This window comes from Equus caballus, chromosome 1 (genome assembly GCF_041296265.1).
Source record: "Equus caballus isolate H_3958 breed thoroughbred chromosome 1, TB-T2T, whole genome shotgun sequence".
Lineage (NCBI taxonomy): Eukaryota > Metazoa > Chordata > Mammalia > Perissodactyla > Equidae > Equus > Equus caballus.
Window position 1 is genome coordinate 132,401,348 of NC_091684.1, and position 123,224 is coordinate 132,524,571.

The 123,224-nt window shown below is 54.4% G+C and overlaps 2 protein-coding genes and 1 long non-coding RNA gene across 9 annotated transcripts; 2 read left to right on the plus strand and 1 right to left on the minus strand.

The window, feature by feature from the left end:
* Positions 1 to 551: 551 nt before the first annotated feature.
* CYP11A1 (cytochrome P450 family 11 subfamily A member 1) lies at positions 552 to 13,258 on the plus strand. 2 transcript variants are annotated; one of them, NM_001082521.1, is given in 9 exon segments: positions 717 to 985; positions 4,339 to 4,494; positions 6,143 to 6,342; positions 7,340 to 7,543; positions 8,303 to 8,460; positions 11,250 to 11,416; positions 11,704 to 11,782; positions 12,257 to 12,454; positions 12,914 to 13,045. In NM_001082521.1, coding segments are annotated over 9 exon segments (1,563 nt in total).
* A 1,543-nt stretch (positions 13,259 to 14,801) lies between these two features.
* On the minus strand, positions 14,802 to 120,519 carry CCDC33 (coiled-coil domain containing 33). 6 transcript variants are annotated; one of them, XM_070269052.1, is made up of 20 exons: positions 120,147 to 120,519; positions 118,958 to 119,293; positions 96,015 to 96,162; positions 83,661 to 83,794; positions 79,502 to 79,611; positions 77,758 to 77,874; positions 74,347 to 74,438; positions 73,010 to 73,130; positions 67,893 to 68,022; positions 67,117 to 67,250; positions 66,082 to 66,153; positions 53,001 to 53,195; positions 19,947 to 20,112; positions 19,587 to 19,675; positions 19,231 to 19,362; positions 19,047 to 19,137; positions 18,070 to 18,236; positions 16,919 to 17,005; positions 15,839 to 15,952; positions 14,802 to 15,008 (listed from the first exon to the last, which is right to left on the minus strand). In XM_070269052.1, the coding sequence occupies exons 1-20, from the start codon at positions 120,460 to 120,462 to the stop codon at positions 14,901 to 14,903; spliced, it is 2,859 nt and encodes a 952-aa protein (XP_070125153.1). In that variant the 5' UTR covers positions 120,463 to 120,519; the 3' UTR covers positions 14,802 to 14,900. The 6 variants fall into 6 exon arrangements, 4 of the variants coding, with proteins under 4 accessions (XP_070125153.1, XP_070125134.1, XP_070125150.1 ...); XM_070269033.1 differs by lacking the exons at positions 118,958 to 119,293; positions 120,147 to 120,519 and adding exons at positions 17,583 to 17,684; positions 101,640 to 102,068 and having other exon boundaries at positions 96,015 to 96,178; XR_011439444.1 differs by lacking the exons at positions 118,958 to 119,293; positions 120,147 to 120,519 and adding an exon at positions 101,714 to 102,082 and having other exon boundaries at positions 16,919 to 17,684; positions 96,015 to 96,178.
* LOC111775789 (uncharacterized) lies at positions 102,108 to 108,421 on the plus strand. Its single transcript, XR_011439445.1, has 5 exons — positions 102,108 to 102,337; positions 103,652 to 103,833; positions 103,966 to 104,102; positions 106,124 to 106,232; positions 106,485 to 108,421. It is a non-coding gene; the product is annotated as an uncharacterized lncRNA (long non-coding RNA).
* Positions 120,520 to 123,224: the final 2,705 nt, after the last annotated feature.

Below are 123,224 nucleotides of genomic sequence, written 5' to 3' on the forward strand. Positions count from 1 at the left end.
TAGATTGTAATTTGTCTTGTTTGTCCTTTTCTTAGTGCTCTACAGTGAGCAAATAAACTAAAACTGTAGTTTATTTTTTACAAATAGTAGTATCTTTAAAAATAATAATAGCCACCTGCCAATTGCAACATTTTCAGAAAATATAGGGTATTTTTTTTGCAAGCAGAAAAAGTAGAACTTTAAAAATCAGAAAACTATACAAAAACAGTTTATAATCGTATATGTATAAGATAAATAGCAGGGCTGCAACTAAGATGTATGCTGCCCCAAAGCGGCAATATGGCTCCGACCTCCTTCTGGGCCCCTCGTTACCTCCGACCCCAGGCTGGCCGCACATCCTCACACATGTCTGTAGCAGCTAGGTCCCACTGCAGGGGTCAACAGTTGGTCCCAGCAGAGGCGAAGGCGCAAACTTGCACCGTTTTTGTACCCTCTCAGGGGCCTGCTGGGGCTGGCACTCAGGACGGAGAGAGAGGGCTCTCCTGGGCTTTGGGGAATCTCTCTGGCTGCAGAAATTCCAGACTGAATCTTGGTTCCCCGTGTCTGGGAGGGGCTGTGGGTGGGCCGCAGCCAGCAGGAGGAGGAGGGAGGCTGATTGCTTTGTCAGCTTTCTGCTTAGCCTTGAGCGGGCGGTTATAAGCTGGGGCCGAGGGGCCCAGAGCCAGAGTCACCCTTGCTGCAGTGGGAACAGGGACAGTGGCAGTTGTGGGGACAGCATGCTGGTCAGGGGGCTTCCTCTGCGCTCAGTCTTGGTCAAAGGCTGCCAGCCCCTCCTGAGTGCTCCTCGGGAGGGCCCGGGGCACCCCAGGGTGCCCACTGGAGAGGGAGCCGGCATGTCCAGTCACAGCCCTCGCCCCTTCAAGGAGATCCCCTCCCCTGGTGACAATGGCTGGATAAACCTCTACCATTTCTGGAGGGAGAAGGGCCCAAAGAAATTACACTATCACCACTTCCAGAATTTCCAGAAGTATGGCCCCATTTACAGGTAAGCCTGGCAGAGGGTGGGGCTGGCAGGAGAGGGGGCAGGGGGTCTAGGCAGCCCTACAGCGTTCCCCTCCCCAAATGGCCTGCTCTCCCGTTCCAGGCCCTTGTTCACCATGATTTCATTTCTCCATGCCTGGGATGTGGCAGGAGGAGGGATAAGGCTTCCAGAATGGGGGTTCGGTTCAGTTCTTAGCGCTGAGCCCTCACCCCTCCCCAGGTCCTACACCCTTTGAAACTGTATAGGGGGGTGGTAGGAGAACAAGCCCTGTTAACTGCCTTCCTACGTCCATCATCCTCAGGACACCTCGGAAGGTAAGTTCATCAGCCCCATTGGTAGAGGAGCCTGAAGCTCAGAGGGGTTAGGATTCTTGCCCTGGTCCCCCACCTGGATCCCTGTCCTGCTGGGGTGCTGGCCTTCCCCCTCTGCCCTGCTTGTTCTGGTTTAGCAGGTTCTAAGGTGGGTGGGCTTCAAGCCACACCTGGGTTCTTTTCTGAGAGCACAGTTGAGGGGGATGGGAGATGGTGGAGGTAGTGACTGGGGGCAAGGAGTGGACACCAGGAGGGACAGTGCCTTTTACTTTAAGTGAAGGATCAGGAGGGGCAAAGGGCATCATTTGACATGTTGGCTGGCTTGACGGGTGGGATGGTGGTGGGAGGGCAGGCTTGTTTGTGTAGGGTCCAGCTGCTCACTCCTCGGAGTCACTCCCTCCCTCTCCCACAGCCCCTTTGAAGTCTAAAGTGCCTTTTTTACAGCTGGGTGGAGACAAGGAGAACCCCCAGGCTGAGTGCCAGGCTTGGGAGGTGGCTGCTCTGAGTCCCCTATCCTGTCCCAATCCTCCACCCCCTCCTGCCCACCACCTCCCTACACCCCCGTCTCTGTCTGTGTCTCTATCTCTGCTAGGCCTGTCAGTGCCTCTATCTCCAACCTCATTTCACAGAAAACTCTCTTTAAAAAAAAAAAAACAACTTTTTGTTTTTTTGAGGATTGGCTCTGAGCTAACATCTGTTGCCAATCTTCCTCTTTTTTTTTTTTTCTCCCCAAAGTCCAGTACATAGTTGAATGTCCTAGTTGCAGGTCATTCTAGTTCTTCTATGTGGGACACTGCCACAGTATGGCTTGATGAGCCGTGCATAGGTCTGCGCCGAGGATCTGAACCATGAATCCTGGGCCTCTGAAGCTGAGCACGTGAACTTAACCACTATGCCACAGGGCCAGCCCAGAAAGCTCTCTTTATTCCCTGCTTCCTCCCCTCCTCCTCCTTCCCTGCTTCCTGTCCCCCCAGTAGGAACTCCTTATTTTGTCAAGCCCCTTTCTGTTTTCTGAGACACTATTATCTGAGCCTTGAAGTTGATATTATCATCCCCACAGTACAGACAGGGAAACTGAGGCCCAGGAAGGAGAAGGGTCTTGCCAAGTTCACACAGCTCATCAGGGCAAAGTCAGGGTTGAAACCCCAAATGTCTGACTTCCAGTTGCTGTGTCACCATTATATTCTAACTTATAGCCTGGAAATGATAAACTTCTGATTAAAAGTGAGGAATTTAAAATATAACTTTCATGGGTTTTTTTAGTAATACAAAGGCTGTTCCTGTTCTTTATAGAACAATTTAGAAAATATAGACAAGCACAAATGAAAAATTGAAATCAGATGCAATCTCAATTTTGATAATATTTATGTGCTGTTAAGAATGCAAATAGAGGGGGGTGGCCCTGTGGCCAAGTGGTTAAGTTCGCGCGCTCCGCCTTTGGTGGCCCAGGGTTTCACTGGTTTGGATCCTGGGCGCGGACACGGCACTGCTCATCAGGCCACATTGAGGTGACATCCCACATGCCACAGCTAGGAGGACCCACAACTGAAAATATACAACTATGTACTGGGGGGACTGGGGGAGAAAAAGCAGGGGGGAAAAAGAAAAAGAAGGCAAATATGTTATATATGCTGTTAGGTGTTGTCCCACAACAATATATCAAGGACTTCGTTCCTCTTTTCTCTCTTTAATACAATTTAAAAAGGCAGGATAGTAGTCCATAGTACAGATAGCAATATTTTTTTAGCCAGGCCTTTAAAGTGGACATTTAGCTCACTCTGGGTCATTTTGCTATAGACACGATGCTGTGATACGCATCCTTATCCATCGGGCATCACTGTCTGATGTTGGATCATTGCCTTGGGCTAGATTCCCAGAAGGAAAATTGATAATAATAATAGCAGTTCAAGGACTTTGCTGGGCTGGGGTAAGGATATGGAGCTAGTGGTGTGAGGACACGTGGTGGCTGGAAAAACACTGAGAGGGTTTTCTGGGAGGTGGGGGACGGAGGCCCAGGAAACTCATGAGGGAAGGTAGACCCAGGCTTATGGGCCAGCAGTTAAAGCAAGATCTCTCCCCACCCCCAACCTCCCCTCCCCCCTCCTCCTCTTCCCCATTCCTCTCCTCCCCCTCCTCTTCTGAGAGGAAGGAATAAGGGGAGGAACGGAGGGAGGGAGGGAGGGAGAGAGAACTTAGCTTGTACCTGTATGTTATGATATTTTACCTCAAAGTGTGTCTTGGATTAACTTTCTTATGCAAAAGGCGATGCAAGGGAGCAGTGGAATTTTCTGTTGTTTCCTACTGGCTGTTGTTTACAGAGATGACCTGCAGAGGGTTTGTGAGGCAGATCTATCCTTAGGGTCTGTTTGACCATGGTTTTATTTTAACAGAGAAAATGTGCTTTGTCGGTGCCTGACCCTTGAGGGCCAGGGTGGCCACTCCCAGAATTTCAATCCTAGAGCCTAGAAGTGATTGACTGGCTTAGTGTATGGTCTGCCTAGCAATGTACATGGAGTCGCTCCAGTACAGGGCCGCTCCAGTGGTGATGTGAAGAGGCCATGTGTCTGAGCTCTGGGGTGGGCGAGAGCGCGGAGGGTGCTGAGGGTGTGGAAGTACAGGAAGAACGAGCATGGGACAGACGGAGGACCTGACGGTCCATGGAAGGCCCTGGTGGGGGTGGCCCTGGTTCTGGGGGGCGTGCTGTGGTAGGGCAGCAACCACTGTGATGATAAGAAGAGCATAAAGGTGTTAGTCATAGAATGCCTAACAGGAGTCCTGTCCATAGACTTCATATCATCTTATCCTTCAGCACTGTATTTATCTCCATTTTATAAAAGAGGAAACAGACTCAGTGGGGGTGACAGCTTTGCCTCGGGTCACACAGCAAGGAGGTTGTGGAGTGGGGATCCACTCCCAGCCCGTCTGCTCTGTGCTCTCGGCCATGAGGCGCTTACAGATGAGCTGAGCCCTGGGTCCTGACTGTCCAGGGTCTGCATGGCTCTCCTTGAGTCCTTACGTCATAGCCCCTCTCCTCTGCCCTTCCAGGGAGAAGCTTGGCAACGTGGAGTCAGTTTATATCGTGGACCCTGAAGATGTGGCTCTTCTCTTTAAGTTCGAGGGTCCCCATCCGGAACGATTTCTCATCCCACCCTGGACCGCCTATCACCAGTATTTTCAGAAACCTGTTGGGGTCCTGTTTAAGTGAGTCCTGGGCCATCTCCCAAGGGCTGGAGGGAGACAGTGGGCAGCTGTGGCAGGCAGAGGCTGGGGCTCTGGTCCCAGTGAGGGGCTGGGACCGTGCTTACCTTGCCCGTTCTAGCTGGGGCCTATGGGCAAACCCCCATCATCCTCCTGCCTCCGTAAAACAGATGACAGCAATGGTGAACTGCCCTGCCAACCTCAGGGAAATGGCCAGGCTGAAAACATTAGTGAGGAAGTAAAGACCCTGCAAAGTTCTCATTGACTGCTTCATCAACGGAGTCTGACCTAACTGGGGACCTGCCATGTGCCAGTCCTTGTGCTAGGCTGAGGGAGTACAGTGACAATTAGGCCAGGGCCCCTCACAGTGTAAAGAGGCAGTGAGAAACATGGACGAATCAGTGTATTTAAGTGTAATGGATACCGTTTTCTACCAAATTACTCATCAAAAATTTACAATGTGACACTATCAAGTGCTGGTGAGGATATGGAGCAACTAGAACTCTCGTAGATTGCTGGTGGGAGGGAAAACTGGTGCCACCACTTTGGAAGATGATTGAGTATCACCTCCTGCAGCTGAATATTCACACATATGACATAGCAGTTCTGCCCTCTGGGATAAACTCCCAAGACTATCCACTGCCCCAGGGGCCCTGTACTGGCATGTTTGCAGCAGAGCTTTTCACAATAGCAAAAACCAGGAAACCACCTAAATGCCCAACAGGAGCGCAAATGAGTGAGCGGTGGCACACACCAGTCAAAATGATCGGACTCAGTGACCCACAGCTCTACAGATGAGACTTAGAAATATAAAACTGAGTGGAAAAAGCAAATCATGACAACTTTTATAAGAAGTTGAAAACAAGTATATTTTCTAAAAGTATGTTTTAGAAATGTATGTAGATCAGATACAGCTATATACAAAAGTAAGCAAGGGGGTCAGGTTGGCAGTCCCCTCGCTGGGGAGGCAGGCTGTGGGGCGCGGAGCAGGTGGGCACAGCAAGCTCCTGTCAAGTTCCTAGTTTTCTCGTTGGGTGGTGAGTTTCTAACAACATTCTTATAAACAAACAAAGCCCCAAAACTACAAAGAGGGCTTTGCATGGATCTATTTTCAATAATGGGCCGCAAGCTGAGGTTTGTTGTTAACCCAATTCTGAGTACTTGAGCTCCCCCACCAAAGTGAGCAAAGTGCACAGGGGGAGAGACTGGTCAACTGTGTCTGTGCAGGGCTCAGAGAAGGTGACAGAGAGGGGCCTTGAATGGCAGGAGGAGAGCATCAGCCAGGAGGAAGGGGACAAGGTGGGGAAGGCATGTCTGCAGCCCAGGGAAAGACCAGAGGCTTGAATGTCACTTCAGACTCTGAGGATATGAGTTCTCGGCTCGCGGCAGCAGCACAGGGAGTGGAGGGAGGTGGGAGTTTCGAGGGGTTTTGCTCTCCTTCACCTTCTTTCTCCCTGTCTCCTCCCCCAGGCCAGGCAGAAGCTGGGAGGAGGTGAGAGGCAGAGGGTGTTGGGAGCAGGTGGGGGCAGGAGTGGACGTGGGTGCTAGACTCTGAGCTGCGGCTCTGCCTCCTGGGAGGGCCGAGGCAGCCCTGTGTTTGCCAGGCCTGGGGTTTGTGACCATGAGGGCCCGAGGGCCCATGTTTTCTCAGGAGCTCAGACGCCTGGAAGAAAGACCGGCTAGCTCTGAACCCGGAGGTGATGGCTCTAGAGTCCATAAAGAACTTCATTCCCCTGCTGGACCCGGTGTCGCAGGACTTCGTCAGCCTCCTGCACAGGCGCATGGAGCAGCAGGGCTCCGGAAAGTTCTCTGGTCCCATCATTGAAGACCTGTTTCGCTTCGCCTTCGAGTGTAAGGGGCTTGCACCTACCTGGCCAAGGTCCTAGGGGTGGGAGAACTCAGAGTCCCACAATGAGACCTAACATGGACCCTGAAGAACTATCAGGATTGGCTTGTGGCATGAGCTGCTGGAAACATTCTCCACCATCAGCTACCTGGGAGGAGCTGCACACTCTCATCTGGCATTCATGCTGTGGGGGCAAGGGTCTCCAAAATGTAGGTCCCCATTGTCACTAATCTCCAAAACCCAGAGCTTGGCTCAGCCCTTCATTCCACACATCTCCCTTTCCTGGGACATAGCCCTCTGAGGTCGGGGAGCGGAGGGGTAGATTGGGTGGTTAATTTGAATTGGGTATTTGAGGATGTCTGGAGTTATCCCGATGGGGTAAGGAGGTGGGGTGGTATAGCCGGAGGGGACAGCACATGCAAAGGCCCTGTGGCTTGATGGGGATCATGTGTTCAGTGCAGGAGATTTAGGATGCCCAGAGTTGTATGAAATCATCATTCAAATTTCTGACCCAGTATGTGGGAAAAACTTGGAGGTGTTGTGACTTTTTACGTCCAGCCACAGTGGGTCCAAGATGGTCATTTACTGGGGATTTAGTCTGCCAGTCTCCCATCTGACCTGTATCAGGAAGTATTTAGCCCGTTTGGTCAATGATAGATGAGAACTCTCTCTTCCCCTGAGGAAAGCCCAGAGGCTGCTTGGGATGCTGGTGGAAGGGGAGGCAGCCTGTGTCCTCTCCCAGCTCTGCTGGAGGCTATGCTTCCCACCCAAGGGATCCCTTTTCAGGGTCTTCCACATGCTCCTCTGCAGGACCTGAGTGGTTGCCAGAAGGGCAGTTCTCCTCAGCCCAGCAGTTTCAGCCCCTTGGGACTCAGGCCTCAGTTTCTTTACTGAAGAAATGAGGTTGGGCACAGATCCTACGGGTGTAGGGCGGGGCTGGGAGCTGTGGCTCTCAGAGGGCTGGGTTGGGAGGGGCTCCTCAGCCTCTGCCTCCCCATGCAGCCATCACCAACGTCATATTTGGGGAGCGCCTGGGGATGCTGGACGAGATAGTGGACCCTGAGGCCCAGCGCTTCATTGATGCCGTCTACAAGATGTTCCACACCAGCGTCCCCATGCTCAGCCTCCCCCCAGACCTGTTCCGTCTGTTCAGGACCAAGACCTGGAGGGACCATGTGGCCGCATGGGACACAGTTTTTAGTAAAGGTGAGGGCTGTACCCTGGGCAGCCAAGTCTGGGGGCCAGGAGAGCACTGTGTACCTCAGAGGGTGGAACACCAGCCCTGCGGGGGGCTGAGGGTAGAGAGAGAGAGACAGCTGGAAGCCCCAGGCCTCAGCCTGCCTCTTTGTCCCAAGTTATGTCAGTGAGCACTGACTTGCCATGTAGGAAACGCAGCCCCTGGTGGGAAGGGATGGGTGTGAGGAAGGCCCTGGAACCCCTGGAAATGGTGGGCTGAAGGCCAGCTATTGGGAATGATTAGATTTTTCTGGAGAAAGAGGATCAAATTCCATCATATTCTTCCAAGGAGCCCCTGATCCCCAGAGGGTTAAGGACCAGTGTTTCAGACATGGCTGTGCCTGGTGACAGAGTAGGACTTTGGTGAGAGAGATTGGTAAGGCAGCGTGAGGAGGACTGATGGGAGTGTGGTGGCTATGTCAGACCTGGAGCCAAATCCAGACTCTGCCCCTGACACCCACATGACCTTGTGCAAGTCTCTACCCTCTCCGGGCTTCTGTCTCCTAAGCTGTAAGATCGGGAGGATATCACTTATCCCATACAGCTGTGGTCAAGAACTAAACGGAAGATAAGAAGCACTTAGCAGAGTATGTGCTCAGTAAAGTGGCAGCCTAGAAAGCCGAGGGGTCCTGAATCCCCACACCCTTGGTACAACCTCTCACCAAGGGTCACGCTCCTTCCCTCCCACCTGCAGAGCCCTCACTCTTTCCCCTTCCTCCTGCCCCACAGCTGAACAATACACCGAGAAATTCTACCAGGACCTGAAACAGAAAAGACACTTCGACAGTTATCCAGGCATCTTCTACCGCCTCCTAGCAAGCAACAAGCTGCCCTTTAAGGACATCCAGGCCAACGTTACCGAGATGCTGGCGGGGGGCGTGGACACGGTGAGGTGGCTGAGGGGGAAAGCCTGTCCCTACCTGTGCTCCTGTGCCCCTTCCGCACCAGCCTGCCTCGCTGTTCGAAAACCTGCCCATGTGGGGTAGAGCTCCCTCTCCTGCCTCCATTTCTTAGAAACTAATCTCCACGAAAGGTGAGGACAAGTCAGGTCACCCAGGGAGCATGCCTTGAGGCTGACCCGCCATTTTTGCTTTGCCTGTGAGAAAGGAGCGACTAGGTGCGGGTGGCGAGCCCAGGTTCTGCATGGGGTCTTTAAGGGGGATACCCTCCAGTCAGGGGTGGGGGACACAGCTCACTTGATTCAGGAAGGCGGGCAGGACCTCAGCAAAGCTGGGAGCCAGTGGAATTTGCCCTGGGCTCTGCCCTCCAGGGGCTTTCATTCTGTCTTCCATCCTCTGGCTCCAGACCTCAGCCCCCCACGGTGCCCCTGATGCCAGAAGCCATCTTCTGTGGTGTCTCCCTCATGCCCTTTCCACAGCCAGTGTGATACCTCAGAAGCTTCTCTTCCTGAACGTCAAAACGTCTCTGTCATGTGTACCATTCCTTTTTCCAATATCTTACACTTCCCCATGCTACTGTGATAGTGAGGGTTAGTTATTTAGTGTTTATTGATTATTAGTTATGAAGGCACTGAGACTATAAGGATGAGTACAACAGACCTCAATGCCCCAAATGGCTCAGACAGAAAGACTGTGTGACTTTGCTGGGGCTGCGTAATGAAGCACCATACACTGGGGGCCTTAAACAACAGAAATTTATTTTCTCACAGTTCTGGAGCTAGAAGTCCGAGATCAAAGTGTCAGTAAGGTTGGTTTCTTCTGAGGCCCCTCTCCTTGGCTCGTGGACTGCCGTCTTCTCCCTCTGTCTTCACATGGTCTTCCCTCTGTGTGTGTCTGTGTCCTAAGCTCCTCTTCAGATAAGGACACCAGCCCTGTGGGATTAGAGCCCACTCCTATGACCTCATTTTACCTTCATTACTTCTTTAAAGGCCCTCTCTCCAAACACAGTCACATTGTGAGTTACTAGGGGTTAGGACTTCAGAATATGAATTTAGGGGGTGGGGCACAATTCAGCCATGACCGGGGGGCAACATGTGCCAGACGACCACCATGCTGTGCTACAGGGCTGGACGACCGGGCACGGACCAGGCACTGACAGCGCTGAGAAGAGGGAAGGGACTAGCGTGCCCTTGCAGGGCACAGAGAGCACTCCACAGGGGAGCTGACATTCAGCTTGTGTCTTGAAGGCTGTTGCCAGGAGGAGACAGGAGAAGGAACATTTCAGGACTAGGGAGAAGCGTGTGGCAGCCCCCGGCTCAATACCTTTCTTTCCCAGGTGTCATATTTACATTGTGTGCTAATGGAGGAGCTCTGGTCCCTGTGACATGCTGCACATGGAGCCTGTGAGCAATTTTAAACATAGTTCATTGTCAGTTATGTAGAAGAGCTCTCCAAAAATGCTCACCTGTACCAAAGCAGCTATTATTATTAGGTAACATTTGTTAATAATGTACTATATGGCAGGCAAGGTCCTAAGTTTTTCACATGTGTTAACTCATTTAGTATTCACAAACAACACTATGAGGTATGTTACTATTACCCGCCTTTTTCAGATGAGGAAACTGGGGCACAGTGAGGTTAAGTAACTTGGTCAAGGTCACACAGCTAGTATCTTAGTGGACTATCTTATTAAACAATTATCTCCTGAACACCCACTCTGTCAGGCCTTGGAGGTAGTGAGACAAATACACATATTTGATCCCAGCCTTGCAGCAGGAGTAGTAGGCAGGGGAAGGGAACTCTAGGAAGAAGAGACAGCGTAAGCAGATTTCTGGGCTTCAGGAGCTGTGTGTAGCTCAGTGTAGCTAGAGCGTTAGGTGCATGTTGGAGAGAGGTGGTGGTGGGGCTGGGAGCAGGAGGCAAGTGTTGGGGGGTCTGTGGGTCAGGCCAGAGCCTCTGGACTTGACCTGGGGGCTCCGGTGAGCCAGGCAAGGATTTCAAGCTGGGAAGCGACTGGATGGCATTTTCTCGTGATTGCCTCTGCTGGGAGGAAGAAGGAGAGCATCCAAGCGTCTTGGACGCAAATGTGATCCTTGGTGAGATGTGTCAGCAACCTGTGTCCCAGCCCTCAAAGGGAGGGCTGCTCTAGATGGGGCCCCAACACTGAGGAATCGGGGACTGTGAAGCTCGATGGGGGTCACTCACACCTCTGTCCCGGGCTAAGGGTCACGCCCTCTGGCTGATACCAAGATTACCTGGTTAGTCTCAGTGTATGCCACATGCTAATTGCAACACTGATGGAAAACAGGTCTGGCTGTTCTGGCTTCAGTATCTTTGTGCCTCACCTTATGCTATGCTGCGATGGGCTCATGCTAAGGTTTAGGGAAGTTCTACGGGGGAGAGGGCTGGTTGTTCAAAAGGAATGGCAGACATTCAGGAACGCAAACGTTACGGAAGTACCATCTGGCCTCTAAAAGCCTCTGGAGTCCTTTGGAAGGCGGCTTTGGCTGTGTAGGTGACCCTCTACTGGCTGGGGAGATGGGTGGGCTCTGGTGACATGAGGGACAAGTGCTGCCCCAAAACTTCCTGGCTGGGCAGCAAGAAAGGCTTCTTGGACAGTCGCCTTTTGAATTGTGTTTTGTTTTCGTGGATGGTAGTCTCTGGCTACTGGGATGAGGGTGGGGAGAGGTTCTTGGAAATGAAAATTTAGCATGGGTCTAGGTACCCCAGGAGTGACAGGCCCTCCTGGTCTTCTGCACTCCCACACTGCCTGCCAGACGTCCATGACGCTGCAGTGGCACCTGTACGAGATAGCACGCAACCTAAGGGTACAGGAGATGCTGCGGGAGGAAGTCCTGGCTGCCCGGCGTCAGGCCCAGGGAGACACGAGCACGATGGTGCAGATGGTCCCACTGCTCAAAGCCAGCATCAAGGAGACCCTGAGGCAAGCCACTGCCCAGCCACGCCTGCCCCACCCCACCCCCAAGATCCCTGGGCAGGGCCAGGGTGGTGGCTGGGGACAGGGTTACAAGGGTGGGCTGATGGAGGAGACTGGTAGCAGGAAGTGAGAAGTCTGGAGGAGGCAGCTGGGAATAGGGGGGAGGAAATAGAAGGCAGGTTCTGCCTCCAGATTCCCGCAGGGCGTTGCGGCTGGGGCTGAGAGGCCATGCTGGGTGTGGGGGCCTTGTCTAGGCGTTAGGGCATCAGCTTCTGAATGCCTTCCTCTGGCAGACTCCACCCCATCGCCGTGACTTTGCAGAGATACCCCCAAAACGACTTGGTTATTCGAGATTACATGATTCCTGCCAAGGTGGGTACAGCAGGGGGGCCGCCGGCTGTCAGGCAGACAGAGGCGGCTGGGGGCAGACTGCAACTGCATGGAGTGGTGGCAGTGGGGTACCTTTCTGTCCTGCCTTTCTCCCTGGAGCTGACTGGTTGGGTCTTCGGCAGCAGCGGTCCAAGTGTGAATGAAGGACAGGGGTGGTGGGCACAGTAGGTGATGGTCTCTGGAATGTGGCTGGAGCCCAGTGAAAGGAGGGAGACCCCATGGGCTTCCTGGGTCTTTTGGGGCCCTCTGGGGCTGAGGAAAGAGCAGGAGAGTTCCTTGGGCCATCCCCGGCCTCAATCATGCCCAGTTGATGGGTGAGGCTCAGGAAGGGGTAGGCCACGGCCTGTGCTGGATAGCTAGGCAGCCAGGCTGGGGAGTGGGAGTGGGGAAGCTGGGTTATGCTCTGGGCTGTGAGGAGGTGAGGCCTACTCAGGCCTTTGCTTACCTTGTCCACAGACACTGGTGCAGGTGTCCATCTATACCATGGGCCAAGACCCCACCTTCTTCTCCAATCCGCGCCGTTTTGACCCGACCCGATGGCTGGATAAAAACAAGGACCTCACCCACTTCCGGAACCTGGGCTTTGGCTGGGGTGTGCGGCAGTGTTTGGGCCGGCGGATCGCCGAACTGGAGATGACCCTCTTCCTCATCCATGTGAGTCTAGCCTAGGGACATCTGGGCACCTGGGCTGGCCCTGGCCCTAATGAAGGCACCGACTCTCCTACGCCCATCTCTGTCCAGAGCCCAGGGAGGGCAGGCCTGGGGACATCTGTCTCCTGGTACTTGCCCTCCCCCTCCCCCACAATTCTCTGCTGCCTCCTCTTTGGGGCTAATCTGCTCACCACCCATTGGTGCCCCCAGCCGTCTGCTCCCCAACAGTGGTGATGGGATGGGGTGCGGCGGGATAAGTTTCTGTAGACACTAAAGTGAAAGCCTGAAGCAAGGGGGCCAAGCACTCAGGTATGTTTTCAGGCACCGTGCAGGCTACACAGGAGCTGGCGGGACCTCTGGGAGCTCCTCAGATCACAGGCCTGGCCTCCAGCTGAGGGAGCCTGGCCCAGGGGGCACAGACCCTCCCTGCCTCTCCCCTAAGCCCACCTCCCCCTTTCTCAGATTCTGGAGAACTTCAGAGTTGAAATCCAACATCTCAATGACGTGGACAGCACATTCGGCCTCATCCTGATACCTGAAAAGCCCATCTCCTTCACCTTCTGGCCCATCACCCGGGCCCCACCCCAGGCGTGATCAGAGAGGTGGTGTGGGAAGGCCCGGAGGGTGGGGCCTGTGGAGGTGTCCGTGACCTCAGTCCTCAGTCCCTCTTCCCTGCTCCTTTCTGACCCGCTCTGACGGGTGGAGTTGGCCCTCAGTGGTCAACTGCCCCACTCAGCTGAGGCGTTTCCCCCTTCCCCCTCTTTGCCCACCCCATGACGGCAATAAACAGCTGAACTTTGTGAAGCATCTTCATTTCCATCTGACCTCTATGGTCTCCACTGCCCCTGTGGAGATGCTCCCTGAGCCGCGTCAACAAGGGATCTGAGCATGCACAGGGGACCCGAGGCAGTCGTATTGAAGCCATTTCTGCTGGGACCCCCACCCCCGACAGCAGCTTCGGAGCCAGTAGCCTGGACCTCCCCGCTGCTGGGGCTGGGGGTGAGGCAGAGCAGGGGGGCCACTGCCACCGTGCAGCAGGCAGCAGGTGGAAGGACAGAGGACCTGGCGGGTTCTGCTGAGAGAACAGGGCGGCCTGCGAGGGGTGGGCCAGTCTTGGCTTTTGGGCAGGCCCACCTATCAGGGGTGAGGCTCATGCAGGGAGTTCCCTGTGGGGTCAGGAGGACTTCCTGCCAAGGTCCAGACAGAGTCTCGGGCACCGCCAGGGCGGGGGCCTGTGGGTGAGGGGCTGGTATGAGGTGGCTGACTCAGGGACGAGAGGCCAGCATGCTTCCTCCACCCTGCCGGACCCTTCTCTCTGGGATTCCCCAGTCCTCAGCTTCCTGCCCCAGGGGAGATACCCCCTTGTCCAGGCTCTGGGCAGGAGGCAGGGAGACTGCGGCAGAGTCTCTGGTGTGTTATTTGGCTACCTCACACCCATCCCAATTTAAGCCCCCTTAATCCCCTCTGAACCCCATAACTCCTGTCTCAATCAGGTGCCTGGTCCTTCCTGGTCCTCGGCTACCCAAGTCCACGTCCTGCAGGCAGACAGGGATCTAGGCCCACCCAGCCAGCTTGGCCTCTTCAACCAGGATCAGCAGGTTCTGAGTTCACTCTTGGAGCCTTTCTGCTTTTCCCTATCACACAATCCTCTTCCTTGTCATCTTTCTCTCTCCTTCCTGCTTCCCTTCTCTTCTTCAGGCCTGAGTCATCTTTGACTCAGAAATTTTAGAGCTGGAAAGGGCCTTACCATCAAAGAAGTCAAGCTCTGCATGGAACAGATGGGGAAACTGAAGCCCAGAGAAGTTATTTGAGTCACCCAAGGTCACACAGCATGCCTATAGCTAGAACCCAGGCAACCTGACTCTCAGTGGAGGGTCCTTCTCCTGGCCCCATCTGCTTTCCTGTCCCTGGCTACATTTGGACACAACACTGCCAGCTCAGCCTAGCCCTGGTTAACGGGGCACTTCACACTAATATGCAACTGATTGCCACAGGCAGGCTTCAAGTCTTCCCCTTCTCAAGAAACAGATAAACCAAATTTGAAAGAATGGATTTCAGATGTGATAGATTTGGGGGCAGGTGGAAAGCCTCTCAGGCTCCCACCAGAGTTGGCCTTGGGTGGTCTCATTTTTTCCAGAGATCCGGAAGGGGCTTGTCTCCCTGGCTTCTGCTTTGGGAGGCCTCTTCTCCCCTCCTTCCTGGGTCCACTATGGCCTTTGGCTCTCCAAAGATGATAGCTCCTCCAGGCAGGAGGCTATAGGGCTGCAGCAGAGGGCCCAGGCCTAGAGTAGGGTCTGGAAGGAGAAGCTGGGCCCCCCAGGCTGCCCTGCTCCAGGAAAGAGGCGAGTGCTCACTGACCTACAGCATTTAATAAAGTCATCTTAGAGGGTGGGGATGAGACTCCAACACACAGAGAGAGGCCTGTTGCAGTACTCAGGTCTGCTGGGACTCAGGTCTTCCGGGAGTTCGAGGGCGTGTTGAACTTGGTCTCTGAGCTGGGCATCAAGGGGTCCAGCTTTGAGGGTCGCCTGTTGTCCTTAGAGTGGGTCGAGGGGTTCTGTGGTGTCCAAAGCAAGGTGAGGTGAGTACGTCCCTGCCCCCAGGGGTGACCCATTGAAGTGCATCTTGCCTAGCAAGCCATGCCTCAGAGGATCCAAACCCCAGGGGGCAACTTCTCAAAGATTTCCAAACCCATTTAACCACAGCAGGTCATACCCAGCTTCTCTAAGAGTCCCCAGGGCTCAGCAGGTGAGTTTGCAAAGGCAGCCCTGTGTTCCCCGTCAGTCCCCCATCCTTCTCAGGCCTTTCCAGGAGCCTGGAGAGGAGCAGAGGACTGATGGCTCAAGAGCAATCAGGGTTTTTGTTTTGAGGGGCTGGGTGACCTGGGGCTGAGCTGAAGGGCAGTTGTGAACAGGCCTGTTTGTTTCTGGGAAGCTGGCAATGTTTCTCTCTGGCAACATGCTCCTATTCCCAGCAGGTCTGCAGCATCGCAGTTGCCCAAGAAGAGTGTGCTCAAGGGAGAATTTTAGGCACTGAGGAGTTGGGTGGGGGCCACAGCTACTCTGCCCATGAGCAAATCCAATCCTAAAGTACAACCAGTGCCAGAGTGTTCCAGAAATGCCCGTGTGGACAACCCTTCATCCCCAGCTTCTCCTCCTTGATTCTCAGGCCTACCCATGGGGAAGAGGTGATCTTGGCAGGGTTTTCTATTCTCCTTAGACAGGTGGGGAATTGAGGCAGGACAAAGGCTTCTGTTGGAAACAGAATGGAAGCTGAGCCCAGGACTCCTGACTTCCAGTAGAGGAGCTGGCCTCCCTGGACAGTTTTTCTCAAGGCCCTGGGACTTGGGGGTGGGGCGGCTGTCAGCCCTACAAAGGGATCACTTACGGGAAGGCCTGTGATGCTGGGGTTTGAGGGGTGTCCCAAGCCATACTCTTGCTCCTGCAGCCGTGTGGCCAAGTCCTGCTTCTCTCGTCCCCAGCGTCGAGCTGAGTCCTCTAACTGCAGACACAGGAAGGGACAGAGGAGGAATGGCAGGGCAGCAGGGCCCATCCCTGAAAGCCGGGATGACCAGAGCCTGAGCCTACTCTTGGGGCAGAAAGGAAAACCCTGGGCAATGTGGGCTTGCTGCCTCCCCAAGAGACCTGAGGGGTGGCAGGGGTGGGTGGCGAAGAGACAAGTGACAGTCTGATGAGGACACAGACGGACTTTCTCTGAGTTCCAACAACATACTGAGCCCCGACCCTGAGTCCACGCTGAACCCCGACCCTGCTCCCATACTGAGCCGTGACCCTGCTCACACACTGAGCCCCAACGCTGCTCACACACTGAGCCATGACCCTGCTCACACAGAGCCCTGAGCCTGCTCATACACTGAGCCCCGACCCTGCTCACACACTGAGCCCCAACCCTGCTCACACACTGAGCCCCAACCCTGCTCACACACTGAGCCATGACCCTGCTCACACAGAGCCCTGAGCCTGCTCATACACTGAGCCATGACCCTGCTCACACACTGAGCCCCGACGCTGCTCACACACTGAGCCCTGAGCCTGCTCACACAGAGCCCCGAGCCTGCTCATACACTGAGCCATGACCCTGCTCACACACTGAGCCCCGACGCTGCTCACACACTGAGCCCTGAGCCTGCTCACACAGTGAGCCATGACCCTGCCCACACACTGAGTCCCAATCCTGCTCACACACTGAGCCATGATTCTGCTCACACACAGAGCCCCGACCCTGCTCACACACTGAGCCCTGACCCTGCTCACACACTGAGCCCCGACCCTGCTCACACACAGAGCCTCAACCCTGCTCACACACTGAGTCTCGACCCTGCTCACACACTGAGCCCCGACCCTGCTCACACACTGAGCCTGACCCTGGCCACACTCTGAGCTCTGACCCTGGTCATGGGTTGCATGGTGAGCCTGTCCAGCCTGATTATTCCTTCATCTCACCTACCTGGCTCTCCAGGGACAGGATCCGGCTCTGAGCTCGTTCCAGCTTGGCCAGGAGGTTAAACTTGTCTGAAGTGCTTGCAAGGAGATCCTGTGGGCAGAGCAGAAACTCACACATGGGCCCAGCTGGGGGCTGCGGCTGTGTGAGCTCAGGAGGCCACGAGATGCTGAGCAGAAACCAACCCGGTCTGAGTTCCAGACTTAGCTCCTTGATACAGAGCTTCAGACCCAGGGCGGAACCCTCTTCCCGAAGGAGTTCACCCCTGGCACGGCGTGTGCTTTCTTCACAGCTGTCCTCCCCACAGATTTGGGGTATATGAAGTTTTTGCACATCAATTTTTAAATGTAAAATGTACTAGGGAACACTCATAAGTGCACAGAAAAGAATCTTGAACTGGGAGTCTTCTTGTAAAGTGAAGAATCTGTTTGTGAAGCAAGGGTCTCCCCATGCCCCACACTTTACCTGGATGTCCATGCATCAGGTGTGCTTTCAAACAGAACTCACCTCCTGGGAGTCCTGGGGTGAAGAGAAGAGCTCCTGAGGCCCTGCTCACCCCTCTTCTGTAATTCCATGTGTCCTGTCTTGGGGTTTGCATAAAGCAGGAACGCCTGTAGCAGCCTTGGAAGTGGAGTGGGGCCAGGGCATTTCTGGGGCCTGGGGCACCCACCTGCGCAGGCAGGGTCCCTGTGCACGTGGACTGGGCTGGACCATCTGTCTCCTGTAGCCTCTCTGCCAGGCCTCCTCCTGCTCCCAACTCCCTGGGGTCCACCTGGGATGGGGGAAAGGGGCTCTCCAAGGCTGTACCAATCCCAGGGGATGCTCCAGAAGGGAGTTCTGAGAGGCCCGTATGGACTCCAAGTGCAGGCCAGCCAGGTGGCAAAAAGGGCCAGGGTTCAAGGGTCAAAGGCCAGTTAAGGGCTTGCTTTCTCCCAGGATGCTAGATGAGGGTAAAGCTTTCAGACCCATGTGAGTGCCCCAGGAGAAAAGAGCAAGGCTGAGAGCTGGCACTCCAGGAGACTCGAGGCACACTGGAGACCCTGGGAAGCCTAACTCCTAGTCTTGGTCTTCAGCTCGGATTGTGCTGTGAGTGATTGCTGGGCCCCCGGTGGCCTGTGCACGCAGGCCCAAGCCAGGCCTGTGCTGGTGGCTCTTACCGGCAGAGCCTGCTGTTGCAGAATAATGGGGGCCGAGTGGTGGCGGCTCTTATCCAGCTCTGCCCGCAACCTTGAGTTTTCCGCCAGCAGCACTGAGTAAAGGTCAGCAGGTAGGTTCTCTCCCGTAGGACCAGGGGGAAGGCCAGAGGCTGAGAGCATGGGGAAGGCTGTGAACATGGCCACAGATGTTCCTGAGATGGGCTTTCCTGCCTCCATGTCCCTGGCCAGATCTGCCCCAGCATTTTGCTCCATTCTGCCCCTCCTCTGCTCCCAAGCCTTCAATGGTTGCCTACTGCCAGTGGGATCAGGTCCACACTCCTCAGGCAGTCATTCTAGGCTCTTTAGAGTCTGATCCCAGTGTTCTCCCTGACTACTCCCTCACCATTTGTCCCGGGTCTATTTCAGCTCTTCACTTCTCTATCTTTCCTTCCTTCTCTGCTCTTGGCACTGTCACTCCCTGGGCCTTTACCTTGCCTGTTTCCCCTCCCTAGATTGCCTTCTCATCTCTCATCTGGCTCCAGGATGATCTCACTGTTCCTGAAAGGTGAGCCCAGCTTTTGCTGTTTTCTAAAGGCCTTCAGAAACACCCGCCACCAACACCCCCGCAAAGTGAAGGCTGAGCACAGGGCTGGGCACATAGGGGCCCCTGGTGAGGCTGCACAGATGGGCTCAGGGAAATCCTCTGCTTGGGCTGGCCTGATAGGGTGAGACCTGGTTCTCTCCTGCTGATCAGAGCCACCTCTGATTGGTAGTTCTAGGTAGCTATGGTTAACATCAATGGAGCAAACAAATGATTGATTTAACCAAAGTATCAGGGACCTCTGGGAGCCCTCAGTGCCTGAATGAGGAGGGGAATAGCACCCCTCTGCCCCAATTTGAAGGTGCTCCTTAAACTGGGAGGCTCCAGGAAGGAAAGGCCTCTAGGGATGGGACAAAAGGCAGGGAGCAGACTCACCCATGCAGGGAAACTGACTCACCCACGTTGGGCTTTCCCTGCAGCCTGGTCTGCGGGGGCTGGTTCTTATCCCGCAGCTTGTCCTCCAGTACGTGCTCCATCTTCTCGATCACCTGGAGGGAGAGCACAGAGGTTAGGCTGGCCTGGGGGCTCTGCACTGTCCCACTTGTGGCTAGGTCCTGGTGGTCTGGCCCCTCTGCACCTACCTTTTCCTGGTGCCGCACGGTCTCCTCCAGCATCTTCATCTTCTGCAGCTTGTCCTGGTACCGCTTCAGCAGCACAGCCTGTGGTTGCTGAGCCTGGTACAGGAGGAGCAGCTCCTTCTCTCGATCATTCTTCTGATGGTGGGGGATGGAGGAGGCAGGGGGGAGGAAGGGGTGCCTGGGAGTTACCCTTGACCCAAAAGTCTACCCCAGGCCCCTCTGCTGACTCGTCCACTGAGCGGGCCTCCCATCCCTCTATGCCCCTCTCCCTTCTGCTCCCAGACACTTCTCCAGATGCTCCCACTCTATCTCCCTTCCTCTAGGCTCCCACACTCCCTGTCCCCCAAGCCCCAGCTCACTCGAATCAGCTCATTCTGCAAACGCTGCACCTTGTCCCTCAGTTTCGTCATGTCCAGCTCACTCAGCAGCAGTTTCTGCTTCATGAACACTGGTGGTGGTGGTGGGGAGCTGGCTCAAGGAGGAGCTTCTCCCAGCTCAAATCAGCACAGTTGGTGGGTGGGAGCAGGTGTCTCTCAGCCCTGAGCTTGAGACAGGACTGGATTCTCTGTTTCCCCTCCCGGAGAAGACCCAGCCAGCTCCCACCAGCCTGTTTCCAGTAGCATGCGCACCTGGGAAAGGCTCCCCACCACCCTGTCCTGCAATCCAGAGCCTGGGCTCAGGCGGGGCCCTGAAGCCCTTGGTGGCCTATACCCCCTCACCTAGGTTCTGGGCCTTGTCAGCATTGTCCTGCTCCTCTTCTACCTCCTCCTGGGTCAGGTGGCTCCTCAGCAAGCGGTTCTCTGCCTCCAGGGTGCTGACCTGTTTCCGTAGCGACAGGATGTCCTCTGCCATCTTCTGCATGGCCCGCCGGTAGTTGTTCATCTCCTGTGGACCCCAGAGCTCAGAGCTGAGCCCCCAGCCCCACTGGAGCCCCATCCCACACCTGTACTCACACTTGAAAGTCACTGGGTCACCCCCAAGGCCAACAAACAGAGTGGACCCCAAGCTGTGCCCCCAAGTCTTAGCAACTCCTTGGTGGTGGGGTGGGGGGAGGGTTATGACTTTGTGTTCACCCCTCCAGCCACATGAGAGCAGCTACAGCAATGTTTTCTCCAGGGGCCATGTCTCCTGCTCTGATGCCAACTAAGGGGGACCCAGGGCTCAGATACCAGGTGAGGACCCCACGAGTAATGGAGACTTGAAAGGATCAGGGCCAGCTTTCCAGGGCCAGGCTGGATCAGAGCCACTTCTCTGCCTCTCCCTTTTCCTTTTCTCCTTTTCTAATCCCTCTGCTTTCTCATGTCACTAAGAACCCAGGGAAGAACCTCCCATAAATCCCACTGAATGCCACTTGGGAGCTGACCCCAGGCACTAGCCCCCCGACCAGCCCAGGGGTCATGAAGGGACCCAAGATAGGCCTGGGGGACCCAGATAAGGACCCAGGGTCAGAGTCGGGGTCCAGCTACAAGACCTAGGGCGTGAGGTGGGAGCCAGACTCTGTCATGAGGTTAGAAGTAACAGTGATCCTAATATCTAGTATTCATCGAGCATTGTTCTAGGTCAGGCCTTCTTCTGAGGGCCTTCCTCATTTAAGCTTCAGAGCAAGCCTAGGAGGGGAGGTACTAACCTCATTCTATCAACACAGAAACCAAGGCCCAGAAAGGTGAATAATGTGCTCTGTCACAAAGCTGATGAGTGGCAGAGCCAGGACCTGAAACCCAGGCCTGCTGGCACTTGAATCTGTGTTCTTAAGCGCTGTGCAAACCTACCATGATGCTCCCACACGCACAAACTTCACAATATGTTGACAAGTGATAACGGCAGGTTACAAAAAAGAATTATCAGTGTGATCTCAATTTGGGAAAAAAAATTTCATGTCTGCCCATATGTATGCATAGGAGAGTTAATAGGCTATAGTTATATGCATTTGTTTTATAATCAGAAATTCCCTAATGTTATTTACCAAAAGTTTTGTAAAGGGAGTTTCTTAAATCTACACAGCACAAAATATAAAAGAGGGACCCAAAGTGTGCAGCTAGGAAGGTGCACAAGGGAGGAGGAGGTGGGAGCTAGGTTGTGGGGAGGAGTGGGAGGAGGGAAGTGAGGCCAGCAGGAGTTTGCTGAGCCCGGTGGCTTGTGGCCTTCCTATGGCTGTGGAGGCCTTGCACACAGGAGTGGGGGCTCATGGCCCCAGCTAGGCTCCCAAATCCTCAGGAAGTAGAGCTCTGCCCCCAGTTCCCACCTGGGTGCCAAGTTGACTGGAGATGTGGCCTGGCTCCCAGCCACCGCCTCCAACCTGCTGCATGGTGGGCCACTGACTTCTTGGGGATGGGTTCCCAGACAGCAGGGGCTCCTCAGACACCACTTGTCACCTGCCACTGTCTAGCCTTTTGGCTAGACTCCCTCTAACTGGTGCCAATGCTGGGTCCATCTCCCCAGCACCTGCCCCAGTAGAGGCCCAGGTCTTGGCTCCTCCAGATCTGCCCATCCGGTGTCCTCATGCAGCACTGATAACTAGGAGACTCAGCCTGGAGACTGCACACACATGGGCTTTGTGCTCAGGCTGCAGTCAGAAGCCCAATTTGGCCACTGACTTGTTGAGTGAGCTCAAACAGGCCCCTTCACCTTTCTGAGCCTCAGATTCCTCATCTAGGATAAGCCCGGGGTTGCTGTGAGGCTCAGAGTCTTGTGTGTGCAGGGGCTGGCTGAGGCAACTGCCCGGGGCAGGTATGACCTGGAGGCAGCAGCTTTCGTCCCATTCCGCTGAGGTCCTAGTGGCTGCTTTAGTCAACAGGTCACACCCCTTCCTCTTCCTCCTTGCTGTCCTCACCCTGGGCTCCCTGGCCCCCTCGTCTGCAGTGCTCTAAATCTTAAGATTTATGGCAGCCCCATGACTGACAGGGGTTTGTCAAGAGGAAGCACATGATATTTTAGACAAGCAAATTCATCCCTTCTTTCCTTCCCCAGCCTAGTTCAGGCTCTTATCTGTCTGCCCGGAACAATTACAGCATTATTGAAAGGAGTTTCTTTGCTTTAGGTTGATCTTTCAAAGGAACACACAATCAAGAAAACATCTTCAAGGATACTGACAGCAGCACAGTTTGTAGTCTTATACTAGGGCACGCTCAGTCTCTGGTCTACAGGTGGCACTCACAAAGAACGACCTAGATCAATTGTTCTGACACAGAGAGATGTTCACACTCTATTGTCAAATAGAAAAAGCACGTGGCAAGTTCATATCATCCCATCTATAACTGGTGTGTGTGTGTGCATGCGCACGTGTATGTGTGTGTGTGTGCATGCATAGGGGTATATAGTAACGGTGGCTGTTGTGGAGTTTGGGAAGGGAAAGGAACATGTTTCATCTCTAATTTTTGCATTTTTGTCTTTTTATTTTTAAACAAATCTTTATTTATTCTTTTTATTTTTTGAGAAAGATTATCCCTGAGCTAACATCTGCTGCCAATCTTCCTCTTTTTGCTGAGGAAGACTGGCGCTAAGCTAACATCCGTGCCCATCTTCCTCTACTTTATATGTGGGACGCCTCCACAGCATGGCTTGCCAAGCGGTGCCATGTCCGCACCCAGGATCCAAACCGGCTAACCCCAGGCTGCCCAAGTGGAACATGTGCACTTAACTGCTGTGCCACCGGGCTGGCCCATAATTTTTGCATTTTTAATAAGAATGTATCTATATATTAGTCATCTAATTAAAAATAATTTAAACATAAATACATTGAGGGCCATATCATGTTCATGGATTGAAAGATACAATATCTAACGAGTTAGTTGTTCTCTAAATTGATTTATAGATTCAAGGCACTCTCAATCAAAATCATGACACTTAGTGTGTATGTGTAAAAATAGACAAACTGATTCTATAATGTGTGAGGAATAAAAAGGGCAAGTATAGCCAAAATAATTTTGAAGAGAAACAGGTGGGATGACTTTCTCTATCAGCCATCAAGACTTCCGATAAAGCTACAGTAATTAAGACAGGGTGATATTGGTGCAAAGATTGATAAACAGATCAAAGAAACAGAACAGATAGCCCTGAAACACACCCACACACACACAGGCAATTTATGACAAAGACGGTTACAGGGCAGCAGGGAAAGGACTAACTTAATAAACGGTGCTGCATTGTTTTTATATCTATACAGAAAAAAGGGAAGGACTTCTACCAAATACCACAACTAAAAATAAATTCCAATGGATTGTAGATCTGAATGTAAAAGGTAAAACAATAAGGCTTCTAGAAGACAAGGATAAGAACATCTTTATGAACTTGCTGTTGGGAAAGGTTTTTAAAAACAGAACACAAAAAAGCACAAACCAGAATAGAAAGAATCGATAAATTGGGTACATTTAAATGAAGAACTTCTGTTCATGAAAAGACATCATTACGGGGCTGAATGGACAAAACGAGTAGGAGCAGATATTTGTAATACACACAACAGAGGTGGACTCATATGCAGATATAAAAACTCTGACAAATCAACAAGAAAAAGAGAGGCCACACAGGACATATGAACTGGGCACTTGACGAAATAAGTCAATAAGCATCTGAATTGATGTCCACTCTCACCAGTCATTTAAAACCACAATGAAATCGTGATACACCCATTAGAATGACTAAAACAGAAACAAAACCATCCTGACCATACCAAATGCTGGTGAGGGTGTGGGATAAGCAGCACACTTATTCACTGCCAGGGGCAAGGGAAGTGTCACCATCACTTTGCAGAACTGCTTGGATGCTGGATGCTATTAAAGTGGAATGTATACAGAGCCTATGACCTAGCAATTATACTCCTGAGTAGATATCCAACAAAAATGCATGTGTGAATGCACCAAGAAGCAGGTACAAGAACATTCTTAGCAGCATTATTTGCAATAATCCCCAACTGGAAATAACACAAATGCCCACTACAATAGAATGATGAGATCCACTCATACAATGGAATACCAGACAGCAGTAAAAAGGAATCAACAGCTACGTGAAACCACACGGAGGAATCACTCAAATAGTAAGCAAAAGAATCTGACACAAAATACCTGCTCTATGATGCAATATAGATTTGCTTCAAAAACAGGCAAACTTATGGGGCTGGCCCCGTGGCTGGGTGGTCGTTTGTGCGCTCTGCTGTGGCAGCCCAGGGTTTCGCCAGTTCAGATCCTGGGTGTGGACATGGCACCGCATGTCAGGCCATGCTGAGGCGGCGTCCCACATAGCACAACTAGAAGGACCCACAACTAAAATATACAACTACTTACTGGAGGGATTTGGGGAGAAAAAGCAATAAAAACAAAAAAGAAGACTGGCAACAGTTGTTAGCTCAGGTGCCAATCTTTAAAAAAAACCCAACAAAACAGGTAAAATTAAGCAATAGAGTCAGAAGTCAGAGTACAAGATCCATTTTGGAGGTGGGGGAGTGATGGGGAGACATGAGGGAGCTTCTGGGGTGCTGGAAATGCTGCACCTCTTGACCTGTGGACCTGTCAGGGTTACCCGTGTGTGTTCGCGTTGTGGTAGCTCATCGCAGTGAATACATTTATGTTTTGTGCGTTTGCCTGAATGGGTGCTGCACTTCACACAAACGAGTTTAAAACATTTAAAGAATTTTTAAAAACCCTGAAATCCTGGCTCAAGTTTGGTTAAGTGCATGAAGCCTCCACACTGCCATTCTTCTCTGGGGACCCTCCCAGCTCTCAGCAATAATAGGTTCTTTTTGGCCCTGAGTTTTGGATGCTCCCACTGCTCCCGGGCCTTCCTCACAGCCTCTTCCTTCTGGGAGCCTGCTCCAGCCCTGTCCTGGAGGGCTGTGTGGATTCTGCTCTGCCTCCCCAGCAGGGCCCTCTGAGAATGAGCAGGCACACACACTCATCCTTGTCAATGACCTTTGATGCCTCAGAATACCCTAAAAGACCCAAAGTGGTTCAGTGACGTGCCCAAGGTCACACACTGCCGCAAACATGGAGCTAGCATCCGAACACAGACTCTAAACCTGCGCTCTTTGTGCTCTAAACCTTTGTGCCTTAAAACCTGTGCTCTTTGCACTTACATGATTGAGGAAGGCTGGGGGCTTCAGCTAGAGGGAAGAAGAATGAGGTCCTGCCTTGCCTTTGAGCTAAACCTGTCTAAAGAAATTGAAGGGCACTGCTGGAGGAGGTGGCCAGCATAGGTAGCAATGTCCATCTGATGTCCCAAGGTGCCATTCTCCCTTCATCCCTGAGGCCAAGGCTGCCTTGAGGTGGCGGTAGAAGAAGGGGTTCCCCTGTCTGCTCCTCAGGGAGCCAGACATGCCCAGGTCTCCCTGTGTCAGGAGAGGTGGGTGTGTAGACTCGTCTCACTGTCCCCAGCTACACCTGGCCCAGTGCAGTGAGAAAGCATATTTGAAAGAGCAGGCCTGATTCCATTGCTGGCTCACCAGCTTCTCCTTCTTGCAGGGAAGAAGCCTGCTGGATGCTGGTGTCTGTGCGTGTGCAGGCAGAGGGTTGAGTGCTTCATGGCCATGGTCAGAGTGAGCACCTTGGACCAGCTTCCTCTAGGCTCGGCATCAACTCAGAGGCAAGGTCTGAAGCCTGCATTCAAGGCCTCTTGCAAGCCACCTCCTCACGCACGTGGACCCAGCCCTTCCCCTCCAGCTCACACTCCTACTCCCCTCTTCACACCTCCGCTCACGCCGAACTATCTGCAGATAATGCCCCCCACACTCCTACTACCTAAACTTTGTCCTTTTATAGTCCACTCAGCAATTTTTAATTGCATGAGTACTGACAATGCATGTGTGCATGAGTGTGCACGTGTGTACGCATGCATTGAGGGAGTCCCAGGGAAGGGGCTACGAGACCCTTGGCTTACCCCATGGGTCTGATTACCCCCTCTTCTCATTCAGGGGTTCATCCTTTCTAAGATCCCATTGTTCTTCATCTCAGCAGTCCTAGGTGGGAGCAAAGCTCTGTTCTTAACATCCCTCCCTTGACAGATAAAGAAAGCCGAGGCCCAGAGCAAGAGAAAAGAGACGGAGGGAGAGCGTGGCTCCAGACGAAATGGGGTGACCTTGCCTCAGCCAGGGTCCCTGCTGGACAAAGGAAGAGTGCTTCATCAGGACTCTACCCATGAGCATTAGCTCTCTACACCTTCCACAGGCCCTTCCACCACCCCCAGCCTGGCTGCTCTCCAAGGGTGAGGTCTCCCCGAGGGATGGAGAGGGACTCTGGCTCTAGCTTACCCCCCTCAGTCTCTACTCTGGACAGCACCCTCTGTCCATGAGACCCAGAAAGGTGGCAGGCCTGATCACACTCCTCAGCTTCACCCACCACCCCAGCTGAGCAGTGACCTTGGGCAACACAGCTGGGCAGGCAGGCTGCAGCCCTGACCTCTCCCCGCAGCCTGGGCTGGGTTCCCCACTCAGGGCCACACTCTGCGTCACAGTCCAGCCTTGAGAACACACAGGACACCATGCTCCAGATTCCTGCACACCTGCCCCCCCTTCTCCCCAGTTGCCAGCCCATTGTGGGGGTGGACGAGCAGGATGTCAGCCTCTTCCCCCTCCTCTCTGGGCTAGCATATCCTCTGGGGACATTGACTCCACCTGTGCCTGACCCTGAGTGCCCACTACACCTCTCTCACCCACTGACACCCCCACCAGGACCCTCACTCTTAGTCTGCTGAGGTGAGAAGCGTCAGGTGGCCCTAGGTTTGAATCAGCCCCCTGCCACTGATCGCTGGTGGCCTTTGCCACACCAACACCTCTTCTCTGGCTCTGAAAGGGTGGCATCTGTGCTGAGAGCCTCTGTCCTCATCCGTGGGATGGGAAAATAGCCCCACCTCAGGGGTGACTATGGAGCGAGGGGGTGGGGAGGGCCAGCCCGGGCCCTGGCACATAGCGTGCCTGGAGATGCCAACTCCTGTCCCTGCACCACCTTTGGAGGCTTTTTTTTTTTTTTTTAAAGATTTTATTTTTTCCTTTTTCTCCCCAAAGCACCCCCGGTACATAGTTGTATATTCTTCGTTGTGGGTCCTTCTAGTTGTGGTATGTGGGACGCTGCCTCAGCGTGGTTTGATGAGCAGTGTCATGTCCGCGCCCAGGATTCGAACCAACGAAACACTGGGCCGCCTGCAGCAGAGTGCGCGAACTTAACCACTCGGCCACGGGGCCAGCCCCCTTTGGAGGCTTTTTTAAAAAAAAATTATTTTCACAATAGCCGTGGATACCATGTACAGAAAGTATGATTATCTGACTGTTCCCATTTTACAGAAACAGAGGCCAGCACGCTCTTGCCTCCTTACCATGGATTAAGGGCGAGGGGTGGTGGTGATCTTCCTCAGAACCCTGGAGAGGGCAGTGCTTACTCCTGTCTCCCTCAGGAAGTTCTTATGGTGGAATCCAAGGCACCTCATCCCAGCGGGGAAGTGCAAACATACCTGCAGCCACTACCAACTCTGTTAATCAGAAGGGCCCCTAGACCCCCATTGCACAGATGGGGAAACTGAGGCCAGGAAGAACAGCAGTGTGCCCAAGGTCACAGAGACTAGTTATAAAGCATAGGCTGGAAGCAGTAAACAGCCAGTCAAACAACACTTGCTGAGCACCACGGTGTGCCAGGTCTGTGCCATGCTGGGGCAAAAGAGCACAGAGAAGCCCAGACTGCCCCTGCCTGCAGCAGTCTCCTATCTACGTGGAGGGGATGGCAGGAAGTGCCCATGCCAGAGGGGAGCACAGAGGAGGCTCTTAACTGAGCCTGGGGGTCTGAGAAGGCTTCTTAGCAGAGGTGATAATCTGAGCTGACTCTTGAGGATGAGGAGGTATTATCTGGGGGTGGGGAGAGGGCTCTCTGGGCAGAGGAGACACTGTGGCAAAGGCAGGGTGGTGAGAGAGTGTGTGCCGAGGGACAAAGTTGGCGAGTTTCTGGAGAGCAGGGTGCAGGGGCTGGGGCATGTGGCTGGAGAGGCGGCAGGGCAGATGGAAGAGGGCTCTCAAGGCCAGTCTCAGGAGCTTGGGCTCTGTCACTGTCCACAGGCCGCCAAAAGGCCGAAGCTTGGGGGCTGGGGTACATGCGGCAGAACCCCTCTGGCTGCCCAGCACAGGGGACGAAAGCAGGGAGTGGAGGCCAAGAGCAGTGAGCCAGGTGACTCTCAGTGGGACCTGTGCCAGGTGGATGCAGTGGGCATGGAGATGAGGGCAGGAGCTGCAGGAGGGAGGAGAGCAAGGAGGAGGAGCCGGAATCTGGGGTCTAGGGGGAAGGAGGAGCCGACCTAGGGAGGGAGGGACATGCTGGGTGTGAGGTGTCCGGCTTGGACAGAGTCTCGGCTGTAGAGGGTGAGCGGCAGCCCAGGAGGTGTGAGGGAAGCCCTGGAAGGAGGGGATTTTCCAGAGTCAGGGGAAGTGCAGAGTGGGGGTGTTCAGGACAAAGGGAGGGGTGGTGGTGGGAGAGGAGCCCTCAAGTTCAGGGGGACTGCCAGGGCGGTGGGGAGAAAAAGGGTGGAAGCAGGCTGCCAAAGCCAAGACCACAGAAAGGACAGCGATGATCTTCCGCTTCGGGTGACGGCACATTGAGTAACAGAGACCCACCCCACCCCTGCAGGTAACCTAAAAACCTGATACAAGTAAAACCACCTTCTTAAAAGCATTAAAGAGCCGGCAAGACAGTGAGGAATTATTGGACAGAGATAAGGGACAAGAGAGGACCCAGACAGAGGACTACTACACAGCAATGAGACAAAAACCACAGCACCAAGCAACCGCGCAGACGAGTCTCTCACACAGAGTTGAGCAAAAGAACCACTCACAAAATAACACGTGGGTGGGATGCCCTTCAGAGAAGGTTCAATCAGGGACTATCAGGCGATAGTGATGGGAGAGGCGCACTAGATGGTCTTTGACTTACGGCGGTTCGACTTACGATCTGTAGACTTCACAACGGTGTGAAAGCGATACGCATTCAGTAGAAACTATACTTTGAATTTTGATCTTTTCCCAGGCTAGTGATGTGCGGTACGGTCCTCTCTCGAGCTGCTGGGCAGTGGCAGCGAGCCGCAGCTCCCAGTCAGCCACGTGATCACGAGGGTGAGTGACCGACACACTGACAGCCGTGCTGTCCCAGACAACCATTCTGTTTGTCACTGTCAGTCCAGTAGGCAATAAATTACATGAGATAGTCAACATTTTATCATAAAATAGGCTTTGTGTTAGGTGATTTTGCCCAACTGTAGGCTAATGTGAGTGTTTCAGGTAGGCTAGGCTACGCCAAGCTATGATGTCCGGTCGGTTAGGTGTATTAAATGCATTTTCAGCTGATGAAATGTTGAACTTAGGATGAGTTTATCAGGTTATAACCCACCGTAAGTTGAGGAAGATCTGCATAAAGAATAAAAGCAAGACAGTGCGCGGGCACGGTGGTCACACCTAGGAGAGGAGTGTGCGAGGGGCTTCTGGGAGCTGGTGATGTTCTATTTCTTCACGGGCATTTGCTTTGTAATAATTTGCTTGTGTTTTATGTTTACGTTCAATGCAATTTTCTCCATGTGGGTTACATTTCACAATCTAAAAAAGTTTTTGAAAAGAGGACAGAAGGCTCAATAGCTTCTAAACCTGCAGAGGGAGCCTCTGAGTGTGGCCTCGAGGATCTGGCCCCTGGTGACCCTGGCCAGTGCTCTGAAGGCCAAGGTGCAGGAGGGAGAGAATTGAGGGGGACAGCGAGGTTGAGAAGGGACAGAGGTAGCTGGGGACACAGGGTCGAGGAGAGGCTGGGGGTGGAGAGAGAGGATTTTCTGGAGGATTAGGAGACGGGCAGGGAGGGGTGTATGGGGGGCACGGGCTGGAGCAGGGGGGATGGGTGGGATGGAGCTTCATTCTCCTGGGGAAGGGAGGAGGCCTGAGGCAGGGGCAGGTGTAGATAGGAGGCAGTGTGGTGGCAGGGCTCTGCAGGGGGTGGGTGTTGCAGGCAAGCCAGGGCAGCGGGTTTGCTGGGCCAGGTGCACACTCTCCTCCACTTTGCCCTTCCCTGGGCAGCCATCTAACCTCTGGGTCCCCAGGGCCCAAAGATCCTTCAACAGCAGGCCCAGGCCACCTGCCATGTGGCTTGCCTTTACAGCCAGCAGAGGGCAGCCGCCTCCCACAGATGCTCCAGCTTCAGCCTGTAGTGGCAATGAGGCCGCCCTGAGTGGGCCCCAAAGCTCGAGGTGGGGAGGGGTATGCATAGGGGGCTATCTTACTGTGCAGCTCCAGGCACACAAGTCTCTCCTCCAGGTGGTCCAGCCCACCTTCCCACACCTCCTGCCCCTGGATTCCCATCTCAGAGGTTTTGATGCATGCCCTCTGCTGAGAAGCACCATGGAGGTCAGAGAGGTGCGGTGACTTGCCCAAGGTCATATAGCAAATCCTGATCCTCAACTGGGGCTTCTGTCCGGAGCCAGCCCCGGGGCAAATGATGGGGCTGAGTGGGGAGGGGAGAGGCTTGGGACAAGAGCCATCTCAAAGCACTGAAGTGACCTAATTCTGAAGTAACACCTGCATAGCAGCAGACACCTGAGGCTGACCCTTGTGCCTCAGGGGTCAACACACGTCTTAACAGTTGAGAGCGACTTGGATGCAACTTAGACAATGCCCCAAACAACCACAGACACACACACACACACACACACACACACACACATACACACCCCTCCAACAAAAGCCTAAATCTTTGCGAGATTCTTTTACTCACCTAGGAAGACACATTTCTGACACAAAGCCCAGGGAGAACCCGTAGGGGTCACGGGGCCTAATGACAGCAACTCCCCTTTGTTGAATGCTCACCACTGGCCAGGCCCTTTATATATTTTTTCTCTAATTCCAACAATGAGTCTGCAAGGGAGGCGTTTTCATTCCCAATTTCCCAAGGAGGCAGCTGAGCCTGGAGTGGAAGGGCTGAGTGATTTGTCAAGGCGGCCCGGCTCACGGGGCAGAGCTGCAGGTCCACGGGGATCTCCCAGGCGTTGAGGGAGTGTCCTGCGGAGCCCAGAGCGCCAAGCCTGGGGTGACTACGGAGCTACTGTCTCCAAGGGGGCAGAGTAAGATGCCACCGCCCTCGACGTTCTCCTTTCACCAGGCACGGGGGCTGTTTGTCCCAGGCAAGGCGTCTGCTTGGGGAGGGAGGCATGCACATCGCGTAGCCCATCAGACCCCGAGCCCCTTCCAGCACAGGACCTGCTCTTAGGGTGTGTAATGGCTGCTTTTCTGAGTCAGGGATGGAAAGATTCCTGCCCTGCTGCGCCTGGCCAGGCCCATTTCCTGGTATCCCTGGACCCCTGTGCAAGGTAAAGAGAAGCCAGTTCTACTCATGACACCCCTCTGCCCCTGAGAAACCAGCTAACAATGTAGTGTATCTACCTTCCCTCCAAGGATTTCCTCTGCCCAGAGGGGCATCTCCTGGTTGCAGGAAGTGTCCGGGCACCAGGGGGCAGCCCCTTCCCACTGCTCCTGGTAAATCGGTCTGATCTCTGTGGCCTCCTCCTTCAGGCAGCCCTCCTAGTTCTCTACCTCTCTTATGGTGGGGCTTTCTTTGTGCTGCCTCAAAATACAGCCTTGGGCCGGCCCCATGGCGGAGTGGTTAAGTTTGCACGCTCCGCTTTGGCAGCCCAGGGTTTCACCGGTTCAGATCCTGGGCACGGACATGGCACTGCTCATCAAGCCATGCTGAGGCGGTGTCCCACATAGCACAGCCAGAGGCACTCACAACTAGAATATATAACTATGTCCTGGGGGGCTTGGGGAGAAGGAGAAGAAGAAAAGATTGGTAACAGATGTTAGTTCGGGCGCCAATCTTTAAAAAAAAAGCAAAAAAACAAAGGACCAGAATCTCCACCAAAGGTGGAGAAATTGGTGTTTTTTAAAACAAAACAAAACAAAACAAAAAAACCACACAACCTTTCTCTCTGGTAGATGAAAGATGGCTGAAAATGCTGTGCTGCTCCTCTCATTGAGAGGTGGGGTCTAACTCCCCTCCCCTTGCAACTGGACCAGCCTTAGAGACCTGCAGGACGCAGCATTATGACATTCTGGGACCTCTGAGGCCAAGTCATCAGGAGACTTGCAGCTTCCACCCTTCCTCCTGGAACACTTGCTGTTCCCCAGGGAAGAAGCCCCAGTACCCAGGAGCCCCACGCTGTGAGGAAGGCAGAAGTGACGGCGTGTGGGGGACGGATGTGCAGCCAGCCCCAGCTGCTCCAGCCCCCTGCCCTGTGGGTCATCTCAGCTGAGGATGCCATGGATGGAGACCAGCCCTGCCTGCTGGGCCTCAGCCTAGCTCCTGACCCACAGAACTGTGAGAGAGAATAATAAAAGGAAAAATTATTGCTTTAAGTCACAAGTTTTGGGGTAGTCTGCTATGCAGCAGTAGAAAACTGGAACATTCTCCTTTGCTTCTCAGAGCCCTTCCGTGGCTTCCACATGCCCTCACGATAAACTTCTAACCCTGAATTTCAAGGCACTCTGTCCCAGCACAACTAGACCCCATTTCAGAATTCTGCCCTGGCCACTCTGCTCATGGCCAGCCTTCCTGGGCCCCTTTCTATCTTCAGATCCTCACCTACTTCTGCCAAGAGGTCATCTCTGACACCACCTCCCCAGCCTGGCACTCCGCATTCCCCCAGGGACCACCTACACACTCCCCTCTAATTCTTGGGAGACCCTGACAGCGCAGAAGGCCTTCCCTCCTCTCCGCTGCCTCTAGTTGCTGTCCTGCATAGGGAAAGCAGAGCCAGGCAGACCCTCTCACCACTGGGGGCCAAGGACCCTGCTCCCGCCAGATTTGCTGTCATTTGACGGACAGAGCTCTTGGAGGTCCCTCAGGATGTCTGAGAAGCCACTCTTGGCTAACCTTTCACTGGACTTAACCACATTTCTTTAAAATAAAATGAAACATTCAGCTTGTACAAATTGGTGCTAGCCTCCCAGACCCAGAGATCAGAGTTCTGACCAACAGCCCAGTTCCAGGGGCTGCGTCAGGGAGGAGTAGCAGAGGACAGAGGCTGTGCTGAAGAGCTGCTGAGAGCGAACAGAAACTTCCCCGGGGTCAGGGCTCACCTCCTGGGCTTACACCCAGGCCAGTGCCTCTGCGGCCATGCCCACTCCCTGCCCCACCCTCCACCCCTGCCCCCAGGGGGCCACTGTCCACCCAGCCCAGCTCCCTTCCTTCTCCCCTGCTCCATGAGACAATGTGACAACAGAAAACCCTGTGGCCATGAGAAAATGCCTCTTCCTCATCACCACCAGAGGGCGGGCCAGGGAGGCCTGGGAGCCCCACTGGCCGGTGGGGACATGACTGAAGACCAGGGCTAGGACGCACAAACCGAGGTTGGACAGCAAGGGCGTGGCCGAGGGGGAGGGGCTGCACTCCAGGCCACCCAAGGCCAGGCCTGGCAGAGCGCAGGGGGCTCCCTGCAATGGGGCCCTGGCCCTAGGAGTGGGGGCCTGGAGGAAGTGTGATCCTGGGGCATCACTTCACTTGCCACGGCTCTTGAGCCCGAGCCCAGGAGCTCCACTTCTGAACGGAGGGCAGTACAGAGCCCCAGAAGGTCCTAGAGCCAAGACCCTTCTCCCCCAGATCCCTGCTCCTGGTTCCCCTCGAATGTCAGCTCAGCCTCCCAACCACCCGCAAATCTGTGCGAACTGCTGTTTAAAACACCTTCCCTGAGGGGGAGGCAGTCGCTTCTTTGTTCAGCCCAAGGTTACAGCAAAGAAACAAAAGGAGTGAATTTTCCCTTTCTTCTGTTCTTCTCCTTCCTGTGCAGCAGAGATGGTGCCTAGAAAGCTTTCGTGCTTGTGCACATGGTGAAGCTCGGAGGGGTGGCGAGACCTTGGCTGGTGCTGACCTCAGCCCTGTGTAACTGGCCCCTGAAAGAGCCAGGCGGGCTAACTAGGCTGGGCCAGGACAATGGGGATAGGGGTGGGGCTGGTTTGGGGGTGGGACTGGCTTGGGGGTGGGGCCTCCTGGAAGATGCTCTGTCTTTCCATTTTTCCCTTCCCATTTCCCCTCCCAAGCTTCCCAGAACTCTGCTTGACCTTCAAGGCTCCACTCTGGGCCCTGTTCCTCCAGGAAGACCCACTGGGCCAACCCAAGCCCAGCCATCAATCACTCCTCCTCAGTTTGTGGCTCAGAGTCCTGCCTCTCCTGGATTTAGCTTGGAGCTGGCCCTTGCCCCCAGTCCAGGGAAGTACAGGGCCAGGCACTCACAGGCCTGGTGAGGGGATAGACTCCAGCCCTGGCCTCACAGGCCCTGCTTACTGTCCCATAAAGAGCCCCTGTCCCCACTGATCACCTCCTGCCCATCCCACTGCCCCCCTTCCTCCCCCAACTCCCCCCCGACTCCCCGCATTAGAGCTTTGCCTCTGAATGCCCCATTGGGGTGGGGAGAGCCCTGGCTGGAGTTCAGAACCTTGGGTTCTAATCCAGGCTCTGCCTACATCTGCTGTATGACTCTAAGCAAGGCCCTTGCCCACTCTGTGCCTCCTCATCTGAAAGCTGGATTATGATCCCTGTTGGGGGTGCTCTGCAGTTCTTGCCACAATGGAAGAGCAAACGCTTTGGCAACCGGGGTCCCAATGAGAAGGTGCTGTCATAAGCCTCCTGGCCTGGGGCTGACCCACCTCCTCTTGATGCCCCCACCTGCCTCACCTCCTCTCCCTGACAGCCCTTGTGAGCTCTGCCCTCCCAGCAAGCCTTCCAGCCTGACTGCCCCAGGCTAGCCCAGGCCCAGTCACTTTGAGGATGTGTGCTGGACCTCCAAGAGGCCAGAGCCAGGGCTCAGATTAGCAGGACACAGTGGTCACTTTAAGGAATTTTCCCAGAGGTCCTCTCTCTTCCCTGTCTGGGTTCCTGGGTGTGGGCTCAGGTGGCCTGGGCTGGGACTAGGGGCCCCACAGAGGGTTCCTGTGACCATGGGCATCTAGAGGCCAATGCCTGAAGGCCTGATCTGGTCTTCCTCCACCTTGCTCTACCACCACCTCTTACTGGTTGCCAGGGAACAAATCCCAACACACCTGCCTGCTAGGTGAACCAACCCATCCTCCCAGAACCAGTTGGTATGGGGGCAGACTTACAGAGTGGCTATCAAGGAGGCCTGGGGCAACCTCAGGAGCCGGAGGGGATGGGGACCCTGGCTCCCCCATTTTTCTTGCCAGCAGTCCTGTTTCCCAGGATAGGTCCCCAGGGACTGTTGCTACAACAAGTAACTGCCTGGTGACCAAGCCCAACCCTGAGCTGGAAGCAGGCAGGCCCACGGGGCCACTTGCCCTTTGTTCCAGGGTGGGGGGCATCTGGGAGGGGTGGCTGAAATCACTCTAGGCTCGTTCCTTGGCCAGGGAACTGCAAAGAGATGGCAGGGCCTGGGAGGGCTGTGTGGCCAGGAGCCCAGGAAAGGGCAAGCCCTTCTGTCTCCTTAACCCCAGTCTCAGCATCCCTCCCCCGACCTGCCCTCTAGCCACACCTCTGTCTCCCCTTCGCTGCCCCCCTCCATCTCCAGTCTTCACTGTCTCTGCCCCTTGGTTACCCCTACCCTCAGTCTCCCCCTGCCTCTCCCCCTCGGTCTCCCTTCCTTCTGCCCCTCAGTCTCCTCTCTCTCTGCTCCTCCATACCCCCAGCAACCCTCCCCAGCAGCGCAGGCTGGGCTCCTCCCACAACTGCACAGTGTGGCCTAGGGCCCCACGCCTGCCCCTGGGGCCTTCCCATCACTGTTTTCCTGATGGGCTGGACAAATTCCTTTCCTTTTAGTTCAGCGGAGACATGGGTGGATGTTTTTAAAAGGAACTTGCTGGGAAGCAAAGGGAAAACAAACCCAAACAAGCCAGCCCACCCCCTAGAAACGGCCTTGGTCACTAAGGCAGTGCTGGCTGTACAACTGGCCTTGGCCTGGGTTGCAAAGACCCCCTCCCAGGGCATGGAGGGGTCTGTCTGGCTTTTTCCCAGCTGAGTTGGGTTCAGCCTGTCTGTCTCAGACAAGCTTGGCCCCAAAGCCTTTCCTTATAGGCCTCCCATCCGGACCTAGTGAGGTGCCTGCACAGAGCTGGGACTCCATAAATATTTGTTCTCCTGTTTAACCAGTGGATGGATGAACAGTGGGGGTCTCTGGGGCCTCAGTGGAGGCACAACAATAACCCTTGACTGGACAGTCCAAGACAGACAGCTTGACCTGTTTCAAAAGCTCCACCCTGTTTAAGACTCCCCCACCACTGGCTACTGGATGCTGGTTCAGGACTCTGCATGGGAGCCTCTGGTCTCTGTCAGTGCTGCAGGGGGGCCCTTGCTCTTCTCATTTGCAGGCCTCATTTTTCACTTAATTCACTTAAAGATCCTGGAGAATCCACTTTTTCTTAATGGGGTTTCTTTCTCTACAGAATAGGGCCGGGGCTGGGAATTGGAATGGACAAGCCCCACACTGCTTTGTGCCTCATATCTGACCTGCCCTGCAGCAGGGAAAAGACAGTGGGCTCCAGTTTCCTCAGTGCTGGGTTCTAGTCCCCACCTGCTGCTAATTATCTGTGTGACCTTGGACAGGGCTGTCACTGAACCTCTCTGAGCCTGTTTCCTCCTCCGTAAGATGGAGACCATCACTGCGCCCATCTCCTAGAGCTGCTGGGGATTTAATGAGGCTGTGGGTGTAAAGCTCCAAGCAAAATGTCTGGCACATGAGTGGCTCTGGAAATGTCACTCCCTGCTCTGTGTGACTCATGGGGGCTCTGGAGGGTCTAAGTCTCCTCTAGGGAAATGAAAATGAGGTTCTTGATGAAGATGGCCATCCTCTCTGGAGGCACCAGCCACCAGATGGCAGCCCAGATGTGAGCCTAGACCTTCCTGATCCTGCCCCTCAGCCTCCCCAGCAGGGAAATGGGCTGCTGTCTTCTGCTGTGTGTGTCCCTATCATCTCAAGACCCTGGGGCCAGAAGCCGTGACAATAGCAAAGCCAGACTGATGCCCCCTCCCAGTCCGGCCTTCAGCTGCTCCCTCCCTGAGCGGGGCCCAGGGCTCCTGCGCCTGCTGCGCTGCCAATCGATTGACTCTGCTCCCATCCTCGGGCATGCCATGAATTTTTCATCAAAGGCCTGTAGACTTTGGGAAACGCACAATTAGAAGCCCCATCAATAATGCACCATGCAGAGGCATTGGCTGCGCTCAGCCAGGCCCCAGACATGGCTGTTTTCCAGGCCTGCTCTGGTGGGAGGCAGGATGGGCATGGAGTGGACCCCTCAGGGGGTTTATCACTGGACACTGAGCAAGTGTGGGATGCAGAGAGGGAGGGGAAGCTGTACCCAAAGAGTTGAGCCTGACCCTTGAAGCCCCAAGCAGGTCCCAGTAGGACCCACCTGGTCTCAGGTGCTTTATCTATAAAATGGGTGCCAGTGGGCCCCCCAGCCCTTACAGAGTGGTGAGACACAGCAGACAGTCGCTATGTGAAGACTGGAGTTCTTTGTGGGGCTGGGGAATGTCCTTCTTCCGTGGGGTCCCAGGAAGCTGGGCAGGCGTCTGGTTGGGGTGGGGAGTAGGGGGGAGGAGTGCAGCACAGAGACACCTGGTACTGGGGAACTTCATTCACCCAGCTCGGGGTCAAGGTTCCCCATGATCCTGGCCCCACCCCCTCTCCAGCCTCATAGCGCAGCTCCCCTTCCACCAGCGCTGCCCACATGCATCCACTTCCAGCAGCCTCAGGACCTTTGAGGGGAAGAACAGAGGTTCTGTTTTGTCCTGCCTCTGGGTCTTTGGACCAAGAGGATGGAGGATGAGGAGCCATCACCCTTTGCTGCAGATCTATTCTTCAGAGTCGGCCTATGACAGCCGTTCCCACTCTCCTTGGTAGAATGGAAGGCAGCTTTGTTGTCTGAGTTTCTAGAACCTGAACCAGGCAGGTAATAACAAGAGCTCATCATGGGTGGGTGCTGTTCTAAATAGTTTATGTGGATCAATCTAACTTCATCCCTCCAGTAACCCAACATGGCAGCTGCCACTACACTCATTCTACAGAGGAGGAGAGTGAGGTAGGAAGAGGTGACGGGACTTGTCCCACTGGGGGAGCTGGTTCCTGAGTCTGCACTCTTAACTGCCTGCCAGACCCTGAGGCTGGCTCTCCTGTCCTCAACTGGCCTTCTAGTCCACGAAGGCAGGGCTCTGCTCCCTGCTTCCTTACTCCCTAGGGCTGGGATCTCCCACTGCAAGGCCCGGGGCTCCCCTGCCCCCGGCTCAGGGGAACCTGGGGCAGGGCACGCAGGTGGTCAGTACCCACTAGCAGCTCTGCTCCCCACCTCCACAGGCTCCAGGTCTGGCTCCTATGTTCTCAGGCTGTCCTCCTGAACACTGTCCCTCTCTGCAAGAAAGCCACCACATTGACACACAGCACAGGAGAAGGGACTGGGGCTGAGGTGGTTTGTACTGTTGCTTCTGGAGTGTTGCCAGATTTCTTTGGGCCCCCATCTAGCCATGGGCCTCTGCCCCAGCCTGGAAGGCCGTGTGGGGCCTGAGACACCAGTACCTGGAGGCCCAGCTTGCACCGAGTGAGTATAGGCCCCATTTCTAAACCTTCTCCTGGCAGAAATGCCACCAGTAGGCCTGAAACACATATGGAGGCCACAAATCGCAGTCTCTTCCTCCCTCCCGGCCAGACGCCAGCCCCAGGTGCCCAGGCAGGGTACGGCTCAGAGCTGTCTGTGGCACAGGTCTCACTAGGATTCCTACCACACTCACACAGACCCTGGGATGGGCGGGGGCAGGGCCGGGGGTGGGGGGAGGGCGGACAGGGAGCTGGGTGAAGCTCTCTCTGTGCACCTCCCCAGCTGGCCCTAATGAATCCACTGCCCACCCCGAGACCTCCATGACTCTATTAGTGGGCACAGGGCAGCAGGAGGAACACCGCCTTCCATCTGTGGGGGCAGTGCGTCCTGCCTCTCCACCAACCCAGGCTAAGGACACAAGGGACCATCTGCTTCAACACACACTCTCCAGCAGCTCCATTTGTCCAGGCCCTGTGCTAGGCACCAGGGACACAGACACAACCATGGCTGGGTGCTTGTATTGTCCCTGAGGAGCTCGCATTGTAGTGGATGTGGCAGCAGGCCCAGTATGACGTGATACATCAGGATGGTGAGTGCAGCAGTCGGGGAGCCCCTCAGCCAGGCGCCGCACCCCCTCCCCTCGCCCTGGGTGCAGGCAGAGGTGAAAGGGAGGGCATCTCAGAGCTAGGATGAGTTTTGAAGGGTGAGAGGGAGTTTGTCAGGTGATAAAGGAGTGAGGAGGGGGTGCCTTCCTGGCAGAGGGAACAAAGGTGCGGTGCGGGAAGTGTAGACAGTCAGGACCTGGGGAGAGAGAACGTTGGTGTGGCTGACAGGGCCCGGTCATTGGGCCTTGAATGCCAGGCCAAGGCCCAACCCTGGAGCATGTTATAGTCAGGGGAGGTGGGCAGGGCTGGAGCTGGGTGCTGGCACAAGCCTGACTAGGAATTTCTGAAGAGCCTCCTCGTGTAGAGCCCGGTTCCTGGTAGACACGCCCAGTGCGCTGTGCAGAACACTAGAGCCCTGGGAGGACAAGAGGTTGCCAGCCTCCCACAGCACTTTCGCGGCACAGCCAGCTTGGAATTCACACCCTCAGGGTCAGGAAAGCCAGGACGGCCTCAGAAATCTGCGCTGAGGGCCGGAAGCACAGTATATCTGAGCTGGGAGGGGCCGGCAGCTTCTGGAGGAGAGGGCGGCCCTGAGAGGAATGGGGCTGGGCTGCTGCCACCCAGAGGCTCGGGATGGGGAGGCGGCTGTGGGCAGGCGTCCTTAGGATGCTGCCCTTTCTCAGATGTCTGGGTGGGCCGCCTGCCACCAGGAGCCACCAGGCCAGGCCCCCACGCTGCCCCGGGGGCTGCTCCAGTCTAGGCCCCTGGACCACCCTGACCCATGCTGTGCAAGGGGCTTCTCAGCCCCCTCCGACCCTGTGACTCAAGGATGTCGCTGTTGGGAGCAGGGACCTGGCCAGCCTCAGGCCATGGAAGCCAAAGCCGGACCAGAAGCAGAGCCCTGTCTCCCCACCCCAGGGGCAGCCAGCCTGCCACAAGATGGCTTGACTTGGGTCTGAGGGGCTTCCTCTAGAAGGCCAAGGTCCTGCCTGTTGGGGTCAGGCTCAGATGGGGTCCACAAGGGCCTCCAGCCAAGCCGGGCTCCCCAGGGTGGGGAGGGAGGTCAAGGAAGAGGAAGACTCGCCCAGACTGCAGGAGTCTTAGCCTGAGGGAGGGGACCATGCCCCAGTCTGAGGAGGCCCAGTCTGAGGGGGGAGACATGGTTCTGCTCTGACAGCCCAGCCTGAGGGGTGGGACACATCCCCACTCTGGAGCACATCTGAGGAGGAGGCAGGACCCACACACGCCCGATAAGGACACATGAAAAGAACAGATGGTGCCAACAAGTGCAAATTAATTGAGCGCAGCCTGTGTACACAGGCACTGTGAACAGGCGGGCTGACAGGCCTGGGAGGGGTTGTGGGGGGCAGGGCGGGGAGAAGCTGTAATGAGCGCTTATCGACGTCTTGCTGGACCTGCAGCCGGGAGCACGGTTATTGACAAAGCCTGTCTATACATCTCCTGGCCATGTCTCCAGAAACCTTAATTACGGGGCCTCATTACCCCTCACACCTCTAGGCACAGGGGACCAGCCTGAGCTGAGCGGCTGCTCACACTGCAGCTAGCCTGTGACAGCCGGGCAGAGCCTCTGCAGCAAGAGATGCCCAGCTGGAATGCCCGGGAGGGACACAACTGAGGGTCCTGTGCCCCGTGGAGTGGCCGGGGCGAGCGGTGGAAGGGACTTTGGAGTCAGGGAGCTCAGGGTTTACACTCCAGTTTTGCCAGTTACTCTTGACTCTGATGAACACTTTGCCTCCCTGAGCCTCAGTTGCATCATCTGTACAATGGGGAGAGGGCTGTGACCAAGATTCAGTGGGCAAAGTCTGTCCAGTGTTAAGCACGGTGCCCGGACTGTAACCCCTGCCTCTCCCCTCACTCCTCCGTCGCTGTGCCTGAAGCCAATGAGAGAAAAGCAGCCCCTGCTGGCCAGGAGCTGGCCCGGCACACACAGCTAGACCTTGGTGACTTCTGTGGAACACAATTTCAAAGCATCAGACAAGCCCTCTCTCTGACCATGACAAAGCAAGACAAAAACAAGACTGCTCCGTAATCATGTCTGAACACAGATGAAACAGGGGCACTGTCCAAACCACAAAAATGACCAGACAGCAGCCTTCCCTGGCTAACACGAGTGCCTGTGTCCTGGAACTCACCCCCAAATCACCAACTCCAGCGGAATCATCCTTTCTAACACACTGCTGCCCCTGCTCCCCATGGCAGGCAGCCCCTTGGCTATGATGAGTCAATAAACCCAATTCGGTTCCACCCCGGGTACGTTCTTGGTGGTCGTGGAGGGAACCGAGACTGTACTCTGAGAGGCCCTTTGTGGCTCACAGAGCCCTCTCCGGGCACCGTGGGCTTTCTGCAGCAGCCTGTGGAGTAAGGGTTATCCCTCTCCCATTTCACAGCTGGAAAAACCGAGGCCCTGTAGGTGCTGGGAGCTGAGGCGGAAGGAAACTTCCCCTCTCTGATCCAGACTTGTCATCTCCCCAGCTGTGTGGCTGCTTAGGAAGGGCATTTTATGCATTCATGGGACACATTTCACTGAGCACCTACTGCATGCCAGGCACGGGGGTGGGGGAGACAGGGGATACAAGGCAGAGAGAGCAGAGGAGCACAGGCCTGGAGCTGTGAGTGAGTACTATTAGGGTTAGCTGCGAAGAGAATATTCCAGATTGGGGCACAGGCTTCAGAGGTTACAGGGGCCATCAGACTGAGGGGCTCATGCTGCAGGTGAGGGAGCCATGGAAGGCTTTAGAGTAGGGGCAGCACACCTGGATTTGCGCTTTGGATAGGTTACCTGGTGGCTTGCCCTAGGGTGGAGGGGCCAAGTGGGCAGGAGGGCCCCATGTGGACTGTCAGCTCCTGGTCTCTGAGCCAGCTTCCTGAGGGAGTCCCTCTGGCCCTCCACAGGAGCCCCCCACCTACACACAGGAGAAGGCAGGAGAGAGGGGCCTTCACCTTGGCCATGGCCAGGCTCTGCCACTGACGAAGCAGGGCTCCTGACCCAGCCAGAGGAGGGACCGTGAGATGCCTCCAGTCTCACAAACTAGGCCTCCGAGGGGGTCCAGCTGCCAGGCCCTTGCCCTCGCTGCCCCTCCCAAGTCCCTGAGCCACTATTCAACCATCCCCAGGGTCCACCATGCTGAGGTGGATTTGCATATCTGAGAGCAAAAAAAATTCTGCCACAGAAGCTTAGCGCCAACCGGGCTGCTGAGCCTCTTTTGTCTGTTTGAGTAAGAGCTGGCTAAGGGCTGAAGGATAATTAGTCCCCTGTGGGCAATGCTGTCCCCCCTCCTTGAAGCTTTAAAGGCACAGCCCACCTAGTCCACCCGCTTCGCCTTGCTCGCAGCTCCCTCCCCCTCCCACCGAGGTCTCCATCTCTTCTCCCACAGCCCCTCTCGCCCCGCCCAATCCTCTAGGCTGGCTCCTGGGGGCGCTGAGGAGGGGACATTGCTGCTGGCAGGAGCCGATGAATGGGCATTTTATCTGATTAAACTGGGAGTGAACTGGGCCTTCTCTATTATCTTTGGGCCTGATTGGATATTTAACACCAAATGCATTGTGCATGTGTGTGTGTGTGTGTGTGTGTGTGTGTGTGTGTGAGTGCGCGTGCGCGCGCGCGCGCGCGCGTGCGGGCATGCACGTGTTCACTGGGCTTTTCTAGTCCATGTCAGGAAGAAATTGGATTGTACTGAAAAGCATTTAATCTGGGCTCAGGAGGACACCCTAATGGAGTCACTGAGCTGGGGGAGGGACAGTTGCACCCTTAGCCCTAGACAAGAAGGGCTCTGCCAAGCACCCTGAGTTAGAGCACCTGCTCCAGCCCTCCTAGGGCTGCAACCCTCCCCAGGGAGGAAGCAGTTGGTGGGGCCAAGGGGACGTGCTCACCCAGAGTCTGAGCACCTTCTAGGTCATACCCTTGGCACTTGGGCCCCTGGAATTCCCTCCTGCTCCCAGAGCCTGTCCTCCTGCAGGTGATGGTGTACTTTATGCATGTGAAAGGTCTCGCCCAATCACTGGGTCCCCAGGGTGTGGGACTGAAATTGAGCTGGGTGAGAAGAAAGGGGGCATCTCCTGGGAGATGTGGGGAGACTAGGAGAGGCAGTTGGGAGCTGCTCTCTCCATGTCACCAGGATCCAGTGTGGAGTCTAAGAATTCTCCGAGGTTGTTGATAAGGTGTATTTGTCAAGGTAGAAAAATGGAACATGTTTAATATTTGGTTAGCTACAGCTTAATTTATAACTTTTCATTATTTGGAGTTTAGATGAGACCGTGTATAGGCCTCCACTTGGACTCTCAAAGGTTTTGGGTGGGCCTGGGGAGGGGACTGGCAGCCACAGACCTAGGTTTGGGGGATGACTAGAAAACTGAGGCAACCCTCCCACCCAGATGGCTGGGAAGACGATGAGTCAAGCTCACCAAGCCCTTGATTTCTGAGTCACGAGGCTTGGCCAAGGCAGCTGCAGGAGCAGGCACTGCAAGGGAGACCCCAGACCTGTGCTGCACCAAGGAATGCTCTCCCTCAGTCTGGGGCCCTCGGAGGGTTGCTGAGGTACCAGCAGTTTCTCCAACTATAAAATGGGGATGATATTTGGACATCCTTCATCAGGTTGGTGCAAGGATGAAATGAGGTTATGATTAAAGTTCTGGGAGCAGAGTAAGGGCTCAAAAAAGACTGATAGACCTAATTAGTATTATTTAAAGGAGGGCTGAGCTGGCTGTTTGCAGAAGGGATGGGCCTGTCGCCCAGGTTCGCAAAGCTCTCCCGGCCACCCCTGGTTCTGTAGTCCCTCCCACCTCTCCAATCGATGATTCCTGCCCTCGGCAATTGATGGCCTCATCATCTCGGCTTTATTTACCGAGAGTTGCACTCCCGCCCCCCCCCCCCCACCATTTAATCAAGGAACTTCGATGGACAGTGATACAGGGCAGCGCCAGCCATCTCACTAAGGAGCACAGCTGGGAACCTGCCCCACCTCACCTGTCTTGTTTGCCAGGATGAACAAAGAAACCATCAAGACAGGCCCCTCACTCCACACGGGGTGGGGGGGGGGGGGGGGAGGCGGACACTGAGGCCCAGAGAGGAGGGGGTGCAGCCAGCGCGACTCCTCAAGTTGGTGGCAGAGTCAGAACTGGACCCCAGATCTCCCAGTGCCCCTCCCACCCAGTGCTTTCTCAGCCGTTCATTTTCTCTCCTCCTGGGAGCCCCTGCCCCAGGAGCCCTCTGGTCCGCTCTCCTCGGAGCCCGATCTTTTGGGTGCTTGGGGCTAGACCCTGATCTGGCCAATCCACTGTCCCACCCACCCCTCTCTCCTCTGCACCCCTGAGACTGTCTCCTCTCTCACTGGAGGGAGGCATTCTCCTCCTTTTACAGATAAAGAAAATGAGGCCTAGAGAGGGAAGGGACTAGCCTGCGGCCCCACAGTGCCTCTTGGTGGGAGAGAGATGTGGAGATACACACACGTACTCTCCACTCAACAGATCCCTCTTGCAGGAACAAGTTCACCCACCTCCGCTTCTCTTCTACCAGCAAAGCAAAGATCTATCACGGCTTTCACACTGACAACCACTGACGACAGTGACATCTGTGAACCGCCCCCTGGCATTCTGTATAAAGTGTGCCCTGCCTGGGGGTGGGGTGGGGGTTAGGTACACTCCCCCTGTGTTCCCACAATCCCCTGAGCAGACTGCACCCCAGTCCTGGCCACATCTTCCTCCACTGAGACCTGATGTGTCTCTCCTGCTGAACTGAGGCTTCCTGAGGACAGAGACCTTTGTAGGGAGTTATCTATGTTACTACCCCTTAGTGTGGGGACAAGGTTCTGGAGAAGCTTACATAGAAGGCCTGGGTGGGTTGTGCTGCTTCCTCCTTCCCCCTCAGTCTTGAAGGGCCCCACGAACACAGTGACTACTAGTAAGCTTCCTGCAAAGTGGACAGCCCTTTTCAGTTTCCAACGCACTGTCTTCTACTGTCTTCTTAATCCTCTCAAAAGCCACAAGAGTTGGGTAGGGGGAGAGTATTCCCTCCACTTAACAGATGAAGAGACAGGCCCAGAGAGGTGGAGTGACTTGTCCAAGGTAACACAGCTCTTGAGTGGTAGAGATGGGACTCAAACCTGCGACAGCTGCACAGACGAGTGGAGGGGTCTGGGGGGAGATAAGAGGCTTTGGCACATAGCAGATGCTCAAAAAGCTGGTCAGATGAATGAATGAGTGAATGAGTGCATGTGCCAGACTGCAAAGTCAACAGCGAAGGAGAGAGGCAGGGAGAGGCGGCTCAGGGGCGGGGGCGGGGTGGGGGGCACTTGACGTTTGGTTCCTCGTGCTCATGTGCCCCCTCTTGGATCCTCAAGCACTGCTCACTCTTGGGGAGGAGTTCTTTCCCCTTCTCCGCCCCTGGGAGGCATCCTCTTTCTCCCTGGCCTCCCCTCCCCCCCGCTGTTGCACTTCCCCTGGCCTCTGCAGGCTCCTCCCCAGTTAGGCTGGGAGGCTTTCTCCATGGAAGTGTGCCTCCCCTGCTCCAGACCCCCCCAGTGTCTGGGAGCCCAAGGCAAGAGCATAAACGGAGGCTCTCAGCATGCGCCCGCCTGCCCCACACTGCCATCCGCTGGACCTTGGGCACACCCGCTGAAAGTATTTGACCCTTGGGAGGATGCTCTTCAGGCAGAGGCCTGCACGGTCCTCAGAAGCAGGCTCGGGTTCATTTGGGCAGGGAATTCTGGCGTCTTGGATACTCAGAGAGTGGTCTAGAATTGTGGGGCTTGGGCTCCAGGGTGCTTTTACCTGGCCCCATGGACCCCTTGTTCTGTGGGGAGAGACGAGGCTGGAGGAGGCCCAGAAAAGGCCCTCCAAATCATCTGAGAATGGTGCCCGCCCCATCCTGTCTAGTATCCTGTTCCATGGGCCCTGGGCCCCTTTCCTTGGGCCAGGCCACTTGCTCCTCTGGTCAAATTGGTCAGGAAGACAAGCCCACTTTAGTGGTCCGTGGCTTTCCCTGGCTGGGCAGCACTGGGCTCCCCACCAGCTCTGGGGACCAGGAGGAGTTGGGGATGGTGTGGGGGTGGTAAGCCCACAAGCGCGAGACTACGTGGAGCGGGGAAGGGGGGCTAGCCTGCAGGGGGCCTTGCTCACACACACTGAGAGACAATAAATTGACAAACACTTAATCTCTCTGCAAATTGAAACGGAGCCGTAAATATCTGCTACATCCCAGCAGCTGAGTTATGAGTCTCGTTTATTAATCTCTTTAGTCCCAGGTGATGGATGGAGGAGGAGAAGGGCCCACCAGAGACTCCGAGGGACGGGGGAAGGAGGGAGGAGAAGGGGGCAGGGCTCTGGGAACGGCCCTTCTTGAGAAGGGTTCAGAGGAGGGCGGCCTGGGGGATTTCTGCTGCCTTCCCTTTTATTCTCAGTCTTGAAGGGCCCCATGAACACAGCGACTATTAATAAGCCTCCTGCAAAGTGGACCGCCCTTTACAGTTTCCAATGTCCTGTCAGCCACCATCTTGTTAACCTTCCCCACAGCCTTGAAAGGTGGGCAGAGGGAGAGTATTCCTGTCACTCAACAATGAGGAGACAGGCCCAGAGAGGTGGGGTGACTTATCCAAAGTCATGCAGCTCTTGAGTGGTGGAGACGGAACTCAAACCTGCCACAGCCACATGGAGGAGAGGAGGGTGGAGGAGGGGTCTGTAGGGGACAATATGGGGACCCATGTAGCATGGAAGCCTTACTTCTTCCTTTCCACCTTGCTCCCTCGCCTCCCTGTCTTCCTCAAATGCTTGGTAAGCACCATCTCCCTCTCTCTCTTTGTGTATGTGCAGGAGCCAGAGGAGGAAGAGAAGGACAGAGTCAGGAGAGGACAGGAACAGAGCTGGTGACGGTCCCAGCCAAGCCCAGCAGCTGTGACTGTTGCACCCTCACAAGATTTATTTTTAGAACCCCCTGGGCACCAGCTTGCGGGGCTCACAACTCAGGGGCCACAGGGGTGCTGAGGAGGAGCTGAGGAGGACTGAGGCCTGAGAAGACTTCCTGCCAGTGGAGCTGGCCTGGGAGGGGTGGGTGTGTGTGTGTCTGCGCGCGCGTGTGTGATATATGGTGCTTGTGTGTAATGAACATGTGCCCCTAGGTGGCGTTGTGGCTGGGTGGACAGAACAGGGGTGCTTATAGAGGTGACTGGGACAGAAGACTGACCTGACAAACTGGGGCCACGAGCACTGGGCAGTGGAGTGGGGGACTACAGAGCCTGAGGTGTTGGAGCAGGAGGGATGGGGTGACAGTGGCCCCTGGTAGCTTGTGAGGGGTGGCCTGGAGGAGGCACAGAGTCAGGGGTATCTGAGTGGATGCTGTACAGGTGGCACCAGATGGATGTGCTCTCTTTGTCTCTGTCTCGCTCTCTGTTTCTCTTGTATTTTCTCTGCCTCTTGTGGTTCCAAAGGATCTGGGCCCCTGGGTGCGGCTCGTACTCTCGAACCCAGGTGACCTGCCTCCCAGGTGGGCTCAGTGTCACTCCGGCTCATGGGGGCCAACCCCAAGCTCCCTGGGCTTTGTGATGCCATCACCCCAGGATGACGTTCCTGCTTCCAGTTGCCACTGATGTAGACAGTGAGCACACTCAGATGCCGACTGCCACTGCTGCAGGAGGCTCCTGCTTAGGACCCTTCACCTGCCACCAGGTGGTGCTGAGGGAGCGGAGGCTGGGCCTGAACCTCAGCCTCACCAGTCTGCAGACCTCATCCTGGGCCAGGGCCCGGGGACCTGGGGGCAGGACCAAGGCTCCAAGTCACAGCACAGAAGCCCCAGGTGACTTGGGAACATCTGCTCCAACCTCCTCCACTGCCCACACAGGGAAGAACTGGGGTTCAGGGAGGGGAAGGGAGTTCAAGGTCACTTCAGAGAGGTGGTGAGACAGCTGAGAGTGCAAGGGACAGTCTGGAGCTGGCCTGGGCAGGCAGAGGGCGTATGCCCTGTGGCTGTGGGGTGCTGAGAGGGCTGGGGGTGTGGTAACCTTGCATGGAGCAGGGCTGGGGCAGGGGAGGGCTCACGCCATGTAGGGCGACCCCCATCCCAGTTTGCCTGGGACTGTCTCGGATTTAGCACTGCAAGTTGCATGTCCTGAGGGAACCCCTCAGTCCTGAGCAGACAGGGCTGTTTGGTCACCCTAGGGCCATGCTCACAGGTGTCTCTGCTACACTGCCAGCTCCCCTTTCTGAGGGCTCCTCCCTGTCCCACTTGGCCCTCAGGGGCAGGGAGCACAGGGTAAGCAGCTCTCTTGTGTTACAGATGGAAAAATGAAGGCTCAGGGACATGGAGCTCTCTGAGCTACCCTGGGAGGGTCCCTCCTGTGACCTGAGTCCCCAGCTCCTCTGCTGTGTGACCTAGGAGGAGCCACAGCCTCTCTGGTCTTCCCTCCTCTCCTCACTCATGAAGTAGCGCCCTCTTCCTTGCGGGGAAATGATGTCCAAGGAGCCGAAGCCAACCTTCCATCCTTAGGAGCAGGTTAGAGGGCGGGGGGCTGTGGGAGGGGAAGAGGACCTAAGGAAACTGCAGGATCAGGATCATGCTGGGGTGCGGGAGTTGGCAGACTCAAGAAGGGGAAAGAGACAAAAGCTCAGAGGGGGGTGTGCACGTGGGGATGGGGTGGGGAGAGACAGAGGGAGGGAAAGGCTTTCAAAGAGAGAGTGGAAGAAATGAGTTATTCTAGTGTGGTGAGGTTGGGAAAACTGCACTGAATCTTTAAACAACCCTTGTCAATTATTCATCTGCTGGTATGAGGGCCCTATGGTCCGCCACAAATCTCCTCTGAGCGGTAGAGGAGAGGAGGAAGGGAGGGGGGAAACAGAGGGAGTTGGAGAGAGAGAAAGAGCCAGAAAATCAGAAAGAAATAGAGAAATAGAGATAAGCAAAGAAAGACAGAAGCAGGTAGAGACAGAAATAGAGGGGGTGGGGGGAGGGGGTGGAGAAAGAGAGAGAAAGGAATGGAAGGAGGGAGCCAGAGAGAGGAGGGGAATGGCCCTGTTCTGGAATTTCTGTGCTGGAAACAGAACTGAACACATGCTTCTTGAGTAGCAGCTGAATACCTCTGCCTCTGTTCATCCAAAGCATAGCCTGCCTCCTCCAGGAAGCCTTCCTTCTCTTCTCTGTCTTTACTGAGGGCTTACTAGGTGCTGCTGGGGAAAGGAAATCTGGGCCCTGGCAGGTGTCTTATCAGCCCTCTGTGAATGGAACCAGGCCTGTCTGGAGGCTGCACAGAGTCCTGCATCTTACCTGCTCTCACCCTGAGACATTGCCTGGCTCAGCACGAGGTGGGCTGAGGGGGTCCAGGGGGTGAGGGGAACACTTGAAAGTTGACTAATGTTTAGAGCTGCCATGGTCAGGATGACTCTTACCATCTCACTCCTCACCCTCACTTAAAAGCCCACCTCTTCCAAAAAAGACTTCCTGGGCTGCTCGCAGGGAGGTGAAGGCTTCTTCCAGCTCTGCTGGGCCCTACACTTGACCCAAGATCACACCCACGGGCCCTGACCCCAGTGCATCTACTCAGGTTGGGAGCTTTGCACCATGTTGACAAAACGACACTTAAAAGGCCTGTGTCAAAACCAGGTGTCCCAGATGAAGAGAGCCCGAGATGGAAGAAACGGCAGTACTATAACCTGGAAAGAGGGTGGATCCAAGGACATACTATGGGGAGGGGCACCCAGGAGGTAGGGCTGTGGGGGTGGCACTGACTGGCAGACCCAGGGCAGTGGGGAGCATCTGCAGCATCCTCCCCACAGAGAGGGTACAGACCCCTCCGTTTCCTTCTCCATTCCCAAGGTGCTCCTTTCTGCAGAAAATGTTCAGTTTCCTATTAAGCCAGAGTAGGCCCTGGAGGGAATCAGAGGCAAAATTGTTTCTTGGGCTCTGGGGAGTGTGCACAAGACTAGACACAGACAAAGGCACTCCAGGAGTCAGGCGATGCTGAGAGGCTCACAGCCTGGATGCAGCGGCCAAGAGCAGAGGGAGGCAGTTAATCATTTGCTGACTGTATGACCACTGCCACGTCACTGGGGCCCACTGTTTCACCCCCAGGCTCTTCTGCTGGTGTCCACTCCTTGACCATAGGTCCAGGAGTCACATACCTTGTGATGGTGTCATTGCCACCCAGACATGTTCCTGTGCTAGTCAGGCATCTTCCACCGCTCTGTGACTCTGTCTACAGCTTACAAGCTGTGTCTGTGTGCATCACTATGTTCTATGGTTGCATCTTCCTGATACCGTGGTGTCTGATAGCTCTGTGCGGCTTGGGTCTATTACTATACAACCACACTTGATTGTTCCCTGACCACAATCTATTGCTTGTCACTGTGTCTCTTGGTCGCATGAGCTGGTCCATTGCTATGTAATTTTGTTTGGTTGCTATGGAACAGTGACCCATTGATACACGGCTACCTGTGATTGTCACGGAGCTGTATACTGTTGCTACCCACCCACATTCTATTGCTTGTGACTGGGTTCTTCTGGCTGCGTGAATATGTCTGTCTAGGTCCTGCCCTGGTCCTTCCAGGCTCTGGCCAGTGGGCAGGAGCTGGAGCTGGGGGCTGGGTCTCCAGGATCCAACAAGGGCAAAGTGTCAGAGGAGGGAATAGTCAGTGTGGTAAACCTGAGACAGAGAAAGAGAAAGGGTGGGGGAGGGCAGATGGCATGGTGAGTTGCAGAACTGAAGGCAGGGGTGGGAGGGTAAATGGAATTGAGCCCAGAGTTAGGAACAAGGAGGGAACAGACAGGAATGGGCCAGGGAGAGGGGCAGGGCCACTGCCCTGAATAGTATGTGTCTGAGGGACCCAGTGGCGTCCGGTTGGCTGAAGGGTCCGGGGCTGGTGTGCAGGCCTCTGTAGCCATCTGCTGTTTGCTTGGCTATACGTGAGGCAGTACGGGATAGTAGGGTGAGGAAGCCTTGGGCAGCGTTGTGCCACTTCTGGGCTTCCCCATGGCCAGCCTTTGTGAAATTAGGAGATTGGACTAGCTATTCACTAAGGTTCTTTCTGACACCTCTGCTCTCCAGCCAGGGCTTCTACCACGTGGCCCAATAAGCATTTACCTCCACCTGTGTTGGGCCAGGCAAGGCCTGGGCCCTGAGCCCAGAGACGTGGAAGCCAGTGTGCTCTTAACTCAAGGGCTGGATGGTGCTGGCTGAGTGCATCTAACCCAACAGCAAACCAGGGAGAGCAGCCAGTGCTTGTGGCCTTGCCAGGCGCCCAACAAGGGGGATGGTAGAGGGACCAGGGAGCCCTCTCCCAGCACAGGAGTGCTGCAGATGGCGTTCAGAGAGGGCATGATTGAGTTAGTTCTACATACAGACCCAACTCACAACATCGCTAACAGCCTGTGGGTATGGGGCAGCCCTGAGCCCCTTGTTCACACTCAGCCTCCCAGAATCCTAGTGCCCTTGGGATACTTGTTTCTCCTCCTCCCCTCTGGCACTCACAATGATTACTCAACCTCTTGCTCAAAAACAGTTCTTCCTCATGGCTGACCTTGACTTCTCAGACTGCAGTCTAGTCCCGCCTCTTATGGTTTAATCCTTAAGAGAAGATCAAGACTAACTGAAGGTATTGGTTTATTTATGCTGCCCAGAGTCTTCAGAGACAAAGTCTAAATCTTTGTGTTCAGCCTGATGGCTGAGCTGGCAAGTTAGGCCTGAGAGCTGCTTTCCCAAGGGGCAGAGGTGAGGGGAGTGAGTGTAGAAGGGGGCCCATGAATGCTCTGGCACCTCGGGAGGGCCCAGCTCCAGGGAGAGCAGGGGCGCTCCATGTGGGAGCATCCTGGGCACACCCAGCAGACAGCAGCCCTTCTTATTCGTCCAATGGGACGTGTTCCAGAAAGGTGCAGAAGTGCCAGGGGAAGATGCGGAGGCTGTCAGTGGAGAGGGGCAGGTCCTGAGAGGAGGAAGTCCAGGGTTTCCCTAGGGGCCAGTGGCCTTGGCTGGGGCCTTTTCTGAGGATCTTCCGGAGCAGCGTTCCCCATGGGATCCACTGTGGAAGAAGGGAGGAAGCCACATATAAATTCACCCAAGGTCACTGGGTTGGGACTTGGCCTGTACTGTCTTTTTGGTGACCTCTTCTTTAGCTCTCTGCATCACAGGGCTAGGACTCGGCACTGAACCCTCACCAAATTAAGACACCACCTCAGCCACCTTTACCCACCGTTTCCCACATCTTATCAACTGGCAACAGGAAGCCACACCAGCTCTCATGATCAAGGACACAGACTCTGTGACCAAAGATGGTGGCCTCTTTTCTTTGAGCGCCAATTTCCTCTTTGAGAAGTTTAATCTCTTGGGGGGCTTCCCATTACCCAGTAGACACGCCCCTGAGGAAGTGCTGAGCTGATGACTTGAGAAAATGGGACTCAGTCTTACAAGTGTTGTAGGGGTTTGTTTTGAAAGAAATCAAATGGGAACCCCATTCAAAAGGTGAAGAAACTCTGTAAACTGAAGAATCCACACCTTCCACCAGTTTAGCTTTGGGGTAACTCACATACAGAGTGTGACTAAAGGGGAGGTCTATTGCCCCCTGAGGAGTGAACCAGGCCCCAGGGGGCAGTCAAACCCCTTCACCACAGCTTCCATCACTGGTCTTCCCAGCCCTGAGGAGACACTCACCAGTTCCCGGGACATCCTGAGCACCTCAGGCTCTTCCTCCGCTTCCTGAGAGGTGGATGTGCTGGAGTCCATTATGGAGCTCACTGTGGCCTTGGACCAGGACTCGCGGATGGTACCCAGCTTTTCATCTAAGATCTTGGGGTCCAGGATGGGCAGAGTCTTGCTGTTCTTTGGTGTCAAGAAGTTTTCAGGCCTCTGAAAGAGAAGGTATACAGAAGTTTCTCTGCGCTTCTCTATCATAAGGGTACCTTCCACTCCCCTCAGGCCTCTCGTCCCCATGGCTCAGGAGGCCCTGCATGTCTGGCCACTGTCTACCTCCTATCACCTGCCCCCTTGCTCACTGGGCCCTAACCACACTGTCCTTGCCATTCCTCTAACAAGCCAAGCTCTTTCCTGCCTCAGGGCCTTTGCATCTGCTGTTCTCTCTACCCAGAGAGCCTCATGGGTCTTTACACGGCTATCCTCTCTCACCATTCAGGTCACAGCCTAGATGTGATCTTCTGAGAGGGGCCTTGCCCTTTGAGATAGAGACCCATCCTATCCAAAGTAACCTCTCCTCCAATATACTCTCTAGTCACATTATCCCATTTTAATGTATTTAAAGTACTTACTCTACCAGAAAATTAACTTTCATAAAACGTGTTTGTTTACTGTCTGCCTCCCTCCTCCCATCCCCACACTAGGATGTAAGTTACATGTAAGCAGGGATCTTGTTTATCCCCAGTGTCCAGTTTATCCCAGTTATCCTCACTGTAGGTGCTCAATAAACGTGGTTGAAAGAATAAATAAATCATGCCATCAATGACTCCCACCCATGATGCAGTACCAACAGCTTCTGAAATGCCTACACTCCTTTGACACCCTTTGCTGTGTAGACTTATTTTCCATTCCATCTCCTCTGTCATCTTCTCATCTCAACACCTGTTAAACAGAGTCTCTTCTCTCTCTACTCTGATGGGCCTCTTGCTCCTTCCATGTTCTTTTTCCTGTTCTCCTCTTCCTCCCTGGCATGACTATCTCTCTCATCTCTGTTTGTCTAGGATTCAACCCCGCTCAAATACCAGCCCCTACAGGAAGCCTTGATGGCCTCCACCCACACTTGCTCGAAGCTTTTCTGAGTTCTTCCAGCCCAAGAGAAGGCTTTCTCTGCTCTCATACTGTTCTCTAATTCCAGGCTTATTTGCTATTTTTGTTTCTCTAATAAAACTTTAAGTTCCTTGGGCTTAGAGACGTGTCTATGCTCCTTTGGGGAGAAGTTACTTTAAAGCTGATGGAAATTCATGGTTAGCTCTAACATGCCCATTGTCAAAGAATCATGCAGTCTCAGGGTTTGTAGGGACCTCAAGGGCGACTCACTTCCACCATACATCAGCTGTTGGAATTCTGTCTTGGCCACACAGCAGACAAAAATGCCACCACCTAGAGTGTTGTGCTAGAAGCAAATAGAACAATGGGCACAGTGCCAACCAGGACAGATGTGCTCAGGGTTAGAGTTGCCTGGATATCTGACCCCGAACACAGTGAGAATGAATACAGGCAGGCTTCTCCTTAAGTGGATACTCTATATGAAAACCCACACATATGAACCAGATGAATAGGGACAAGGACCCTTCACTTTACTACTGGGATCCTTCAAATAATGATTGTTTTATGCCCTTTTAAAATAAGATTTGGTGTGCAGAAATTCATTAACATGAAGCCTTTTTGGGCTTGTGTCAGTAGAGTAAGGGACAGTCATACAAATACAGAGGCATCCAGGCCAGTCTGGGCCTCATTTCCCCTCCATCAAATGGGTACAAGGATAGATAATTACAGAGAGAAAGCAGCTATATGAAGATTCTTGTAATGGGAAGAGTGAAGTATTGGGTGACCCTGAGGCTGACTTTGACACCTATTGCACTCCATAACCAACACTTCCAGGCCTGTTTTGTCCCTGGGTATTAGGCCCGGCTGTCTCTTTCACCTGCTCCTCTCAGTAGCTATGGTTTATGGAGGGCAAGATTCATTTGGAGGCTCCCCACTGAACATGCCAGGTACCTCTGTGTAGCATCTAAGTCAAATGGTTTTGGATTTTCTGGTTGTCTGTGTGGTTTAGATAGGAAAAGGCACCACATCTGTCTCCTGTTCAGAATCGCTGAATACCAGATTGGCTACAGAAGGAGAACTACAGAATGCATACTGGATGGATGGGTGGGTGAATGGATAGAGGAGAGAATGAAATAAAAAGCAACTAGCCAGGGCAAGGCAAAGACCAACTCCCCATTGACCAGGTGGTCCCTGGTGCTGGGGTGAGATGCTGATTCAGGAGCTGTAATGACATTTCTCTTCATTTCCAGGCAGAAAGCCAATCTCAATGCCCTGGATTTCATAGACTGCCATCTAATCCAGTTAAGGGAGGAAGTAGAAGTAATGAAATCAAAGGAGAGGTCCCCAGAGGTGCCCCCATCAGTTCTGAAAGCAGGGACACATTGCTGAGGGAGTCCCCTCCCCCATAGCCTGTCTCTCTGACATCTACCCGGTGTGGCCACAGCACCAGCTGGGTCAGCTCAGTGACCCGGAGCTGACATTTACTGGGCTCTGATCAGAGATAGGCAAGCACCAGGTACTTCTATGTACATTCTGAAATTTATTAAGTATAATTCACTTAATTTCATCACAAAGATAAAATAAAAATGAGACTGATCCCTAAGTCCAGACCAGTGCCTTCACCCTGTCAGTCTCCGGTGGGCAGGGAGTTGTCCCAAGAGGGAGGGAAGGAAAGGTAGAGTATCTATGGACTTCATTCTATTCTGCCCACACCACCTCCTCCTGATGCCCAGCTGCTCTTCCTCTAGCCCTGACCAGACTCAGTGGCTCTGCTCTGCTCAATCCATGGCTGGCCCTGGCCTGTATTTGCTCCCATAGGTGCTTCATGCCAGTACCTCCTACATCCTATCCCCTACCACTGCAGGTCTCCTGCCCACATTTCCAATCCCCTGCCCCAATCACCTTTGCCAGGATCCATCCTGGCCTGGGGGTTGGAGGCAAGGTGTGTGGGTGACTTTTATAGAAAAACCTGGACCTCCACATAATACAGGCCCCATAGGGAAGTCCAGAGGCAGCTGCTCATGTCACGTGAGGTGAGGGGCACCAGGAGGACCTCAGTGCCTCACACAGTGCCTAAATTCCTCCTAATAGTTCCCTTTCTCTAGGGCCAACATTGCCTCTCCAGACTCCTCAGCTTCAATCTGCCCATGTTTGGGGAGGGGATTGTGCTCCTTTCCTTGCTCTTCTGGGAAGGGAGCTTGTCTGAGACTAGAGGGAGGGGCCAGGCTGCAGGAGATCAGGGTGGGTTAGGGCGGGTCAGGGTGGCGGATGGGGTGGGGGACAATGCTAATATGGGGATGGGAAGAGGGTGGAGCCTTGGAGATTAACTTCCCTCTATTCAGGCTCAGCCTTGCTTTGCTCTCCCTCTTTCCTCTAGGTGGGGATGGGGACTGCTGGCTCACTTCACAAACCTGCTTATTTGTTTTTCTATTTGGCAGGCCCTGTCCTGCCTGCTGAGGCAGCTTGGGGCTGACAAGTGGCCCCTCACTCTGTGGCTCCGTGGCTGCAGCACGTCTTGCTTCATTAGGGCTGTAATTGGAGACCTACTTTGAAAGCTCAAAGTGATGCGCAGCCACGCACTGGCTGAGACTCAGAGCCCAGCCCACTGCTACTTGTGCTGCTGCAGCTGCCTCACACCACGAGTGCCATAGTGGGGAGAAGGCACCTCTTCCTCATGCTTCTCAGCCCTCACTGTTGCCCGTGGAGGATGGTCTGTTGAGACAGACCAGGCCAATAGCATCACAGGCTCGAGGCTTCTTGGGTCACTTGTTTCCCCCTCCACCCCTAACATCTTCTGCCTCCCTCCTACTCATTTCATGCCCTACATCCCTGATCATGCAAAATGCAACAGTTCCAGCCTGCCCCGGCAATTACAGACTGGCTGGGTTGCAGCTGCTGTCCTTGGTGCTGAAAATGCCCGCCTTCCGGCCTGCCCGCCTCTCACCCCGCCCTGAGTCTTCTCGCTGAAGCGCACATGCTCTTAATTCAATTAGCTGGCCCTGAACCCTCCCCAGGGAGCCGGGAGCGGAAACTGGCAAATTCTGTTTAACAAAGACATTTGTCCCTCTGCCCCGCCGGCTTTGGGCTCTGCCTGCCTGTATCCCACTCATTAGGTATCTAACAAAGTGCGTCCCAAGAAATCTGCTTCCAATCGCTAGTAATTCAGGAGGCCTGATGCAATTTTCTCCCTGATAAGGGTGTCTCGCCCGCTGGCAAGCGCCATAATAAGCCCTGTGCAGCGGCTCCCTGATCAGTCACTGCTTTGTCATTTCCTGTGGCCACAGTTGTAGGTTCTTATCTCTTCAGCTGAAGGCAAGGCTCAGACACTGGCCCCTCCAAGAAGGCTTGCTGCCTCCCTTGCATATTGCAAGCCTCATTCATGGATCCCACACGGTCTTGCAGCCGGGGTGGGGTTTGAAGCTCTGAGTCTGTCTGCCAGCCTAGAAGGGCCTGAGTGTTAATCCTCACTTGGGCCATGAGTCATTCTCCAGAAAATGGTGTCAGAGGGTTAATATAAAAGCAAGTTGTGTGGTCAGAGGAGGGGAGCCAGTGATAAGGATTTTTAAAAATTCTGGCAGGGACTTTAGAATTAGAGTCCTGCCTATGGCTCAGTGGATGGGCTGTGGGCTCACTCTTGTTAGCCTGAAACTGGTCTTTCTGCATTTAATCTTTCTCCTTGGGTTCCCTTTATTCACATCTAGAGGAACCTTTCTAACATATAAGTCAGATCACACCCTATTGCTACTCAAAGACCTTTCTTAGCTTCCCATCATTTTATGACAAAGTCTAAACCCTGTATCTTGGGACCCAGGAACTCCACAGTCTAGGCCCCATCTAACTCTTCAGTCTCCCTGCCCACAACAGCCTCCATATGTCCCATGTGCTTCAGACACTGTCATGCTTCCATGGCCTTGCAGTTGTAGTCCCTCTGCCTGAAGCACCCTTGCCTTGCCAATTTCAAGCCACCCTTTGTGGTAGAGCTCAAACCATGCTTCTCTGTGACTCTTCTGCTGAACTTAATATGCTCAATGCACCAACCTCAACTAGAACCCTTAGCAAGATGGGCAGTGATGATCTGTTGGCGTGCTTTACTGCTTGCTACAGGTTAGATATCTAACAAATGGTTAATGAATTCATGCCTGAATGACCTTGGTTGGACCAGGGGTGTATCTGGTTTGGCTGAAGGAGGTCTAGGCTATGGTAGTCTGGCTTTGAGATGGGGAGAAACCCAAGAGCAGGCCCTATTTTATGAGAAGTTTGGTCTGGAAGCTTTACCCTGTCTCTATCTCTTCCCCCCACCTTCTTCCATCCACCAATTATGCATCGGGCTCATGCAGAGAGCAGAGCAGGCCAGGAGAGGGCCCAAACATCCAGTTTCCTTAGCCATCCCTGGGTCCTGACCCAGTCCATCTGTGGCTGGGAGTCATAGGCTCACATTCTCAAGGCAACACATGGTCCTATGGTTGGTGAGGCATTTGGGAGGAGCCTGCAGTATGGCTCTTGGTCCAGCCTTGCCCACCCTGGCCTGAGAGCTCACAGGCCAGGAAACAAATCTTCTCTTTCTCCATCTCCTCCACAGTCCCCAGCTCAGGGTAGGATATACAGGGGACTTCAGCAAGTCTTGGCCTCTGGAGAGATGATTGTCTGTCTCTTCTCCATTTCTTCATTCTCTGAAAAATTGCTGTGAGACCAAATGTGGTGCTGCTGATGTTTATCTTCAGCGCTTGACAAGGCCTCCTGATGTCCTTATGGATGTGAATCTGGTGGAGCGGCTGTCATGAGGGGTGGGCGTGGAGTGAAAGATTAGCAGGGCTTCATTGTCGCCCCTCCCCCAGGAGCCCCGGCCTCATCCCTGATGAGTTCAGCATGTTTGTCAGCAACTTAGGTGAACAATACTAAGTGCTCTCTTTATGGGGTGTCTGCAAAACACTGGGCTGGGCACTTACACATGCTCCCTCATTCAATTGTCACTACATTCCTGGCTGATAGGGGGGTCACAACCCCTTCTAGGTATGAGGAAAGTGAAACTCAGGGTGGCTAAGATCAAGTGGAAGATCCAGGATTCAAACCCAGATCTAAGGATGCACACTTGTTAGTGTACGCTGCAGCACTGAGAGCGAACCGACCACACCCACAGATGACCTGGAGCGTGGGGTGCGGCTAGAGGTGGGACTGTGAACGTGATGCATGATAAAATCAGGGTCTACAATGATCTCAAGCCCAGACAATGGGCTGAGAAGAAGATAAAATATCCTAGGGAAGTGAAACCCTGCCTACGTTCAAAGTAGAGCAGCAGAGGTTCAAGGTGAAGATGTGCGCCTGACAATGGCTCACATGTCAGATGGGACCACCCAGGCTCTAAATGGATCCTGTGAGCTTGGTTAGTAAAAAAATAAAGCAAATGGTAGACTTTGGCTGCACCAAAGGGGGGAATGTGTTTGGAGAAAGGGGGTGATGGTCCTATTCTACCCACCAATGCTGATCCAGCTCCACAGTTTTGGGGGACACTTTAAGAGGAGTACTGTCAAGAGGAGACAACCAGGATAATGAGAAGCAGAAACCCAGTGTGACAAAGAGCAGTCAGAGGAAGGAGAGCCGGTTAGGCTGGAGAGGACATAAGTCTGCAAACATCAGCAGGGCTGAAGTGGGCATGGGAGCTGACTCTCTGGAGCCTGCTGTTTCTTTCTTCAGGAAGGAAAGACAGGGCCTGGAGGGAAATAAAAAAAGGCAGGAGGAAGGGGTTTACAAGGGAGCTGACAGAGGCTGGAAAGGGCTTCCTTTGAGGTAATGAGCTCCCTGTTATGAGAAGTGAACAAGTCGAGTCTGTAGAACCCTATGTGTTGGAGGGAGTGTCAAACTACCTCCCTGAGGTGGGGAGCAAGGGGGGAGTTACATGATAACCAAGAGACTATGGGGGGAGCAGTATTTGTCCTGTAGCCATGGAGGACTACTGGGAGAGATTCAGGCATTGTGAAAAGCAGGCAGGTGCCTCTTATGGTGCAATGGCAAGCACTGTCCCAACACTGAGCATCTGTGAGCTGACGGCCAGGCTGGCCCTGGAAAAGCACAGGCTCTCGCTTCTCACCCACCTGTCCCCAGCTTCCTCTGGTTGCACAGGAAGATCTCTGAATCGGGCCTAGAATCTGAGCAGGTGGGGGAAAGTGTACCTGTGAGCTGGGCAGGGATAGGCCTGACCCTCTGTCTCCTGCCTTCCGGTCTGGGAGAGTGAGAGGCAGGGAGGGTAGGGGGCTTGGGGAGTGGAGACAGGCAGGGATCTTGTGAGGTTGTAGGATGAGAAAGGGTCTCTTTCTCTGGATCCATCATCATCCTTATGGTAGTGTCTTCAGAACTGGAGTCTTGGGGGTGGTGACAGAACCTTCCAGATGACAGAACAAGCCAGAGAGGCTGCTGTGCTGTCCTGGACACTGGGTCTTCCAGGCAGCTTTGCTTGGTGAGGAAATAGGGGCAGCTTTGTGTTGGGGCTTCTCTGAAGACTAGCCCAGTGCTGTCATGTGTGGCTTTCAAAAAAAGTCCATAAGAATTCATCAAAAACCAGCATGATTCTGCCTGTTCCCTGTCCTCCCTTCCACATTTACTAAACAGCCACTTGTCCCCACTCTGGGCTGGTCTCCAGGGAGAGCTTTGTAACTAGTTTGAATAAAAATACCAGAGCAGCCCTTTGCATGGCAACGAAGACCCACCCTGCCCCTCCCTATGAGGGGAACAGGGACAGAGGAGGGTCGGATGGGACTGTGGGAAGCGCCCCTTCCCTCAGTGGGTGGCAGCAGGTGCCACGTCCTCCTCTCCTCAAATGCACCCTCCCTGTGCCAAAATCCAAGGAAGCCAGTGGGTTTCAAGTCCTTCCAGCATCTCTTAGGGCTGTGGGCGGAGCAGGGGGTGGCCACCATTTGAGAGGCCCTACTTCCACCTGGTGTCTTGGTGCCCTACCCGGGCAAGAGTAGGTCCAAAATCCCAGCCCCAAGAGGGGACATGTTGCTAAACACCCAGATGACTGCATGGACTTGTCCCACCTCACAGGAGCACATTTCCAGGCAAGGAGGCAGGGGCTGACACAATGAGCACCTCCTGTGTACATGCCAGGCTCCAATCCACATGGGTCAGCCTAGGAAAGCTGGTCAGTTGTGGGCCTCACTTAAAAGAGACTGTCTGCAAGCTGGAGAGCACCCAGATGCTGCAGGATCTGGAAACCAGTGCATTAAAAAAGGCAGGCTGTGTAGCCCAGAGAAGCATAGACTCCCAGGGGATCCGGCTATACTCTTCAAAGAGAAGAGGCCAACATCAGAGTGGGGATGGAGGAGACCAAAGGTTGATTCAAGTAGGTACAGATGGAGCAGCCATAGGCTCATGGACTCTTTGAGCCTAATGGACCTCCAAGACCAACCCCCACTGAATGTGCAATAAAGAGAAGTTTTCTGTGTATATGCAGGTGTTTTTCTAGTTTTTGTATATCTATGTGTAGTTATACATGTCTTAATCTACACAGACAACTCCAGCTTAAGGCAGGTCACTCCAAGCAGCAGGTGCTCATAGAGAATCCCACTAGAGGGAAAAAGCTTAACCCAGCACTAGCAGAACTAGCTTCAAGCACAATGGACCGACCTAGGAAGCCACCTGCTCTCACTGTTCACTGAGATAGCGTGCTGGATAGCTGACTGTGTGCCCGTGTCCCCAGAACCAGAACAGGAGGCTTGTTGGGGTTGCACTGCAGCCCCAGGGGGCAGAGCCAGGAGCCTGGGACAGGGTGGGCTCTGGGGTGAGTGTTTCTATTGGTTGTCGCCACTGAGCCAGGGGATGGGCTGTTTCTAGGAGGTAGTGAGCTCTCTGTCGTGGCAAGAAAAGGAGAGGCTAGGATGATTGCCCATGGCGGATGTTATCAGGAGAGTCCTATCCAGGGTGGGCTGTTGAGAAACACCTCTGCAGTCTCTGCCTATCGGGAAACTCTACAGTGCTCTTGTTCCCAGAGCTCTGAGAAGGGATGATGTGGAAGTGGTGGGTGTGGGGAGCCTGTTCACGAAAATGTCAATTAGCCAGAATGGCCTGTGCCCAAACTTCCCGGACCTGGAGGCCCATGGGAAAGAGGTTGTGTCCTCAAGCGGGAGGTACTCAAACAGGATATGCTTATTCATTTCTTCTGAAGTATTTCCTCTTTGTAGCATGTCTGACCGTGTGCAAGAAGTTGCTCCTAAGATGGAGTTATTAGCCACATGGATGGGGCCCCTGAAAGGCCCATTATCACAAGCCCGCCCTGCAGCTGGCATGTCCACAGGACTCTAACATGGCCAGTCTTCAGGCAGTGGCTCCTGGAGCTTTGAGCAGTGTTTCATTTAAACAGTAGAAGAGGGGCCAGCCCAGTGGTACAGCGGTTAAGTGCGCATGTTCCGCTTTGGCAGCCAGGGGTTTGCTGGTTCAGATCCCGGATGTGGACATGGCACCACTTGGCAAGCCATGCTGTGGTAGGCGTCCCACATATAAGGTAGAGGAAGATGGGCACGGATGTGAGCTCAGGGCCAATCTTCCTCAGTGAAAAAGAGGAGGATTGGCAGCAGTTAGCTCAGGGTTAATCTTCCTCAAAAAAATAATTTTTTAAATAAATAAACAAACAGTGGAAGAAGCCATAGTTCTGGGCCCAGGTCCGCCTGGCTGGACTGCAGAGATGAAGGCCAGGTACTGTCCACCATGAATTAGCAGACAACGCCTTAGGTGGAACAATGAGATGGATGTTACGGCGGCTTGGCTCACAACCTTACTCGGATACCAGCTCAAGTCTCAACAGCTTGTCACCTTGTTTGGGTTTCATCAGGCCTCTTTTCAGGAGCTGACGTCTGCTCATAAATTGATCTGTTCATTGTCTGGTCCACACTCCTTGCTCCTTAAGAACGCAGGCTTATGAAGACACGGCCTTTTCTGTCTTCTTCAACGTAAGATCCCTAAAACCCAGGACAGTATCTGCTACATAGCAGGTGCTCAATAAACATCTGTAGCTGCATGGCGGACATGGCGGTATGACAGTGAAGGTGATGGTGAGGGATGAGCTGGGGATGGGCCCTTTAGACTTGGCTGCAATGCCATCTGACTTGTTCTTCAATTCTCCACACTCTCCTGCCACCCCTCAGGGAGAAGGAGGCCAAAGGGGCTCAGACGCTGGCAGAGAACCATGTCCAATCCTGATGAGGGGAATTCAAGGCAGATGGGCTCCATGGTCAACAGCCCCTCCCTCTCCTCACTGCAATCCACAAGGGCAGCCAAAATTCTGGTCCGCATCAAATATATATGGAATAAAAGAATGAATGGATAGGTGCTATGGCTGCAAAAACCTTATGCCGAGTCTACCCACATTAGCACTTCATACTTAGGCCCCAAATTGGACTTTGAGATTCTAGAATCAAAGCGAGTCAGTTATTGGCCAATTCTCAGAGAGTTTCACCAAGAAACAGTTTAGCCACAAAGAAATTTAGCTTCTGGGGCTGGCGCTGTGGCCCAGGGGTTAAGATCGTGCGCTCCTCTTCGGCAGCCCGGGGTTTCGCCAGTTCAGATCCAGGGCACAGACATGGCACCGCTCATCAAGCCATGCTGAGGTGGCATCCCACATGCCACAACTAGAAGGACCCACAACTAAAAATGCACAACTATGTCCTGGGGGGGCTTTGGGGAGAAAAAGGAAAAATAAAATCTTTAAAAAAAGAAAAAAGAAATTTAGCTTCTGCGTGTGCCAGTGCAGGTGTGAAAATGTCTGGTGTCAGTTTGCTCGTGTGTGTGAGCACGTATGTATGCTTTAAATGTGTACACCCTTGCAAAGGGGGTGTGCATGCGCTGTGTGCATATCTATGCATATGTGACTGTCCGCGTGCAGATATTTGAATGCAGTTGTGTGAGAGTGTGTATGTGTATGAATTCTAGGCTGCAGAATCTGAATTTCCTCTAGTACTATTTTCCTGGTACACACCCAATCTTGATCCCCTTTCTTTTCCTTTCTTCTCGGAAATCCATTACGGAATGTTCTTCTTACCCGCCTGCAGGGGGAGGGGGCTAGGGGGAAGGGGAAGCTAAAATCACAAGGCCCAGATCAAAACACTCAGCAGCTAAATGAATTCGGCAGCGTTTTCCCGCATGACTTGGAGGGATAATTTAGTGAGGCCGCCAGCTGGAAGGAAAGGGATTAATTCTGCACTTAGCACAGCTCCAGTGAATAATTCATCACTGAGACCTTTGTGCCCAGCCCCTGGGCAACTGGGGAAGTGTCCTGCCCACCTGCCTGTTGCCTGCCTGGGTCCCCCAGTGCCCTGACCAGGGGCATTTGATGCTCCTTTCAGTCCTCAGGACACACGTGCCCCAGTGAAGGGGCAGGGGGCAGGGGGAGGTGAGGAAGGGGTTGGCAGTGGCCACTGGCAGACTTCAGACCTCAAGAAGAGGCTGTGGAGGGTTGAGCTCCAATCTGGGAACTTTGTGACATTTTCCAAAGGACCATGCTTCCCCTTTCTTGGGGTCTTCTGCTGCTTCTGTGTCCTCCCCTCTTAGTACCTTCCTGGTCCTACACCTAGTTTGGGGGGTGGGGTGGGATGTCAGGGAGTATCTAACAAACTCCCTCCCACCCAGGAATGAGAGGAATCTCTAGAGGGCAATGCAGAACATTCCACATCGGGGCTTGCTAATGGGAGGTTTCAGGCACTCACTAGAGGCCTTGTGGGGAGGCACTTGGGGGCTGGTACTTTCCCAGATATACCCCATACACCCTACACCATGGAACTCCCTGTGTTCTTCACAGGTAAGGTGACAGGGCCAAGTATCACTCCAGAGCTAGTGGCTATTTTTCCTGGCATGGGAAGCTGTCAGGAGTGGGCTGACCCAGACATCAGCCCCTCCAGGCATTTCCTGGGTTCATTGTCCAAAACTGCTCACATCCCAGCTTCACACCTGTCCCAGCATCACAGAGAGCAAAGTGGAAAAATTCCAGCAGGTGCCTGCTAGGTGCACTGGAGCCAAATGACCAGGGTCCAATTTGGACTCAGAGCCCAGGTGTAGAGGAAGAGCTCCCATCCATGGGGCAGAGCTCAGTCCCTGCTATCTTTCCACTTGGACCAACCCAGCTGTAGTAGGCAGAATTCCAAAAATGGGCCCCCTAGATTCCACACTCAAATCTGCAACCTGTGAATGTGATGAGCCACCACGCCTGTGATGATGTGATTATACTGCACAATTGACTTTAAGAAGGGGTGGTCGTGAGTGGGCCTGACCTCATCACAGGAGCCCCTCTAAAAGCAGAGAGTTTTCTCTGGCTGTTGCGGAGAAGGAAGTCAGAGAATTTTGAAGTGTGAGGGAGATCCTATGTGCCTGTCGGCTTAAAGATGGAGGAGGGCACTGGGAGAAGGAATGTGAGTGGGCTTCAGAGGCTGAAAGAGGCCTCCAGCTGACAGCCAGCAATGAGACAGGGACCTCAGTCCTACCACTGCAGGGAACTGAATTCTGGCAAGACCCTATATGAGCCTGGAGGAGTACTCTTCCCCACAACCTCCAGAAAGAACTGTGCCCCTGCCAACATCTTGATGTCAGCTATGCTGTCACAGACTGCCTACCCGTAGAAGTGTGAGCACATGAATGAATGGGTGTTGTTTTAAGCTGCTAAGTTTGTGGGAATTTGTTACCTGGCAACAGAAAAAGATATCCTAGTTCACCCTTGTAGAACCTTGATCCCGGTGAGCCAGGCTTGGCTTGGGCTGAGTTAGAGACTGAGTGGATCTGGGTGGCCCTCTGCTCTCAACTCTTCTCTTCCTAATCTCACCTTTCTCTCTGGATTTTTGGAGCCTCAAATCACCCTTAGACATTTCACCCAAAGCAGCAGTCCCCTCCTCCCAGAAGCCCCTGGCCCCAGCCCCTGAACAATACCAGCAATTGTGAAGGAGGTTGGAGCCCACTAAGGGGCTACAGGAGCTGGCACATGACTGTCAGGCCCTGAAATTCCCCTGACCCACAGCCTTACCTCGGAGGAAAGCAGCTGGAAGGAGAGATCCACCGTGGGGGCCTCACCACTCATGGTTTTCAGCGAGGTGTCCTGGGGAGAAGGAAACAGTTGGACCACACTGGCTAGGGCAGCTTCGGCCTCTATTCCACCCACTGTCTGGATTCTCCAGGAAGGTGCCTGCTGCGGGGGATGCCTGGAGAGTGGGAGGGAGGCGGGAGGTGGTCTCCTGGCTCTGCTTGCCCCTCACCACTGCCATGCCACCCTCCCACCTCCACCGGAGACCTGCCCAGACCTCCAGACCTGCTTCCCGGCAGAGTCAGGAAGCTCTCAATTGTGAGATCTACAGCATCATCATGGCCAGAAGTATTTCAGAGAAAAAGGTAGCTTAGAAATAGACAATGATGACTATAACGTCTTAATTCTTATTGAGAACCCATTCTGTTCTGTGTGCTTTGCAGGTATTTCCTCAAAAAATCTCACAGCAACCCTATGAGTAAAGTACTATTAATATGCACCCATTTTACAGACAAGGAAACTGCAGCACTGAGACTTTAAGCAGTTTTCCCATGGTCATGTGAGCTGGTAAGGGGTGGAATCGGAATTTGGACCCAGACAGTCTGGCTCCGGAGCCTGGCCTCTTGACTCTCTTGTTATGCAGAGAGGTTGTGTACAGGCAAGCTGCTCCCATTTTAGAGATGGGCACTCAGGTTCAGGGAGGTTAAGTAACTTGCCCCAGCTTCTATAGTGAGGACTAGGGCAAGTCAGGATTTGAAGGCAGGTCCGGCTGGTTAAAGGCCTGAGCTCTCGCTGCCCTCCCGCAGGGCCTCCCCGTGCTTCTCTTCAAGTCGCTCGGGCAATTTCATCACAAGCCTAGATTTTTGGTGTTCAGGAGAGCTCCTCACACCTGACAGTGGTCAGCTTCCCTGGTGGGAGCCCTGGTGGAAGCTGCTGGAGAAGCCAGATTTGCCATGTTGGTGGGGCAAGGTGGAGCAGGGTGGGGCGGCTGGGACCAGGTGGACCCGCCGTGGGCCCAGTCCCTGGTGGGGGACTCACGGTGATGGGGAGCCGCTCCACACGCAGCCCATTCAGGCCTTTTCCTGTCAGCATCTTGCGGTACAAACGGCTGTTTAGCGGCAACACAGAGACGCCCAGGGGCTTGCTGAGGGTCCATGGCTCACTGCCTTTCACTGTGAGGGAGGGACCAGCTGGGGCTCCCGCCAAAGCCCCCACTTCCCGGATCCCAGCGTCTGAGGCCCCACCCGGGCCCCATCCTTTGGTACCCAACATCTAGTTTTCCCATCCACACTGTCCATCTGTTTCCTGCCTCCTGGCCTTTTCTTGTACAAATATCTTCCTTCTCCTCTCTCCTCAGGGCTTCCTGAGTTCAAGGCCAACTCTAAACATAGTTGTGTCTGGGTATTTATACTGATCTCCCTTGTCTCTGACCTTTGGGGGCTTCATTCTTACAGTGTGAAACTAAGACTGTGGATCAGCTGGTCTCTGAACCCTGTCCACCCCACAGGATGTGAGCCCTGAGGGCTCCACTCCCTCTCTCCTCACTGAGAGGTGTATAGGGGTGGTGCAATAAAAACGCTTGCATCTATTATGGAAAGAAGGCCCACGCGTCCTGGCCCCTGCCCTAGAGCTGCCATTTGGACAAGGAAGCCAGCCAGGCGCTCCCCACTTATCTGCATGCACTGGGAGGCTGCCTTGGGACCTGGACCCCTTAACCCATCCCTGCAGGAGGCAGAGGCAGGATGGGCTGAACACTCTTTCATACACCTGTCCTGATGCATGGCTGCCCTGTTGTGGCACCAGGTGGCACTTACTTGAGGTGGAGGAGTAGTACTCCAGCACAAGGGCTGTGTCTTCTGAGAAGGTGGTGGCTCCATCTCGGCCTTGGAAGAGGAAGGACTGATTCCACACGGGCAGCTCCGGGGGACCCCCGGGCTTGGACAGCTGAAAGCAGAAGGTGGGAGCAGGTAGTGGGGCCACCGCTTCTCCCAAATCAAGGGATGGCTGGATATTTGGTTGTGTAAGTGTCTAGGTATGTCATAAACATTTGTCCCAAATATAAAAGCAATACACACTTAATGAATAAATTTTGGAAAATATGGAAAAGTAGAAAGGTTTAAAAAATCCACCTAAATTCCAACACTAAAGACAACTGTTCATAAGACCATTTCTTTCCACCTTTTTCCCTATGCCTATTTTGCATAATTGTCATCCCAATATCCCGCATTTTTCATTTACTCTTTTTTTTTCTGAAGAAGAAGATTAGCCCTGAGCTAACTGCTGCCAATCCTCCTCTTTTCGCTGAGGAAGACTGGCCCAGACCTACCATCCATGCCCATCTTCCTCTACTTTATATGTGGGACGCCTGCCACAGCATGGTGTGCCAAGTGGTGCCATGTCCACACCTGGGATCTGAACTGGTGAACCATGGGCCGCCCAAGTGAAAAGTGCACACCTAACCGCTGCTCCACCGGGCCGGGCTCTCATTTACTCTTAGAACCTAAGCCTATCCAGAGTCCTAGGGACAGTTGTTAGCCACGACTTTGGTTGCCACAGGATATTCTGTCGTGCGCACATGCCCTGGTCTCTCCCTTCCCGTTTTTCCTATAATTACACTATGTTGAATGTTCTTTGACACATAGCTCTGTATCAAATTACTTCTTCAGTACAAGTACCCAGAATGCAATTGGTGAGTTACAGGACACATGTATTTTAAGGCACTGGATTCATCATGGGTAGACTTTTCCTAAGAGTTGCATCAGCATTCATACCCATGGCTGGTGGTGTCATAGACGCCAAATTAGACATGACCCCTACCCTTGTCCCAGCCCCTCTCTGCCTCACACAGGTTTCCCAGCCCCTTGCAGAGCCCACGATGGGTCTTCATGGGGCATTCGGGGGACTTGACGGCACATGAAGCCAGCAGCTGGGGCACACACATAGGCAATATTTGAACAATGAAATAAGAAAGCATTAACTACAGAACCCCAATAAAGGGCTGTATGAGACATTCCTGTGGGTGATCAGAAAAGCTGTCTTGGAGGAAGCAGGACCTGAGGAAGGCTCTGAAGGAAGATTTGGCAGGTTGAAGGGAGGAAGGTCTTCTGGCTGGGAAAACAGCCTAAGCAAAAATGGGGAGGCGGCACCAAGCATGGCATGTGCAGAGGATGCCTGGAATGAGGAGGGACTCCAGGTGAGAGGTCGAGCATCTGCAAAGGCCGGAAGGTGGGGAGTGGGGCATGGGACATGGGGGCATCAGCCTGTCACACCACGGTCCCAACACGGGGAGGGGCTGGGGGTCACTGGCGCAGACTCTCCAAGGGGCTGCCTTGCCTCTGCCCCCAGCCAGGGGCTGTCAGCAACAGAGGCAGCCGCTCCCACCTCCTGTTCCCACCTCCTGCTCCCCTGTGGGAATCAGTCATCACTCGAAAAGGTCAGCACAAATGCACCACCAGTTCCCGGAGTTATTGATGCAGGATGGCAAAGCATCAGTGGGGGTCCACTCCCCCTGCGGCAGCAGGGCCCTGATGCCTATCTCACTAATGTGCGTGCTCTGTTCTCCGAGGCCCAGACTGAGGCTCAGCTGTGTCTGCCCCTGCCCCTGGGGAGATAAGCTGCAGTCACTTCGGGGCCAGGGGCCCTGAACACAGGGACAGTGACTGGGTTGATTGGGAGTGTTCCTGAGAGCAGCCTCTGGTGGCAGCTTAGGGACAGCCACTTGGCCATCAAGCCTGGGAGTGGCCTTTCAGGATTGATCCTCAAACCATGCCCAACTCAGAGCCATCTCATTCTCCTGGGGCCAGAGGGGCACCCACATAGCCTGGACCATCTGCCATGCACTGCGGCACTCAAGGAAGACCTGGGATTCAGCCCCCTGCTGCCCTATCTTTGCCCCTCCTCGGAAGAAGAGTATTTAATGGAAGCTGGTTGTCCTCTCTGGGGCCTATTAATGTGTCTAAATGGAATCTACAAAGCAAGAAATGGTGTCTGCCTGCCCAGTAAGGACAGTTCCTTCCCTGAATGGTTTCCCAGGATGAGTCCCTCAGGAAAGATCCCTTTGGACCTAGAATTGGGGAGGGAGGGTCAGCCTCTCCTGTGTGTGTATGGGATTGGGGGGCGGGGTCGCAAGGAATCAAGGTTAAACTCCCTTCAGAGCCTGATGCCAGGGCCCTGGTGAAGGTGCTGGGGGCATGTGGGGGAAGGGGAAGCTATTGTCCACAGATGCTGACGGGAAAGGCCAAGGCGGGCTGTGGAATTAAGGAATGGGATTGACTCTCAGCTGTGATCTTCAGCAAAGCCGTTAACCCCAGCCACTGAGGCAGACCTGCCTTCCCTGGCAACACAGCCTTCCTCACATGGGCCCACGGGCCCTCCTCCATTTCCCCCGGGGCCCACCATACCCACACCGACACCCACCCACACACTGCCTGCTCTGCCCAGGTGTAGTGGCGGCATCCTGGGAAGAGTAGCTGAGTGGGGCTGGGTGGGGCCTCAAGGGAGTTAGGACCCCTTGGCTCTGGGCCCAGGTCTGCCTCAACCTCACTGTGTGGCCTTTGGCAAGTCCCTTCCCCTCTCTGGGACCTGGCTTTGTCATTGTCCGGTGGGAAAACGTTTTATGCTCCATGCTTTGAAAGGCTGCTGTGAGGGTTGAAGGAGACAAGGGATATTCTGTGAGGGTGGAAGTTCAATTCACCTGAACTCAGCAAATGTTGACTGGGGGCTTCTCCACGCTGGATGCCTCTGGGGTGCTGCACGGCCTGTGGGGGAGCTAGAGCCAACCCCTGCTCCCCTCTGGAGCTCATTTCTTCCAAGGGGATAGGACACCCACTCCCTCCCACGCAGACACACACACACACTTTGATCCATGCAGAGGCCTAAGCAAGTTGTGAGTTTTGGGAGCTGGGGTGTCTGGGGAGAAAGCTATGACTTCTGACCTGGGGAAGCGAGGACCTGAGGGATCATGCAGTAGGTAAGAAGGAGGAAGGCCATTCCAGGCTGAGGGGCAGGTGAGAGAGGATAGTATGGGCGTGCAGAACAGCCACATCGAGTGGAGGCAGAGAAAGCCTGTGTGAAGTGGAACAGTGAGCTAGGTGGCTGGAGGGGACAAGGTCTGTGTACCTGGCTGACAGTGAGGGCTTTGTCGGTGATAGGACGAAGGGTCCAGGGGAAGGGTCCAGCCCTGAGTGGGGGGCTCTGTGGCTACTTCTCACAGGACAGATGGGGGCGTACCTAGTGGAGGCTGCTGTCGTGGTCTAGACAAGAGAAGATGAGGCAGGCCTTAGAGCTGGGTCTGTAGCATGGAAAGGGGCCCCATGAGAGCTTGGATACAGACTGGCCATAGGGCCTGAGACAGGAAGAGATGGCAGTGCCCACTGAGCCCAGGGCTGCTGACTGGTGCCCCTTCCAGGTAGGGTGCTGGCCACTCCCTCCTTCTCTCCACCTTGTGACACAGAAGCTTGCCCCTGTCTTCTCACTGCTGGCACCTGGGCACCTCTATGCCAGCTGCCAGTGAGCTCTCAACCTGGCCCAACCGCCATGGTGCCAGGTGACCTTCAACAAGTGTCTTGCCATTGCTAGACCTCTGGCGTCGAGTCCACACATGCAAGAGGCACTGGGGGTAAGTCTGTGGCCAGGGGCACCTCCCCCACCAGACTAGTTAGGCAACAAAGGCAGCCAGAGAGGGCCTGGGGGTGGGAGGGGCTCACTCATTAAAGCAGCCAGCGCCTGCTGCCCCTCGAGACTGCCTGCTGATTGGTTCATAATTTTCTGGGCAAATGCAGGGCCATGTGTGAGATGACTCTGGGGAAATCAGGCCGAGGATTGGTTTGAGTTTGAAGCCTCTGTCCCTAGGGTCCCCCCTTCATCCCACCCCTCCCTGGCACCATCACTCTTGTCCGTGTCTGAGCCTTCTTCAAATGTCTTTGCCTTTAACTGAAGGCTGGGGCTCTAAAGGGGTGCCTCATTCTATATTTGCCATACCAGACATGAACGCTGGTGGGCAGACAACAGGAAGGACTTCTCAGGCACCCGTGTCTTCTTCAAGGCCTAGGAAAATGTTGGGACCATCATGTGGGGCAAGCTCCCACTGAAGTGCAGACTATGGGAAGAGATTAATCTGGCTACCCGCTGGACCCAGCCACGATCTGCACACACTTCCCAACATACTCAAACACACTCCCCTCCTCTCCAGTCCTCCTGCACACCCATAGCTGTGCTCTTGCTCTCAATCGCCCTACACCAACCCTTCCTACTGAAAACTCAAGAGACCTGTGACTGGATGCCCGCGTTCATCACCCAGGCTTCACATCCCTCATACCTGATTAAAAAAAATTTTTTATTGTGGTAAAATATACATAACATAAAATTTACCGTTTTAGCCATTTTTAAGCGTACAATTCAGCAGCATTAAATACATTCACAACATTGTGTAACCATTACCACCATCCATCTCCAGAACTTTTCCATCATCCCAAACAGAAAATCTGTATCCACCTAACAATAACTCCTTATTCTCTCCTGCCCAGCCCCCAGCACCACTGTGCCACTTTCTGTCTCTGAGTTCGCCCAGTCTGGGTACCACATGTCAGTGGAATCACACAGTATTTGTCCTTTTGTGTCTTCCCTCCTCTGATTTTTACAGCTCTGACAGTCCCTCCTGGTTTGTTATTAGATTAAAGATTATCTTATGTTAGTGTTTAACCTTTTCACATGTGTGGCTCCTTTCTTCTCCAGGCAGAGAGTTCCTGAGGGCCGCTTCTCCCCAGTAGAGACGCGCATGGCCCTGGGTATGCGGCAGGATTCAGTACACTCTTAACAGTCACGTGAACAGCCGACTGACTGAGTGAATAACTGAAGGAGTGGGTGAGTTACGAACCAGTGAGAGGGAATGAGGAAGTGAATGAGGAGGAGTGAATGAGGGAAGGAGCCATACCTGAGGGCACCCGTTCTGGCTGACTCGAGGAACATCAAAGTTCATCACGGATGGGATAGGGAAAGAGAGTGAGGTGATGGGCAGCCCCAGGGATGTCGGGTCCTGGTTTACCTGATTGACCCTGGGGAGGCAAGGAGACAGGGGTCAGCACAGGAGTGCTACGAGTGTCTGGCACACTTGGCTCTGTGCCCAAGCCTGGCAGCCAAGGGCTCCCACGTGGGCTCTGGATTGATGTGAGAGAGGAGAGTGCAGTGGCCCACGTAGTTCAGGCCTGGACACCTGGACAGGTGATGGGCCCTGGTCCTTCTTATCGCCGCCCAAAGCCTTGGGAAAGTTCATCTTGGTCAGGAAATGGGCTGCAGCCCCCAGGTTCCCTTCCTCATGACTCACTGTGGCCTTGGCCACATCCGAAGGCCTCAGCTGCCCCATCTTTAAAATGGGCCTTGCATCCCTGCCTCACCTGTGGAAGACTTGCCAGAGTGATGCACTCCCAGGGTGGGAATCCCAGTTTAGGCTTGTGGGATATGGAGGCTGCAGGGGCAGGATTCAGGGTGTGTGTGTGTGTGTGTGTGTGCATCTGTGCACTGAGTGAGTACATCAGTCATCTTCATTCCTCCTGTAAGCAAGGCGGGTTCACAGGTCATCAGAACTCAACAGGTGGCACAGATGAGTCAGGGAGTCCTCTTGGGCCATCAGAGTCAGTGGAAGTGACAGAGGCAGACAGCTGACCCCCAGGAGGTGGTGCTGTCACAGAGGTCATATGTTCACTGGGGAACTCACTGCAGTGTGCAGCCTCCAGTGGCCAAACCAGCCTGAATCCCCTCCTGAGGAATGTGAATCCACCAAGCCCCAAAAGGGGTCTGGGGAGGACGGGGATGAGCCAGGGCAGGGCCAGGGAGACCTCCAAGATGGTGAGGGAAGGGACTCCTAGGCAGGGCTAAAGGTCATGATGTTCTGAGTTGACCCTTAGCCTGCCTCCTTTGGGGACAACCATGGGTTGGAGGCTTGACCCTGAACTAGAGTGGGGCAGGGGGAACTGTGGATGTGATGGGGGTGAGATGCGAGGGAGGTTTGGAGGGGCTGAAGACACCTTCTCCTCCTCCTTACACTGGCTCCCCTCCCAGCCTGCTCTCAGGAGAGGTCTGAACTGCCCCTGTCTAGGGGCTGTGGGCAGCTTCCCGGGACCTCAGACCCAGTGGGGAGGTTTGAAAGGCTTGGGATGGGCAGGTTTCTATGGCTCCTGGAATCATGGCCTGTGGTGGCAATGACAGCCTTCTCCCTCCTTGTCCTCTGCCCTCCCCTTGCTCCTTGCCCACACCCACCTGGGCCCCACTCACTTAAAATCCTTGTAGTTGGGAACCACCCTGGCAATGACCACCATGGGGTTGGGATTGTTGGCCAGGGGTTCGTTGACTCCTCGCAGAAAGACCTGGGGAAGAGAGGAGGCAGGTGAGCCCCTGGGGGCCTTGGGCCCTCTCAGGGACATGGGCAGCTCGCCTGACAACTTCCTCCCCAACAACGGGCTCGTCCCTGCCTCCACACCTCTGCACCTGCTCCCGCCTGCTCCTGCCACACTCGGGTCTCTCTCTGCTCAAGGCTGCCCTCTTTCAGACCCTGGGCTAGGCATGGAAGGCAGGAGAGAAGACACACATTCTGTGCCCGCACACTGCCGTCCCAAGCAGCTCTGACCTGGCTCCTGGCCCTCACCCCTTACTCGCCAATGGGCTCCTATTCTCCCCTCAGTCCTCACCCCAACTCCTTCCAGCTGTGATTCCTGGGGCTCCTTTTACTTCTCTGACCCCTCACTGGCTCCTGTTTCTACTCCTGCCCCAAACCCATCTCCATTCCTAGGCAATCTGATACCCAGTGGCAAAAACTGCCTTCTTAAAAATGAATTGAGTCACGTCATTCCCCTGCTTGAGGCCGTGCAATGAGCACCTCCCACCTCACCACGCTTGGAATGAATTCCATAATTCTTACCATGATAGCCAAGGCCTGCAGGTGTTCGCCCATTGCCCCTCGGCCCACATCTGCTGCCAGCCTTCCAGGACTCTTTTTGCTCCAGCCTCTTTCTTCTCCCTCCTCCAACATGCCCCACTTGTTTCTGCCTCAGGGTCTTTGCACAAGCTGATCCCTCTGCCTAGACTCCCCACTCCTGCCCTCACTTACTCAGTAGCTGGCTCCTTCTCTTCCTTTAGAGCTTAAATGTCACCACCTCTGAGAGGCCTTCTCTGACTACTCCTTCAGCCCCTGAATTGCCTCTTCTATAGCACCATCATAGTTTGTGTTTAATCTAATTTCTTTCTTGTTTATTTTCTGTCCATTTGACTCAAACCATTTGTCCCCAGGGGCAGGGACCATGTCCATCTCATTCACTGTGGTATTCCCAGCTTTTAGCAAAAAACTGGCAAAGAGTAGGAGTTCAATATATGTTTGTGGGATAAATGAGTGCTGTGTTTATGAAGAAGAAAAGAGGAGAGAAGAGGAGGGACAAGTTGACTGTGTTTATGAGTGAGAGACAGGGAACCCCAGAGACCTGGGCGGGGAAGCGGGAGGAGACAGTCAGTGGCCTTGGGGAGGGGCGGGTTGAGCTGGTCTTGGAGGATGGCTGGGATCCTAATTATGTGGTGCTGATGGGAAGAAAAGCAGGAAGGGGAAGGGACTCTGGACACGGCTGAGGGGCACGCTGGAGGCAGCCCTCAGGACGGGAAGAGGCCCTTGCCAGGTCTACTCCAGTTGGGTCACTGTCACCACAGCCAGTCGCTGCTCCATTCTGGGGCTCAGTTTCCCAACTTGTACACTGAGGGGTTGGACCATACTCTCCCTGGACCTTCTAGCTCTGACCTTCAATAGGAGGAGAAGACCTGCCAGTAGCAGCTTGTCCTGGGTCCCTCTCTCTTTTCTCCTCCCCCTCAGTACCCTCCCCTAAGCCCCTCTGCCAGGACCCATCTCAGCTGCTTGCCAGCTAACTCCACACAGGTGTGAGCTGATTGGGGCTTAAAATAGTTGGGCCTTTCAGCTGTCACTGGGGGCTCCAGAGATTGAAACCCTTCACCAAAGTCAAAGGACTGAGTCTCTGATGGTGGCATTTCAATCTTTGGATGGGGGTGGGGATTTGGCCTTGAGGGATTTCACTGGAACACTGTCAAACCCTATTGCTCACAGGGACTCCAAAAGGTATAAGGGCTGAGGGGCAGTCTGGGAGTAGGGGGAACTAATTTACAACTGTTCTGTACTGAATGGTCAGGTGTGAATGAGACAGCTGCCCAAGCACACCTACTCATGACAGCCTGGGGAGGAAGAGAGCAATTTCTTCTCCCGCTGTGCCATCAGGCGCAGACAGGGAAGACATCTGTGCCGGGGCAGGGGAGCAGGTGGGGGCTGGAAGGCTGAGGGGCCCAGATGCTATGGGATGAGTCAGAGGGTTGGGAGGGGAGTTGGGCAAATCCACAGTGGGCCCCCCTGCAGGCCAAGGTTTTGCCTAGGTGTTGTGGGTGTGGCCTCCTCCCTGTGGGGTATGACCTGGGGACAGCAAAGTCAAGCTTTTGTCACTCTTCCTTGCTGTGTGTGTGTGTCAGCGGAGGGGGGGGGGGCGCAGGGAGAGAGACAGAGAGAGAGAGAAAGCAAGCTGCTGGCCATCCTCAGGAAAGAACATGATAGAAGAGAGTGGGGAGATGGGAGCAGAGGGCACTTGCAGGTCTGACACATGCTGGCATCCAAGAGGTGGCTGTGGGGATGCAGAGATGTGGGTCAGGAGCTCTAGGCTGCCATACCAGACTCCGCTTAGGTCTCAGTGTCTCCAGCTGTGAAATGGGACTAACGAACACTTCTTGTCCTGCCAGCTCACAGTGCTATGGGGCAGGTCAGATCAGCCATGTTGGGGCAGGGAAGCCCAGAGCTTGGGCCTCCCGGCTGTGCCCTGATCATATTCAGGCCATGGCTGGATTAGAGTCTGTCACCCCTGGGCAGTTTAAAGGCTGGGGAAATGCAGAGGGCCCAGGTTCCTGGACCACATCTTCCTGGAGCATCACTGGTCCTCCTGAGGCTGCTGAAAGGCCCAGGGTTAGAAGGTAATGGCAGGGGCTCGGGGAGGAGGCATGTGTGGAAGCTATGCCCAAGCTAGGCCTGGCCCTGGCCTGGCAAACGGAAGAGGTTCTTTAAACAGATGCTGAATGAATGTATGAACACCTACCTGGAAGACCAGCCAAACCTCTTCAGAAACAGAACTCAAGGAAGGGTGGGGAGGCCCTAAAACTCTCACTTCGGGAATGTATACCCAAGGTCAGGGGTTACTACTCCAGGAGTAGACAGAACAGGAGAGAAAACAGCCAGGGAATGTGGGCCAAGGAGGGGGCTTTTCCTCCCTCCGTGAGATTCAGACAGACAGAAGGCTTCGGGAACCTCCCGTCCAGCAGCAGTCCCTGCATGGTGTGTGAGGAGCAGAGCGAGGGAGGGCAAGGTTAGGGCAAGACAATGTGCCTGGAACGTCCTGGAAAAGGTTGGGTAGGCATCGTATCTTCATCTCCGTCCACATCATCCCCACCATCTGTCCCAGAGCTTGTTCTTCACAAACTGCTCCCACTATTCTTGAAAGACCTGGTTGCTTTCTCCCTTCTTGATTTCTTCCTCTCATACTCCTGCCCCACACTGTCAGGCCAGCCAGAAGCGGTCAAGGGCAGGGCCTAGGGGCCTCTCCAAGCTTGGTCCCTTCCCGCCCCACCACATCCCGAGGGCCCCAAGCCCAGCACCTCCAGAGCTGTGTGGTTGCAACCAACATAGCGGGGGATGAAGCTGCTCTTCCGAACGACTGTTGCGTACACTTGGGTCTTGGCAGTGTCTTTGTCAGCTTTCCCAGACTGGGTGGGCTGGGGACAGGGTGGGGGAAGAAGACACACAAGAAGGAGAGTGACTAAGGGACAGACCTGGCCATAAATCCAGTCCTCCGCAGACAATCACTTGGCATTGCTCCACTGGGACTCCGAGCTGATAATTAAAGCTCATGGTCCCTGCGAGCCCTTCCAAGGAGATCAATATAATAAATCTTCCCTTTTCTATTTGAATATTTCATCGCCCTCACAAGGACCACAGCCTTCCTACTCTCTCTGTAAAGATGTGATAACAAGGCCTGGTAAGTGGACAGAGACCCGGGAGGATGGGTGATGCTCCCAGAATTACAGTTGAAGTCCTGTCTCCCAGGTGAGTCACTAACCTCTCTGGGTCTTCGCTCCCCTGCCTGCCCCTGGTGCCCTGTCCTGAGACCCTGGGCTTGGGGTTCTCCTCGGAGCCTAGGGCAGATAAAGCCCCCTGGGGCCATGTTTGAGGAGTCTCCTGGAAAGAAGGGCAATGCCAAGGCCTGGGAGGGGAGGGAGGAGGGGAACTAACCCCAACTGAGCACCTACTGTGTGCCACGCACCTTGCTACGGGCTTTAAGCCCATTATTGCATGCCATCTTCCAAGTGGCCACGCAAAGAGGCGTATTGTCTTAATTTTGCTGATGAGGAATGGAGGCCTACCCCTAGGCAGCTCCTTATGGATATACAGCAAGCAAGCAGCAGATCTGCTTCTAGACAATCTAACTTCACATTGTTCTTTACTCTAAACCACTACAAATGTCTGAGTGCACATTGTGGGGGGGGGGGAGGTGATGATGCTTCTGCTTATCTCTGGCCCAGTGCCTGGCATACAGTAGGGGCTTAATAGGTACTTCAGCAGTGAGACAGTGAATTCTCCTTTCCACCAATCAGCACTGGGGAGAGGGGCAGGCAGGGGAGCTAGCCTGGGGGCATTCAGGCCATGGACTGAGGGACCCTGAGGCTCCCCACTCCAGGCTCATGCGCAGTTGTCCATTGGATGGGTGCATTCTGGGGAACACTTTATCTCCCACATACCCCAACTCTCCTGGGCCTTCTTCCTGCCATGGCAGTGCATGGAGGCAGCAAAGAAAGAACTGACTTGGGAGACATCATGACCTGGGCTCACCCTAGACTCTGCTGCTCTCTTGCTCTGTGACCCAGGAGGAGAGGGGTCCTCTCTCTGAGTCCTAGTCCTATCTCTGCCAACTACAATTCACCTTGAGCATTAGAGACTGTGTGTATAGTGTCTAGCCCAGGACTGGAACATAGGAGGTACTCTGTAAATACCATATTGCTTTGATTTTTAGATACACCCCCACTCTCTCAACCTATATGAAATCAGAATACACCTTTAGTTGGTGTATTCATTTAATGTGGTAGATGTTCTAAGCTAATTGGGCTGTTTTATGGAGATGAATTTGGAGAATTCCAAAATCTTATGGAAATCACTCCTGTCTACCTGCCAGGAGCTGTGTTTCCTGAGCCCCACATGGTCCTAGACTTGTCATACTACAGGGTGGACATGGGATGCCCTGGGATGCTCTGAGGGCAGAGCTGTGGGCATCAAGGTGGTTCCCACCTGCTCTCTCCCTACCTGTCGCAGGCCCACGTGGGCCCAGAGCCTAGAGCTCTGACTCACCGTCACCAGCTCAAAGTGGTAGGGGTGGAAGACACGCAGGTACTTGATGGGGATTTGGTAAGACAACAGCTCCTCTTTCTTTTTGTTGTCTACCACCTTGAGGACTACATCTAGAGTGAGAAAAAAAATGAGCACAAGGTCAGGACTGGGCTTAGCTGACCACTGTCCCTCCCAGTGAGGTGAGAGACATTGCTGACAGTAGGGGAGCAGGTGCCACATTGAGGAATCAACATGTATGCACATGTGTGGAACACACACATGCACACTTCACAAGCACTGTCTGAGCCCCTGCACAGGGCAAGACTCCATGCTAGGTGCTGTTAGGACCCAAAGATGCAGTTCTCTCCTGTGGTCCAGAAACTCCCAACCCAGAGATGGACACACACAGAACCGAGTCCAGCCCCTGATGGCAACAGACACACATGTGCACTCACAGAGACACACATGTAAGTACCCTTTCAGGGACTAAGGCTCCTTCCTTTGGTCACTGGCTTCTCAGGCAGGAAGGGGAGGGATTCTCTCTCACATGTTGCAGATGGAGAAACTGAGGCTCAGTAAGAAAAAGCAATCTGCTCAAGAAATCTTTCAGGGGCCTGCCCCATGGCTGAATGGTTAAGTTCACACACTCTGCTTTAGTGGCCCAGGGTTTCGCTGGTTCAGATCCTGGGTGTGGACATGGCACCACTCATTAGGCCATGCTGAGGTGGTGTCCCACATGCCACAACTACAAGGACCCACAACTAAAAAATATGCAACTATGTACTAGGGGAATTTGGAGAGAAAAAGCAGGAAAAAAAAAGGAAGATAGGCAACAGTTGTTAGCTCAGGTGCCAAACTAAGAAAAAAAAAAAAAAAGAAATCTTTCAATGCAAATGTCAATAAAAGTCTACTCCAAGAAAATGAAAACTAATCTAAACACTAAGAATAATGCACCACTTAGAAAACTCCCACCAAAGAGACTACGTTTTGTCATAAAATGCATGAACATTGGGATGAATTTTGAGGATAAATAACACCAAGGACCTGCAAAAAATCATGGCAGTGCTACTTAGTGAGCACCTACTGCATGCCAGGCATGGGGATGGGTGCTCCTGAGCCATTATTCCAACAAAGCCCCACCACAATCCCTTACGTAGGAGTCACCATCTCTGTTTTTAAAATGGGGATGCTGGAGCTCAGAGAGGTTATATAACTTGATCAACAGCACACAGCTGGTAAATGGCTGATGGGAGAGGCTGGAGTTGGTGACCCTTGAGGCATCTTCCCACTCTGGAAGTCTATGATTTGAGAAGGAAGAGGAGATGTGGAAGGAGGAAAGGAAAAGAAAGATGGAAGAGGTGGGAGAAGGAATGCGGAAGATGGAGGAGGGAAGGAGATAAAGGAGAGATCTGGAGAAGAAAAGGAAAGGGAGGATCAGGCCGTACCTGAGGGAGATTCTTGGGTAGCCCCTTGCACTCTGCCTCTCTTCTTGAGACAAGGACATTTCAGCACCACGGACAGCTGCCAGCTCAGCAGGCGCAGCAGGCTCGGAGCCCAGGGCTGCTGGGGCACTTGGAGCTGAGTGGGTCATCTGGATGAGGGGCTGGAGGAGGAAGCTGAGGGCTTTTCTGGTTACTCTTCCTTTCTTCCTCCTCCTCAGAGCTACCCTGGATGCACTGAGAGGGAAAGACACTTGCCAAAGTCCCTCAAGAGCTGGCCACATGCGATCCGTGATCAAAGGAAAGAGTGGAAAATGAGCACCAAAAGGACTTCAGGCTGCCTTGAAGAAAGTAGAGTAAGGCAGAGGATTTCCAGTCAGCAGATCTGGGTTCTAGTACCAACCCATCAACTTGCTCTGTGACCTTTAGCCAGTCATTTAACTTCTCTGAGCTTCATGTTCCTGCTCTGCAAAACGTTAACACTTCAAAAAACAGTCTCTCTCCTAATATTGTTGTAGGGAGGGGAATGTGTTTTTCAAGCTATAAAATTCTAAGCAAATGCTCCTCGTTGCTGTCACTATTTCCCTCCTTGTTAACCGTCCGTAGCACTCCATACACTCACCCAGCCCTGAGCAGACTGAAAAAACTTAGCTGGGGGATTCCAGTGCTCTCAGCCAAAGCCACAACAGTAGCTGTGGAGGCTGCAGCCCCTCATGGCCACTACCCATGGGCCCTGAGTCCCTAGATCCAGCTGGACCTTGCTGAGGCTGAACACGGTGGGGGGGGGGGGGGGAGTGTCCTGCATTTCTCCCCCTCCCCCAATCTCTGGAGCTCCATGTGGGCAGTCGCAGAGGAACTGTAGCTGGGGGTAACGGACAGCATCCCTCCCTGCTCCTGTCTCCATGCTACAAACACGCCTCATCAGTTTCCTCTCTGGGCATTGTGCCCCTCTGGCCTCCCACTGCTCCCTTTGTGTGGCCAATAAGCTGTTTCTGCCATTTCTGCTGTCGCCTGCTTTGGCCCTGACACAGGGTGTGTAACTCCCCTTTGCTTTTCATTAACACATCCTTGAGCTACTTCCTACCCTTCCCCCACCTCTTGGCCTGGCCCCCATCTCCCTCACCCCCCACCGCATACATCACCACAGCAACCGGTTCCAACCAGGTTCCAACAAGCATCCAGCTACTTCAATCTGCAAAGAGGCACCTGCCGATATTCCCTGCCTGCCCATGAGGCCTCCCCACCCCCTGTCCCTCCTGCAGTAAGTCCTGCTCCCCTCTCTACTGCACAGATGGGCCCCAAGGCCACTGACTCATCACACCCTTTCCTGGACTCACCCTGGATGTGTAGAACTTAGGGCAGGATCCCAGCCCAGGTCCACTCACTACAACCTCTAATCCGGCCAGCCACAGAGATGCGTGCACACACACACGCTACACATGTGCATGCACACACACACATGCAAGACATATATATATGCATGCCTACACAGTCACAAGCACTTACACACACACAGTGTTCACATATGCACAAGAACTAGCACGCAGACATTCACACACAGATGCACACATGCATTTGCATGAAATCCTAGGTCAATTTTCCCTCCTCTTTCACATTTTCTCAAATCATCCCAACAGCCCACCTATTCCTTTACAGGCAGAAAAAAAATCCTCTGGCTTGACCCAGAACAAGCTTCTTCCCCTTTCATTGATGTTCCTCCTCGTCCTTTTCCTCTCTCCTCTTTTACCATCTTTAGCAGCTGGCTTTCTGCTCTTTGTGAGGTGGACGAGGAGTTCTGTAAGTGCCTGGTGAGATTTCAAGGGGAGAAGTAAAGCCTGTCCTCTGAGGGAAGGACCACCTGCAAGACGGGGGCCTGAGGTTCTTCTGACTAGATACTGCAAGAGTCATGGTGGGCACCTGTGGGTCTGTGCTGACAGTGCTCCATGCCAGCACCCACAGTAACCATGGCAACAGTCAGTCAATACTCCTGTGTGCCTAGACTGAGCTCTGGCCTGAGAGTGGAAATCAAAACACAAATGTGGCGTGTTATGCATGTATACTGATACCTTAAGTTGCCTGCAATGTTCAAATTTGCCAAAACACAGGGACTGGAAAGGCTTCGGGGGATAAAGGAGAGAGAACTATCAAGCAGCTTCTATGAGAGTGGATCCCAACCCTTGGAAGCACAGACACCACTGTCTGACAGTTGGCAATGCCAGGGGAGGACACAGCAGGATAAACAGCCATTCTAGGGAAGCAGCCAGAACACTGGAGCTACAGTGAGAGCATGTAAAGCTGAGTCCTAGGTCCTCTGCTTACTGATTACTAGAGCTTGAGCCAGTTATTTTAAGTTCCCTGAACCTCAGTGTTCTCAGCAAAGCCATGGGAGCAGCATTGTTCCTCCTGGAGGTGTGACTCCAGTGAGCAATGCATGGGGACGTGCAGGAAGCTGTAACGTGCCGTTTCCGTGGGAGACGGCCATAACCACAACCATGAAAATAATAACAATGGTCATAAAACAGATAAGCTTTCATTGTCTGGAAAATTCATTTATGTGGAACAACTTATTTTTCAAGAAGGCTGGGGAGATGAGGCATGACAGTATTATGATTTTTTTTCTTTAAAGTGCTTTTAACTGAGCCCAAGGAGGCATTCAGGTAGCTTCCAGCTGAGTTGAGAGGGGCCTGCCCCTGCCTTACATCCCCTCCCGCACACACCAGCACCCCCCACCCCCACCTCACCTTCTCGCCCTGCGTCCTCTGCTTGGATCTCCACTTTGACTGTGTCTCCCCAGCTGGGGGCTTTGGTGGGCTCTGAGGTCACAGATGTGACTGCCTTGGAGTTCTGGTTCTTCGCTTCCTCAGATGTGGTTTTCCTGGGGAGGGGAGGGCAGGCTGAGTCCAAGGGAGGATGTCCTGCCTACTGCTCATCTCTCCCGACTCCACTGTCCATAAATCTGAGCAGAGGGTGGACAAAGCACAAAGAGCTCCCTCCCAGGCAGAGACACTCATGTTATCTCAGGCCCAAGGGACGCCTGGTCTCTCTCCTTGGCTGCCCTGCCTGTCTGCATGACCACACTGTCTCGCTGGCCACTACTGAGGCCTTCGTGTAGACTCAGGCACCAGAGGCTGAGGGCGGGGGTGGGAGAGTGGGTAAGACACCTGGCCTTTCTGACTTCCTGCCCCTGCCAAGGCACAGCTCCCCAGCAGGCACCTGTGTGCACAGACTCCTCGCCCTGGCCCTCTTCTCAAGGTTCTGCTCAGTAGGAGAAGCCTCTGCACAGGGCGGCTGTGTGGTGGGTGCCCACCTGGCCGGCCTCGCCTTTGACCTTCAGTTCCTGAAGCTTCTGGTCCATATTCCCAAAGCTTGGCCCAGCTCCCCCAGCTCTGAACCCTTTCAATGGAGCACAAACATGCTACTGGCGTCTGCAGCAGCCACTGTGTGCGGGGCCCTGGGGTGGGCACCTGGAGCTGTGCATGGGGCAGGGTGGGGGGGTGGTGAGGGGTTTCTGGCTCTTAAGCACTCACAGGTCATGCAGGGCTAGGCTGTCCAAGGTGAGGTGGGAGCTTGGGCCCTCTGCATCCCAGTGCATCCCACAGGTATCTGAGTAAGTGTCCCTGAGATCCTGAGCCATCAAACAGCTCAGTGAGAGAGTTAATACTTCTGTCGTGCAGGTTATTGTGTCGGGCTGTAAACGGTGCTGCTACATTAACTGCAGCAATCGCGGGCAAGGAGTCATCCCAGGGAGCCTGCAGCGTGGGGAGCCACACACCCTCCTCGGGAGGGGCAGGCATCCACGCAAACAGTACCCCAGGGTGGGAAGCAGAGACAGAGCCTTCCCCAGCCTTGGTCCCAGTCCCAGAGGCCCCCAAAGGGAGTGTGGGGCAGGAAGTTGTCCCAGAAGCTCAGAGCCAATCTGCCTCTGTGTTAGCACCAGCCTGTGGTTCTGCCCAGCCAGCTGGTTCCTCTCCTCCAGGAGGCCCTCTTGGACCATCTGGCCCTCACTGCTTCCTCAGTCCTCTGCACTTGAGTGACACAGTGGCCTGGCTCCTTGCTGTACACTTGTCACAGCCCTATTCCTGTGGACAACCTTTCTTATGGGAGTCTGGTCTCCAAGCTCCAGGGGTCAACCGAGGACTCCCCTTCTGCTTTGACTGAGAGGCAGTGTGGCATGGTGATAACAACAGGGTCCCTGGTGTTGGACCACCTTGGTTCCAAATCCTAGCTCTACACCTTACTAGCTGCATGACTTTGGGCCAGTTATGTCACCTTGCTGTGTCTTACTTCCTTCATCTGTGAAGTGGGGGTGATAACGCAGGGTTGTGCTGGGCATGAAGTGAGTTAATATGTGTAAAGTGCCTGACACATTGCTAAGCACCATAAAAGTGTTCGTCATTATCATCATCATCATTTTAGTTGCCCTGGCCCAGTGTCTCCCCATCACGACCCTAATGCTGGGTCTGCAGCTGGGGGTCTCTGGCTGCTTTGACTAAGGTGTGGAGACCTGGAAAGAGCACAGCCTTCAGAGCCACACAGAACCAGGTTTTGAGCTCACAGTCATCTCGTAGCCAGGTCAGCTCCCCACTCTGAGCCTCAGTTGCTTCCTCCCTCGGACACTGGCTGTAAGGACTGGAAAGAAAGCATGTAAAGCTCCTGACACACAGAAGGCCCCAGTTCAGGTTATTCCCTCATTTGTGACATAAAACAGCCTGGGTGTTTCTTAAAGGGACCTGACTGAGGGCAGCATGAGGGGGAGAAAGGGAGGTGCTGAGGGAGGGCTGAGATGAGAAGGGGTACATCTCCCAGACGTGTGCCCATCCACACACATTGCCTCCCCACACCTGCAAAGGGGCCCTTCTGGCCCAGGGGCACATGGGAGGCTGCCAGGCTGAAGCAGAGAAGCCATCAAGGCTGGCAGGGCAGTTGAGCTGAGTCTGCACCCCGCTTGGGGCCCTTCGTCCCAGCTCTGTGACCTCTGCTGACTGGGGGGTGCAGTCTGCGCCCTTGCTCCTGCCACTCTGGGCCCTGGTTCTCCCCCTCGACAGCTGCCCCCACAGTCAGGGGCCTCAGAGCTCACAGCAGCAGCCTCTCACCAGCTATCATTACGCCTGCTCTGTCCCTTCCCCCACTCTGCATTAGCCTCCACTCCTCCCTGAACTGTGCTCAACAGAGGAAGGAGGAAAGAGAGCAACAGAAAGGTGGATGCATCTGGGGAGGCAGTGTTCCAAGGAGGTGTGTAAGGAGTCCTTCTACTCCAAGACCTCGAGCCTGCTCCTGCATGGGCACATGGTATTTTGTATCCGTGGGGGCCTCCCAGTGCATGAAGAAGACAGAACCAAGGGGTGAAAGATGGACCTGAGTCACAAGGAGTGCAGTGACAGAATTCAGGTTGGAACCCATGACATGTACTTGTCAGCCTGTCTTCCACCTTCCTGATGTCTTCAGCCTCTTGTCCCCTCCCCTTCTCTACACAAGCTCCTGGATGTCTGGCAGGAGAAATTCCAGGTGGAAAGAGATGGGAAAGGCCATGGACAAGGCCAAGGGAGCCTACCACCGGTGCTGACTTCGTCCAGGCAGAGAAAGAGTTAAGCAAGCATCTCCCCTCCCTTTCCTCAAACACACATCAAAGACCGGGTCAGGCTAGGTGAGTGGGGATGAAACAACTCTGGAGGGGTGTGGCCCCAGGGGAAGAAGGGAGGCTTTTCGCAGGTGGAGGGAGACTGTCAGGGTAATGTCTTTTCCTGGCACTGCTGACTCCTCCGGGCCTTGATGCTATTCTAGAAACTGGAGAGCTAGCGGGACTTCTGATTTCTCACAGAATTGGAGAAGGGGACCAGCTCACTCCATGCTCCCAGTCCCCATTCTGCACCCCCAGCTGGGCATATGGGAGGCTGTGTTCTAGGACCTGCAGGCCCCTGATGGAGCTCAGGTCTCCCAGCACAGTCTCAGAGCCCAGGGGCAAGACTAAGATCCTCCCTCCCTGTCCCTAAAGTTCTGGCCTGGCTCTAGCAGTCAGGGCCTGGTGGGGAGCTGCCAGGTGCTGCCTGCTGTCCTGGGACTCAGACCTAACGCAGCCGTGGCAGAGGGGCGGGGCAGGGGGCAGCCACACCAGGATGACACTGGGGTTGGGTTCAGAGGCCCAGTGCAGCAGTCCTGGGTCCCAAGCTGCCAGGAAATGTAAACCTCCCTTGACCCTGCCCACCTCCCAGGGTGCTGGAGGGATCTGTGCGTGATTGACAAAATCCAGCCAGGTGGCCCTGGGGCTCCCACCCCACCAGGGCGTGGGGGTCAGGCCGAAGCACAGCTGTAAGTGGGAGGGAGAAGGACTTTGCTTTCCTCTGAGGTCATAACTAAGGGAAATGCATTGTCTGGTTCCCAGAGGTTGCAGCTGTAAGCGGAGGTGAGCAGTGGAAAGCACAGGGCATTGATGGAGAGGGCGCAAGCTCCTGAGCCACTCCCCGCCTCTGCCTGTCCTCTGAATGCTCTCTAGGGCACACATGTCAGAGGTGGAACCAGTGTGCCACTGTCCCTGCCTCCTGGAAGTCTCCCCTGAACAGCCCCTCTTCTTTGATGCCCCTCCATCAGCACAAGCATAGGTGTGCATGCATGGGTGTGTGCACACATGCACATACACACACAGGCTGCCCCAGAGAGGTTTGTGTGCCACACTGTACCCGATCTCTGTCCCCAGCCCCCGGTCTGCCAGCCCTCAAGCTGCCTCTGAGCTCTCTAAGCCCACCTCCTGCACCTGCCTTCCCTGTCCTTTTGGTTTCCCATACTCCTCAAGGCATCAGAGCATGAACAACTGTCATGGTCTGGCCTCCTCTGCGGCAGGGCTTCGGAAGGCGAGGATGCAAGCCACCTGGCTTGGCCTGAGTGCCAATCCCAGGGCATCCATCAGGAGATCAGGGGAAAAGGGAGGGCCCCAATTCAAGCCTTGTTCTGGCTGCCGTAGTCCTGGCTGGGCAGGCCCCTGAATCCTGAAAGTCTGGAGGGAAGCTCCCAGAAGCCCTGGGGAAGGAGGTGATTGGGCAGACTGGGAAGGATGGATGATGGGCAGAACTTTTAGGTTGATGGGTGGTGGAACAAGAGGTTTTGTGACCTTTTGACCTGGTCTACCACAGCCCTGTTGCTCACTCACCTGGGAAACAGGTTCAGATTAAGATTCCTCCAGGCCAGATGCTGGGTGTGTCATGATTGGGCCTCCTTCAATCCTGAGAAGGCAGGGCAATTTCCCTCTACCTGTACCCTGCATGCCGGCCTCTGAGCCAGGAGGGCCAGCCTCCCTCATCCTCCAGAAGGCCAAGAGGCAGCCAGACTCCCAGGCCTCAGGTCTAACTCCATCCCTGGAAGGCACAGAAAAACCCAACGGCCACTCCTCGACCCAGGAGCCTCGCCTTGTGCTATAGGGACAGGCTGGAAGAGTTGGCCTTGGCAGAGATGTTCACGTAAGTGGGGTGCTCAAAGGCTGGATTCTTGTGTTTCTGACCCTGCCTGGGCTGGACTGGGGAGGGAAGGTTTCCTTGAGGAGGCAGAGCTTGAGTAGATGGAGAGGAGGACCTTCCCAATGGGAGGATAGAGCCTGAGGCTTGCAGGGGACCATGAGCTGGCTCATGGGCAGGTCTGGGGAGGGGTGGCTGGCTGATCCAGGGTCCCTTCTCTCTCCTCTCCCACTTCACCAGACGACAGCCCATCAACAACGGCCCCAACTCCATGCTTGCCCCCTCCCCCAGCTCCCAATGTAGCTGGTCCTTGTGGGTTTTGAGCTCTTGGGAGGCTGCCACTTAAGGCATGAGCAGGGCTGTTATTTTCAGCAAAGTGATGGGCTCTCATCCTGGGTTTCATTTATTAATTGGACTCTAATGAACCATCACTAATTGCCAATGGTGCTATACCACTACAGGTGGGCCTCGATTTAAAGGATAACTGACTCTGGAGCAAGGTGGGGGTGTAAACTGGAAGCCAGCCAACTCCCCATCCACATGGGCATGGCTCCTCCCTCTGTGGGAGTGGGGACTGCCCTGCAAATAAGAAATGGCAATTCCTAGGAACTCTGAGATGAGCACTTTGGCAAAAGGGTGACAGACTCTTGAAAAATCACATGGAGACAGAGGCAGCCCCTCCTCTCCAGCTCTGCTAGGCCAGCCCCTGGTCCAGACTCCTGGGACTCAGCTCCTCAGTACTGCCCTGGAAGCGGCTCTTGGGCTGGGAAGAGGGTTCAGATCCCCCCAAAAGGACAGAAGAGGGGATGACTCTCAGATACATATAGATAAGGTGAAGCCATGGAGAAGTCCTTGACCCCTGGGAGAAGAGGACAGTCAGCGAAGCTGGCTGCAGAGGTTGAGTCCGAGTGGGCTGCTGGTTCAGGAGGAGAAGACAATGAGGAGAGGCCCAGAGATCCTAGCTGAGCAGAGGTATTTGGTTTGCATGTAAAAACTGGATAATTTCACACAATAATCTGGATTTCTGGCTTCTCTTGAAAAATTGCAAGTGCAGACAACCCAAGCCTGCATTTCTTCAAGGCAGAAATCAGGGCAGGTGACTGAGGCTGCTCCTCTAAATGAGCCACGTGCTCTTGAGTTTGCCACAGTTGCTTCTACTCTCTATAGTATCACACACCCGGCCAACTTCAGCATTTATGAAATTGGCTTAGGCCCTGAGGTCACTAACTTTGCCGTCCTTGGTGCCACACCTTCTGACAGAAGCTTACCCTGTGTAGGTAGGGGTGGGAGATGACAGAAATAGGGAGAGCATAAGAGCAGGAGAAGCTGAACTGGAACCCAAGCCCCAGCTCCCTGCCCACTTCCCTATCACTCTTTCATAGATGCTAGACAGTGTGGCATCTGACCCTGAAGCCCACGGGGGCCAGGCAAGGGAAGAGGGAAGCCAAACAAAGCCTGGAGGGAGGACCACACCTCCTGGCTGCTCACGATGTCTGGGGGTGAGGAGAAGCCCGGTCAGCAGCCTTGCCCATGCAATGCAAATAAGTAGACAAGACAGCCTGTGCATAATGCAATGAGGACACCAGGAAGGCCCCCGCTGGCCTCCTTACTGCCTGGAATCTCCCCATTAATACTTGCTTCTCTTGGGAAGCATTGACCTGTTGGGCTGCTCCTCCAGGATTCCTGCACCCCTAGGGGAGAGCTCATGCTTTTTGGGTCTCAATAAGTATTTCAGGCATGAGAAGACCTCAGGGGCTTTGGGTAGCAGCAGTGGGAGAACATCTGGAAAGAATCCTTGTGGTTTCACTCTGACTGGGAATCTCAGGCCAACCCTCCTTTTAACCACTGACGCCAGCTGTGTTTACGACTCTGGAATACAGGGATGTTCTCACTGAACAAAAATCCTGAGGCTCTGAGCCTCAAAGGACTGACATCATTTGGAGCAGGTGTGGGTAGGTCAGGCCACGCCCTAGGCTGGGGGTCTGCAGGGGAGATCAGACCGCAGATTCCCAGGCCCTACCAGGGACCTTCTCCCCACTGACTGCCTTTTCCCACAGGCATCCTGCAGGGGGGAGGGAGCCTCGGCCTCTGCCAGACAGGGACAGTCATCTCCATCTGCTCTACTCCCCCGGCCAGCCATGCAACCTCAGACAAGTCCCTTCCCTGCCCTGGGCCCTGGCCTCCTTGGCTATCACAAGGGGCCAATGAACTGGCCTCCCAGGGCTGCTGTTTTAGAGCTGGAGGGCCTGGGAAGCGAGCTCTGAGAGAGCTCAGTGCAGGACATCGGCAATGGGGCTGCTCTCTTCCTAGTACTGTCCCACCGTCGCTGTCACTGCCGCTGTGAGTGTTATTGTTATTTTTGCTGAGCCCAACCCTCTGGCTGCTGAGACAAGCCTAGAAGTCACCTGTGAGTCATGCTGGGCCTCCACCCACTCTGCCCAAATTCCAGCCCTCTGGGGCCCTTGGCCAAGGCCCACAGCCAGAAAGCGGAAGGTGTAGGCAGCCCAGATCCCGGGAGGGGTCTTCAGACCAGCCACTGCGTCTTCTCTGGAAGTCTGGCTCAGGGCCTCAATGCTAACAGCCCCCTTTCAAGAGGAGCAACTGCTGCCTAAGGATCAAGGCAGGGATGAGTGGAAGGAAGTTTTGGGTTTTGGAATCCTGGATCTTGGCTTGAGTGACACTTCTGTGTACTAGTTCTGTGACTTTGGACAAGTCACAGAAATGCTCGGAGCCTCAGTAACCTCTGTAAAATGAGGATGATATTTTCGCTAGTTCACAGGACCAAGTGATGACTAAATTATCTGAAACACGTACACACACACAGACACACAGACACAGACATACACACACTCTCCTAGCACGTTTGCTAGGTATGTGGTAGGCGTTTGATAAATACAACCTTCTTTAACCTCCCTCTCTTACCAGGATCTCAGACAATTGTCCTACTTTCAATACCATCCTCAGCCAGTCACCAGGTCAGGGGTCAGTCTGTAGCTAGGGTCAGGGCTCAGTGTGTGACTAGGGCTCAGTCTATGAGCAGAGCGAGGCCTTAGTGTGTAACTAGGGCTCAGTCTATAACCAGGGTCAGGCCTCAGTGTGTGACCAGAGTCAGTCTCATTCTGGGGTCAGGGTCCGGGCTCTCAGGCTTAGCCAAGAAAACCAAAGATCCTCTGAGTATGACTTTCTGGTCGTGATCTGTGCCCTGCCCTGCCCACCCTGGCCTGCGCCTAGCCTGCCGCACGTGCACAGAGGAAGCAGATCTTCCCCTCCCAGTGCTAGCTCTGGCCCTAGCTCTGGGCAGCAGGCAGTCAGAGAAGCAGCTGCCAACTGGCAGCCAAGCCATCCAGTCTTTGGCCAAGGGTTGGAACCCCACAGGCCATCTCCTGGCTGGCCCTTCCCCACACCCTGCCTGCTGGGCCACCTCCCACCTGTCAGGGCCACTACCTTCCTGGTCCCTGCTGTGCTCTGACTGGCAGGTCTCTCTGTGCCAGGCTGGGAGGCAGGTGCTGGGCACTGCTGAGGCCCCAGGGCCTTGAGCAAGGCCCAGACAAGTCAGGAGAGACCCTGGGCCTGGGTACTGGCCCAGGAGATCTGGGTGTGGAATCTGTCTTGGGCCATACAGCTGGGGCTCTTGTTGCCTGTAAAGAACTGAGACTGTTTCCCAGGCCAGAGCACATACCATCCCGGCAAGCCTGGAAGCGCATGTAAGCCAAAACTTACATCCTGGCCATGGGAGGACTGAGACTCAGAAAGGGGCAGGGACTGGCCTGAGGTCACAGAGGGAGTCAGGCACAGTGGGCCAGACTCTGGGTTTTCCTGCTCCCCTTCTGGCTTCTCTCCATGGCCCTGTGGCTTTCTTCCAATAGGTCTCACTTGCCCATCATAAGTGCTGCTAAGGGAAGCCTCACCTCCATGTCATGCTTTAGACCTGTCAGCATCTCCCACTGTCCGGCTCCACCATCTCTACAGCCCTTTGAGGCAGGTTCCCAGGTGAGGTATTCAGGCAGCCAGAGGTGAAGTAACTCTCCCAAAGTCACTGAGCAAGCTAGAAACAGGGCCTGATTCATTCATTCATCTGTTTATTCATTCATTCAACAGCTATTGACAGACTCCTCCGTTCCAGATCCTGTGTTGAACAGCAGGGATAGAATGGTGAGCAAAACAGACCTGGTGGTTCTCATGGAACTAACAGGGTACAGTGGGGGGAGGCACTGACAAAGAACAAGCCAATAAGCACAGAAAACACGTGAGACTGCAGCTGCAACCATGGAGAAGGACGTAGTCCCATGGAGGCACATAAGGGGGAGGATTTGGCCTGGTCTGGGAGGTCAGAGAGGGCTTCCCTGAGGAGGTGATGACTGAGCTGGCTCCAAAGAGGGGAGGGGAAGGGAGAATGTTCTCGGGGAGGGACTGTGCTAAGGCCTGGGGTGGGAGGGAAGAGAGTCTGCTCAGAGAACTGAGAGATGTCCGGTGTGGCTGGAGCAAAGAGAGGCAGGTGGGTTGTCGTGTTGCTGGGGAGCTAGAGGGGCTGGCAAAGTCCTGACCATGCTGGGCCTGGAATCCTCTTTACCCTGAGAGCAATGAAAAGCCGTTGGAGGGTTCAAAGAATGGGTTCCTTTAGTACTATGGTACCACATGGTACCTACCTTTGAAGGGGGTTTGAAAAAGGGCAAGATATTAGATGTACCGAGAGCAGAACAGTGTGGTAGCCTAAGGTGGCGGAGCTGGCAGAGAGAAGCAGCCAAATTCGAGACAGGAGAGAAACTGACAAGACTTGGTCATGGACTGGATGGGGGTGAAAAAATATGATTACTGACACCAGGATGGGGATGAGATCACGTGGAGAGAGAGTATAGAGAAAGAAGGGTCACCTAGGGTTGAAATCTGGGACAGGCCAACATTTAACACCAGGTAGAAGAGAAGAGGCATACACAGAAGAAAAGAGGGTAGGGCACCTTGGAAGCTGAGAAAAGAAAGGGCTGCAAGTAGCGTGAGTGGTCATGAGGAGGTAATGCCACTGAGAGACCACAGAAGATGAGATGCCCATTGGAAGTAGGGCCAGGCATGGCGATCACTGGTGACTTTAGAGAAAGCTATGTCAGTGGAGAAATGGGTTCAGATTGGAAGCAGGTCGATGGTTCAGACAGAAAGAGGCAGAACCACCAGAGGAACCCAGTGGACCTGTTGGTCTGGGATAGTCACCATTGGAGGACACATCCTATCACTAGATTGGCTCAAGGCTGGAGACCGCACAGGGATGAAGCAGCCATGCCCCGGAACTACGAAGTTCCTGTATTTGGACCTGAATCCTCTTCAGCTCCCCACTAATGGCTTGAATGAGTGAATGGCTTTGGGATGCTCTCAGGCCCGTGCTTCATCTCCTCCACCCCCCACCACATGGGCCTGCCTGCTGGGGGTGCAGCAAACCCAGAGAGGAGGGCAGAACTAGGCAGAGACAGGAATCCCCAGGATCCCACCCCCAATCTGAGGTGAGACAAGTGGCATGGCAGAAAGCAGGAAACTAAGCCAGGAGACCGAGCTGAGGGCACCAGAAAACATGGGCAACAAAAAGATGAGAAAAAATGTTTTGAAAGAATATGAAGTTATACATAGATATTTAAAATAATACTTAATATTATTTAATATATATTAAATACATATATATTTTTTAAGCATTGAAATATTCATCATGAGAAAAACGAAAACTTGAGTGGATTTGCTTACGCCTATTGTATACTTTGTTACTGGGTACTGTATTTGAAATCAGACAAACGGGGACATCCTATTCTTTCCAGGGTTTCCAGCTTCTGAGGGTCTTGCTCCTCCCTCTGGGGTTCTTGCCTGGGGCTGGGGGCTTGCACTGAAAGCCCCTTACAGGTCCTGACAGCTGGGCCTTCATCCTCAGAAGCCCGCCCTTCTGCTTTCATTTGCATCTCATTAGCACCCTCGCGGGCTGGAGGCAGCTCCGCCGCCTGGAGCCCTGGAACGCAGGCGGCAAGCTGGCCCAGGCTCTGCTCCCTGCCCCTCCCAGGGTGGAGATGGGTGCAGCGATGCGCTGCCCCCTCCTTCCCCCCACCCCACACCCCTCACCCAGGCTCGGCCCACTTGGCTCCTACTGCGCGTCCCCATGGCAACCGGGTGATGGCGCAGGTCGCGGTGCCTGCCGAGGAGCAACGCGGCCGCCGAGCTCCCCGCCCTGCCGCCCAGGCTGGATTGGTGATAGGCAGGGCCTCAATCTCCCGAGATGATCGGCGATAATTGGTTTATGGAAATAGCTGAGGGGAGAAGGCGAGCTCCCTGCCAAGCCTGCTTTCTGCCACCTGTCCTTCTTAACGATGGAAATGTTGTTGGGGGAGGGGAAGCCGGAGGAGCCTGGTGGGTGGAAATGGAGGTTTTGAGACAAGCAAGTGTTTCACCTGTTGGTCTCCAGTACACCTCTATCCCCCTTTCACTGTGTGGGGGGTCAGGGGGTTGTTGTCACAATAACCAGGTGTTCACCTCAGTCACTCTTTGACCTCTAAGTCTGTGCTCAGGCCTATGCTGGACATACTGTCTGGGAAATGGAGGAGACGTTGGATCCGTCCTCAGGAGCCCCAGTTTGGCTGACAGAGGAGCAGCATGTAATTTTATTTATATAAACTATGTCAGACCAGTGTGGCCATTGCTGTGGGGCTCTAGGAGAGAGAGCTCAACTCTGTGGATGCCTGAAGGAAGAAGCATCATGAGCAAGGCTTTGAAGATGGGATTTCTGTAGGTGTTGGGGAGAAGGCTGAGGTAGAAACTCTCTAAAAGGAAATGTGGGCAAAAGCCTGTAGGCAGGCACTGAGTGCTGTTGGTATTGGTGGAGGAGGGGAGATGTAGGGTAGCTTGGGGGAGGCCCGGCTGGCTCCCAATGTGCCTCCCAAGCTAAGGGATCACGAGCTGGTGGGAGGGGTTGCTGCACAGTGCTTTATGATCCAGACTGAGCAGAGGCCCAACATCCATGGAGAAGCTCACCGGCTGGAGACTCTGTTGCCCTTGATGCCCTTCCAGGAGAAGTGAGACCCATGAAGTGGGCAGCAAAGATGGCATGGCAGACTTCACTTGGATACCAGGCTATGAGAGAAGTGTGTACCCTGACTGCAGCTGGCTGGAGGCCGGGGGGTGGAGGGGACGCAGCCTGCGTTAAAGGGCCAGAACTAGGGAAGCCCCCACGATGGCTGGAGAAGTGGTGGGGCCCAGGAGGAGGATGGCCATGAGGACCCCACCCCAGGATTGGGTGTGGTGGGATGGGGCACCCAGAGGCTGAGAGAGGCAGGCCTCAGGTCTTCGCTTTTCTTTGACTACCACTTCCCACTGAGCCCAGCCTATGCCTCTGCATCCAGGGGGCCTGCCCGCCGGGGTTCGAGTTGTGGCCAAGCCCTACCCTGCTGGCTGTGGCATCAAGGAGTGGCTCTTCCTTTCTCAGTGAGCAGCTTCCCACGCAGGAGAGAAGAAGCCAGGCCTCACATTTGCAAAGCCCACAGCCCCAGTGTGATTCACACTTGGCTTTCCCCTCTGAGTATCACAGTCTCAGTCCTGAACATTTGGGTGCTCATTTTCCAAATATCCATACCCTGGTTTCTGCTCACAGCCCCACACATCCCCTGCCCCCACTGTCAGCCAGCTACTTACACTACCACATAGGGCCATGGCTCGGAGCCATCCTTGCAGGCAGGTAGGTTGGTGGCCCCGTGGAGAGTGACCATGATGGTTTCCTTATTAGAGGGAGACAGGTGGCCAATGACAGATTCCACACTCTGAGAGGTCTTCAGGGGGTCCTCTGGGCCTTCAGCAACCTGTGGAGAGAGCCAGGCCTGAGTGGTCTCTTCTGGTCTCACTTTGCTGCCCCCTATAACTCTAGTCCCTCACCGCTCCCCTCTAAGTGGCTGTTTCTCTCTGTCATCCCCCAACTCAGTCTGGAACTGCAGGGGCAGTCACCTTGCACCCCATTTTCTCCCTCTCCGCCCCACACTCCACATCTCTTGCAGTGCCTCTGGCCCCTCTCCCAGTCCTGGATCCATCCCTTCCTGCAAAGTGAGAGGGGCTGCCTCACCTTCCAGCCTTGGCTTTTGCAGGTACCCTTGCCTCTCATTCCTACATCCCACCTGCTTTTGAGGTCCTAGCAGCTGGCCTTCTTTGGTCTTTCCTGTAACCTCACCCCAGTCCACCTGCCACCTCGGGTCTTTCCTGTGTACGGCACTTTACAGTTTATGAAGTTTATCCACCCATGGAGTCACTCAACCCATTAATGGAGATGAATGAAGGTGTCTTGTCCCAGATGCCTCGTCCATCTTTTACCCAGAAAACACTGCGGACCAGGAAGGAGGAGAAGTGCCCGCCTGCACACGGTTCTAGGCATTTTCGCTGTAAGCATCTTTGCCCCAAGCATTTTCATGGCAAACATTTTCGCCTTATACTTAACTGATGGTAAGTCAATTGTGCCATAAAAGATAAAATAACTGGTAACAGTTTAGTTTCGTTTTCCCACTGACACAGTACTCCCATTTTTATATTCTACAAATCTTTGCTCCACATTTCCCATAGAACTTTGGAACATCTATAGATGAACAGGTGACAATATGCCAAGAACAACACCAGCGTAGGCTTTGCACAGCACAGTACCGAGCTCAGCTACAAATCCGCATCCTAGTATTTGGAAACCAGTACCTCTCTTAAGGAAGGAAGAAATTTTAGCAAAAAGGAAAAACTGCGATGGATGCCAAATGAGGAGATGAATCAACAAGCAAAAAGAAATGTATAATTCTGTGTACGAAAAACTTCAAAGACAAGTGCTTAGGGACAATCCACAAAATAAAATGTGATTTGTGCAGTATTGCCATGAATTTACACACATTTTAAATGTATTCAAATATTTTGTACTTTGCAATACAATCTTTTTAATTCTGTTATTCATTTTTCATCATCTCCTTTTCAATGTCCCTCTTTCGTTTTTCATTATTTTTATCTTTTATGGCAAAATTGCCTTACAGCCAATTAGTTATGTGGTGAAAATGTTCGAGGTAAAAATGCTTACGGCAGAAGTACCGGACACGCCTGCACACAGGTGCCTGAGGCTGGCTGCCCCGAGTGAACACATGGGCACCTCAACAGCTTGTGGATTCCCGGCCCAAAGGACCACAGAGTGATGAGAGCTGCTGAGAGGAGACAGAAGCTGCGGCTGGGCTGGGGCAGTCAGGGAAGGCAGCTGGGAAGAGGAGGCCTTCAAAGGTCAGGAGAACATGCGTAGGGGAGCCAGAAGACAAGCTGGAAAGCAGAACACTGGAGCGAGGCAGCAGAGCAGGGAGGGGAGGGACTTTCCGAGGCCCAGGGCAGGCTCAGGGTGACTCTGGAGGCAGTGGGGAATCAGGGAGGCTGGCAGAGCCTGGGGTTTGTGGCGAGTAAACACCATGGGGTAAGGGGGTGGGGGTGTGGACATGGGGCTGCTGTGGCTTGAGGCGGCCTGGTCCTCCCTCTGCACTGGCTGGCTGACCCTCAGTCCCAGTCCCTGGAGTTGACACAGTTGTCCCAGATTAACCCTGGCTGGGCCTCACCTGGAGGAGGCCACTCCCAGCCTTTGTCCCCTGCTGATTAATTGGCACCGGCTGATGTGAGGAGCCACAGAAGGGCCCTACTGGGCCTGGGAGAGGAGCAATGGACCTCCTCAGGTTGGAGATGGGACCCTGAGGGGGCCTCTGGGGGCTGACCCTCTCACCTAGAAAGCTCAGCCTGTCAGACCCTGAATTCCTGGGCTGGCCCTGGGAGGGGTGGGAGGGGTCCTCGGGGAGGGAAGGGTCCATGGAGACCACCGAGAACGATGTCTTATTACACAGAGAGGAGACCGAGGTCCACAGAGAAGTGGCCCTGGGTTCTGTGTGGGCTTTGTGCTGGTGGCAGCCCCAGCAGGCTGGGTCCCCTGGCTCAGTCCTGATGAGCACTGAGTGTCAGGAGAGCTGAGTTTAAACCAGCTCTTCCCCCACCGCAGTCTGGAAACCACCCTGCTTCCTGTGTGCGGGCCCAGGTTCCCCACACACTGTCTGCTTCCACCCTGAGCCTGGGGGTCCCCGGCACAGTGGCTCCCGGTAGCCTCCGGGCAGAGGGAGAGGGAAGGGCCCAAGGGCTCTCATAGCTGTTCCTGCCTGCACTCAGTTCTCACAACAGCAGCCTGGGGGGACATGAACAGGAGCCCAGCCCCATCAACCGCAATCCACCAGCAGGTCCTGCCAGCCCCACCTTCAAGCTGTGCCTAGATCAGATATCTTCTCACCATCTCCACTTCCAGCACCGGCCCAAGACATGGGATTTCTGCACTCCCTTCCTAACTGCTTTCTTGTTTCCTTTCTGGCCCTCCCTCCACCCTGCCCCATCTCACAGAGCAGCCAGGGTGAGCCTTCGCAAATTTTCAATCAGACCTTATCACTCCTCTGCTCAAAACCTGCAGAAGCTCTGTCTCCATCAGAACCTCTCAATGTGTAAGCCCCTACACGCTCTGGCCCGGGAAACTGACCTCACCTCGTCTGGGGCCCTCGCTCCCTCGCTCCAGCCACGCTTGTTCCAGCCACGCTGGCCTCCTAGCAGTTTCTCTGCCTTGCAGCCTTTGCACAAGCTGTCCCCTCTGCCTGGACTGTCCTTCCCTGTGGCTTGCTCCCTCTCTTCCTGCAGGTCTGACATTATCAGAAAGGCCTTCTTGGTGCAGGCTGTGGTCCTTGCCTAACAAGATGCCTTATCAGGAGGTGAGAACCAGCCTCCCCAGCCCTAGAAGTGCCAGTCCCACAGAGAGACCCTCCCCCTCCTCCCCTCAGGAACCAGCAGGGCCTGTCACCATCTGCTATGGTGGTGAGAGTTACCCCTCCTCGTTGCCCCTATTTCCTGGCCAGGCCAGGGAGGAGGGAGAGGGAGGTCAGTACTCAGAAGGAAGCCCTGCTAGGCGGAGGGGAAAGAGGGGGACGCAGCCACAGAGCCACCCCCTCCCCTCATAGGTCAGAGATGCTGCCTTGCCAATGTTCCACCCGTGCTGCACACCCCATAACCCGCCCTACTCCCCAGCAGGTTTGGTCTCTGGGTTTAGTGGTATGGGAGCTGTACTAGCAGTCTGGGAGATGGAGAAACCCAGGTTTCAGCCCAGCTCTGCCCCCACTCTCTGTGCAACCTCTCTGAGCCTTAACTTTCCCTCCTGGTCAATGGGAAGATCTGGAATGATTTGCAATTTAGTGGTCACAATAATTGGCCTTAGCTTCCTGCAGAGAAGCCAGGAGAGGTGACTAACGTCCCTCTCACCCCCAGATTCCCAGGAGTAGCCTAAGACGGTAGCCCCAGCCTCCCTGTGGCTGAGAGGGCATAGGGCCTGTCATGAGCTAGGGCTCCAGAAGAGAGGGCCCAGCAGCACAGCCATTGCCCAAGAGCTCTCCCTGACTCCCTGGCAGCCCCGGAGCCCAACCAGGCACTGTGCAGACCAGGCCATGAGTTGTGCCCCCTCCATGTCCTCTGTGTCCTCTACGTCCTCTGTGCCTCCCACTCTGGGACAACTTTCTGGGAAATAAAGCTCGCAGGGGGTTTGGCGAGAACGGCTCGTGCTTCACTTCTGGACATGAGGCCAGCTGCCAGGCTGGTGCCTCCTGGTGAGGCCTGCAGGCATGTGACCACTGGGCAGGCTGGGGCCAGGGAAGCCCTGGGCCAGGGCCAAGTGAGAGGCCTGGAGGGGCACAGCAGGCCAACCCTTCTGCCTTCCCTTCTTTCCTGCCTCTGTCTGGCTGGGAATCTGCAGGCCTCCTTCAGGGATGTCCCTGCATCAGGACTAACGTCCTTCCCCCTCCAACCCCCACCCTCCTGGGGCTGCATTGGAGCATTTATCAGGGAAGAGAAAATGCACATGCTGGGTTACATGTCGGGGAGTGAACTGTGGGTGATGGCAAAACCCCCTTAAGTCTCAGCTTCCACAGACTCGTCTGTAGGGGTGAGATGAGCCGGGGGGAGGGACTTCACTTCCCCTGAATGTCTCCTGTAGTCCTGGAGCAGAGCTTGGCACTTACTGATGGCTTGCTCTCTGTTAACCCCACCCAACACTTCTAGGGTGCAGAAACCTGTGGGCAATATTTCCAGGCTGGGGCTGGGCAGAGTACTGGCCCAAGACTACACCGTGGGTGGCCAGCAGGGCCGGCTGTGAGTCCTGACGCCCACCTGATCCCAAGGCCCCAACTCTCAGCTCCTATTAGTCAATACTTATATATAAAAGGGTTAATATCCCTAATACACAAAGAGCACTGCAATCTATAAACGTCACCACCATAAAGAGACATGAATGGAGGATTCACAAAAGAAGAAATACAAATACATGACATTACATACACATTTTGAACATCCGTAGTGGGATTCTACCCAGCCATTGAAAATGTTTCCAAACAGTTTTGGAAATGGTAGCTGGGCACAGTAGCTATTTGGTTTCTTTGACCTGAAAGGGTAACTATAAGAGGGTGTTCCCTACTTAGCAGGTACCTGTGTGCCTTGGTCTTAGCCCTTGCAGCCACCCCTGCTGGTAAGTGGCACAGTCAAGGCATGGGCCCAGCCTTGCCAGTTAGCAGAAGGTAAGGGAGCCCTTATGTTGAACTGTTTGCAGTTCATTGCCCTGAGTTTCTAGTCCGTTCCTGGCAGGGTCATGCTGCTCTGTCATAGCATCTACTATGTGCACTGTTCTGGTACTGGGGATACAGCAGTGATCAAAACAGACAAGAATCCCTTCTCTCCAGCAGTTGGAGCATCTGTGGCCCAGGGCAGGGGTCTGGGCCAGAGCTGGGAGAGCATGGGCCAGTGGGGCATCAGCACTGCCAGGGTAGCAGCCTGGGAAGCTCCTGGAAGATCTTGGAGGGTGATGGTGAGCCATCTCAGGGGGCTGGCTCTCTGAGCTTCTGTGACCCCAGAAGCAAGATGGCACAAACTCCCTTCCAGGCTGTGTATGGGGGTGCCATACCCAGACTAACCTATGTTGCTCTCCAGGCCCCAGGGAGATGAGGCAGAAACAACCAGGTAAGCACAGGAGGAGTGGATAACACCTGTGAGCACAGGAGTTCGAATCCTGCGTGGTCCAAGAGTACAGGACACATAACCTGGAAGAGCCACAGAGACCGCCTCACTCTCCCTTTCACAGCTGTGGAAACTGAGACACAGAGAAGGGAAGTTTCTATGATGATTTAGGAGCAAACAAAACAAGGGAGTCTGAAGGAGAGACGAGTTCATGTGGTGCAGGGCCCACACCCCAGGCCTCACCTTTTTCTTTTTCCGTCCCATCCTCTTGGGGGCAGGAGTGTTTGGCTTCGTTTAACAATCTTGGGGACCAGTACCTGGTATTGGTGGGTGATCAGGCATCAGTCCCGCCCAGATAGCGGGCCTGGGCGTCTTGGAGGTTTTGGGGGTGGTGAACAGTACGGGCGTCAGTGTGGTCTCACGGGTGCCGTGCACTGGCGCTGGGATCTGGACAGGGGAAGCGGGGGTGCGGGTGGGGGCTTGGAGTTTTCTCAGCGGGGAGACACCCTGTGAGTGGAGGTGCCGTGGCGGCTCTGGGCCATGGCCAGCTGGGCAGGGGGCAGCAGCTGGGCAATTGGCTCCTGGCACCGCCAGGAAGGTAAAGACAAGGGTGGCCTTCTCTCTGCCCAGACCTGGAAAGGCAGTGAGCTTTCCCACCCAGCTGGGTCACCTGGGCAACATTGTGTGATGTCACAGGGCAGGGCAGAAGTCACACAGATGCCTGTCCAGGTGCAAAGTGGGGGATCTGAAGCCTTTCTCCCTACTCCTGGAGCTGCATCCCACATGCTCTCCAGCACTCAGTCCTCATCCTTCCTGCTTTCGGCACCCCAAACAGTCCAGCAAGCAAGATTCGCCCCCTGCCCAGTGTGCCCATCCCCATGCTGGTCACACTACAGGAAAGGAGGAGACCCAGACGCTGCCTGCAAGGAAGTTGCAACTTGGTTGGTAAAACAGCTCTTTCTGGTGAAGAATTTGCGGCCATCCTCCCTCTTTGGGTGCCTATAGTCTTTCATTTGTTTAATAACAATAAGCACAAAATTCAAGAGAATGGTTTCCTCTTGGAGGGTGGGTGGGAAGATGGGGGAGAGAATGAGGAGTAAGCAGACATGTTGTTATTGTAACATTGTCTCTTAAATTGGGTGGTCAGTTAACGGGTGTTCATTATATATAAATAAATTATAAACAACTGAAGAGGGCCATGTACGGGTTAACAACGGTTCTAGGACATAGACCAAAGATTGAGATTACTCCAGTCCTGAGCTCCACAAGAAACTATCACAAAGAGAGCAATCCTTTTTCTTGAGCACTTACTACAGGCAGGTACTATGCTAACTGCTTTATGTGCAATGAGATGGGGGAACGAGGAGTAACTGGCCCTTGGCCTGGAGTGGGGTCTGCTCCAGGGGGCTTGAGGTCTGAACTGGCCTCGAAGGATGATCAGGAGTCCTGGGCTGGCAAAGGTGAGATCTGGGGTACAGGGTGGGGTTAAGGGGCGTCTGGGAGACCCCTGTGGCCTGCGTTATTCTTTTGCCAGCTGTCTTAGATCCCACGTTGAGGAGTCTTCCCATCTTCTGTGGTTTGGAGACCAAAGCAGGCCCACCCTGGCAGCAGGAGGCAGGACCCTTTTGCTCTGTGGAGGCCTCCTAGCTGCCCCCACCACCCCCCACTCCAGAGAGAGAGGCAGGGAGGTTGGGGTTCTCCCCAGTTTAGAGGCAGAAAAAGTGAGGCTTCGCCTTTGGTTAGAACTGAAAAGACCAGCTAATGTCACCCAGATGGCTGGGGATGGAAGCCGGGGGTCCCAGTTTTCTCCTGTTCCACACCTGCCAAGAGTGGTGCCCCTGGCTCCTGGGCCAATACTGTCACAGCCTGGCATGCGGGGGAGGGTCTCGGTAGATGGTTCCCGTCTGCTGAGCGCCTCCCCTTCTTCTCAGTCCCCAAGGTTGCAGCAGCAGTGGGGGGACCAGCGCTGCCCCGGTGCCCACAGGGGCCTTCCATGCCCCAGATCAGGGCTGGGGGAGGCCAGCAGGGCACTCAGGGAGCACACTCCACAGAGGCACTGGCTCTCAGGGCTATTCACACACTCCTGCCACCACACCTTCTTAAATTCAGCACCCTAGCCGCCTTGCCTGCCTCACTGTGGCCCCTGCCCTGCCCTGCAGATCTTCTCAGTGTCTGAGTGGTCTCCCTAGGGCCACCTGGGCTCTGGGCTCTCACCCATCTGCCCTACCTAGCATCTGAGCTTTCTGCCGCTGCAGCCCCAGCCCCTTGGCCTTCCTGCCCGGGAAGAAGATAATGCAATTGGGCGCTGGTTCCAGGCCGTCTGTCTCCAGAGCACTAGCAAGCCCTGCACGCTCAGCAGCCACGAGAAGGAGGGCCTTCCCACTACCTCACTTGCTGCTGCCCTCGACCAAGGACCCCTGGGACACTCACTCCTATGGTACAGTAACCTTCCCCCAGAACTGCTTCCTCCTCACGGGGAGAGGGCCCTCAGCCTGGGGGCTGGGTTTGGCTTTCCTCCTTAACAACACTAAGAAGCCCAGCTACTCTATGCCTCATTCCCCTTTCCCAGGAAGGGGGACTCCACCTCCCCCAGCCAAGGGAAAGGATCCTGCTCCCCAAATGTCCAGAGGAAACTTCTGCTCCCCTGCCCAGGGGCCAGCCCCAAGCTTTGATGACTCAGGGAGATTCCAGAGTGAGGGGAAGCAGGTAATGATTGATCTCACAGCTAATAGGTAACCCTCCCCTCCCCCAGGAGAGAGCACTTGATGCCGCCTCATTTGGTGGGGCCAGGGGTCAAAGGCAGCCCTTAGGGAGCGCTGGGCGGATCTGAGGCTGGCTCTTGGGGAAGGAGGGGTCCTGCTTGCTCCCTGGGCTTTGTGCTGGGCTTGCTGGGCAGCAGGAAGAGTCTGGGCAGACATGTTCACAGTCGTCCATGTTCCCTCAGGCGAGTCCCAGGGGCCCGACTATGTCTGCAGCAGGTCCTATAGAAGTGTCTTCCAGAGCCCCAAACTTGGCCTTCTTCCCCCTTAGTCCTGTCCCACACCCCTTGCCACCCCCCACTCTTCCCCCTCCCCTACTCTTCCACCCACCCCCACCATCACTTTCTCTCCATTTCTTCTGGGCAACTGAATTGGGCTTCCAGGAAAGAGAAGGGATGGATGAGGCAGGAAACTTAGTGTGATTTTGTAGCAAATGGCAGCTCATAGCTGTGCGATCTTGGTTCAGAATACTAACCCTCTCTGAGCTTTGGTTCCTTCCAGTGGGGAAATCAGGGCTGCTCTGACGACTATGAGATAATGCAGGTAAAACCCTTAGCACTGACCTTCAGCTAAGTGCTCCAAAAATGCTCACTCTCTTCCCTGCTAAATAACCTTGGACTTGGCAGGTTCTCCCCAGCAGAAATGGGCCAGAGAAGCAAAAAATGTTTTCAGGGTGCAGTATGCACATCTCCACCCAGCACCCAAGGCTCCACGCCCACCCCAGAGATTCAGCCCCTCTCTGCCTCTTCCCCAGACCCACTCTGTTCCTGGCTTCCAGGCCCGTTCCACAGCCTCACCTTTCTCCAGGCAGCCCCTGAGCCAGAAATGTCTCCAATTTGTCCTGAGGGTCCAACTCAAGACACTTCATCTGGGAAGCCCTCCCGACCCCCTTTGCCTCCTGCTCTGAACAGTCCTCTTTGTCCCTGGTGACACCTGCCTGTCTCTGTGCTGCCGAGTTCACTCCCAGTAGGTACTAAACCTGAGGCAGGGGAGTGGGACCTGGCCGAGTCCCTGCCCCTCCCCAGTTTCTGACACTTGTCAGCTGAGGCAGTTCTCCCAGAGGGCATCCAAGCTCCAAACGCCACTATGCCTCAGCCCCAGTGGTGTATACAGCAGGTGCTCACTCGTTGGATGAAGAATGGCAGACTCCAGGAGGGCCCCTTGTCTGATTACAGTGGTGAATCCGCAGCCTTCCTGGCCAGGACCTTTGTGGCTGCCCTGACCCCCCCAGTGCTTTGAGGCTCCCCTGGAAGCTCCTGCAGAGATCTGGGGGCCCACTTTGCCTTGTGCTTCAATTACGGCTCCCTCTGGGCCTCCCAGGGGCCAGTTCACGCCCTAGCCCTTAAGGTGCTGGGCTGAGTTTGAGCTCGAGTCACTGCAGCCAGAGCTCTGCTGGGGGCAACCTCTAAACCCCCTCTCTGAGGCTCTGTCCCCCAGCTGTCCTTCCTGTCCTCAGTTCTTCCCACACCAAAGCAGCAGCCCAAGGACAGGACCTTCTGCTTCCCCGAGGGAGTTCAAACTGGTGAGGAGGTGTGCGTGGCTGGAGTCTCTTTTCTCACCTAGGGTGCTGGCTGTCTCTCATTTGTACCACAGATCCACTCTCTCTCTTATCCACCTTGCTCTGTGCCCCAGGAGGTGACCCGTACAGCTACATCAGTGGGTTCTGGTTGGTTTGGGTTTATGAGAGGGCCAGCAGGGATCTAGGAAGCTCCCACCTAGCTGGTTCTCAGGGTTGGCTGGTCCCTCTAGCCAGGGCCACCCTGCCTGGCAGGCAGCACTCTCCATACAGTGGCCCCTCCAGTTGTGGTCCTCATTCCTCCTCTTGCCTGTTCAGGCGTAGGGGCAGTGAAGGCTCCTCTCACTGACCAGCCCCCAGGGTACTGCACCATCCCTCTAGTTTTTCCTAAACCTCACTCTATTAAACTCCCCTCCAATGACCGAATTTGAATGCCTTCATTTTCTTTCCAGGCCCCTGGCTGATGCACCTGCCGCATGAGCCCCTCTCTGTGGCTCTCCCCTGATATCCTGGCATTGCCGCCACCCTCACCACCAGCACCTTCACATCTGCTAACAGTTGGTGAGCACTAACTCCACGCCAGGTGCCATGCCCAGAGTTTCACCTGCACGGTCTCATTTAATCCTCATGCTCACGCTCCCCAGGAGTCACTGTTGTTACTTCATTTTTAAGATGAGGAAACAGATGCTCTGAGAAATGAAGGGACTTGTCTAAGCTTCGAAGCAGCAGAGTTGGGATCTGAGTCCAGGTCTGCTGGCTCCAAAGCCTGTGATCATAATTACCATGGCGTATTGCCTTTTCCTTTAATTCCAGGGAAAGGAGTCGCGTCTCTCTGTCCTTCACTCCTGAAACTGGGGCAACACGGGAAAGGCTGAGTCCAGAGATGACAACACCTGGCCTTTTGAATGAGGCCAGACAGATGGCTCTGTGACAGTACAGCCCACAGATATTAGAGTCAAAGGGGAGTGAGTGGAGCATCCTGAAGGCTCAGCTGGGCACAGCTGGGCCAGGCCCCCGTAAGCCAGGGCAGAAGCTGGTGTGCTTAGAAGAGGCCATTCTATCCAGCACAAATGGGTGGCAGGGTTGTTTGGTGGGGTCACACGCCCAGGGGCTATGACTAGGACCACTCATGGGCGCTTGCTCCTGGTTCCTTCCAAGCCCCTTGGATGCAGACTGCCTGCTGGCTGAGTGGGCCACACTGGGATCCTGGAGGTGCTGGGGGGCTGCCCTTCTGACCTTCCTCTGGTCCCTTGCTGTGCAGAGATGACCTGGATCAGCTCAGTCAACAGCTACTGGACTATATGCGTGATCCTCCATATTTTGTCACGGCGTACTTGATGGTCTCAACCCTGTCACTTCACCTTGTTCTTATGAGCTCTGGTCCCCCTGACCAGCCTGGCCCAGCACCACCACGTTGGGCAGCAAAAAGCATGATGGCTTGGAATCCACCAAGCCCCACAGTGAGCATTTGGGCAAGTCCCTGGACCCCTCAAGCCTCAGTTCCTCATCTGCAAAGTAGAGAGGATAATCCTCTCTTGCAGGGGAGCAGTGAGGACTAGGTGAGAGAATGGGTGCCTGGCACATGGCAGGTGGCACGGAAACGAGCCTCCCCTGCCGTCACGCCAGTTTATGGCGGTCTGGAGCCTCTATGTCCCCAGCTTTGCAACGGGAGACTCAGGGTGATTGCTAATGGGTGCGCTGGTCTCCCTCTTGGCTGATACCGCGTCCGTTTGCTCAGCAGGCACGTTTACTGATCACCATGTTGAAGGAGCCCTCTCAGTGTTTGGTAACCAGCGCTCTTGTTTGGGGCCACCCAGGTCCCACTGTCGTGTCATGAATCATTTTGCTAAAGATACAGCGTGACTTTGGGGCATTCTTCTTTTAAAAAATCAATAACTCATTAACAAGGGACTAAACAAATAAAGGGCAAGCAATGACAGCCATCTGCCAGGACCGTGCCAAGGCAGAGTAGGGGGTCCACTCAGGGTGGAGAGGCCTGGGGGGCAGTAGGCTCAACCAGTTCCCTCACCCCAGCTCTTACAACCCACAAATCTGACCAAGTCCCTCCCCTGCCTCATACAACTGCTCTCAGGAGAGATCCTCTCTCAGGAGACCCCTGCAGGCCTCACGGTCTGCTCACCCCAGCCCCTCCAGCCTCACTGCGGCTGGTCCCTGCCTCACACCTGCATTCCAGCCACACAGCATGCCTACAGCCCCCTGTATGGGCTCTGGTCTCTCCAGCCTTCTGGCCTTTACATGTGCTGCTCCATCTACCTGGACTGTGCTTCTCCCTCTGCCAGCCTAAATAACTCATGGTGCTTCTTCAAGACACAAATGGAATAAGCTCCAGCAAATTTCCCCTGACACCTTCCCCTACTGTCTCCACCCCCACCCAGGGGCATCGCATCCACAGCCCTGGACCTCCCCTTGCCCTGGCTCACGACCCACTATTGACTTCTCTGAGGCCAAGGACTGTACCTGGTGATCCCGTCCCCAGGGCCCAAGCTGTTACCTGGCACAGAGTTGGCACCAGCCGGGTGCTCACTGAATGAGTGAGGGATGACATTAGCATCTGATGCCTTCCTCCTCCCTGTTAGTTCCCTAGACACCCTACTTTGGCCTGGGACAGTGATGCTGGCTGCCCAAATAACCCTCTCTCCTCCTGAGTCCAAGCCCTCAGGGGCCCTCTCCCTCTACTAGGACATGGATAGTTGGTGTGTGAACCTCATAATAAAAGCTAACAACCAGCACTTGTGATGTGCCAGGCACTATTCCACGCATTTTCCACGTTGGTTAACCCAGTCCTCACAACTGCATTGGAGGGCGGGTCTACTGTAGTCCCCATCTTACAGATGGGAAAACAGAGGCAGAACCAGGAGCAGAAGAGCCAAGCTTTAGACCCAGGCCATCTGACTGCAGAGCCTGCGTTTGCAACCACAGCCCTCTCCCTTACTGAGGTGGGTTGTCGGGAGTCCGGAGTAGAGGAGACAGCCCAGAGACCCCACTGCCCGACAAGGCCTCAGGCGCTCTGCAGCTCTGCAGCGAGGATGAGCCTGCAGGTCCCAGGAGCTCCAGTTACAGGAAACTGCTTATTCTGGCCTAGTCGCCTGGGATCCCAATTCCCTCATCTCAGATTCCCTGCTCAGCGCCAGCCCCCGGCCCACGCCAGCCTCTGGCCCTAATCTCATTTGAAGCCATGAAATCGCATTTGCAGCGTATTAATGCAGCGCAGAGCTGGCCCAGCCCACCTGTCTCCTGGAGGACAGAGGCCCGGAGAACAAGCTTGAGGGAGGCGCCTCTGACACCGGCTGGAACACCCGCAAACAGCAATTAGGCTTGAAGAGGAAGATTAAAATAACACCCCCGCAAGGGCCTCTGCTCTACTGGCCCCCACCATCACCCAACAGTGGTTCAAGGGCAGGCTTCTCACACTGGCCACCCTTACCTCCCCGCCGCCCACCTGCCCTGGGCCCAAAAGAAACCACAGCTTTCAAGCATCCCGGCCTTTGCTAAGCTGCTCCGTTCCCCTGAGTGCAGCGCCCCGCCCGCCCGCATGTCTGGCCAGCTGCCATTCACCTGGCATCACAGCTGATGTTTCGTTAGCTTTTAGTACACATTCTTTAAATTGCCGACATATTCAATTCAACAATCCTGTCAGGGAAGTACTGTCCTCATCCTCATCTTACAGATGAACACAGAGGCCACGTCCCAGAGCTGGAAGGTGGCAGAATCCATGGTGCCTCCAGGTCTATCTGTATTCTGGAAGTCTTTGCGATCCTCTCTCCTCCTGCATGCAGTCAGGCTAGCATATTATTTAATCCTCACAACCACGCAGCAGAGTAAGCATCATTATCCCCATTTTACAGAGGAGAAAACAGAGGGTCAGAGAAGTGAAATGACTTGATCAGGATCACCTAGTATGGGGCAGAGCAGACATCTGAATTCATGCCTGAGTCGAACGTCCATGTTTATCTACTCCTTTCACTGCTCAGGGTGGGTATGGGCTTACTTCTGTGCTGGGGCTATTTATGCAACTCTTTTTTTTTTTTTTTTGGTGAGGAAAATTGTCCCTGAGCTAACATCTGTGCCAATCTTCCTCTATCTTGTATGTGAGATGCCACCACAGCATGATCTGATGAGCAGCATGTAGGTCTGCACCCGGGATTGGAACCCACAAACCCTGGGCTACCAAAGCTGAGCAGACGAAATTAACCACTATGCCACTGGGCCAGCCCCTATGCAACACTTTTTTCTTTTTCTTTCTTTCTTTCTTTCTTTTTTTTGTTGTGGAAGATTGGCCCTGAGCTAACACCTGTTGCCCATCCTCCTCTTTTTCTGTTTTTTGAGGAATATTAGCCTGGAGCTAACTGCTGCCAATCCTCCTCCTTTCACGGAGGAAGACTGGCCCCGAGCCAACATCCATGCCCATCTTCCTCCACCGCACATGTGGACGCCCACCACAGCATGGTGTGCCAAGCAGTGCCATGTCCGCACCCGGCATCCGGACCAGCAAACCCTGGGCTGCCAAAGTGAAAGGTGCGCACTTAACTACTGCGGCACCAGGCCGGCCCCCAATCCTCCTCTTTTTGCATGAGGAAGATTGTTGCTGAGGTAACATCTGTGCCAGTCTTCCTCTATTTTGTATGTGGTATGCCACCACAGTGTGGCTTGACAAGCAGTGTGTAGGTCCACATCCAGGATCTGAACCCACAAACCCCAGGCCGCTGAAGCAGAGCATGGAAACTCAATCACTAAGCCACCGGGCTGGTCCCGCAACACTTTTTTCTAAGTAGCATCAGCCAACTCTAGTGGGCCAGGGGGTTTGCCTGGGGACTCTGAGCCATTGACAGCCCCAACCCCAACTCCAGTCCTGCCCCCAAACCATCCAGTACAATGAGCACTCGCTGCTGGGGTCAGCTTAACACTTAGTAATCTGTCTTGGCTGGACTTGATATGATATGGGGCCACTAGGAAGAAAGCTGTTCCCCCAAAGTGCTTCCCCGTGATCCTGTCACATGGCCTAGAAAGCCCAGTAGAGTTTCGAGTTTCCTCGGAAGAGAATGCTCTAAGTCATCCCACCTCTATGCTGACTGCTGTACGAGAAAAACCAAAACATACGGTGGAGACCTGGGTTCCAGCCTGGCTTTCTACTGACTCAATGGGGAGCCTTGGGTAAGCCGCCCACCTCCTCTAGGGGCTCAGCTTCCTGCTCCAGAAAATGGCCATTATCAATGCTACCCTGCCCACCTCCCCGGACCCAGACGATGCTCCAGTGGGCTCTGCAGGTTCCCTCTTTGCCAGCCTGGCCCAGAGCAGCCCGGGCAAGTATTAGCAGAGGGCTCAGAGCCCTGGAGCTGGCATCTATCCTCCACTCCCTTGGCATCCCCTGCAACTCCCCCATCCCGTAAACATGCTCTCTCCACTTGATCCTTTCTCCCTGCTTGCTGTTCCCTCACACACCTCCATGTTCCTGCCTCCACTCCTTTGCTCACACTGTCCTCTCCTCTTGAAAACCACTCTCCTCAGTCTCCACTGGAATCCTCCCCATTCTCTGAGGCAGGGAGCAGATGTCCGCTGACATCTGTGAGGTGGGTTTTAATGAACCAAGCAATTTCCCACCCTCCTCCTCACGTGAGCCTCACACCCTCCCCATCAGTGCACACTGCTCTGCTTATCGTGCAGGCGAGGAACCTGACGCCCAGGGAGGTAAGGGGTTTGCTCCAAGTCAAACAGCTCTTATGCAACTGTGAAACGGGATCCTAAACCAAGGTCGTTGACTCCCCGCCAGAACTGGTTTTCCTACAGCACACTGAGTCTTTGATGACCATCCAGCTCATGCCCATCACTTCCTCCACAAGTCCCAGGAGCCCTCACAGTCAGCTTGGAAAGTCATTGTCCTCCAACTCCTCCTATTTCCTCTCCTTGCCCAGCCTGCCAGCTCCGCAAGGGCTAGGGGATACAGCTCCCTCGTTTACTGCTGGGGGACTGGATAGATGATGGACAGGCAGGTGGATGGATGGATGGATGGATGGATGGGTGGGTGGGTGGGTGGATGGATGGATGGAGGAACACCCGGGCCGAGGAGGTTGGACCATTGGACTCCAGGGCTGGCTGTCAGATCCAGATGGAAGAAGGGTATCCCCCACTCATCTTCCATCCATCCTAGGATGGGGCTGGTCCCTGCTGGCCTCAACTGCTGCTGAGCCCAGGGACTCTGCAGAACCAGCCGAGGACTCAGGCTGTGGCATCTCCGCTGACTCCTGACAGGACAACCCCTGACCAGGACCTGGGCAGTCCGACAGGGGCTGTCAGCCTTCCCTCCCTGCTGCCCTTCCCCATCTGCTGTTTGATTAAAGATCAGTTATTAAAGCTTGGTTTGGCATGGGGTTTTAATTTCACCTCATACATCACACATGCCTCATCCCTGAAGCCTCTTCCTCCTCTGGTAGAGGCTGTACTTAGGGGGTTTGTATGGAGATGAAACCAGGGGGGCCCAAGGAGGTGTGGGTCTGGGTGTGGGAGCGTGTGTGCCTCATGGTGTCCATCAGTGAGTCAGGGTGACTCTCTCTTTGTGATGGGGGGGTGTCTCTGCATGTCAGGCTGTGTGGGTCTGGGTACACTGCACATATGTGTTCCTGTGTGTCTGCATGACGGGGGCTGTGTTTCAGAGTCTCTGTTCGGGGTACATCCTCCGTCCAGGGGTGTAAGTGAAGGAGAGAAGAGGGAGATGACCCTAAAAGGCCACAATAATTGGACCCTCCCTCCTTTCCCTGTGAGGTGATCTTTGGAGATGAGAAGACCACCACGGTGCCCTGCCCTGGGGCCCATCGGCTGCTCTCTGGGGCTGGCTGGGAGGATGTCAGAGGTGGGTACCCCTTTTCTCTCCAAATCCCCCTCACCCACCCCCCCACACACACACCACAAATGCACACGCACAGGGCCTCCAGGAGGTGTGAGTCAGCAGCAGGCCCTGGGCAGAGTAGGGGGAGGCAGGGATGGGGGAGGGGCAGCAGAGCTGTCTGGTGTGCTCCTTACAACAATCTGCTAATGGGGCCTCCTCCCAGAGTAGCCCTCCTGCCACCCCCCCACCCCCACCCCTCCACCCCAAAGCCTGAGACAATGGGGCTCACAAGTTCTCCCCCATACCCCTCCCCTGGGAGGCCAGCTTGGCAAGAAGGAGCAACTCCATTGTCTAGGTGCAGAAACTGAGGCCAGACCCACTGCTTAGCCCAATGTAGACGTCTAAACTTGCTACTGGAACTGCAGGCGTTTATTAACCACTTCCTGCAGGGCTGGGGGAACCATAAGCCAGTGCGTTTAATCCTCCCAGCAAGACAGACCACAGGAATTGCTCTCCCCTATTTTACATATGTGGAAATGGAGGCTCAGGGAAGTTATGTCACCTGCATAAGGTTGCACAGCTCCTAAATAAATGCCACAGACTGCTCGGAACCCAGGTCCACCTGACCCCAGTGAACTGCCTCCCACTGTAAGCTGGCTGAACCCCAAAACTCTCCTATACCCCACCCCACTGAGCTCCCAGCCCTGACCCTGATAGGACTCCAAAGGCATATACAGACAACTTGGAAACCACGCGGGGTGATGATGAAGAGACTGGCTTGGGCAAGGACACAAATATGGGACCCCCCCACCCCCCGAAACTTATATATTTTCAGGTCTTATCCACTCCGCCCAGGGACCTCTGAGGTTTCCTTTTAGGTCTTTCTCCTAAAAGAAAGTCTTCAGTGCCACTGAGGTGGAAGTGGGGACAGCAGGCGGCCTGCAGGGTAACTGTGGTACAGGACATTTAGCCAACGGCCCTTCTCTTCCTGAGAGGGGCTGGCCACATCCCCCAGCCCACCCTCCTTGGGGCCAGCCCCACCTCTCCTGCCAGCCTCAGCCCTCCGCCATGGTGACGAGTCTACACCCCTCCCTGCCTGGTGACAGTGCTCTGGGAAGCCTTGACAGTGCCTTTGTTCCCCTGAAATAAAAGAAAATCGAGCTACAAAGGGAAACCTCAGGTAGCTTTTAACGGGCTCAGCTGCCTGGGGCAGAGTGTGTTTAAGCTGGAGGCAGTTGTCACAGGAGCAGAAGGGGGAGCCGCCCAAAGTCCCCCTCCCACCCCCCTCGCCCCTGTGATCAAGTTTACTCAAGGAAAAGTCCCTTCCAAATAGCAGCAAAGGAGAAAATCAATGAAAATTGGTAGAGAAATGCAAAGCAGCTGTCCGCCGTGCGTGCGTGCGTGCCTGTGTGTGTGTGTGTGTGTGTGTGTATTAGAGACAGGCTGGACCCAGGCTGACCTGCTCAGGGCCGAGGCCGAGAGGGGTGGGCTGGGAGTCACTCCTGCACGTGCTGGGGGAGGGGCGCTCATAGCTGGGGGAGGGGCAGCAGCTGAGTCTCTCACTCGAGTTAAGAGAGAGATTAATATATTCAATCCACTCTGGGTAATTGAGGGAACAATTGGAGTGTTTTTCTAAAGCCCATAAAACTGCCTCATTTGCAAAGAGGAGCTAACCTGCTCATATCTTCTGTATTTGACGGAGCACTGGAAGGGAGGAGGAGGGGCGACACGTCCCAGCACAGAGGGACTGGGGCGTTAGGGAACTAGCCGTCCTGGTCTAACCTGTGCTCGACTTTCCCTTCTCCCACCACTCTGTCAGCAGCGTCCAGGCATTGCCTCCCAGAGCCTCTCTCCCCACCTGTGAGACCCCCGCCACAAGGAGAGTGGGAGGGAGTGACAGAAGGCAAAGCTTCACGAGATGAGGGAAGCCGACAGGGACTCCAGAGGTCTGGTACCAAGCGGAAGGGAGAGCAAAGAGGTGCCCAGCTCCCCGCCCCCACCAGAGATGAAAGGGGCAGTAAAGTTAATGAGATCCACATTGTGGGCCTTTCCCCGCCTGAACCATTCCAGTCTCCAGGGCAATAGAAATAGTGTATGCAATAGCGAGCAATAAAAGGCATAATGAATTTAAAAGCAGAGCAAAGAGGGGAGGAGAATGAAGATCCGGAGTGCGCTGGCCAGCTGACCGGCAGGAAGATGCTTAGGGGCGTGAGAGGGCAAGGCTGGAGCTTCAACCAGAGAAGGACTGAGAGAATCACAGAGGTGGGCAGGGGAGGGGAGGGAGGAAGGGGGAGGGGAGGGGAGGAAGGGGGAGGCAGGGAGGCAACAAAGGGAGAGAGAGGTGGGGACAGAGTTTAGGGACAGAGGGCAGAGGGGAGCTAGGCAAACCCCTGACTGCTCTGTTCCCCTCCACTTCTCCTTAATGGAAGCCCCCAGCCTATTGGTGCCAAAGCCACAGTCAGAAGCCACAGGCTTAGAGCCAGGTGCTCAGCATTTGGTGATTGCTTTATTAGCTTTCCCTTCTCTTCTTTTCCCCTCCAGGGCAAAAAAAAAAAAAGTGTTTTAAATGGAAAGAATAAAAAAAAAGACCCTTGAAAGCATCATTTAAAAGGCTCTGGGGAATGGAATCGTTTCCGTGAAACAAAACTGCGATTGTTTGGAAGAGGTGAATGTCAGGGAGGGAATGGGGGAGGGCGGGCAACACAGCCCTCCTTCTCTCCCCTCCACTCTGAGCCCTGCGGGAGAAGCTCTGGGCCTAGAGGGAAGGAGTCCCCAGGATGGCTCCCAGAGCTGCAAGCAAGGAATTTTTAAGTTCATCTTCCCAGAAATTTCATCACTGGGAATTTCCAGCCAAAAGTTTCCCTCTTAAACAGTCCTGCCTGTGGGAGGTTGTCTCTAAACCTGCAGGATCTCTTGGAGAGGTGAGTGAGGTACCAGGAGCAATGTGGCCCCTGAAGGCCCTGCAGCTCCAGACCCAAGGCTCTTGTGGTCTCCCCCTGCCCCCCAACCCTCCAGGAGGCCACATTCACCTTTAAAAGAGAGGAGTGGGCCCCCCAGCCAGCCCAGCAGCCCGGCTTTGGCCTGCACCTCGCTGTCTCCTTCACCCTCGGGACCCACTCTGCCCCCTCTGCACTGGACAGGCCACCCTCATTCTGGTCGGATAGACTCCCTCTTCTCCTGGGAAAGGAGGGCCTTGGGGTCCCTGGGGTGGCACAGCCATGTGGTCTCAAACCTGCCAAGGGGCGAAGCAGGGAGCTTCAGGGGACAGGATGAGTCTGCCAGAGCTGTGCCCGGAAAGGAGGCCTGGAGCTGGTTCCCTCCCATGCTTGGTAAACATCCTCTGCAGCCCCTGCCTGCATGTCCCAGCCCCCCACTCATGGGTCAGGGGCCAAGAGGGTGATCTCTATCCTGGAGTCTGTGACTGTACATGTTGGAAACATCCTGGGGCATATGTCCTTCATCCCCCTCCCCAACACACACACGCAGAGGAGGCAACTTGAGGACAGCAGAAGGGAAGGCATTCACTGTTCATATAATGTTAGCTCAAGGGGAATTGATTGTTCCAGCAGAGTCTCCAGGATTCTGGAAAGGCTGGGACCAGCACTGGGGAGGCCATTAGGACTATGTGACCTGTGGGGCATGGCTGAAAAGCAAAGTGATTCAGATTCAGTCAGCCATTGAAACTCACTCTAAGCCCTGCCTCCTGCTCACTACTCATTCTTCATTGCATTCCTAATCCCCCTGCCCCCCTGCTCCACTGTTACCCTACTCCTCATCCCATGACCCTCATCAGTTGTGCTTTTTAAAAATGATGTACAAGTTGGAGAACAACTTGTGAGCTTACAATAACGTTCTAAATTGAACAGATTCAATGGTTGAAATGCCTGATGCAGACAGGACTGAGGATAGTTTGGAAAAGACAAGATCAATGCAGGGAAGGCAGCCTTGGGTCTACTCATTCCTGGCCTTGAACTGAATATGGCTGAAGTTGGGCTGCAACCAAGAATGCAATTCCCTCCTCTCCTCTCCATCCTTCTTGCTTGCTACCTTTTCTTCTCACTACCCAGACCTACTCCCCTTTCAGATCCCTTTCACCTCCTCTTCAGCTGAGAACCAGAGAGAGCTGGGTTAAGTCCTTCCCTCATTTTCCCTATCTGCAAGGAGGAGAGGGAGGATGATTTCAAGGGTCCCTGTGGTTCTAGGCCACATCCACTTCCCCAGGGAGCTGGCCACAGGCCCAAAGGATAGCATGTGGCCCCAGTCCTCACTGAGAGCCTGGTTTTGCTGCTGCTCTTCCACCTGTGTCTTTGGACCCCCAAGTCGCAGCACCAGAAAGGTGCCTGGCTTCCTCAGGCTGAGCCACTGGATGAGTTCCCTTGACCTGAAAGAAACAGTCCTCTATTCTCTGAAGGACTCCTCTCCATTGTCTGTTCCCCCACCAGCTTCCCGGCCCTGTAGTCAGGGTTGTGATTGCTGACCCCCAGGGGGAAGCGATTTTCCTCTCCCTTGAAAGCCATTTTCTTGTCTTGGTAGAAGCAGACATCTGACACTTTGAGAGGGAGAATGGCAGGGAGATGATGGCGTTAAATAACAGAAATTAGAGCTGCTGAGGATGGCTCAGTCGTCCCAAGGTCCCCCTTCCCTGCAGCAGCCTCCCCCTCCCTTGCATGCATTCAGAGCTGCAGCCTGCAAAGAGCTGTCCACATGGCCCCTGGCTCAGGGTGGCCAGGGCATGCTGGGACCTGGGGAGCAGGCGACCTCTTCTCCCTGAGCTCTGAGCCTCTTGCGTGTCTAGTCCTGTGACAAACTGAAGGACAGAGGGGCCAGGGGCCAGGCCCTGAAGTCAGGCAGCTTGCACTCTGAGGGAAGAGAATGTCATGTAGGAACCCAGGTACCATCCGTCTCACTCACAAACCCACCACTGTATCCTCAGCACCCAGCACAGAGGTGGGCATGCAATAGTGGTCAAAAGTATTTGTCGATTGACTGACTAATGAATGAACGAACAGAGGTGAAAGTGGTCCATATAACAGGCTGAGACCTGAGCAAGAGAAGCTGGCCCCTGGGTCCCTGGTCCATCCTTCTAGTTCTCCTGGCACATGCTGCCAGATCACTGTCTAAACCACAGCTCACATCATGTCCTTCTCCTGCACAAACCCCTCTGGTGGTCCCCCATTGCCTCCTGAATTGAATAACCACCCAGCGCTTTTGCCACTGTACCCTGACTCCCTCCTCTTTCTCTCACCTATCAGCTCTCTTCTAGGCTGACTCAGCCCACCACCCTGGGCTCCACTTCAGCCCCAGACCAGCGCTCTGCTGGGAGAGAGGTGCTGCAGGAGAGCCAGGTATCTTCTGCCTGCAAACTTTTGGTTTCAACCTCAGCTCCTGCTGCTGCCAGCCAACCCTTTCCTTCTCCTCAGTCAGCTTATTCTTGTCCCTCCTCCTGGAATATCCTCCTCAAAGCCTAGAATGCCATCCCTAAATCTTACCCACGTAGCATGGAGTCTGACAGAGTTAGCATTTAACAAATGTTTGATGGATAAATGAGTGAATGAACGAAGGAATGAAAGATTCATCTCAAATGGCATCTCTTCTGAAAAGCCTTTCCTAGGGTGCAAAATCAGACCCGCCCACTCCCTCACTAGAGCTCTCCTTCCAGCGTATGCCTTACAGGACCATATGATGCCCACGTTGTGCCTGTCTTCAAGTCAGGTGGCACCTTGAGCCCAGGGACTGATATAGCTTTGGATTCCATGCACTAAGGTCCTCAGGAAATATTGTACGCATTAAATGGAATCAAGCATCCTTGGGGATGATCCTCAGTTTCTCCACCTGTGAAATGGGCTGCTACTTGCTCTACCAGTTTCCACCTGTACCGGCTGTGAGGCCCACCAGACACACTGCCTGGTTGCAGAGCACGGCCACAATGGGGAACCCTCCTACAGCTTGGACAAGGATTAGATTCCTTCACGCGGGCCTGAGGCTGCCGGGGCCCAGATTCAGGGCCGAGTCCCTCCTGGCTGTGGTGGGAGCTGAGAGGGCTGGAGGGTGGACACAGAGATTTCCGTCTCACGGTCAGTTTGGGCCTCCCTCAAAACCTGGTGAGAACATGTGAGATTGAGTTTGGGGGCTGAAGGGTCCCAGGGGACACTCACCCACTGGGCAAAAGAAACCCTACCCAGTTGTGTCTCCACTCTGTGCGGCCTTTGTTCCCTTCTCTGTCTCTCCCTTCAAAGTGGGACTTGGTGTGTCCATCCTCAGGCTGCACATTCTCCAGAACTGACTGAGGCAACCTTGGGAAATTCTGCCGCTCTGCTCAGTGAAGGAATGGGGACAGCCAGGCTCATCAGAAATGCTGGGTCTTCTAACTGGGGAACAGGGATGCCAGAACCTGAGCTGGGACCCAGGTCACCCACCTGCAGCCTGGGCAGCTGGGGCTCTGGGCGTGGTGATGTCGGTTCTGGCTGGCCGGTGTCCAGAAAACAGCTAGAGGAGGGAGGCTGAGGGGCCCAGTGCACGTGGAAGGCCACGCTGTAGGCCAGGCCCCCGCAGTGGCGGGCCATGGGGTCGGCGCTGGCCCGGAGCAGAGCCAGCCTGCCACAGTAGCGGTACAGATCCTCATGCTCCAGCGCGGAGACGTTCATGCGTGGGTGGTCTGGGCGTGGGTAGATGGGGAAGATGGCCTCGCCCACCCGCTGGGCCGGGCTTCCTGAGGCCCCGCCCAGCCTCAGTGCCTCCACCCGCAGCTGGGCATCATGCTGCCCATCGTTCTTGCAGAACCCTGGGTGGGGAGAAATGGAGCTCAGGGACAAGCTATGGTCTCCCTGCCTCCCCCAGCGGGTGAGGAGGACAGGCATGGGCTGCCTGGCCTTTATGTTGAAGTCAGGCTTGGCTAAGATTTCCCTGGTGGGTGACCGCCCCACAGGCCCCAGCCCCCGCCACCTCCCTTTACTGAAGGGGGAGAGGAGGGCTCTTAGCCTGTGAGGTGGTCCTAGGTCCTGCCACCCAGAGGGAAGAGTTCAACCCATCCCTGATCTCTGGCCACCTGAAGTCCTGGGACTTGGTTTCCCCATTCCCTCATATGCCTCCTCCTTCAGGAAGCCTGCCTGGATGGCTTCACAGTCTAGGCATGGATCTTCTGCTCCTTCCAGATCACTTAACTGTTCTCTGGGATTCCTGCCTCACCACCTGATCTGGAAACTTCCTGAAGGCGGGGCCGGGGTCTCCACCTCTCTGTCCACCCTCATACCCACAGTGCAGTGGTACTCAGGGCTGGACACTCAGGGTGCCAGCTCTAATGGTGCTCAGTGTGACATCCAGTGGGACTGTCCCCACACCTGCTGTGTGCTCAGCTCTTGTAAATTCATAAAGCCGTTCCTCATCTGTCCTTTTACTTCCTCCTCACCTCACCCTGTGTGGCCAGCATCAGCATCGCCATGTCACCCTGAAGGAGGCAGGGGCTCACAGAGGGCCAGCATTTGCGCACGGTCACACTGGCAGAGCTTCGGGATTCAGTCTAGAGCGCTGACCTTGCCCCTCCCGGTTTCTCTGAGGCCCCCTGGGGTCCCTGACAGGGGCTGGGGCAGGAATTGGAGGGTCCTTCTCTCCCCTCAAACCCCACCCTTACTTCATACCTTTGGGCAAAGTGAAGACAAACTTTCTCCTGGTGAGGGTGAGGCTCTGGCCAGGATCCTGCTGCTCAATGACATCGGTGACAGCAGAGCAGGCAGGGAAGGGGTCCCCATCATTTACCTGCAGCTGCACCCCAGCCCCAGAGCTGGCCTGCAGGGGGTTCTCAACTGACAGCTGCAGGGCGTATCTGCCCTCCTCATTAAACCCCACACTCAAGACCTCAAACTCCAAGTCCAGTGTCTTCTCCTCGGCCCTTAGCCTCTGGCTCAGCTGGCCTGCAGGGACCCAGGGTTCAGGCCCCCTGTAGGCCGTGGCCATGTCAGGGACGGACCCCCCGGGCTGAGCACGGCCCACAGTCCCAGCCTGGGCCCAGTCTGAAAGCCTACACGCTGGGTGCTCAGGGCCACACCCACCCCTCTCTGTTTGTTTGGAACCCAGGTAACAAGCCAGGAAGCTGGGTCTGCCCTGGGTAACAAAGGCAGCCATTGACCCCTCCCTTTTAGGCGGGATTTTGTTCACTCAACAAATATTTATTGAGCATGTACTGTGTGCCAGGCACTATTTTAGGCTTTTGGAATACAGCAGCGAACCAAAGATTTCCTGCCTTTCTGAAGCTTATCTTCTAGTAGGGGAGGGAGGTGGGGACAAATGAAAATAAGCTCTAAATATAGAAAATAAGTAAATTGTAATGTATGCCAGAAGATAAGTTCTATGGAAAAAATTAGAGCAGGGTCAGGGATGAGGTGAACTGGTGTGAGGAGTACACGGGTGAGGACCACATGCCTCTTCCTTCCCAGGAGGTCTTGAGTTGGGTGCAGGGGTGCATCTCAAGGGAAGAGTGTCTGTTCCTCAGGAGCATGCCCATAGCACCTGCTTCTGGAACCAGTTTACCTTCTTATTCAAAACTCATAATATGAGGCACAGCTTCACTTTACAGAGAGCTCAGAGCTTCTTATACCAAAGAGTTGTCAAGCTGGAACCCATCCTTCCTGATCTTGGGTCTTGCTGATATCCAGTGGGGGAGGGGAGATTCTGGACACTCTTCATAAGAAGATCTCTACCATCACCACCACCATTACCATCTCTACCACCACCATCATCACCACCAGGACTATCACCATCACCACCACCAGCACCATCACCACCATCACCTCCATCACCATCATTCTCATTCTTATCCAGTATCATCATCATCATCATTTATGATACTCATCATTGAGCAGCTACTGGGTGCCAGGCACTCTATATGGCTCCTTGAGGTAAATATAATTATCCCCATTTTACAGGTGAAGAATTTGAGGCTGAGAGAATCTCAGAATACATGGCTAGCAAGAAGCAGAGCTGAGATTTGAACCTAGAGAGTCTAAGTCCATCTATGCTTTCTCCTACTAAACATGTCCTGGGACTGGCTCAGAGATTGAAATTCATACTCTTAGGGACTTTTATACCCTAAAACTGTAGAAGTACAGTTCTGAGTCTAAAGAGTACATTTGTGGACAGCATAGATTTCATTGAAAAGAGTTCATTTGAAGTCATCTTGACTAGAATGCATCATTTTCATAAAGTAAGAGAGAAGCAGTCTAAAAATGGTACTGGCCAGCCCAGCCAAAGACTTCCTCTGGAATAATTAAAATTCAGTGTCTTCAGGTCCCCCGTGGAGAAAGTGAAGCAAACAGGCTTTAGAAGACCAGGGTTCTAGTCACCTGACTTGCAGCTCCCTTTCCCTCTCTGGGTGTCAGAGGCCCCATCTGTACAATGGGTGGGAGTCAGGTGGATGAGTCTTCCCACAGTTCTGGCAGTCTGAAATTCTGTAAGTCATATTGGGAAAGGCCACAGTCTGGCCATTTGGGGAAGAGGGTGGGTGGCAGAGGTTCCCTGGAAACCTTTGCCTAAACTGCTACGCCTGGCCCACCAGCCTGGGGCCCGGGGCCATGGTTTGCCTCTTCTGGGTCTAAGGCCTTGGACATCCAGTGATTCCGTGGAAGGGGCTCTCTTCCTTTGCATGTTTGTAGTGACCTCCAGAGATGTCACAAGATGGGAGTCACTTCCCCTGCCCGAGGGCCAGCCTCTGTGCACTGCACCCGGCCCCACACCCCTGCAAACATCCCCATGCGGGCAACCCTTCTTCCTAGTAGGTTTGTCCCGAAAGTGGAGGCTAACACTCCTCTCTTCCCCCCAGCTTCCTTCTTTCCCTCCCTCGAACTTTCTACAAAGGAGCTGAGATGACTGTGTTGGTCTTAGCATGTTTTGAGGGCCCTCCACATCTGACACCCCCAGGCCTCCCATTGCTGGCCTCCCCTCCCCCACTCAGTCTCTGGGGAAGCCTCATTTTTTTGGTGCGTGTGTATGGTTACTTTTTTAAAAGTGGTGGTAAAATATACATAACATAAAGTTTACCATCTTAACCATTTTTAAGTGTGCAGTTCAATAGTGTTAAGTATACTTACATTGTCATGCAACCAAGCTCCAGAAGTCTTCATCTTGTGAAACTGAAACTCTATGCCCATTCAACAGCAGCTCCCCGTTTCCCTTACCCTCAGCCCCTGGCAACCACCATTCTATTTCCTGCCTCTAGGAATATGGCTACTCGAGGCACCTCACGTAAGTCGAATCACACGGCGTCTGTCCTTTTGTGACTAGCTTATTTCACTCAGCATGATGTCCAGGGAAAGCTCGCTTTTGCCCAGGCCAGGCCTGCCCTGTCTTCCCTCTCTGCCTTTGCAGGTGCTGTTTCCTCTGCTCAAACTGCCTGGTCCCACCTGATGTCACCTTGCTCATCCTCCAGACTGGCTAAGAGACTCTTCCTCTGGAACAGGGTTAGTGACTCCCTCCTCTGTCATGCTCTGCACCTTCCTCTCCCGTCTCAAATGACGATTTGCCCACACTCAACTGAACATTCCTTCAGAGATCATCTCTGTGTGCCCAGGACAGGGCTGGCCAAGGGATAGGTGACTGGGGGACCATTAAAGCCTTTTAGAATGAATGAATGAGTGAATGAATGAATGGAAGGATAAACGAATTGATGGCCAAACCTGACCCAGCTTCTGCTTGTGCAGAAAAGAATAAGAAGTGGTTCTTCT

Coding starts and splice junctions, on each gene's coding strand:
- CYP11A1 (XM_070231900.1), top strand. CDS start 717: ATGCTGGTCAGGGGGCTTCCTCTGCGCTCAGTCTTGGTCAAAGGCTGC. Junction 6,343..7,339: donor GTTTCGCTTCGCCTTCGAGT/GTAAGGGGCTTG, acceptor CTCCCCATGCAG/CCATCACCAACGTCATATTT. Junction 12,455..12,913: donor TGACCCTCTTCCTCATCCAT/GTGAGTCTAGCC, acceptor CCCCTTTCTCAG/ATTCTGGAGAACTTCAGAGT.
- CCDC33 (XM_070269052.1), bottom strand. CDS start 120,462: ATGGCCACGGCCTACAGGGGGCCTGAACCCTGGGTCCCTGCAGGCCAG. Junction 83,795..96,014: donor CCATGGCCCTATGTGGTAGT/GTAAGTAGCTGG, acceptor TCCCCTCCCCAG/GAAAACCACATCTGAGGAAG. Junction 74,439..77,757: donor GCAACCACACAGCTCTGGAG/GTGCTGGGCTTG, acceptor TCTCTTCCCCAG/GTCTTTCTGCGAGGAGTCAA.